At 41.0% G+C, this 144,179-nt stretch overlaps 4 protein-coding genes and 2 long non-coding RNA genes across 15 annotated transcripts; 1 reads left to right on the top strand and 5 right to left on the bottom strand.

Annotated features, from left to right (window-relative positions):
• Positions 1-1,203: 1,203 nt before the first annotated feature.
• LOC108709233 lies at positions 1,204-6,973 on the bottom strand. Its single transcript, XR_001934596.2, has 3 exons — positions 6,634-6,973; positions 3,882-3,959; positions 1,204-2,277 (listed from the first exon to the last, which is right to left on the bottom strand). It is a non-coding gene; the product is annotated as an uncharacterized LOC108709233 (long non-coding RNA).
• A 3,511-nt stretch (positions 6,974-10,484) lies between these two features.
• itsn1.S (intersectin 1 S homeolog) lies at positions 10,485-100,841 on the top strand. Of its 8 annotated transcripts, none has more exons than XM_041583418.1 (39): positions 10,485-10,752; positions 32,369-32,428; positions 34,899-34,991; positions 37,461-37,524; positions 40,674-40,837; positions 42,396-42,569; positions 44,296-44,389; positions 45,970-46,070; positions 46,450-46,513; positions 47,913-48,050; positions 49,720-49,832; positions 50,449-50,729; positions 51,064-51,213; positions 52,033-52,173; positions 52,699-52,786; positions 60,518-60,657; positions 62,200-62,327; positions 62,579-62,796; positions 64,868-64,986; positions 65,495-65,724; positions 65,913-66,072; positions 66,637-66,842; positions 67,783-67,865; positions 71,234-71,400; positions 72,226-72,271; positions 72,464-72,585; positions 75,014-75,131; positions 76,157-76,348; positions 85,501-85,622; positions 86,971-87,077; positions 88,333-88,516; positions 89,580-89,678; positions 90,462-90,629; positions 91,664-91,876; positions 94,401-94,522; positions 94,600-94,682; positions 95,974-96,057; positions 96,429-96,602; positions 100,443-100,841. In XM_041583418.1, the coding sequence occupies exons 2-39, from the start codon at positions 32,401-32,403 to the stop codon at positions 100,589-100,591; spliced, it is 5,127 nt and encodes a 1,708-aa protein (XP_041439352.1). In that variant the 5' UTR covers positions 10,485-10,752; positions 32,369-32,400; the 3' UTR covers positions 100,592-100,841. The 8 variants fall into 8 exon arrangements, with proteins under 8 accessions (XP_041439352.1, XP_041439356.1, XP_041439353.1 ...); XM_041583422.1 differs by having other exon boundaries at positions 50,479-50,729; XM_041583419.1 differs by having other exon boundaries at positions 49,723-49,832.
• An 8,081-nt stretch (positions 100,842-108,922) lies between these two features.
• On the bottom strand, positions 108,923-116,353 carry atp5po.S (ATP synthase peripheral stalk subunit OSCP S homeolog). The gene is made up of 7 exons (XM_018248893.2): positions 116,203-116,353; positions 113,803-113,853; positions 111,078-111,188; positions 110,581-110,710; positions 109,797-109,909; positions 109,205-109,291; positions 108,923-109,118 (listed from the first exon to the last, which is right to left on the bottom strand). The coding sequence occupies exons 1-7, from the start codon at positions 116,230-116,232 to the stop codon at positions 109,005-109,007; spliced, it is 636 nt and encodes a 211-aa protein (XP_018104382.1). The 5' UTR covers positions 116,233-116,353; the 3' UTR covers positions 108,923-109,004.
• A 4,181-nt stretch (positions 116,354-120,534) lies between these two features.
• On the bottom strand, positions 120,535-125,622 carry LOC121400410. Its single transcript, XR_005965725.1, has 2 exons — positions 124,440-125,622; positions 120,535-122,444 (listed from the first exon to the last, which is right to left on the bottom strand). It is a non-coding gene; the product is annotated as an uncharacterized LOC121400410 (long non-coding RNA).
• LOC121400409 (posterior protein-like) lies at positions 122,178-124,271 on the bottom strand. The gene has a single exon (XM_041583426.1). It carries the CDS (start codon positions 124,229-124,231, stop codon positions 122,561-122,563), a length of 1,671 nt encoding a protein of 556 aa, XP_041439360.1. The 5' UTR covers positions 124,232-124,271; the 3' UTR covers positions 122,178-122,560.
• Positions 125,623-126,982: 1,360 nt separating the features above from the next.
• smim11a.S (small integral membrane protein 11A S homeolog) lies at positions 126,983-132,190 on the bottom strand. 3 transcript variants are annotated; one of them, XR_001934597.2, is made up of 4 exons: positions 132,035-132,190; positions 128,536-128,719; positions 127,686-127,883; positions 126,983-127,127 (listed from the first exon to the last, which is right to left on the bottom strand). XR_001934597.2 is itself a non-coding variant. In XM_018248894.2 (3 exons), the coding sequence occupies exons 1-2, from the start codon at positions 132,173-132,175 to the stop codon at positions 128,537-128,539; spliced, it is 324 nt and encodes a 107-aa protein (XP_018104383.1). In that variant the 5' UTR covers positions 132,176-132,190; the 3' UTR covers positions 126,983-127,127; position 128,536. The 3 variants fall into 3 exon arrangements, 1 of the variants encoding a protein (XP_018104383.1); XR_005965726.1 differs by having other exon boundaries at positions 127,686-127,976; XM_018248894.2 differs by lacking the exon at positions 127,686-127,883.
• Between the last annotated feature and the right edge of the window lie 11,989 nt (positions 132,191-144,179).

Genomic DNA, 144,179 nt, shown 5'->3' on the forward strand with positions numbered 1-144,179 from the left:
TTTCTTCATGTTTTGATTTGAAATAGAATGTGCAGAGTTCCCAGTGCATTTGTGTGTATGGAAATAAAATCTATTATATGGATTTTGAGCTTTATTCACTTTTTTAAACACACTGCTATTATTCTAAACACAACTGTAAGTTAGCTTTTTCCTGGGTAGAGTATCTTTAACCAGCTTTACAGGGCCGGATTTATATAGCGGGCGCCCCTAGGCCCACTGCCATTCGTTGCCCTGTCCCCTCCCCTTTATTCATGCAAAGTGTCATGGAGATTGTATCTCCTGCACATCCCCAGTGTTTTTGCTCCAATGTGGGTGTGGTTGGGCAGCATGCCGCCCCCCTAAAATCCTGCCGCCCTAGGCCCAGGCATAGATGGCCTTTCCACAAATCCGGGCCTGCAGCTTTATCGAAAACTTGATTGAGGTGATCATAGTTAATTTCCAATCTAAGAGTATTGCATTGTAAGAGTAGTATAAGAATTGCAAATAATAAAGGTCAGTGTGTGGGGTGAGTGCGAGATCTGTTACCACACCAAGGTGGTATGGGAGTATTCAGTACTTTTTTTTTTATTAAAGGAGTTTAACATTTTCTCTTTTGCAATAAACCAAAAGGCAACAATTGTGCATTGTTTTGTTCCAATTTACATGCATTTTACATCATCATAGCAGTTATAAATGTGCTCAACTATTCATTGGCTCAAATACTTTATTGTGGGGAGTCAGGGAGAGACACTTCTGGTTTAGCCTCTAACCAGGGTGATCACTTGGGGGTGCCTAACTTTTGCCCCCCCCCCCAAGTTAGAAGGCCTTTCCTTCTCATTTAAAAGTGCAGAATGGAAAGTGAAATTAATTGCCTGCCCCACCTCTATGCCTAAAGCATAGAGGAGGGGCAGACAATATGTGTTTGACAGCTGAGACTTTTAAAGGAGTTTATAAAAGGTATGGCTGTTTTAATAAAAAAGAGAATGCAGGTTTCATGTTTAATTTGAAAATAACTTTTATTATACAGCTTTTTTATGTATAGGTGACAAGTCCCATTTAAGGGTAAGGCCACACAAGGAGATTCAGGGAGATTTTGTCGCCTGGCGACTAATCGCCTCGTCTTTTGAACGACTATCTCCCCGAGCTGCCTCACTGTTTTCCCCATAGGCTACAATGAAAAGTCGCCTGCGCTAATGCACATGCGGCGATGCGTTTTCTATAGTCGCCCGAAGTTGCCTCGAGGCAGTTCAGGGAGATAGTCGCTCAAAAGACAAGGCGATTAGTCGCCAGGCGACAAAATCTCCCTGAATCTCCTCGTGTGGACTAGTCCTAAGAGTTGAATGTATATTTGCTTACCATTTGATTTTTCTCTAGTTTCTATGAAGCTGTCACTGACTCATATTTCAGTCTTTCTATCTGACTAAAACATTCCATTATCAACTCTCACAGCTTCCTATTGCACTATAATCCTCTGACAATAAATCAGTAGGGGGCATTGTTTAGCAATCCAAGAGGCATGGTACAATGTAATTGGAGGTGTGACAATCTCAAAATGAAACTCTCCATAGAAGGGACACCACTGTAGATTTTCTTACATCCTGTACAGGAAGATGACCTTAAACTAAGCAAGCACAGATATTGCCCTATATTAAGCATAGTATAGGCATATCCAACCCATAAAGCGTAAGTAAGATATTATTTTAGCCATACATGTAGATAGCTTTCAGCAGTGTTCTGATGAGTGCTGGGCCCAAAGTTAAAGGTGCCCAAAACACATCACCTCCACCCCCCACATTGGTCAGCAACAGGCACGATAAAAATGGCTGTGCCCAGTGCCAACCTACACAACATTTCTACCTACTCCTAGTTTTGGCCCTGGTTCTAGTTAAACATCTTGCTGGCTGATTAGAGGGCACACAATTTGGGTCACTGGACAATTCAGTTCTTCTTTTTGGCTGATCAACTTGGAACTTTGTTCCAAGTTGCTTGCTAATGACCCTACCTTGAAATTATCTAAAAAAAATGTTCTAAATGTGGGTGGCTGCAAACAGGAGTAACTACCCAGGGCACTAAAATGTTCAAAATAAGGTAGAGCAACAACAGTAGAGCAAGAAGTCAAGATTAATACTTGACATCAGCGTAGCCCACCCTGCAGTTGTGGTCTAGAATGCCCCACAAATTCTGGCAAGCTCAAAACACTGTTTATTTACCTGAAGGTAACTTACTTTCCAGTATCACTTCTGCCACTTCTCTTCCCACTGGTACAATTTCTTTGCCAACATTTAGTTCAGACATGAGCTGAAACCACACATAGGAAATAAAGAAAGAAAATCAATATAAAAGATTGTTCAATAATAACGGTAGACATATTGGCTTTGTTTTTTTCCTCCATTGGGAGTTATTTTTTCCTCTATTTGGATTCTCCTGAGGCTTAGGGTATCCATGTACATTCTATATTCTAGGACAGGGGAATGAACCACATTCAATTGTAAAAAGAGCTGGGGAGCAACACAATCATGATAAAAGGTCCATGGGGTGCCAAATAAGGGCTGTGATTGGCTAATTAGGTAGCCCCTATGTGCACTGGCAGTCTAACGGAGGCAGTAATTCTGGTCTTATGCAACCAAACCTTGCTTCCAAGCCAAGAATGTAAAAATAAGCATTTGCTTTGAGGCCACTGGGAGCAACAGCCATGGGGTTGGTGAGCAACAGTTGCTTGTGAGCCACTGGTTAGAGATCACTGTTCCGGGATTACTGTTAGAGCATATTATCTGACTGCATGCAAATAAAATCTGATGTGAGGGCCCTCAGGAATACTCATACACCTAATCCACCGATATGAATTCAGAATGCCAATGAAAATGTTTCACCATTGCCCAATTGTTCAGTTCAAATGCATGGTTCAATATATAGTAAAATCTTTGTTTTTACTAGCAACACATGGTGTGGCTTGACAAGGTTTACAAACAAAGAGTAAAATTTGTTCTGTCTCACTAGGACTATTATTTATATAGTTACAACATGGTGTACATCACTTCATTAATCCATCATTCTCATCACTTCCTCCCCCAGTGCATTTTGAAATGTAAGGTCCCTATCATATTCACACATACTAGGGTCGGTTCCATTAGGAGTCAATGAATCTGCCTGTATATATTTAGAATGTGAGCGGAAACTTAAAGGGATTCTGTCATGATTTTTATGATGTATTTTTTATTTCTAAATTACACTGTTTACACTGCAAATAATGTACTCTACAATATAAATTTTCATTCCTGAACCAGCAAGTGTATTTCTTTTAGTAATATTGGTGTGTAGGTGCCATCTCATGTAATTTTGCCTGGTCATGTGCTTTCAGAAAGAGCCAGCAGTTTAGGATGGAACTGCTTTCCGGCAGGCTATTGTTTCATGTACTCAATGTAACTGAATGTGACACAATGGGACCTGGATTTTACTATTAAGTGCTGTTCTTGGACCTACCAGGCAGCTGTTATCTTGTGTTAGGGAGCTGTTATCTGGTTAGCTTCCCATTATTCTGTTGTTAGGCTGCTGGGGGGAAAGGGAGGGGTGTGATATCACTCTAACTTGCAGTACAGCAGTAAAGAGTGACTGAAGTTTGTCAGAGCACAAGTCACATGACTTGGGGCAGCTGGGAAACTGACAATATGTCTAGCCCCATGTCAGATTTCAAAATTAAATATAAAGAAATCTGTTTGCTCTTTTGAGAAATGGATTTCAGTGCAGAATTCTGCTGGAGCAGCACTATTAACTGAAGCATTTTTAAAAAAATATTTTTTCCATGACAGTATCCCTTTAAGCATTGTGAAACAAATTTGTGGCAGGTAATTTCCATGTCACAATTAGAAGTAGATTCTAGAGATCCCCATTGGTGGGTTAGGTACCTTTGTGTTAATGCAGCTCAGTGAACATGCTTTTACTTGGATTTTCACATGATGGTCACTTGGAGGTTGAATGAGTTCCTGGTGAGAGGAAAAATACAGAATCAATTAACAGTGAAATGTTAAGCAAAGGGTGCAAAATGTATTCCAGGTTTAGTAACAAACAGCAAAGAATGAGACATTTTTATGAACAACAGATGAGTAAATGCTGCCTAGTGACTGGTTGCTATTAGCTACTACTGCTGGAGCATACGTGGGTGCCTATAACTATATCATTTCACAAGTTCTTTGGAAAAAACATCAAAGTGGATACTTACAGAATCAAACCTGAAAGAGACACTATGATGCACATTTGCAGGAAAAAACTGATTATTTGCATTTTTCACTTATCTTGGTTGCGTCGGCGCCACAGGAAACATACACAGAAGCATTACAGGCCAGTGGATGAGCAAGAGCAGAAGAGTATGCAAAGGCACAAGGGTTCATGCAGTATTATTAAAAATATATTATAAATCAAATAAATAGCACTGATTTGTTGATCACTTACTCAAATCTGATACGGCGTCTGGTAAGTAATAAAAATGACTTCCTCTGTTAAACAGGTACCCTGTATGAAATGTTCTACTTCTTGTAAATGCAAATGATGTGTCTCCTTCTCACTAAGTAAGTGCGTAAAAGGGTAGTTTACATTTAAATTAAAGGGGTGCTTCATCTTTCAATGAACTTTATGATGCAGAAATTGATGATCTGAGACAAAATGCAATAGAATTTTTGTGTGTTTTTTTTATTTATCTATTTGTTTAGCAGCTCTCCAATCAAAAAGCTCTTTGGAAATTGTCACCATGGGGCTGCAGAGGTTACAAACAGCCACGTGATATACTGTAAATCCATGAGATTTAGGGTAGGACTACACAGACGTTTTCGGAGCAATCCGACAAAACACCGGCGTCAAATCGCATGCAACGGAAATAAGGTAAGTGATAGAAATGTTGGATGAAGTCCCATCGTTGATCCGACACGACACAACTGTCGGATGCAGACAATGCATCCGACATTGCATTCACTTACCTTATTTCCGTCGCATGCGATTTGACGCCGACGTTTTGTCGAAGCGCGTCGGATTACGCCGAAAATGTCTGTGTAGTCCTACCCTTAAACAAACAACTTTATATAAAACCACAACAGCACTGTATTGATTAGCACACTGTTAGGGTTATGTAATAATAGGCACTAAGTTTGCCAGGGCAGTAACCCATAGCAACCAATCAGCAGGTAGATTTTACTGGTCACCTGTTTAATTGCAAGCATCTTATTGGTTGCAAAGGTTACCGCTCCTTGGTAAACCTAGTGCCTTATATTACATATGGGGGTGGGAGTCTAGTCCCACTAGGGGGATTACGCAGAATGACTATTGGCTCTAGCAGGCACTCCTGGAACCCAGCCTGTTTTCATATATCAGGATTGATAGGCTGTGCAAAATAAAACATATTTTAATACAGTTTTTAATGTATAAAGGCTGGAGTAAGTGGATGTCTAACAGAACAGAACAGAACTTCCTACTTTTCAGCTCTCTAACTCTGAGTTAGTCAGCGACTTTAAGGGGGCCCACATGGGACATAACTGTTCAGTGAGTTTGCAATTGATCCTCAGCATTCAGCTCAGATTCAAAAGCAACAGTTATGACCCATGTGACCCCTCCCTCAAGTCTCTGCCTGGTAACCAATCAGTGGAAACCAAAAGAGCTGAAAAGTAATAGTCTGGCTATTATGTTAGACATACAGTCATCCATTCACTCCAGCCATTATACATTTTTGGCTAACTAACTATATTAGAAACATTTTTTATTTTGCACAGCCTATCCATTTAACCAGTTTTTAATTTTACACTGAACAATTCCTTTAATTTGTCCAGAACTTTAAAGTTATCTAATTTTAAGGGTTTGAATTTTTTTTTTTTTACATAAAAAACAGGGCAATAAAATACAGATTCCAGAAATGTACCCTAAAGGACCAGCAACACAAATATAAAAAGGCACTGCATATATAAATAAGCTTCTGTGTAACCATGGGGGCAGCCATTCACATTGAAATAGGGCTACAGGGCATACGTTTTAAATAACTACAGACTGAAAACCCCTCTCAAATGTAATTGGACATTTGTTGATAACAAATAGTTGAGCTAGAAGGCTGATATACAAACATAGGTGCTAACTTGCACAAGTGCATTTGCCAATAGCAGTCATGTCTGTGGATTTACTTTTAACTAGGGAAGCACCGAATCCAGGATTCAGCCTTTTTCAGCATGATTTAGCCCTTTTCAGCCGGATTCGAATTTGTTTGAATTCTTGTGCCTGGCTGAAAACCACGTGACTTTTCGGCACAAAATAAGTAACAGTTTTTTCTACTTTTTCCTTTCCCGTCCCTAATTTGCATACGCAAATTAGGATTTGGTTTGGTATGCGGCCGAATCTTTCACAAAGGATTCTGGGATTGGGCCGTGATCAGTGTCGGTCGAAAGCTGCTTTTATTTTGTTTTATTATGTCAAAAACTGGGTGAAAATGCCTTTTAAAGCATTACTGATAAGCCCTGGAGTGTAGTTATGCCCTAGTCCCCAGCTGTTAAAGAAACGTGAGGTCATGTTTCAGTTGATCCTTATCGTTTGGAGTTTGCACAACAGGAAGAGTCTAAGCAGAACAGACAAATATGGAATTGCTGTTTCAGCATAAAGAAGAATGCAGATTGCTTAGGTCCTTACCTCACCGATCCTGCCCTCTCTCTCGCCCAGAGTTTCCTAGCAGAATGAATGAGAGACACTTCCTTGTTCTGATGCCTGACAGTGAATGGGAAACCTAGAGAAGGAAAAGGAGGTGGAGCAACAGAGGCGGGGTGTGATTATTAACTATTTGCTGCCTGAGAAATCTGTAATGCACACAGCATTTGTCCCTTTCAGTACTACAACTCCCAACATCCCTATTAAGCAATGATGGGGTATTGTAGTTTTGCAGCACTTGGGAGAACCAGTCATTGAATCATGAAACTCAAGTTCACAATTAGGGGCACAATTAGGGGCACATTTACCTAGGGTCGAATATCGAGGGTTAATTAACCCTCGATATTCGACCGTCAAAGTAAAATCCCTCCATTTCTAATATCGAAGTCGAAGGATTTACCGCTATTCCTACGATCGAAGGAATAATCGTTCGATCGAACGATTAAATCCTTTGAAACAAACGTTTCGAAGGATTTTAATCCATCGATCGAAGGATATTCCTTCGATCAGAAAATTGTTAGGAAGCCTATGGGGACCTTCCCCATAGGCTAACATTGGCCTCGGTAGGTTTTAGGTGGCGAACTAGGGGGTCGAAGAATTTTTTAAAGAGACAGTACTATCGAATGGTTGAATAGTCAAACGATTTTTAGTTCGAATCATTCGTTTCGAAGTCGAAGGTCGTAGTCTAAGTAGCCCATTCGATGGTCGAAGTAGAAATATTCGACCATTTGAAATTCGAAATATTTTTCCTCTATTCCTTCACTCGAGCTAAGTAAATGGGCCCCTTAGTGTAAAAATTTTTAATTTTTCATTGCATTACGTAACAGGTTAAGACTGAAAAGCCGGCCACATACAAATTAGATCTGCTTGTCTAATAATGTCGCCAAACAAGTGGATCTTTAGCCACCCATGTGCAGACCTGTATGGAGAGAACCACATAATGCACCAACACGGTCCTTATTTGACATGGTTTATAAACTTACAGTTATCTGTCAGGCAGGCCCCCTACACAGGCCAATAACTGATGACTCTGGATGGGCTGAGTTGCAGCTTTTATCAGTCCGTGTATGGCCACAACACGTTCTCAGAGTAATGGATAGTTTTGTTGTGCAGGGGATGGGAACACACAGGAACCAAAAGACAAAATTGCCTAGAATGCTAAAACCTGAAAGGAACCTCTACAAAAGTTAAAGTGCCGGTGTTTAGGTTACTTGAGGTTAGGTTCTGGCATGCGTATGACCTACGGCAGTTAAGTGGTTAAAAGGGTTGTTCACCTGCCAACACTTTTTTCAATTCTGTTGATTTCAGATTGTCCACCAACAATAAATACTTTTCTATTTGCAACCGTTTTTCTAATAATGAATCTAAAAGGTTAATTTTTCACCTTCTAAATCAGCTCTGTGAGGCGTGGTCGCTGACCCTGTAAACTGTTCTAAACTGATTAAATTGATAAATTTCTTATGTTTGTCCCTGCTGAGCAGAATGCTTGAGTTTCATTAAATGTTCTGTGTGTAGATGAACCGCACCTCTCACCCTTTCCACGATGCTTCCTGCCCTGGTGGTGCAGATCTCTCTAGACAGTCGGCAACAACATTGAGTTTCATTAAAGGCAGCTGTTAGAATTGATACAATAGTTGTTAGACAGATACTGCTGAGAAATGTATCAATTAAATGTAACAGCACAGAATCTGCACCTGGATCACTGAGCTGTCAGACTGAAACACTAGACACCAACATTTTCACTTCAATTTTGGAAAAACGATAAATAAAAGCTGGAAAGCAATTGAAAAAAGTCTTGATTTCTTGTGAATAAATTGAAAACAACTCAACTGAAAACGTGTTTGGAAGGAGAACAACCCCTTTAAAGAGAATAAAGACCCAAATATTGGAATTCTGATCAACTTTCCAATATATATTTAAACTTTTCAATTATGAAAGTGTTTGTAAATGCATTTGCTATTGAAAAGTGCTCTGTCTGTCCCTTGCTATTCCTTTCACTGTTCATTCTAACTTAAATCTGCCCATACTTTACTAATGCGAGGTCTACTTTTAGTGATGTTGTCCCATTATGATCTACATTCATAATATGACTGTTAGCATTCTGTTCCATGGAAAATGTTACTTAACTTTTATATTGATTTATGAGAGAATTTATATTGTTTAACAAACAACTATTTCTTATGTAACTTAAATGTAATAAATCTCTGAATGAAAAGCATGAAACAGGAGGGTGATTTAGACAAGCCTTTTGTTGACAGTATCCTGAGATCTACTGATCCCCAGCTAACGGTCTACTGGTAGATCCTGATCTACATTTTGGGCACCCCTGGTTTAATTTATATAACGTCATGCTATCATGCTTCTGTGATTTCCCTACTTAGCAGACCTGTTACTTACAGAACAAAAACACCATCCCCAAAATTTGCCCCTACAGGCAACCTCGTTCTGCAGACCCCAAATTTTTCCTTACAGCCAACCTCCTTTCTCAGAGCCTTCATTCCATGTGCCTAGCCCTTAGGCCTGTACTGATATTTAAAATAAGCCCTGACATTTCAAGTACACAGAAATTCATAAGGCCAACCACAGGCCCAGAATACACAGCTAGACAGTCTAGGCCGGCTAGCTCTTCATTTCTAAGAAGAACTAAGAAAATGAGCTGCACAGGGATTGCTAAATTCAAATTGCTGTTGAAAACTCTCTTATGTCCCAGTTTGCTGGATTGCAAACAATTTGCTTTTTCCTTGCTTTGCACTAATGTAACTAGGGCTGCCACCTGGCCGGCAAAAACGATGGTTGGTCCCAATGTTATTAATAGGGAAAAAAGGATTTTTTTCCAGAAAAGCTGTAACCCTATGATTTCTCTTTATAGTGATGCCGCCATTAACAATGATGATTGATGCCAATGTTGATTATTGGCAAAAAACAAAGATATAGGAAAGCTTTCATGTTTTTACCAGTAAAAGTGGCAGTACTTCATCTATTTCTATTAACATCGGTCAAGCTGATAAGATTCCCCCAAATCTGCCAGCGGCCGGTATCTACGGAATAAACAGATCAGAGAAGATGCAGTTCCATCCGTGTGGTTGGAAGAAAAAAAACTATATGTCATAAGCCTCCCTGACCCTTCTCAGCAGTGTCCCCTTCTGCAGAGCCCACCCATCACCAGTCATGTGACACATATGTATGGCAGCCATTTTAGAGCCTGGCAAGTTGCTGGAATCCATTGGCAAGCATATCAAATAATGCCTTTCTGCCTTCTAAATGAATTGGGAACCTCACGCAGTCTTTCTGCAAGACATACGGCTGAGCTTTGACTTTATATAAATATAAATAAATAAATATTTAAAGTGGCAAGTGAGCCTGGTTGTGGCAGTGGCTGGCAGGGATGCTGGGACCCTTCAGCTGTGTTTAAGTGGGGAATTTTCCATAAACAAGGCAGGTTTTCTCTGTATAACCTAAAGTCATTGAGGTCATAGGCTTAACTAGCAGCAAATACTGTAAAACATTATAATAATTGTGTCACGCTGTTTACGAGGCTAGAGGGGCGTCTTTGCAGCCCACCGTTAACACTGGTCCGGTATTATTGTTCCTAATTTGCCTTTGCCACATCCAATGCTTTTTTTTAATCTACTTTTCTTCTCACATGAAGGTTCGAAAGCCAGCGCCCACAAGGCTGATGGCCGCCGCAGACACCAGCGCTTTGGATCACGTGAAGAACTGGTTGCGTGATGACGACACCACACCTATTGAATGGTAGGGAGAAAAAGAACGCGGCATCCTGTTGGTTGATGCTACGGCAAGGGCGTGTCTTTCCCGGTTTTTAATTGGACTGTCGATGCGTGACGTCACTAAGCGGGTTGGTGGTGTGGGTGCGTAGTATTGGTGGAAGGGTACGGCGGTGCGGGGTGAGGGGATCCGCACTGTGCTACAGGCACAGGAGGAGAGTCATACGGACACGATCTCAGGGAGAGTAGCAAGGGGAGGAGGGGCGCTGAAGCAGAGGGCATGTTGCCTTATAGCCCAGTTGTCTGAGTGGGGAGTCATATTGGAGTTTAACCGGTGCTAATCCCTGTGCTAAAGGAGAGGGTGGAGGACCGCTATGAGGTGAGGCACATTATTAACACCATTAAATCTGATTAATGCTCTGCCTGGATTATGTGGGGGTGGGACAGCTGCAGCCACCAATGGCTTGGCGAATGGCTCAGGGAGATGGATTGGGGCGGACAACATGGGATTTGCCAGTTCAGTTTGTTCTATGTGGTAAATGGGAATGTTCTTAAAACTGTCAACTAGTCATTGATTTCCATATGCCAATAGCACAGGCTGCACTGCCCACGGTGACTAATATATATTGACTAATAGATAGTGACCAATGACCAATATACAGTGACTGACCAATATACATATATATACACACATATATATATATATATAATGACTAATATATAGTGACTACTATGCAGCGACCAATATGCAGTGACAGACATGGGGAGCACTCTTACTACATACAGCAAATTGACTCCCCCCCCCACACACACACACCGATTTAGCACATTGAAAATAAATCCACACCATTTTGTGTCTTTACGTGGTCTCCACCCAAATGAAAATATCATTCCAAGCAAAAGACATTCATTGAAAAATGTAACATTCCCTGTAAATGCAACCTCTTATCCACATGCGTCAAACTCAAGGCCCGCGGGCCAGGACCGGCCCATGAAGGGATTATTTTTGGCCCGCATGATAATTTCTAATTACTATTAGATCTGGCCCGCCGATATAATGCCTCCACACTATAAGAACCGCAAGTCCCACAATGCACTGCTAGTGTGACACAACGTCAATCAAAGGTGCGCGAGTCCCTGTCCCCCCTTTGTGTATCAGCAGCTTACCTGTGGAGCTAGCGTTACCCCTCTCCCTGAAAAATGGCAACTAAATGGAAGGTGGACTCAGCTCAGAGCCTGACCCCAGACATAGATCAACTTGTATCCAAGATGAGACACCAAGGGGGTTATTTACTCCGAATACAAAAATCACGAAAAATTTGTGATTTTTTTTTTTTTTTTTTTTTATAAAATCAGACTTTTAAAAAAAATCAAGAATTTTTCGGAATTTATTAAACCCAGAGGATGAAAAAGTCCGAATCTGAAAATCTGGCATCTCAGACCTGTGGAGGTTGCATTTAAGTCAATGGGAAAAGTCCCAATGAGTTTTTGATGTGCGCTGGGTTTCGTGCAATACCCCAAAGTTTTCAGGCGAAAATGTAAAAAAAAACAAAAATGTGAAAATCGGTTGGAAAAACCCGAAAAAAATCCTGAAAATCAAATTTTTTTCCCTGCGAAGCAAAATATTAACATATATTGCGAACTTGAGCTGAATTACGTATTCCTCATTCAATTAAAATGTGTGTGTATATATATATATATATTGCATTTAATAACAACAAAATAATTTTACTATGCTTCTATAGGCGACTGAAACATTGACTTGTATTAATAAAACATATCTTAGAATTTTTAATTTCCATTTTCTTTATTAGGTTATGTATTTGGAATTTAGCTGCATTTTAGCTGTAATTCAGTTAAACTGTAATTAAGAAGCAGTGCGATATTTACCACTCATCTATCATCCGTAGAACCCTGATTTTATCTCTCCCAGGGGGAAGCACAAAACTGGCACAAACTCAGGGAAACTGTAAACCATGGAGAAATGGTGCTCTGTTTGCCTGTATGGGGCTGTGGAAAAACAAACTGCATAAATTCTGTGAAAATGTAAAATGTTGGTTCTAATGTATTAATATCTATCCTTGTGATAAAAGATGCCAAAGTTAAAGGGGTTGTTCACTTTTAAATGAACTAAGTATGATGTAGAGAGTGATATTCTGAGACAAGGCAACCAATATCGTTGAAAAAGCTTTGGATATCGTTTGATCGGACAGAACAGAAAATTGTGATTTGGCGTGTTGGAATGTTACATCGTAAAGTTAATGCTGAATCGTCAGATAGAACTAGGGATGCACCAAATCCAGGATTCGGTTCGGGATTCAGCCTTTTTCAGCAGGATTCGGCCGAATCCTTCTGCCCGGCCGAACCATATGCAAATTAGGGTTGGGGAGGGAAATCACGTGACTTTTTGTCACAAAACAAGGAAGTAAAAAAGGATTTCCTTTTCCAACCCCCTGCATATGAAAATTAGGATTCGGTTCTTTATTCGGCCATATCCAAAATTGTGGATTCGGTGATACAACTAAAGAATTCTTTTTATTTTTACCTGCACATCTGACAATTCAGCTCTTAACGTTAGTAGAGCGGACGAAAGATGTTTCGTGAGAACAGTGGTCATAATTGTAACATGTATGGCCACCATATGCTCCGGGGTAGAAGACTGATAATGGTTATATGTATGATGCATTTTGTTAAGGAGTGTGTTGCTTCCTGGGTGTTGCTGAATCCCACCAATTTTAAAGACTTTTAGCCAATGAAGGATACTGGTCAATGCAGCTAGAAGGCTAGAGTGTGGGAACTCTGGAGTGTAAGCTCTTGTAATTCCTTTCCACTAGTGTTTTCCCCACTGGTGTACAAGTTCTGCTTTAGATGTCTGATGGTTGCGAATTCTTTATACAATATATAGTAGAATTGCCATTTTACATTTTTTCTGGGGATCAGGAAAAAATTATGGAAAATGTAAAATCAGGGAAATTTTTTCTTCAAGTACTGAAAGGATATAAGCAAATATAAGAGTCTGTTTTACTTTAAGATACAATATTTAATGTGTTAATAGCAAGAGTTAAGCATTGCACTATGGGGGGCATATGCAAGTCTCTCTGTTATCAACTTTTTTTTATAATCGGGAGTCCAAATCCTAAGGCAAAGCCAAAGGGACATACCCCGGTTCCAAAGGCAATCAACCCACAGAAATTTATATAAAAAATATCTTCAATAAAAATCAATCATTTAGTATTCAAATTTAAATGCTGACCCCACATACTGTCCCCACAAGTCTCTCTGTCAGTCACATACACAATCTAAAACAATAAGTGATTGGTGCAGGACTGTATATAGGGCAGATTAATTGGAATTGACCATTTACAGGCAGAACCCTGGCAAAATATACATCTGGTGCCTATTTTAAACCTCTATATTTCACACATAACATTCATAGAGGAAATTAAAAAAGCAGTTTTTGGGTACATTTTGATGTAAAATCCAGGGAAACATTACTTAAAATCAGGGAAATACACCTATTGAAATGTATTATTGTTGCAACCACAAAAAAAAAATGTAAAATGCGGGAAAATTTAAAATCAAGGTTTCACTGTGTGTATATAATGTGGGTCACCGCTCCCATCGTAGCTTTGGCATGTTATTCTATTGCCTGCATATTCATTGGTATGCAATCAGACTTTCCTAACGATCATGTGCAACATTGGATAAGGAGACATGATGCAAGAGTGTAATGTTTCAGAGCATTCATGGTATCTGTGCTCCGTACACTTATTCTCCCTATGAAGGGATCCTCTGTGAGGAACGACCCACCCTATTCTGGCTTGTACTCCTATTCATTCATCACTTGTCCTTTCATTGCTGTTGGCTGTGCTGAGTAATTTGGTTTACTACCAACATTACAGATCATTGCATGGTCGTGTTTCGAAATAGTCCCGCTACTAACCATTCACGTTCCAACCTTTTGGCAATCAGCAGGGACAGATGAAGCACAAAAAAACGAAAAAAACCCCAAAAAAACGTGTGGGTTGCTGCATCCTGTTATTAGAATGTGATGGGTTTTTCCTTTCAGTGAGTTATCACTTTAATGAATTAAGCCAGTTAAACTTTGTATTGTTCCTTATCTATAGACAAGCTACCATTAAACCATCCTTATATATGTGGATACAGTGCCCCTCTGAACTAATATTGTACTAGCGATCAAAATTCTAAATTAAGCGTATTCTGCTCACCCCTGTTACACGACAACCCGGGTGGAAAAAACCCCGTGTCCCACTCTTCTTGGTTTGCAGATGCTTTAAAAGTGAAGGGGAAAGGCACTCACTGGATGAAGCAAGTGGCTCAAGTGCGTCGCACGAACCCATAGCTGTCAATGATACGTAGTCATTGGCATCCTTTGGCTATCGACCCAGTTAAAACACAGTGGTTCCTCGGTTGGCGATAAAATTATTTTTCTTCTTTCATTTCTTTAAAAGCAGTCCTCAATGACAGCTATCCCACTGCCAGCTCTTTATTTGGCTAGTAGGTAAGGGGGAGCAGGGTTGGTTTTTGAGTTACATTGGTGTGGTTGGGGATTGGGCTATGCTGTGGCACTACTGGGTAAAAGATGATAGATTTTGTTTCCCTTTGTCATTTACACTTTAGGGCCCAACCTTGCACCAGGCTACTGTTAGTCACTATGCCAGGTGTGACTAACTGGATGATCCCAATGTTATTAATAGGGAAAAATGATAAATATATAGGAAGGCCGGTATTTTTTTCCAGAAAAGGTTGCAGTCCTACCAACAATAGACACTGCTTTGGGCAACCATGACCCTTTGTGCTGTCCACTGGCAGGGCTGTCAACCCCCCCCCCCCTATTTTTTGAAATAAAAAAATAACAAAAGTGGCATAAAGATGACACCTTTATTGGCTAACTAATATAATCATAGCAAGCTTTCAGAACATGTAGTTCCTTTTTTCAAGCTGATAAAGTTTAGTTTTTATTTTTTGGAACATACTGACATTTATTTTGTCCCCTTGAACAGGTTGGTTTCCCAAACATTAATTTTGTCCGTTTCCAAGCCTAGTGCAACCAGTGCACAAAAAGCAGTGTGTCTAAACAGAAAAGAATGTTCTTTATTTAACAGATTTATGTGGTTTCTGAACAGCTGTGAGGTTTTCAGGTCTAATGACCCACAGTGATAGCTGCAAATACTGTTGTGATTATTTAGCTGTGGAATTGCAAGAAAAAGGGCAATGAGAACAACAATGAACTCTTACATAGAGATGTGCCCCTTGGATTGTCAATCCTAGTGTGCAGGGACCTTATTATGTTATGTGCAGAGCTGCAGAATATGTTGCTCCTCTATAAATGATTGTAGTAATAATAATAATAATCATAATGCCATTGTTTTTGGAAGAAGATAAGCAGTGGGCTTAATGCTCCATGCACCACCTGGCAACTGTCATACTAATAATTCCCTGCACCTTCCCCCTGCAGTTATTGCCATTTTTGTTGGAGAGGCAAACACAAAAATGTTCAATTTCCTATTCAACTTCTGAAATACTTTGAATTTCTTGAATGTTTTCATCACTGACCATGATATTCTCAGAAACTCTAATATAGTTCATATTAACAAGCTGCTGTGTAGCAATGGTGGAAATTGGAAAAAGACTATATGGCATAGGTTAAATAGTGGATAACAGATAACACCATTATGTTCTACAGAGCTTATCTGCTATCTGTTGTGCAACCTGAGCCTTTTCTCCTTTGAATAGCTGCCACCATTGCTACACAGCAGCTTGTTTATATAAACTATAGTAGTGTTTCTGAAGCAAACACATCAGTTTTAGGGCAGAGACACAAGCACATATTCGGGGAGATTGTCGTCCGGCGATAAATCGCCTCTTCTTTGGGGCAACTAAATCTCCCTGAACTGCCTCCCGCCGAATAGAATCAAAATAGATGGCTGGATGGCACTTAAAGCGATTCGTTTTCCGAAGTCGCCCAAACTTTTCTCGTGAGGCAACTTCGTAAAACAAAGAGCTCCAATTGCCATTCTGCCGGCAATTACATTCTAGCCGGACAGAGGCAGTTTGGGGGGATTAGTCTCCCCGAAGAAGAGGAGATTTGTCACTAGTTGACTAATTTCCCTGAATCTGCAGGTGTCTCTGCCCTTACCAGTGCAGGGCAACACTGCATTATATTTTTATTACTTTAAAACTCTTATTTTTTGATGTTACTTACCGGTACCTTTAAATCGCTAGTTGTTTATGCATTATGGACACTTGTTAGCAGTTTCTGTGCCAGTCTGTTCTTAACATGGACCGAGGCTTAAATTTTTCATGGATGGATTGAATTTGAGACATTGATTTGGGATGCACACTGGAACAATTTGGTCATACTTGTGGTGGCCACTTGCTTGAACCTTTCCATGCAGTGAGTGACACACCAGATTTATCATACAGATTGCATGTTAGGTTGGCTGAGATAATCCTACAATCTGCCTGGAACCTCTGTGTGTAGTCAGCTTTATTTGATTATTATCCAGACTACTGTTCTTTCTCTTGATAGGAGTCATATATAGTGTAAAACCAAGCTGTAAATGGATCAGCCTTGAAAATGATTGATATGGATAAAGCAGAGGCAACCAACTGCCAACCAAGGTCACACTCTGCTATCCTCTGGCACCAAGGTTTCTATAGCCTTCTAAGAGTATTATATTCTCTGACGAATAACATTAAAATGATGCTGTGTTTAATGTCTGTATTGAGCAATAATTTTAATCAACTCTTCCACCTCATATAACCCGTTACTTGAATGCCATTGCATTTTCAGCTGACATTTGGGCCATGGTTGTGTCAGTTGGGGTTAGTTCCATGTATTTTGTTCAATATTAAATGTGGCTTATATTACATTAATCCTGGGTTATATTACATTAATCTTCAATTTTGGGCTAGGAATAGATTAGGTAATGACTGGGTTTGGAATAGATTAGGTAAGGACTGGTAGCAACCAAAACACTGGTATCAAAGTTGTGCTTAAATATGATGCTTTGTTGAAATAATGTACCAATGAACTTTTGTGCATGCAACTGATGTTTTTCCCCTGAGGAACCCTGCCTAAATCCAGGGTTGCGCCTCTTTTTAATTAACATTTCCTGTTGTATTAAGTAATGTTGCTGATTATTGATACTTTCCCTGACTAGTTTTTGGGTTCCAACCTAGGTTTCAAAATCTTGCCAGACCACATTAGGGTGTTTATGTGGAAATCTCCTAATGGGTGTCTGTTAGGGTTGCCACCTTTTTTACAAAATTTTCACCGGCCAGTGGTGGGGGAGGGAACAAAAGGGGCGGGCTGTGACGTTAAAGGGCTGGACTGTGACCGCAAAGGGGGTGGAGCACACAATGGGCAGAAGGCAGAGAAAAAGATAAGTTTTGATCGGATTGGGGCCTTTTGTTAGGGGTATTACAAATTTACCCGCAGCTACATTGCCAGTAAATTTGTAATACCGGCCCCAGCCCTCGCAGGTGTTTTACTGGCTAGGCCGGTAAAAAACAGATTGGGTGGCAACCCTAGTGTCTGTAGACCCCAATTATGATCTGATCATTTGTCTGGGTGCCAATTGATCGTATCATTCTGATTTGGTCCACTGTGTTGATTAGTGATGTGCTGGTTGACCTGAAACCCTTGGTTGACCGCAAGTTGACAGTTGAGCGGTTGGGTTGAATTTTGGCCATCCATTGCGGTTCAGTGTTGTGTGTGTGGGTCAAACTGGGGAAGTACACTCTTCCTCTGCTCTTAAAGATTCCATGTCCTGAAACCAGAGATTTTAAAGGGCACCTGTTGGGTAAAAATGTTATTCCCAACCAAAGGAGCAGGCTAATAGAGCCCGCATTCCAGTTAGGAATAACAGTAGTGCGGGTAGTGTATCGCTGGCGGCGGGCATTTTTTTTTTTTAAACAAAACTACTGTTATCCCCAACCGGAATGCCGGCTCTATTAGCCTGCACCTTTGGTTGGGGATAACCTTTTTACCCAACAGGTGCCCTTTAAGTGGGTACGGTTTGGGTGCAGGTCCTACAGTGGCAACATTTTGCGGGTTAGACTTAGGTGCAGGTTGAATTTTTCCTGACCAGTGCATCACTAGTGTTGATGGCTAAACTGTTTCAAGATCCTCATGTCTGCTGATATATTACCATTTATGGTTATTGCTGCAGTGAATATCGAACCATGTGAATGTTTGTAATAAGTAAAGCTAATGGGTTTATCTGGCCATTGTGTGTGCATATAGCATAGTGAACCAGTGGGAAGATGTAGTGGAAGAGAATCCGTAACTAACATTGGTGTAACAAGAGTGCGCTTGGCTCCTATGCAAAAAAATCTTCAGAGGGGCCCAGTGCACTCCGATTCTCATCCTTCTGCTCGGAACCACCCATTCCCCTGCACAGACTCTGCCTATTCGCCCATCCTTACTGTGACCACTCCCACCCAAACTCCAACTGCTCGTGCCGACTCGCTCTGCTTTCCCATCGCATGTAAGAGAGCGGCTAAAGAAGGGAGGGTTTTCTTGTTGGCTATAGAGGAAACTTCCCTTAAAGGAGAAGGAAAGGCTAAAATTAAGTAAGCTTTACCACATTTCTTTCCTTCTATTGTGTACACATGGGCTTCTGTATCAGACTTCCTGTTTTCAGCTTAAACCTCCAGGGCTAGGGCTTGAGCATGCTCAGTTTGCTTCTCCCTCCTCCCCTCCCTGCTGTGATCTGAGCCCAGAGCTATGAGCGAGCAGGGAGAGTCTCGGGCAGGAAGTGATGTCACAACAAGCGAATATGGCCGCTTGCTATAATAAACAAACAGAGAGCTTCTAGAGCTGTTTACCCGGTTATGGTAAAGCTTTCTGCAGAAAATAATATGGTGTTCTAGCTTACACTATTCTATCTAATGTATTGGCAATAAACTGCTTCGGTAACTTTCCTTCTCCTTTAATAGTTACTCCACTGGTAACAAATATATTTAAGCAGCTCCGTATCATTCTAAATTGCTTTAGCTGTACAGACCCGCTGTATCCTCCAGTGTGAACTTCTGCCCTGCATTGCTGGCACGGTTAATTGTGCGATGGAGGGATTAGCAACGTTTGAAATGTAACTGCAAAGACAAAAACATTGTTAATGCTGTAGTCATTACTTAATTCTGCCAGGAATAGATGCATTTTCTATTGATGTCTCACTAAAGTGTAGAGAGTTAGCTTGGCAAGTACTGAATGAATGGAAGGCCACATCACAGGCACCGGGGGATTCTCAGGGAAATTGGAGGTTAATGAGGCAGAAAGACTGTCCCGAAGAAAAGGAAAGTGTGGGTGACGCTTAAGAGAGTGTAAGTGATTTGCAGATTTCTGCCATTGTCTCACTTATTCCCTGCTTTGATACCTGCTCCATAAACTGAAAACCAACTGTTTTCTAAATAAAATGAATATAGTAACTGGCCGTAATTATCAAGATAGACAAAGTTATGAGTTGTATAGGCTACAGGCATATGCTGTATAATTCCTTGATACCCCCCAGAGTTTTGCTTATTCAGATGCATTTGCTAAATAATTCCGTCACACTATACCAGGCGCTTTGGCACATGCACTGGAACTTTAACACGTCTTAAAGTAACAGGAGGGTCTCGGGAAGGGGTGGATAAGTGGAACAAGACAAATGAAAATGTCTCTCAAGGCACAATCTGCAGGCAACACCCCTGCAAGATATGAATATGAGGTTGGTCTGTAATATAAACTGATGCTACAGGGCTGATTATTAAATTCTGATGCTAATTGCACTGATTTCTGTGATGCTATGTAGTAATTATCTGTATTATTAATTACTTATCCTGATATTGTGACATTTCTATTCTATGTTCACTGTATATTGTGAGTGGGTCCCTAAGCTCAGTAAGTGACCGCAGCACAGAGCTTGTGCATTGAATCAGCAGAAAAGAAGATGGGGAGCTACTGGGGCATCTTTGGAGACACAGATCTTTACTGCTAAAGGGCTGTGGTTGCCTTGGGCTGGTACAGAAGCACAAAACATAATGTACAACATTTCTAGCTACTTTTAACTTTAACAAACCTTCAAGTAATTGTGTAGGTATAATATGTCTATATGAATTAGGGGACATTGAACTACAAAAAGGTACATTTCTATATGTCCTTGACGTATTGGTATATATTCGTATCCAGTACCTGTGAAAAGTCTCATAGTTGGCAGTTGGACATTTTCCCCACCATATAATTTATTACCTCTGCTTGCTCTCCTCTTCAGAAACGGGGACAATGCAACGATCCATCGTGCGGCGCACAATTTCTCCTCCCTGGTTATCTCCTATAGAAGACAGGGAGGAGAAATTGAGCGCCGCATGATGGATCGTCGCCCTGTAGTCGTTTCTGAAGAGGAGCGCAAGCTGAAATTCGGTAAGTAATTTCTCAATAAAGACACTGCGAATTGAAAGTTAAAACTGCCTTGGTGTTTTTTTTCGTTAAGTAGAAATACATTTTTTTTAAAAAAATGATGTTACTGGTCTTTTAAGCGTCAGTGCTGGTGCTGGAAGCAACTATTTTAAATGTATAGGTCCCACACAGATATATGTGTACAAACATCTGCATGAACTGCTACAGTACAAAGGGCGTCCTGAACAAATCGCTCAATTATTGTGATATCCAAACCCTCAGGGAAGCACAATGCAGAACACTGGCTGAAATATTAGAAGCTATATATAGATCTGCTGAAACTACTTATCCGGCAATAATGAGAGAACATTTATAACTATTTCATTTACAGTTAAAAGAAGGAAAAGCCCAAGGTAATTGTATCATTGACAAAGAAGCAGAGCAAGTGAAACCTTAGATAAAAGTCATTGTTAAGCATTCACCTGCACTTGACGCCTATGATGTAGGGCAACTAAGGACTAAGCAGGGAGTCGTTCCAAGAGTAGCTGCCATTTTGTAAAAGTACATTGTCACACATGTTGTTTCCTTTAGGGCAGTACTTCTTAAACTTTGGGGCTAATTCCCCAGGGAGAGAGTGTCAGTTCAAGCTTTTCTTGAAGGTATAAGAAAACATTGGTTTTACACTATAAGATCCGCTCGAACGGATCTTAACCCGATATGCCCACTAACGGCTGAGCGTTATCGGATGAATCCGTATGTTTGGCCCTGGGGCCAAACGATCGGATTACAATACTAAGAATGGGCTCAGACAGGTCGTAGGTTCGCATCAACTAGCCGATGCGGTCCTGGATCGTACAAAAAGTCAAACTTGACCGATCGATATCTGGATGATTTTTGGCCTGATATCGATCGTCCGAAGCCCCCACACATGGGCAGATAAACTTTCTAAAGTCGAAAGGACCGATATCGGCAGCTTTAATCTCCCCGTGTATGGCCACCTTTAGTCATTCATCCATCTTTCCAAGAATATTTAGCACCCCCAATATCGTCCTAAATGACCTTCAGGCTAAAGGTGGGTGTACATTATAAGAGCTGCTTGTTTGGCAAGGTCACCATATAGGGTGAACTGGAATAGGGGCTGTCCAGCGTCAGACTGGGGGACCCGAGGCCCACCCCAGGCGCAAAGCACCCTCTGGCCCACCTCCCTGAACCGCACCCATGCACCCACCTTCCTTTTTAGTTCAGCTGCGCAGGGACCAGGGAGATAAGTTGGAAGCCGCTTCCGACGAAAGGTCTGGGCCGGTGGGTCCCACCAGTTTTTGTTCCGGTGTCCTGCTGGTCCAGTCAGACACTGGGGCTGTCTGGGCGAGGACCCCATCAATGAGTCGATGCAGTCTTCAATCTGACGTGAAAATCAAACCTGCACTATCGGCGTCTAGATGATTTTTGCCCGTATATTGTTTGGGTAGTCCCATTGGAGGGCCCATACCCGGCACTTTACCTGCCAACTCCAATCAACATCTTAAATCGACCCGTCTATGGCAACCTTAAAGCCGTTGGCATAGAATTCCTGTTTGCTCTCCACGTACCTCAGAAAGAAATAATGTAAATTTCAGGTGGGAAAAAATTTGCGTTGCTTAAACTTTCCGAAGAGCTTTTTAGGCTACTTGTAAAACCAAAGTGACACCTTTCCCCCAAAGATTTACATTATTGCTGGTGGAAAAGCATTTTCAGAATTGTCAGACGTGGAGATTAGTTGCCTGTATTGCCAGTGACTAATCTTCACATCTACCATAGTTCTTAAAGCAGAACATTAAATTTCTTATCAACCTTGTAAAGTTGCAATATTTGCTTTAACTTTTCCCGACTGTTCATTATACAGCCCCTTTATATCTTGTCCAGTTTGTGTAGCCTGTGTCCCTTAGCAAAGTCTTTTTTTTTTAAATGGGATGTTTACCTTTAAATTAACTTTTAGTATGATGTAGAGAGGGATATTCTGAGACAATTTGCAATTGGTTTTCATTTTTTATTATTTGGGTTTTTGCGTTTATTTAGCTTTTTATTCAGCAGCTCTTCAGTTTGCATCTTAACCAATCTGGTAACTATGGTCCAAATTACCCTAGCAACCATGCATTGATTTGAATAAGTGACTATTTGTGATTGTTTTTCTAATATTGAAGTTTAAAGCTTCATTTTTTCTCCTTCTAAAGCAGCTCTGGGAGGTGGAGGGTCGCTGACCTTGTAACTGAATTGATACATTTAGTCGATACATTTCTTATCTTTGTCCCTGCTGAGCAGAATCCCTGAGTCTCATTAAAGGCAGCTGTTAGATTTGATACAATAGTTGCTAATACTCCAGAGATGCTGCCGAGAAATGTATCAACTAAATGTAGCAAATTGTAACAGTTCAGATGCTTCTGGATCACTGCTAGGCTGAAACCCCAGAGACACTTAGGGCAAGGCCAGACGTGGTGTTTCTACGTGCATTTTTAAATAAAAGCTCAGTCGGGCGTAAATACACCACTGAAACCACACGCGAGCGTCAACATGCGTTTTTCAGCAGGTAGGTTTCTTTTCCCAACATGCACTTCTCATTGTTCTCGTTCCACATAATTCTGCTGGCTGGAAATTGGAAATAGAAAAGCGATTTAGAGATAGAAAAACTATTTACATGCAAAATGGAGCAGGAATCAATACACAACGTAATTACATCACCGGCTGTAAAAACATATATGCGTCATTTATCTCGCAAGAATTTGGACGCTGCATATTGAGCTAAAGTGTGGTTTCAAACTTGCGTATCCCATATAGTCTATTGATTTGGTCTTTTATTGACGTATTGGTGTTTCTGCTAAAAAACGCCAATACTGGCCTCCCGTGCACTGGTAGTGCAGTTTATGCGTATTTACGCCCGACTGAGCTTTTTTAAAAACGCAACGTAAAAACGCCACGTCTGACCTTGCCCTAACATAAAACTTCAAACTACAATTTTGGGAAAACGATAAAAAAATAAAAGATGGAAAGCAATTGAAAAAAGTCTTTATTTGTGGTGAATAATCACAAAACAACTCAACTGAAAACAGTGTTTTTAAGGTGAACAATCTCTTTAAAGCCATTTCTACCGAAAAGCTTTGTAGGTAGCGAATGTCAAAATAAGATAGCTTATAGTTCTAATTCACAGGACTCCTTGAGGTTAGGATTAAAGAGAAAGTAATCTGGAAAACTAATGAAATATAAAAGAGATTTGCTTTTGTCCCAAGTTATAGCAGCTGTAGCTCAGTGCTTGCAGCAATTATTTGGCTGTGGGCTTCATACAATTAAGCGAGATCAAAAAACACATTTTGTAAAGAGAAATGCAATTCTCTGATTAAGCAAAATCCATATTTTTAGCTGAGACCAAATGTTCTACCCTGTAAGGCAGTGGGAATTTTGCTGAATGTGCTTGTCTTTATTTGTCCTTCCCTTTCCTGTTGGTGAACTCGTGACACCCTTCTGGTGAATGACTTTTGCCACAGAAAACACTAATAAAAAAGCTGCTGCTTTATGCCCAGCACAGATATTGATGGAATGCATTTACGTTGAGTGTTACTGACATTTATGGCTGTGAGAATTCAGAAACACAGGCACTTTATACAGGAGTCTCTCTCTGCTTGAGTGAGACTATGATATATAATAATATTGTAATAAAGCCATATCACTTGGGCAGAAATCTAGTACATTAGCACAAGGCTGCTCTTAAAGGGATACTGTCATGGGAAAAATTTTTTTTCAAAATGAATCAGTTAATAGTGCTACTCCAGCAGAATTCTGCATTGAAATCCATTTCTCAAAAGAGCAAACAGATTTTTTAATATTCAATTTTGAAATCTGACATGGGGCTAGACATATTGTCAGTTTCCCAGCTGCCCACAGTCATGTGACTTGTGCTCTGATAAACTTCAATCACTCTTTACTGCTGTACTGCAAGTTAGAGTGATATCACCCCCTCCCTTTTTCCCCCAAGCAGCCAAACAAAAGAACAATGGGAAGGTAACCAGATAGCAGCTCCCTAACACAAGATAACAGCTGCCTGGTAGATCTAAGAACAACACTCAATAGTAAAAACCTATGTCCCACTGAGACCCATTCAGTTACATTGAGAAGGAAAAACAGCAGCCTGCCAGAAAGCATTTCTCTCCTAAAGTACAGGCACAAGTCACATGACTGGGGGCAGCAGGGAAATTGACAACATGTCCAGCCCCATGTCAGATTTCAAAATTGAATATAAAAAAAATGTTTGCTCTTTTGAGAAATGGATTTCAGTGGAGAATTCTGCTGGAGTAGCACTATTAACTGATGCGTTTTGAAAGAAACATGTTTTCCGATGACAGGATCCCTTTAAAGGAACAGTAGCATCAAAAAATTTAATTGTTTTAAAGTAATAAAAATATAATGCAGTGTTGCCCTGCACTGGTAAAACTGCTGTGTTTGCTTCAGAAACACTACTATAGTTTATATAAATAAGTTGCTGTGTAACAATGGGGGCAGCCATTCAAAGGAGAAAAGGCTCAAGTTACACAGCAGATAAGCTCTGTAGAACATAATGTTATCTGTTATCTATTATTTATCCTGTGCCATATAGCTGTTTTTCAATTTCTGCCATTGCTACTACGGAGCTTGTTTATATGAACAATAGTAGTGTTTCTGAAGCAAACAGATCAGTTTTACCATTGCAGGGCAATACTACATGATATTTTCATTACTTTAAAACACTTTCAGTTTTTGGTGTTACTGTTCCTTTAAATTTAAGCTAAAATAAGAGTGTTTGCACACAATTGAGCTTCCTAGTACAGGTATGTACTGTTATCCAGAATGCTCAGGGCCTGGGGTTTTCTGGATAAGGAGTCTTTCCGTAACTTTGTACTCCATACTTTGGCTACTAAAAAATAAATTTAAGCATTAAATACAGTTAATAGGATTGATTGCCTCCAATGAGGGTGAATTATATCTTAGGATCCAGTACAACCTACTGTTTTACTATTATAGGGGCAAAGGAATCAATTTTTAAAATTTTGAATTATTTGTTTAAAATGGAGTCTGTGGGAGATTGCCTTCCTGTAATTTGGAGCCTTCTGGATAACAGGTTTACGGTAACTGACACCATACCTGTACTGGTCAACAATAATTCGTAATTCGCCTTGAAATTGGCTGTTAGAATTATTATTATCATCATTATTATTCCTTTATATAACAGCCAGCCTAAGGGGGTTGGAAATTGCTCCCTGTGAGTCGGTCATAGACTATCATGGTCTCTTCTCAATCTGAGGAATCTGCTTTTCAATATCCAGTATACACCACTGGCATAACTTTGTTACTACTATATTCTTATTACCAGCAAGCCTCTGTCAGTGAACTGCACATATTAAAGGGGAACTATTGGGAAAATTAAAATTTAATATAAGCTTCCTCATACTAAAGTAAAAAACTTTCTAAGCACAATCAAATATTCTGCGTTGTTTCTGAAATAATCAAGTTTATATTCACTATCCCTCTCTCAGCATCTGTGTCTCTTCATTCCATCTTCATGCAGCAGTTGGGTGTCAGAATAATGATCCAATATATCGTATAGGGGGGCTCCTTTCTTATCAGCTCACTCAAATAACTGATTCCAGTACAAACAAAATCTGAGAAAATAACTATTTTGCACAAGTTCTGCATGTAGAGAGACAGGATTTGTGGTGATTTTAATAGAGTGAGCTCTAAAACATCTTCTAGGCAAAAGGAGCCCCCCTATAAGATATATTGGATCATTCATCTGACACCCAACTCATGAATGAAGACAGAACGAGGAGAAACAGATTCTGAGAGAGGAATAGTGAAAATAAACTTAATTATTATAATTAAACTTAATTGTTTCATAAATGGTACAGAATTTTGAATTGATTGTATGTAGAAAGTTTCTTATTTCAGTTTGCTGAAGCTTCATTTTTGCCATAGTTCCCCTTTATGATCAGGTTTCAGATAATAAAAAAGAAATTCCGATTGTTATAGAAATATTCAGTGAGCGCTTCATATGACAGAGGTAAAAATGAACAAGCTGTCAGTGCCGACTTTAGAGAAAGTGATGTATCATTTAATAAGTCTCCGAGGATTTGCAGCCTCTTATTGGCAACCCCCTCGGGACCCATACTGACACCCACATGCAAAATGTTTGCAAACTGAAGCAGGAACCGAGCAGCACCAGCTGTGTTTATTCAGACTGTCCTTTCTTTTCCTCCTGGAAACAGCGTGGACAGACAATGTGGAATCCTTGCAGGCGCGCAAGTGGATTAAACATTAATGTTAAAGAACGAGTGTCTGAGTTCTGCGCGAGTGATGACACTCTACAGAAGCACCCTATTAGTGCTATACGATCATTCAGCCTCTCAATTTGGCTAAATTCCTTCAGCCCTTCAGTCTCAACAGTGACTTTGGGAACTTCATAAACCCTACGTTAGAATTTATATGGGCAGCCAAATATATACACTTAGCCAAAGCTTTTATAATTAGCTAGTATTTGCTCATTTAAGGTGTTCATTACAGTATAATCCTTTGTAAAACAGTAACTATTCTCACAATTTCTACTCTGCATAACCAAAAGTGATTGAATAAATGTCACATGAGTGGGTAGCGAAATACAGGTATGGAACCTGTTATCCAGAATGCTTTGGATCTGGGGTGTTCCGGATAACAGATCTTTCCATAATTTGGATCTTCATACCTTAAAGGAGTTGTTCATCTTTATGATAACTTTTAGTATGTTATAGAATGGCCAATCCTAAGAAACGTTTTAATTGGCCTTCAGTTTTTTTTTTCTATATGCCTTTTTTCTGACTCTTTCCAGCTTTTCAATGTGGGTCACTGACCCCATCTAAAAGCAAATGCTCTGTAAGGCTGCAATTGTATTGTTATTGCTACTTTTTATTACGGTACTCCTCTTTCTATTTAGGCCTCTCCTATTCATATTCCAGTCTCAATCTCAAATCAGTGCATGGTTGCTAGGGTAATTTGGACACTAGCAACCAGATTACTGAAATTGCAAATTGGAGAGCTGCCGAATAAAAAGCTAGATAACTAAAAAAACACAAATAATAAAGAATGAAAAACAATTTCAAATTGTCTCAGAGTATCACTCTCTATTGCATACTAAGTTACTTTAAAGGTGAACAACCTCTTCGAGTCTACTAGAAAAGCATGTAAGTATTAAATAAACCAGTTTGGTTTTGCTTCCAGTAAGGATTAATTATAGTTTAGTTTGGATCAAGAATATGAGTGCTAGAACAATCCCCCTTTTTTTTGTAATTTTTCTTTTCTTACCCAGATAGCTTGTTGGTTATCTGCTGTCCAAATTAGGCCCTTATGAATTGCAGCCCCATGGCTACATTGTAGTTAGAAGATATAATATAATATAGTTTATAAACTATATCAGCGCTGCTGAAGGAAATGCACCATTATTGCTAGTGTAGCATTATATTTTTAAGTGAATGCTAAAACCTGTCTGTTTTCATGTTATTGGCCCTTTAATAAGTTTAAGTCTAGCTAGTTGTCTAATCAGTATGGGTTATGGTGGCCATACACGGGCAGATAAAGCTGCCGATATCGGTCTTTTGGACCGATTTGACAGCTTATCTGCCCGTGTATGGGGGCTTCCGACGGGTCTTCCCGATCGATATTTGGCCACGATATCGATCGGGAAGGTTGGATTTTTACCCGACTGACCCGTCGGAGCCGCTTGGCGCATCGTAATTCGATCGTTCGGCCATACGGCTGAACGTTCGAATTACCCCCGATATAGCCATGCAGTTTAGTGGCATATCGGGGAAAGATCCGCTCGTTTGTCGCCAAACAAGCGGATCTTTGAGTCTATGGCCACCTTAAGATCACACTGGGAGATTCAGGGAGATTTAGTCACAATTTAGCGAGATTTAGTCGGGCGATAATATCTCCCGATTTAGTCGGGCGATTAAATCTCCCGATTTAGCCGGGCGACTTAATCTCCCCAAATCTCCCAGTGTGACCTTACCCTAAAATTCCCTCAGAGAGATGGCAGTTTTAATGAGCCTGCAAGGATATTTGTAGTCAGACAGGTGGCTATACATGGGCTGATAAAAGATGCAGACAAAGTGGGCATCTTATTAACCCATGCATGGGGCCCTCCTGGCTGATCATTTCTCTGCCCAACATGTGGGTGAAAATTAGACTGTTGTCTGTCAAGCAGGTTTGAAAATCCCGTTGGGCAAGGATAAATTGATGTGGTCCTCTCCTGATGGGTCTACCTATGATCAGGTCATTGGCTTGTCTTCCAAATGCTTTGATCATCCAGATTTTGCCCATGGTGTCAGTGTCCTAATCCATTAAAGGGGAACTATGAAAATTTAATATAACGCTTCATCATACTGAAATAAGAAACTTTCTTTTTCTTTTTTAACGTACAATCAATTAAATATTCTGCTTCATTTCTGAATTAATCAAGTTTATCTTCACTATTCCTCTCTCAGCATCTGTTTCTCTTCATTCTGTCTTCATGCAGCAGTTGGGTGTCAGATAATCATCGACCGTTAGATCCAATAGATCTTATAAAGAGGGCTCCCTTTCCTAGCAGATGAATTAGAGCTCACTCAAATAACTGATTCCAGTGCAAACAAAATCTAACAAAATAACTGCCTTTTGCACATATCCTGCATGTAGAGAGACATGAAGTTTGGTAATTTTAATAGAGTGAGCTCTAATACATCTTCTAGGCAAAAGGAAGCCCCCTATAAGATATATTGATCTGTCAATGACACCCAACTGCTGCGTGAAGACATAATGAAGAGAAACAGATGCTGAGAGAAATAGTGAAGATGAACTTTATTCAGAAACGGTACAATATTTTTAATTGTTTAGAAATTTAGAAAGTTTCTTATTTCAGTATGTTGATGCTTATATTAAATTTTAATTTTTTGTGATAGTTCCCCTTTAAAGATCCAGTCTAGACCAGATTATCAGCTCGAATGAAACTGAATAAGGAGATCCTAACCATTGCTATAAGGGCAAAATAAAGGCACAATTAAAAAAAAAAAAAATTGTCTCAGTATCTGTTTACTTCTAAGGGGTTTTCTTAGACAAACTTGTCTTTTAATCCTTCTATATTTTATAATATTCTTTCATAAAGAACTTTTGCCATCAAAAGCTGACCCCATTGCAGCAATTGCTCAATCCACGTTTGTCCCAGTAGCTATGGAAATGGTATTTGCTTCCATAGAACAGGAGTCTTTCCAACTGGGTTTCGCTTCATAGGTTTTCTGCTTTCTGTGAGTCCCATTGACATTATTTCAAAAGAAACCAGCCCGTGGCCCTTTTATATCCAGACCAGCTATAGGGAAACATTGGGACACCTTGTTTCTAAAAAAGCTAGAAATGGAACAATTTGCCAGTGAATAAATAAAGGCCTGTTTAATTCCACACTTTAGTGACAAACATAATGCATTTGGGGCTTTTCCTGCCCTTCACATCTCCACCATTTTTAAGAATAATAAAAGATGCTGAATAGATGCTTTTCAGAAGAGTATCGTTCTTGTCTCATTGCTGCTTTTATGCTTCACAAGACCATCCGAGAAGACATGGAACTGCTATTTTCATGGAAAAAAAAGTGGCCTTTTAATTAAGTTATTTATAAAGAGCCAACTTGTTTCTGTGCAGATTGCAATTACATTACGCTAAATTCCCTTCCCTCTCCAAAGTCACTGCTCGCTTCTCTTTCCTGACTCTGCATACTTGATATAAATGCTTCATAGTGATTCACTGGGGAGCTGGTTCCAAAGTTTATAATGAATAGTGTATTACAACAGATTTCTTTCATCCACAACTCCCACTGGTCCCTAGCAATCAATAACATTTTGAGGAATAGCATGAAGGACAGGTTGTACTTTGAAAAATTATTGACTATCAAAGCATATATATTGATTATTATGTATTGATTTGCATGTATGAATACTAGGGGGTAGATTTATGAAAGAGTGAAGTTCCGCTACTAGAGTGAAATTCTGCAGCCCTCAATTCATTTCTATGGGATTTTGAAAGGCGTATTTATCAATGGGTGAAAGTGAAAGTTCACCCTTTGTATGCTGCAGACTTTGTTCCCTCCAGAGTGAGTTGGCAGCTTTGTCCTTTTTATGGTACCCACCAATGGTCTGCCAAAAAGATCTACTTGTATCTGGGCAACAATTCTGTTGAAGGAGTGTATTGGTGTTGATGCGTCCACGTTCCACAAGTCTTTGTAGGCCATACTGTATCTGGCCAGCAATTGGATCAGCCCATAGTGGTCAAGCACACAGCTCACCCAATCAAGGCTAGATCTGCCTGTTTGGAACCCTTGAGAAAAAGTGCATGACCTGTTTACATAAAGCCATGGAAACACAGCTGTATTTTGGGTCCATGCTGCCCCAAGCAGCCAGCCAATCGCTGATCACCACATCAATGGTCCCACACGTCACCGGCCCACCCCCCCACATCACCGACAACCTTACCCCCAACCCTCCTACAGTCAATGAACCCCAACGTTACCCCTCCACTTCCGTCCTCTGGTAATGTGTCCAATGATTAGTCTGCTTGGCACAGGTCTGGTTACAGAACTATCAACGGCCTGATTTGGTTACAAATTAATATAAAGTATATAATATATATATATATGTGTGTATATATATGTGTATATGTATATATATGTGTGTGTGTATAAATATATATGTGTTTATATATATATATACAGACAAATACAAGAGTCCTCTGCACTCAACCCATTATCAATATATTTAAGACAGAGACATTTTGTGCATACTGCTACTGAAAAATGCCTTACCCTTTAAACAAAACAGGGATTGTTTGTCCATATATTGCAATATATTTAAGCTGGCCAACTACGTCAAAGTCATCCCATATCTGGCCAGTCCTATGCTCAATTTTCATCTGATTCATTAAGAATTCTATGGTTTAATTATACATTTTATAAAAGGGACGAATACGTTTTACCTGTAACTTACTAGCTGCTTTCAAAGTAAAACTCCCAAACTTGGCTGCCCTTTTATTAGACACCAGTGGGATCACCTGACTATAGCTGGAGGGGGTGGGAGCTACAACATAGAGCTGGTCACTGCTCTTGTAGAACTATAACAAACAAGGGAAAGTTGTGCTCACCACTAGTTTTTAAAATCATTAGGCGGGGGTGCAATGAGGGTGTGACCACAAAATATTTAATGTATAATTAAACCATAGAATTCTTAATGAATCAGATGAAAATTATATATATATATATATATATATATATATATATATATATATATATATATATATATATATATATATATATATATATATATATATATATATATATATATATATATAATTATGCTTTGGCTCAGCACGTGAGTGGCCAATTCTCAAAAGATCTACTTGTACGGTGACATTTATCGAATGAGTTGATCTTCTGTAATGTGGCCATCTCTGTAGTCTTTCTACACAACTGTAAAAAGTCTTACTGCCTAATAAATACTTGTCCATCAACCATTTTGCAATCTATACCTCTTTCTAATCCTAGGCACCTACTAGCAAGCTAATAGTGATACAACCATGGCTCAGTTTGGAACTCCTTTTGGGGGTAAGTATTTCCATCCTCAGGCTAACTAAAATCCGTAAATTGTCTTTAAGGATGTGTTAGCTATTTGTTGGGGGAGCTGCATTAATTCCTGTATTTGCTATCTGTGAATGATAGAAATCAGTGATTGCACTACTGGGGATCACTGAATAGGCAACTGTTATGGTAGTATGTATAGTTCATTCATGATAAAAAAATATATATTTAAAAAAAAAAAAAAAATAAATAAATATATATATATATATATATATATATATATATATATATATATATATATATATATATACTTACTGTATAACAAGTCCCTGTTGCATTATGGGTGAATTCTGGAGTTTCCTTTATCAACGTTCTGAGTGGAGAGGTTTTAGAAACAAAACAAATTTTCTCTAAAAGCACGAGTGCCAGTTATTTTCATTTGGATACAAACAGCCCAGAAAGTTGGAACTCAGAACTAGGCATGGGCGAATCTTTTCACCTTGTTTCGCCGCGAAAATGACGCCTATAGACTTGCATGGCATCACACGTCAAAAAAAAAAAAAAAAAAAGACGCGCGTCAAAAAAGTGAATGAAAATAACTGGCATTCGTGCTTTTTAGACTGACATTTGTGCTTTTTAGACATTAATGGGCGTCCGCGATATTTCGCTGGTGGCAAATTTTTGGCAAAGCGAAACGAGTCAAATTCGCCCAAGCCTACTCAGAACCTCTAAATCCAAATGTAGCAACATCTTCATCTTACCCACTCCTCTTTGATCTATTATAAGTCATTGTATACCTTGTATCCTAAAATAATCTAAATTTCCTGAGACACAGAAATGTTTAGTCTAATTCTCATGCCTCTCCCTGACACACACACATACGCTCCAAAGGAAAGGCCTCACCTTGTGATACCAGCAGGTGCTCCCAGACCTTATTCACTCTGACCAGGCAGGCTTCACCTACACACACACTCACGGCAGGTTATTTCATCACTTAACTTGTTTACAACAAACCTTGAACTGTGATGACAAAAAGAAATGACATGCATCTGTGCCGTTGGGAGAAATGCTACTCATTCAGCAACTTCAAATGCCAATAACAAAGCAGGTTCTGGAAGTCTCAGCACAACATAGCCCTGCAGAATGAATGTTTTATTTTTGTCCTGGGGTTGTTTCCCCCCATACAGAGTCTGTGGAACTGGATTTTTTTCCCTTGTCATATTAAATATTTTCCAGTAATATTTTATCAAACCCCTGTGTAGCCTAAACACAGAAAGGATTTAGCAAATAAGTTGGAAAGTGTTACTGTGTATAGCGTGTCTATAATGCTTTGTGAACAGGTGCATTCATTTGTCTCATCTGTGGGAGAGCGCTGCATGCCAGTGTGTGCTCCTTTGGCTGAATCTTCTCCCACAGACTTTGCAGTGTGCAAACAAATCATAGGTTTAAAGGAGAACTAAAGCCTGTTTGCACTTGGGGGTGCCAAATGTTAGGCACCCCCAAGTGATTGTATTGACTTACCTGAAACCCCGGGCCGGTGCTCCTATCGGCAGAAAACTGCACCATCCCGGGGTTAACCCTATTGTACTCTGTAATCCTTGTTTGTTATCCACCATTTATTCCCTGTTTGCTGTAACCGCAGTAAAGCACTGCGTATCTTGACAGCGCTATATAAATAAATGATGATGATGATGATACAAGTGAGCACCACAGAGAGATCGTCTTCCTGCTACCTCTTTCTTTGCGCAGTTGCGCATGCGAAGTAGAACGAAAAGCCGAACTTTAAATAAAAAGTCGGCTATTTCGTTCTACTGCGAATGCGTTTGCCCAGGGAAATTTGAAGGAAGAAGATCTTTCCGTGGTGCTCGCTAGAAAAACCCCGGGCCTATAGGTTTCAAGTAAGTCAATACAATCACTTGGGGTGCCTAACATTTGGCACCCCAAGTTCAAACAGACTTTCCTTCTCCTTTAAAGCTATGTCTTGAAAGGGGGTTTAGAATGAACAATAAAGGTGGGCATGCACCGGTTAGCAACCAAGCAGATCTCTTCCCAACTTGGCCACCAACACACTGGGCAATATTGTAATTAGGGATGCACCGAATCCAGTATTTTGGATTCGGCCGAATCCTTCGCAGAAGATTCGGCCGAGAACCGAATCCTAATTTGGATATGCAAATTAGGGGTTGGAAGGGGAAAGCATTTTCGACTTCCTTGTTTTGTGACAAAAAGTCACGCGATTTCCCTCCCCGCCCTTAATTTGCATATGCAAATTGGGATTCGGATTCAGTTCGGCCGGGCAGAAGGATTCCTTCCAAACTGAATCCTTGGGCCAACTGGCGGATCTTTATGGAACTGCATCAGCATGCAGAGGCTTTCCAGTCCTGAGGCAATACTGATTCTGGTATGGCCAGCTTAATTTCAGAAGTATTATGGATGTGGGTGTTTTTATGGTGATATACTTGAATACACTTGTCTATCGCCCCCCTCCTTCCCACAGGTAATTTGGACATCTGGGCCATAACGGTGGAGGAGCGGAGTAAACATGACCAGCAGTTCCATGGGCTCATGCCAACAGCTGGATATATCACTGGTAAGCAACCCAAATGGTGTATTCTAGTCACATACAGCAACTAGACAACATGTGGCATTTACGGTTACCTGTCTGTAAGCAAACCTCTGCTTCTAGTGGGTTAGTAGACCTGTTGCTAATGTCCCCCCCTCTTATAAAATAACTAAGATCTGTGTTCACAGTCTAATTAACTATGTTAACTAAGTGCAGTCAAATGCTGTGCTTTAGAATCTCCAAGAACTGAAATAAATTTGTTAGGGGCTGATTTTGCTGGTGGTGCCCAATTTATTTCAGGCTTTTAAAGGGATACTGTCATGGGCAACCGTTTTTTCAAAATACACCAGTTAATTAGTGCTGCTCTGGCAGACTTCTGCACTGAAATCAGTTTTTCAAAAGAGCAAACAGATATTTTTCTATGTCATTTTGAAATCTGACATGGGGACATGTCAGTTTCCCAAGTGCCCCCAGTTATGTGACTTGTGCTCTGATAAACTTTAGTCACTCTTTTTTAGTGTGGTGCATGTCTGAGTGAGAACACCCCCTTCCCCCCCCCCCCCAGCAGCCCATCAGCAGAACAATGGGAAGGTAACCAGATAGCAACTACCTAAAGCTGGCCATAGATGTTGAGATTTTTAAAAGATCAGATCCTGATCGTGAGACCACGATCTTCTCTGAATGATCGTACGATCATACGAATTTACCATCAACTAAAAAGACCAATTTGCCGGGAAAACAAAGGGGAGCTGCCTGCTTGGCCCTGCAAACAAAGATAGATTGCACTGGGACCGACAAATATTTTCAGACCTGGCCGATCAATTTCCTGACAATGTCGGCCGAAAGATCGTAAGATGTACGATCGTTCGAATCCCACTAACCACACGATAATTTCTAAGGATTGGTTGGACTTAAAATCAGTCGTTCAGCAAGAAGAATCGTCGCGTCTATGGGGAGCTTAACACAAGATAACTGCTTCCTGGTAGTAAAATCCAGTGCGACTCCAGTTACATTGAGTAGGAGAAACAATAGCGTGTCAGAAAGCAGTTCCATAGTACACGACCAGACAAAATGACCTGAGATGTCGTCTACACACCAATATTACTACTAAAAAAAATTTGTGCGGTTAGGAATGAAATTTTACATAGTAGAATGATGGAGGATTTCTTAGGAGCTACTGACAGTGGACAGGCAGTATTGCTAGTTTTTCTTCCAGCTGAAGGGCCATAGACTGTACTGCCCAACATTTTTTAAATAACGGGGTCCTGGATTTATCTACTAAAACATGTTTAATTGATATTGCTTTCCTTTTTCTTTAACAGCCATTGTTTCTCTTCAGGCCACTTCCTCGAAATGTATTCTAATCCAATTTTGTCCACTGTGTAAGGGCAGAGACACATGGTCAGATTCGGGGAGATTAGTCACCCGACTACAAATCTCTTCTTTGGGGCAACTAATCTCCCCACACTGCCTTCCCTGCGGCTAGAATGTAATTCACCGGCCGGATGGCACTCTGATCACTTTGTTTTCCGAAATTGGCCGAAGCTTCGGGTGACTTTGGAAAACGAAGCGCTCCAAGTGCCATCCTGCCGGTAATTTACATTCTAGCCGGCGGGAAGGCAGTGCAGGGAGATTAGTCGCCCCAAAGAAGAGGATATTTGTCGCCGGGTGACTAATCTCCCCGAATCGGACTGTCTGTCTCTGCCCTAAAACTGTACAGAGGCAGTATGGAGTCATGAAATCATGGAGGTCATGTTCACCCGTAAATGGTGCTCTGCACAGCAGGAGCAACTCTTGGTTTTCGTCCCCCTTATTACCTCTACAAAGGTATCCTAAATCGTTGCCAGCATATGCATTCATTTGTATTGAGCACAATTCTTCAGGAGAATTCTAGGGTGCAGTGTCCACTGAAATAATAGGATTGGAAATCGTTTCAGAACTGAAGTCCTGGCATTAACAAAGTCAGGACTGATGTCATCCTTCTTTTTATTGCAAAGTGGTTTATTTTTTTCTTAATACCTCTTAACTGTCAGCATGAGGTAGGCAGCTTATAAATTGCGTCCATACAAATGAGTGCTTAAGCCAAGTAACAGCCAAGAATTGTGACCCGTCTGCCCCCCCCCCAATCCATCCTTTGGTTAATGGGATTTGCTTCTGCTAATTATACTCAGGACGAGATTAATAAAGGAAATGGAATCATGGCTTCCGATTGATGCTTGCGCCACATACCTCCTTTAATTCATTTTGGCAAATTTATGATGATGATAACGACTGAAATTCCATTCTACAGTGTGTTTTGTAGAGTCCAGGCTTCTGTTTGTTTACATCTGTGATAGTTGCATGTATGATTTTACCTCTCTGTACAGCAAAATATCTACTGGAAATTAGGTTTTCATGTAATTTAATTTGTGCATATGTTACGAGTAAAGGAATATTTGTTCACATTATATCACTGTCTATATTTTATTTGTTTTTTTTCTCTAATTATATTTGCAGGTGACCAAGCTAGGAATTTTTTCCTACAGTCTGGCCTCCCCCAGCCTGTGCTGGCACAGATATGGTAAGTCTGAGAAAGCAGATACAGCCACCGGGCATAATCCCTGACGGTATATTTTAGGCTTCATTTCCCCCTTTCATTTACGGGAAGTGCACGGCCATTCTGGTACTAGCAGTTTCAACTTTAGACTAAAAAGCTGCAGTACCAGAGTGTGTTTCCTATTTAAGTGAATGGGGTAGAGTCAGTAGTAGTCTTAGTCTCTTCTTTGCCAGTTCCCATTAACGTCAATGAAAACTGCTTGGCACAGGTAGTATAATGGTTCTCGGCTTAAAAACATGCATTAAAGTGTTTTTCAGCTGATAACCATCTTTGATAGTAATGTCAGACAGTTTCAGTTAATATTCAGCGATAATAAAGTTAATAACTAGATGGAATATATGTGTGATTATGAGATAGAAAGATTTCTCTTATGTGCTTATCTGCCATTGGAACCCGCGGTAGTATAATTATGCAGAATCTGCCAACCCTGACAATTCTGATTTTATTATAATAGGTTGTAGCAAGAATGTCAATATAGTATAACCACCTGTAACCTTAAACAGAATTGTTGCTGTTTTATTTTATTTTATTTCATCAATCACTTGAATGTGAAAGCAATGTCTGTAACAACAGTAATATGCTGTCAGGTGCTAAGGTCTGGTCAATTAAAGGGGCATTTCACCATAAAATCAAGGTTTAGACTACGATATTCAGGGACAATTTACAGTTAGTGTTTTTTTGCCAAAAAGATATATATTTTTTTCAGTTTTGGTTCTTCCTAACTGCTTTCAAGAAGACTGAATATTTACAATACTATCTTATGATCAGTATTTTATTGTCTTGGGCTAGGGCACGATGGAGCCAAAATCAGCCTGCTGAAATCCTCAGGCCAGTTTCAGCCCCTGGCCTCTTTTCTGTTTTCGTCCAGAAACCTTGTGTGGGCTCTGGCGTGAACACACTTGGCAGATTTTGGGGGAAGAAAGTGAGACTTTGCTTTCAAGCCGAAATCCGCAGTGTGTTTGCTCCAGAGCCCACACAAGGTTTCGAGAACAGAGAAGAGGATTCTGCTAGTGGTCAGCTTGCTGATTTTGACCCCATCAGCTAAAGTTGTAGACCTGGCCCCTCCATACAGAGTCAGCAGCTGATTGGCTTGTGTATGGGTCCTCCCAGTAGCCTGCAGAAATTATATATGGGTGAAAATCCATCCTCTATCTATAAGACAGGACTAGATTGGCATATTGGTGCAGTCTTATCTGGCCGGTCTCTTTCGGCGCGCAGTATGATTTGATTTTTGACCCCAGAACCAAGTGATCAAATTGTCTCAATTTAGTCCAGACATGGTGACCAATCTGGGCAAAGATTTGCCAAATGAGTGGATTATTACAACATTTGGACAAGCCAATGAAATTCTGGGAGAATATGGTCTGGTCAGAGACCAAAATTTAACTCTTTTGGATGTCATTGCACACAACATGCTTGGAGGAGAGATAGTACTGCACATCACCCCAAAAACACCAAACCAACAGTGAAGTTTGGTGGTGGAAACATCATGGTGTGGGGCTGCATATGGTACTGGCAGACTTCATACAATTGAAGGAATGATGAATGGAGAAATGTATTGGGACATTCTTAAATAAGAAGAATCTGCTGCCATCTACCAAGATGAAACAAGGGTGGACCTTTCAACAAGACAATGATCCCAGACACACAACCAAGGAAACTCTCAATTGGTTTCAGAGAAAATAAAGCTGCCAGAATGGCCCAGTCAATCACCCAACTTGACTCCAATTGAAAATCTATGGAAAGAACTGAAGATTAGCGTTATATAGAAGAGGCCCCCGGAACCTTCAAGATGTGAAGACAGTTTGTGTGGAAGAATGGGCCAAAATCAAACCTGAGCAATGCATGCGGTCTCTATACAGCTTGAAGGTGTCATTACCAATAAAGGCTAAATTTCATCGTGTGTTCAGTACTTATCATTCCACTTTACTACACATAATTTAATATATGGATTATTTTTGAGTTCTTTGTATGTGTGTATAACTTGGGTTGTTACAGACATCTGGTGTGAATTTCATGTCAATAGCCCCATTAGAAACATATTTACTGAGAAAACCGTTGACATATTCAATACTTATTTTCCCTGCTGTATGTTTGTTGAGCTGTGACAACCCTAATGATCACAAATGCAAGGAGTAGAGGAGATGCAGATCCTCTCTTAATTCCTCATCTGCATTCATCAACATGACACATTAGCTGAGCTGTCATACATGCCCAGGCGCTCAGGCAACATGATTGAAATCAGCCAAACTGTCGGAAACAAATCTATGTATGATCAGATTTAGTGGAACCCTGGCAACCAATGGAATACCCAAATGACTTGAAAGAAATAATTAGCACATTTTATTAGGACACCAATGTCTCCTTTGTAGTAAAAGGTAAAATCATGTTCTTCCTGATGCTCTACAGAATGTGCTTTCTTTGTTTTACTCTTAAATAATAATAACACTATTAAAGGAAAACTAAACCCCCCCCCCCAAACAATGTGGATATTGCATAAAACAGTTCATGTGTAAAACTCTGCTTCATGTAAATAAACCATTTTCATAATAATAAACTTTTCTAGTAGTATGTGCCATTGGGTAATCATAAATAGAAATAGTAAAAAATAAGGGCCGACCCCTGGGATCGTAGGATTCACGGTGCACACAAACAAACCAGACATGTTAGGTCACATGAGCCAATTAAAAGACAGAGTTGTGTCTTTTGCTTCCACCATTCTTCCTGTTACAGTTAGAGCTGCAGTATTTCTGGTCAGGTGATCTCTGCAGAACACAGACCATCATGAAATGGTGGTTCAAGGGAAGTAAATGGCCAATATTTACTTAAATATATAGACCAGTTTGGTAAGATTCTTTAATATATCACTTAATCTGATATAAACTATATGTTGAATACATTTTTTATCTCTTAAATATTCATTTTTAGGGGTAAAAGTTTCTTTTAAGACCACTTTTTATCAAGTGTAAGACGTCCTTGTTTTCTGTCTTACTGCGTGTTTTGCTAATCTCAAAGTCTTTTTCTGTCAGAGCCAAGCAAAGTCCTGCATTGTTGACCCTTTTGAAGTGAAAGCCCCCTGATGGCTCTATTTATTGTGCTAAATCTCCTTTCAGGGCCCTGGCTGACATGAACAATGATGGGAGGATGGACCAACTGGAGTTCTCCATAGCTATGAAATTAATCAAGCTAAAACTACAAGGTTACCCGTTGCCCTCTGCTCTCCCTTCCAATATGCTGAAACAACCAGTTGCCATGCCTGCTGCTGCTGCAGGGTTCGGTTAGTATGCATTCATGTGTGTCTGTTTGTCTGGGGAGTGCTTGAACTGTGTTTAGTATTATGGAAAATGGTGCGTGAAATTGTAGTTATTCCACATTTTTTTTGTTAGCGGCTAAGCTTTTAATCCTAGGCATTGTGATTGATTTGAGAATCCTTTCTATGTTACTAGCTCTTACCATATAGAACAGACAGTAGGGCATAGGAAAAGTTTTATTTATAGCAGAGAAACAGCACTATAACCTTAAAGTAGCTTGTTTCATTGTGGTTTATGTTATAGTTTTTCTTAAAGGAATTGTTCAGTATAAAAATAAAAACTGGCTAAATAGATAGGTTGTGCAAAATAAAATATGTTTTCAATATAGTTAGCCAAAAATTTAATCTATAAAGGCAGCTGTTTCTGGATGTCTCATATAATAGCCAGAACACTACTTCCTGCTTTTCAGGTCTCTTGGTTTCCGCTGATTGGTTACCAGACAGTGACCAATCAGTGACTTGGGGGGGGTACGTCGCTCATAACTGTTGCTTTTGAATCTGAGCTGAATGCTGAGGATCAATTGCAAACTCACTGAACAGTTATGTCCCAAGTGGCTGACTAACTCAGAGTTAGAGAGCTGAAAAGCAGGAAGTAGTGTTCTGTTTGGTTACGGATCTTTCCGTAATTTGATCTTTATACCTTAAGTCAGTGATCCCCATCCAGTAGCTCGTGGGCAACATGTTGCTCTCCCACCCCTTGGATGTTGCTCTCAGTGACCTCAAAGCAGGTGCTTATTTTTGAATTCCAGGCTTGGAAGCAAGTTTTAATTGCATAAAAACTAAGTATACTGCCAAGTAGTGTCTCTTGTAGGCTGCGAGTCCACATAGGGGCTACCAAATGGCCAATCACAGCACTTATTTGGCACCGCAAGGGACTTATTCATGCTTGTGTTGCTCCCCAACTCCTTTTACATTTGAATGTGGCTCACAGGTAAAAAAAGGTTGGGGACCTCTGCCTTAAGTCATGTAACATTAAATAAACCCAATAGGTTGGTGTTGCTTCAAATAAAGATTAATTATATCTTAGTTGGGATCAAGTACAAGCTACTGGTTTATTACAGAGAAAAAGGAAATCATTTTTAAAGATTTGGATTATTTGATTATAATACACAAAGCTATGAATATCTTGTAAATGATATCCTTCTAAACGGTGAGTTCTGATGTCATTTCTGTCACATGACTCACTGAAATTTGTGTATTATAATAAATAAAGTACCCCTAGAAGTTACCTCGGAGTTCCATGACCTGTACAAAAACACGAGGCCGAAGGCCTCGTGTTTTTATATGATCATGAAACTCCTCGGTAACTTATAATATCCTTATATTTTACAAGAGGGGGGTACTTTATTCCCTATATAATGGAGACAGCCTTTCCGTAAATTCGGAACTAATGGGTTTCCGGATAACTAATCCCATACCTGTACAAACAATATCCCAATGGCAATCTCTGGGTAGCTGATTAGCTGATCTGTATTTCTTTTCTTATGCCTGTACTTGTTGGGGTTTTCTCTTTTTGTATTTTCAGGGATGAGTGGAATCACTGGCATTCCTCCCCTAGCAGCAGTAGTCCCTGTGCCAATGCCATCCATCCCAGTAGTTGGAATGTCTCCTCCTCTTGTGTCCTCTGTCCCTGCACTGCCACCATTGGCTAACGGAGCTCCTGTTGTAATACAGCCTCTTTCTGCTTTCGCTCACTCTGGTACGCTGCTTAGCAATTAATCTGACTTAGCTCCCCAAAAAGCTCTTATATTTTTCAATTGGCATGAGAAGGTCTGAGAACTTTGGATGGCAATTAAAGGAAAATTAAAGCTTCTGTACCAGCCCAAGGCAACCACAGCCCTTTAGCAGTAAAGATCTGTGTCTCCGAAGATGCCCCAGTAGCTCCCCATCTCCTTTTCTGCTGATTCACTGTGCATGCTCTGTGCTGCTGTCACTTACTGAGCTTAAAGGGGAAGGAAACCTAGTCGGCGCAAACCCCCCCCCCCTCCCGTTTGTTGCCCCAGTAGGCTGATTTTGCTTCCAATAAGGATCAATTATATCTTAGTTGGGATCAAGTACAAGCTACTGTTTTATTATTACACAGAAAAAGAAAATAATTTTTAAAATTTTGGACTATTTGGATGAAATGGAGTCTATGTGAGACAGCCATTCCATGATTTGGATCTTTCCGGATAAAGGGTTTCTGGGTAATGGATCCCATAGCTGTATGGTAAAAGCAGAAATGTTACTATATTGTACATGAGATCGACCCTGGACTACATGAATGAGTAAGGAGCAAAACCTGAGATTCATCTGAGCTCTTGGATTAGCATTGCTCCTAGAGGAATGTTTTGACTGGAGGTTTTATTGACATGGTAGTTTTCCTAACCCCAGGATCACCGGTCGTGGGAAAGCTGAACAGAGACCTGAGTACTTTGTGAAGGCTGTGTGTAAGCACAGAACAAATACTCTGCTATGTTTAAGAACTTTTTAACATTTACCTTGACATATTCTGTGTTATGATACAAGCTGGTTAAGCACTTTCACAACATTTTTTAATTTACTGTGGACTCTCAATTATTTTTCTTTTCGTTCTACCTCTTTCTAAAGAACAGCTTCCGGGGGTTGCCAGGTTGTTCGGGTCAGTGACAGCAGAAACCAAAAAGCAGATTGGTTCCGAGGCTGCATTGTTGTTATTAATATGCAGTTTTATTATTCCTTGTCTCTGTTCAGGCTCTCACCTAGTAAGATTTCATTCTGGCACTTGGACAAATGCCTGGTTGCTAGGGGAAGTCGGCGATTGAAAGTGAAAATTGGAGATTATGCTAGAATGTCCGTTTTTACTTTAGTGCTTTCATGTCTGCAAGACTTTGGGGTTCATTGTTTGTGTCTCTGCTTGGAGGGCACTGTCTCCTTCGTTCATACATGATATTTTATACCTATTTGTCAGAGAATTGAGTATATTGAGCACAACCATGGAGATCCGGCTCCATTTACAAAATAAACGTCATTTGTGCTAGAGTCCTGTGCAGGTCCATTTTTTGGAACCCATACCCAACCAGTACCTGCAATCAGCAACCCGCATTTTACACGCTTGGACCCGCTAAAGATCAAGAATCAGGAAGTGCTGTCATTGTAAACCAGAAGTGACATCATCGGAAGTGGGCGTGATCAGAAAAAAGGGAGTAAAACAGGAAGTGCTGTCATTGTAAACCGGAAGGGATATTTTCAGAAGTAGGCGTGATCAGAAAAGAGGAGTAAAAATCACTATTGAGAAGACCCGCGGCCCGACCCGCAACCTGCAAAACCATTGACCCGTGTCTATACCCGGTTCTCTTGTATAGGAATAATGAATGCCATAGCAAGTTCTTTTATTATGCAGAATGTAATGCGAACAAACAATAATATTTCTAAACTTTTTGTATAAACAATGTTTGTCCTTGCAGCCACATTGCCAAAGAGTTCTTCATTTGGCCGCTCAGGTGCTGGGTCCCTGATAAACACTAAACTTCAGAAAGCTCAGTCCTTCGATGTTCCAGCGTAAGTGCCATATTGATACATATTTAAACTGTATCGGCCATTGCAATTTTAAATTAAGCTATCTGTTCCCTTGTTACTTTTACAATGTTCAAGTCTTTCAATAAGTTAATAAGATAAGAAAAAAGGTTGTAAATGCCATATCAAATTTGACTGTGTGTTCCATATTTATAAAATCCCGTATTTATCTCTTTTTAAAGAAATCTTTTACTTTAATTTGGGAGCCGACCTGAAAAGTGACAGTCCTGCAGAAGCAAAAGACTCCTGCTGTGCCATAGCCATTAAAGGATCAGTAACACCAAAAAATTAAAGTGGTTTAAAGGAATGACAATATTATGTACTGTTGCCCTGCACTGGTGAAACTGGTGTGTTTAAAACTCTACTATAGTTTATATAAACAAGATGCTGCGTAGCCATGGGGGCAGCCATTCAAGCACAGGATACACAGTAGATAACAGATAAGTACTACTATAATCTATATAAACAAGCTGCTGTGTAGCAATGGGGCAGCCATTCAAGCCCAGGATACACAGTAGATAACAGATAAGTACTACTATATTCTATATAAACAAGCTGCTGTGTAGCCATGGGGGCAGCCATTCAAGCACAGGATACACAGTAGATAACAGATAAGTACTACTATAGTTTATATAAACAAGCTGCTGTATAGCCATGGGGGCAGCCATTCAAGCACAGGATACACAGTAGATAACAGATAAGTACTACTATAGTTTATATAAACAAGCTGCTGTGTAGCCATGGGGCAGCCATTCAAGCACAGGATGCACAGTAGATAGCAGATCAGTACTGAGTAATCCCATTATATACAACAGAGTTTACCCGTTAACTGCTGTGTATCCTGTGCCTTTTCTCCTTTTTCAGGTTTGAATGGCTGCCCCCATGGCTACACAGCAGCTTGTTTATATAAACTATAGTAGTACTTATCTGTTATCTACTGTGTATCCTGTGCTTAAATGCAGCAGCTTGTTTATATAAACTGTTGTTGTATTTCTATAACAAACACACCAGTTTACCAGTGGATGGCAACAGATCATTATATTGTCATTTCTTTAAAACATTTACTTTTTTTTTTCTTGGTGTTACTGTTCCATTAGGGTGGCCATACATGATAAGATCCACTCGTTTTTTGATATGCCCACCCACGGCAGGGTGATATCAAGTTAATCTGAATGTTCGGCCCTAGGGCCGAGTGATCAGATTACAACTAAGAGAATGGGCACTGATGGATCATAGGACTGCATCATCTAGCCAATACGGTCCTCAAAGAATCTTACCTGCCTGATCGATATCAGGTCAAAAATCACCCTGATATCGATCAGGCAGGTTTGATTTCGGGGGTCTAAAAGACCGACATCTGCATCTTTAATCTGCCTGTGTATGGTCACCTTTAGAATGATTGCAAGTCAGACACAATAAATCACGGCCTACTAGCATATGCAATGCTGACTGCTGCACAATAACCTGTCCAAAGTAAAAAAGAAATAATACTTTTCAAATGTGATTTAAAGAGAGTGATTTAGAGATAGTTTTGGATATGACCGTTTTTAATTTTCATCCTGCAGCCCCCCACCTGTGGTAGATTGGGCTGTGCCACCGTCTTCAAGATTGAAGTACAGACAGTTGTTCAACAGCCATGACAAAACTATGAGTGGGCATTTAACAGGTAAGTGTTTGTCTATGATGCACAGCCAAGGTAATTTCCACGGTTCATTTTTCAAAGTAGTTGGAGTCTAATACACAAAGTAACATTCAGAAAAAGACTCCTTTATAGCCTATGGGCAGCAGTGAGGCTCATTACAGATCTGTTGAGTACTGGGGACATTCTGTATAATTCTTATTTTCCTTCAGCCTTACTCTCCAGTCTGTGACATTCATTTTTTTTCTCCCTGTGTTTTTGTGCTTGGTATTTTTGCATCAGTATTCTATAAATCTGTGTTCCAGAATGCAGCTAACTCTACACATTGTTGTAAATCAGTTTCTTCCTTTTCTATTTAGGTATAATTTAGTGGTCTTATTCTGCTGAAACCAAATCTTTATTTCAGGTCCTCAAGCAAGAACTATTCTTATGCAGTCAAGCTTACCGCAAAGCCAGCTAGCTACGATATGGTAAGTAGAGGGGCAACAACTGTGGGCTTTCCCCTCTTTAAACAACACTCCCTGGTGTAATATATTGTAAAACCCATTTTCCACCGTTTTCCCTACACATTTTATGGAAGACACAAGCTTACGTTTGCCACGTATGGGTTGAGTTCTGATTATCCTGTAGGACAAATGGCCATATATTCGCTCATTCTAAACACATATCTGAACAGACAAATTGTTGTGACCCATAGATCAGCCCAGTCTATAAAAGTGTGGGCTTGTACAGTTTGACTGATCACCCCAAATCATGAGCTGTATTAGATAACCCAACAGAGGGGCAGATTTACTAAAAAGTAAAGTGGCTGTCGCTAGTGACAATTTGCCAGAAACCTCATCTGCAGCGGCAACGCCAATTTACTAACAGGGGTAGATGACAATCCCCTAGCGAAAGAGACTGTCGCTAGCGCAGTTTCACACCCTGTCTCCCCAGTCTCATTTTCTCTCGGTTGTTACTCCACAAATTCAGTGCGAATTTTACAGAACGTTACCTCTTTTGCCAGAGTTTCCTTTACCACCTCAGACCTGGCGAACTGATAAAATGAAGCTACATCCTCCTCAATCTAATGTCCGTGACATCATATCCTGTTTGCTGAAAAGTCATTAAAGTTCTTAAAAATGGTGGCGTCTTTTCATTTTTTAAAGTGGGATTGCCTTCAAAAGTCCTAACTATTAAAGAATTTTTTTTAACCATTTGAGGGGCATGCCACATTTGTTTTAAGGTGAACTCATGTCTAGGACAATAGAGGATTTCTTTTGTCTTTATTTTGCTTCCTTGGACATGTGTAATAATAAGAAGCCACTTCAAGCATTTGCACCAACAGCTCTAATAAATAGATATATATATATATGTACCCGCACTATTCAAACTGGCCTAAGCGTAAGAGTACTAACAAAGTTTAGCTGGGCAGAATGGAACGCTAGTGAAGGATCGCTAAGAAATGCTCACACTGACAAATTAGCGCTAGTGAAACTTGGCCAGCGTTCGGCTGCTGAGATGCAACTTTTCATTTAAGTGAATTAGCGTAGTGGTAACGAATTTACGCCTGGCGAAATGTGGCAGAGGATTCGCTGATGAAAATTCACCATTTAGTGAATATGCCCCAGTGGTTTTGTTTTGAACGGTCAGAGGTCTGTTGGTTAGATTGGTTGTTTTGGGGACCATTCACAGGTAATCTTACTGTGTGGGAAATTACCAAATTATTTGAGAAACTCCTGTCGCCTGTGTGAGAATTCTTTGACAATAGAGATTTCAATGTTCATCCCAGATCCCCTCTTCCTGTTTCTTTCTGCTGGCCCATTAAGAACACATAAGCTTCCTAGTCCTCATGAAGTGTGAGACTCACTCGTGTAACTATTATTTCAGGAATCTTTCAGATATTGACCAAGATGGAAAACTAACAGCTGAAGAATTTATATTAGCTATGCACTTAATAGATGTGGCCATGTCTGGCCAGCCACTTCCTCCAGTTCTGCCTCCTGATTATATTCCCCCAACTTTTAGGTAAGAAACATATATGTGAGTTTTCAACATGATTTTATAGAAGCTTCTGACTGAAATTGGAAACTTTCCAAATATTTAATAAATTAAATATTCTGTACAGTTTCTGAAATTACCAAGTTGCTCTTCACTATTCATACTCTTGGTATCTGGGTCTCTACATTCTGTCTTCATGCAGGAGTCGGGGTCAGATTTTAATTGGAAGATCCAATATATCTTATAGGGGGCTTCCAGTCCTAGCAGATATGTTAGAGCTCACTCAAATAACTGATTCCAGCACAAACAAAAGTAACAAATAAGTGACTTTGGCACAAATATTCCTTTTAGAATAGTGGAGTGGCTAGACACTTTACTAGAAGTTGCCCTTACCACCTACGCCCTGTTTAAATAGTTTAGCCCTTAACTAAATCTCAGTAAAAATGATTGCTGTCTTGCATGGAGAATTGTGGTGATAAACTTCACCTAGCCTGCAGGCATGCATGTCCCATAAATTTGACAGACATGAGCACGTTGAAGTGAGCTTTCCTTAGTAAAACCCACCAGGCAGAATTTTATTAGGATTTTTTATTATTGGTAAAGGCCTCCTTACCTTTGACGAATAGACGGCTCATTTGCACTGTAAGGGCAGAGACACATGTAGAGATTCGGGGAGATTTAGTCGCCCGGCGGCAAATCGCCTCATCTTGGGGCAACTAATCTCCCCGAACTGCCTAAATCGCTGGCGGGATGGCACTCGGAGCAATTTGTTTTCCTCGTGAGGCAACTTCGGGCGACTTTGGAAAATGAAGCAATCAGAGTGCCTTCTATCCGGTGGGAAGGCAGTTCGGGGAGATTAGTCGACTGAAGAAGAGGCGATTTGTGGCGCCACGTGTGTTTCTGCCCTAAGGGTGAAAAGACACAGATCTACTAGTAGCAGCTACCTGTCACAGCTACAAAATAGACAATAGTGATAATTAGCTTTGCTAAGACACTACTTTGTCATTTTGTAGCAACAACAAGTAGTTGCTCAGTGTGTCTTCACCCTAAACGTTGAGGGGGGACCCAATGTTGTGTCACACTGATACTGTCATCGAGCATAGAAGCCAATGAGGCAGAAAGAAAGCATTTCTTTGGGGAAGTAATACATATTTTTGATCATTAAGGGGTATATTTATTAAGGTTCGAATTGTAAATTCAAATTCGAATTTTCGAGTTGGATTATTTTTTTGTCAAAACTCACAAATTCGAATTGGGAATAATTCAAACTCAAATTCGAATTTTCGATTTATCGTACCTTGACCCTGGGAACAACTCTAATCCGACCATTCCCCACCTAAAACCTGCCGTGTTCACATAGAAGTCCATGCAGAGGTCCATTGACCCGTTTTCCTGCCATTCAAGTGTTTGCGTAGAAAAAAAAAAGTCAAACTCGATTAGCGTTTTCGGGTTGATAATATTTGGTTTGAGTTTTTTTCTTAAATAACCTCCCATTTGAATTGTCCTTATATTCGAATTTATTAGAGTAAAAAAATTATAATTGGTTTCCTTTAGTAACTTAAAGAAGCAATTTGTTAAATATTCTCTAATCCATACTGACCACTGGTGGGTCATATATGGAATATATCTACTCTTAATTGCAAATGATTCATTGTTTAAATCTGAATATTATGGCAACATTTTCCCTTTATTTCAGAAGAGTTCGGTCAGGGAGTGGCTTATCCGTTATTAGCGCAGTGTCTGTTGATCAGCGATTACCAGAGGAACCGGCGGAAGAGGAGCCACAAAATGCAGATAGAAAGCTCCCAGGTAGTTCTTACCTCTTCTTATTTGCTTCTAGGCTTGTTTTTTGCTGCAGTTTATCTTTAAAGTCTGATTAGTGGCTAATAATTATTTGTCCAGTTCATCAGATCTGGCAACCCAGTTGGTAGTAAAAACTGGGCTAATTTGATCACTGAGACTTTTAACTGCAGTTCCAAGTGCCTATTAAAGGGGTGTTCACCTTGAAGTTAACTTTTAGTATGTTATAGAATGGACTATTCTTAGCAACCTTTTAGTTGGTCTTCATTATTTTTAATTAATTACCTTCTTCTGACTCTTTCCAGCATTCAAATTTTTAGACCCCATCTAAAAACAAATGCTCTGCATGGGTACAAATATATAGTTATTGATCTTCTTTCTATTCAGGTCCTCTCCTATTCATATTCCAGTCTCTTATTCAAATCAGTGCATGGTTGCTAGGGTTCCTAGCAACCAGATTGCTGAAATTGCAAACTGGATGGCTGTTGAAGAAAAAGCTAAATAACTCAAAAACCACAAATAATAAGAAATGAAAACCCAGTAGCAAATTGTCTATGAATATCACTCTCTGCCCCATACTAAAAGTTAACTCAAAGGTGAACAACCCTTTTAAAATGTATAAAAGAAAATCTCTGCCTAACAGTGACATTTGAAGACAAGAAAAGGGAGAACTTTGAGCGAGGAAACCTAGAATTAGAAAAGAGGAGACAGGCACTTTTAGAGCAGCAGCGCAAAGAGCAGGAGAGGTTGGCTCAGCTGGAAAGGGCAGAGCAGGAGAGAAAAGAACGAGAGAGACAAGATCAAGAGCGGAAGCGGCAGCAAGAACTGGAAAAACAGCTGGAGAAACAGAGAGAGCTGGAGCGGCAACGGGAAGACGAGCGCAGAAAGGAAATTGAAAGGAGAGAGGTAAGAGTTGCGTTTTTTTCCTATTGACTTGAATGAATTACCCAAAGTCTGAAGTGGTGTAAAATAACTGCGTCAAATCGAGCATTTGGGCAGCGTAAAATAATACACACACCTTGATAAGTTTGCTATTAATTTTAACCAGATTTTACACAGTTTGTTTGACATTGATTGTTTTACACAATATGATATATAGCCCCCTCTTTGTTTTTGTTCAACTTTCGGTTGGGACCAACTGATAAAATTATTTTTTTTATTAAATATAGTCTCTAAAGAGCCACCTTGTAGCTCAGGGATGCACACAATACATTTGACTTCATATCCTGATAATTAACAGGCAGCAAAAAGAGAACTTGAAAGGCAGAGGCAGTTGGAGTGGGAACGAAACAGGAGGCAAGAACTCTTTAATCAAAGGAACAGAGAGCAGGAAGACATTGTTGTCTTAAAAGCAAAGAAGAAGACTCTGGAGTTTGAGCTGGAAGCTCTAGTAAGTAGATCTCTTGCTAGGAAAGGTGGCTTCTAGCTGTCTTTCCTAATACCTGCTGAAGAGGCATAACATGTTGCTTTTTAAAGCTGTGAGTTTGTATTCTCATATTGCCTGATTTCCTCAATTATGTATGGCTTATTGTTTTACAGTGCATTTAATAGTACAGATATGGAACCCATTATCCAGAAAGCTACAAATTACGCAATGACCTATAGACTCCATTATAATGAAATAATCAAACTTTTAAAAAGGATTTTCTGTAATAAAAAAAAAAAAAACCGTAGCTTGTACTTGATCCAAACTAAGATATAATTAATCCTTATTGGAAGCAAAACCAGCTTTTTGGGTTTATTTAATGTTTACATGATTTTCTAGTAGACTTAAGATATGAAGATTGAAATTACAGAAAGATCCATTATCCGGAAAACCCCAGGTCCCGAGCATTCTAGATAACAGGTCCCTTCCCCTGTATGCAGCAAAACCTTAACAGTTTTTCTTGCTGCCTATTTCTCCTCTGTTTATAGACCTGCAAATATGCAGGAAGGGAATGATTTATGCCTGGAATAAACTCCTGCTCCTTTGCTGTCTTTTTTAGGAGATGTATTGCCGTTATTAAAAAAAAAAAAAAATATTGCAGATATAATTTACTGAACTATGATACTAGTAATGTAAATACTTCTGGATAAGCTGTATTTTCATTTTCATCCTTGAGTATGAATTACCTTCTTGAATCATGTATGAAATAAATTTGTTTTTTTCTTAGTTCTCTTATTAATAGACAAGGACTTTGTAAATCACATTTTTATTTGTCTTTTAAAGAATGATAAAAAGCACCAGTTGGAAGGAAAACTCCAGGATATCCGCTGTCGTCTCACTACTCAACGACACGAAATAGAAAGCACTAACAAATCCAGGGAACTGAGGATCGCAGAGATCACACACTTGCAGCAGCAGCTTCAGGTAAGCATCTCCTATTCTAACCTCACAGGGGTGCAGAATTTTATTTGGTGAAGGATAGGAAATCCTTACTTGTAATCGGCTGAGTATGAAGTACTTCACAAAAAGTTTGGGTGAATATTAAACTGCATTTGAACCCTACTTTGCCATTTAGGGTGGTAAGTATCTGAACAAAAAACTGTTGCATTGAGTAGAGGGTTTGTATTCTGTTAGACTGGACAAATCCTAATCCTTCAAAAAGTGCTGTGATTTAGCTGAATCCCAAACCCTGGTCTGGATTTGACACATATGTTATCTAAGACAGGGCTAACACTTAAATATTTATTTGTGCTGCTATATATTCTCCCTGGTGATACCTGTAGGCGTATAATACTCCTGGTTGAGATATCAACATGTAGGCCATGAGGTTAAGTCACTTACAGAAAAGCAACCTGCTGAATGAACCATTGTTATATAATTGTTGATGTATTTCTGGTGTCAGCAAGTTCTCTGCACCTCAGATATAATAGCTGTATTTCTGTCCTTTAGGAATCTCAGCAGCTGCTTGGAAAACTGATTCCTGAGAAACAGTCCCTTAACGATCAATTAAAGCAAGTTCAACAAAACAGTTTGCACAGTAAGTAAATCCATATGTGCTGGGCTTTTCAATGTAATGGAAGATGCTTTTGCTTACAGTGCAGCAACAGACATCAATGTCTTTGTCTCAACCCATTGTTTTATATCTGTCGTGCCTCTAGGCCTCAAACTTGTGTCGAATCTGCATTTAAAAGCATACAACCCCTTAACTATGAAGATTTTCATTCATCCAGGTCATGGTATATCTAGTATAGGTCAATCTAAAAACAACTGGACTTGCTGAGTAATCAATGAAGACGTTTCACTACTCATCCGAGCAGCTTCTTCAGTTCAACTGACGGGTGTGGGAAGTTTTCGGCATATAAACTATATAAACATATAAGCGAAGGCCCCCGCCTCTGTTCAGAGATGGTCTCTCCACCTTGACATGAATCACCTCTTTCACACCTCGTTCAAACCAGCGGTCTTCTTTATCCAAGAATCGATTCATGTCAAAGTGGAGAGACCATCTCTGAACAGAGGCGGGGGCCTTCAACACCATCTGTCTGCTACATACAATGCTGTTTTAACATCTGTACCCCGGCGGATTCAGAACACTTCACACATCCATTCATGCAACTCTCACAAGTAACACCTGTATCTAGGAGTTGCATGACACATTGGATAATCCTATCACAACTACACAGAATCAACACCTCTGTGAATTTCTTCAGATGTCACCTCTTTGAAGAGTTAAAATGTGCCATTGTGATTGGATTAGTGGAAGAGTTTATATGCCGAAAACTTCCCACACCAGTCAGGTGAACTGAAAAAGCTGCTCGGATGAGTAGTGAAATGTCTTCATTGATTACTGAGCAAGTCCAGTGGTTTTTAGATTGACCTATACTAGACATACAACCCCTTCTAAAGGATACTGTCTTGATATTGAATGACATGGCAGCTGACTGCATCAGAAATGAATAATCAGCCCTGTAACCACAGTTAAGACCATTTTGGAATTTTGGACTAACACAAAGCCACCTTCAAAACAACTATGGGAACACAAATTACTGTACACGATGCAACTCCATGGGTCTTGGCATTGCACAACAAGGAATTCAAAGGCTCACTTTTCTTTGATATTTGGAGCAAATACCTAGACACATTGGAAGGTCAGAAACAACAAAAATTACTAGCCCCCTAGATATATTAGATATACTAATTGGTGGCAGAAGCCTCTTTCAGAGGAAAACTTACCTAGCAACTCAAGAACACTAAAAAGAGATTTGCCTCCTCCTCTCTCCCCATCGTCTATAACTAAATCAATGGAAGATACCGCCTAACTGTCACAAATGACATGAGAAAGAAGCTCCCCCCCCTTCCAACTTCCCCTCTCAAATTCTTCCTTATTCTCTCGCCCCCCCTTTCTCCAACTGTTCTGTCTCCTGCTCCTATCTGTTTATTTTCAAGTAATATTGTGCAGTATTGACTTATAATGAAACCATGTTAAAAATCAATGATGTAGATTAACAAACTCAAGAAACAATGGTATCTGTATACCCATTATGTCACAAACACACAATGTACGGTTTTAACACTTTCATTTATTTTATTTACTTTTGGAAATGCAATAAAAAGGTTTGTAAAAAAAAAAAAAAAAAAAAACCTCATTATCTGCACAATTAACAGGCCAGAGCACAATGAGCATGTGCAGTGCCACTGATACACAAAATATGGCTTAACTGCAAGAAGAATTTTTCTCTTGCAGATATCTGTGGGACACAGGGACCATGGGGTTTAGCTTCTACCTTCAGGAGGCAGGACACTAGAACAAAAACTTACTCCGCCCCCTTCAGCTATACCCCCTACTCACCGCAGGGGAGCTCAGTTTTTCTAGTGTCCTCAAGGAGTCAGGATGTTGATCCAGTCAGGATTATTCTGCGGCCAGACCTTGTGTTTGGCACCAGGGGTTGTCCTGGAGTTCTCTGCTTAAGGGAATCTCCTTTTAAGGCTTCCCCCTTCGTGGGATATCTGCACTGGGGCGAATAAGTCTCTTATGGAGCGAGCCACACAGCATTTAATGGTGTCATGTAACATGAGCCGTAGCTGTCCAGAGCAGAAGGCTGAATGCGGGCATCCTGTGATATGATGGATGTCCAGGGTCTGTGAGTATTGGCGTTTTTACGCTGGAGCATTTATTTGGCGAGTAATGGTGTTTTTTCGCCCCCTCAACCTCTCCCCTGGTCCTATTGTGTCTTCCGACTTCGGCCCCAGTGTGTTCTGTTAGGCGCGTGGGGAAGGGCGCACCTGGAGATTAATTCTGTGAGACTGCGTTCCACTGCGGAACGCATAGACGTAGCTCGGGTCGGCGATGACTCATCACTTCCGTCAGCGCCATTTTAAGTGCGCAAGGGATTCGAGCAGCGTGTGGGTGTTTGCGGCCAGCCGACAGTCAGCACCTCAGGGAGAAAAGGTCGTCGGCGGTTAGGAACGGAGGTGTCAACACTCCTAGCGTGCGTGTGCAGGACCCGTCTCGGTGTTACTAGTCGGTGCTTCGCTGACTCAGCAGTTGTTCTTCACGGTCAGACACAGGGGCCAGGGGCGGGGAGAAAGTGCCGAGGGGGGCAGGCACAAGGGTAAAAGCTTCCTCAGAGCTACCTCAGAGTGTGTTGGTTTTAAAAAATACATAAAAAAAAAAAAAAAAAGTTTTTCCATCATGGCGGATAAAAAGTCTGAAGGACCGTTTGCTAGGACCAGTCATGCTGCTTCTAAAGTTAAATATTTAGCATGCTCCAAGTGCCGCAAACGCCTACCAGCTGGTCATAAAGAGACCTTATGCAGTAACTGCGTTCCGCCTTCTTCGGCTGAGGGGTCACTGAGGGCTCAGGAACTGCAGGAAACTGCTGTGACAGACAATAGGGAGGATAATTCTCCTCCGCATGTACCGACCGCCACTGCTCAAACTCACATAGTCGCTGAAGTAGCCCCGCCTGCATGGGCAACCCAGTTATCTTCCGGCATTCTTAAATTGGCGGCATGCTTAGATAAACTTCTAGACAGACTAGATCAGGGTACAGTGGAACCTAAGACCCGTGGCCACAAACGTGCAGTTCCTTCAACATCTCTGGAACTCAGTGAGGAAGAATCTATAGCCAATTCTCCTACAGAGGATGATTTTTCACAAAGTGAAGGTGAAATATCAGATGGCCAAGAGGATAATGAGGAGCCGACTAGATCCTCAGAATCTATAGACAAGTTAATTTTGTCGGTAATCAAGTGCTTGGATCTCAAGGAATCTGAGCTTTCATCAGATTCTTCTCAGTTAATGTTTAAACGTCAGAAAAAATCAGTACCAATATTTCCTTCTCACCCTCAACTAAACAACATTGTTCAGTCCGAGTGGGAACAACCGGAGAAGAGATTTCAGGCTAATCGTCGTTTTCAAAGACTTTATCCGTTTCCAAAAGAAAATATTGACAAATGGGGTTCTCCTCCATCTATAGATGCTCCGGTTTCTCGACTGTCTAAGAATACAGCTCTGCCGGTTCCAGACGCATCGTCCTTCAAGGACTCTATGGACAAAAAGTTGGAAGGACTTTTGCGTGCCATTTTTTCCTCATCGGGAGAATCCTTAAGGCCCATTTTTGCAACGGCATGGGTAAGCCGAGCTCTTCAGACTTGGATTTCATCCTTGATGGATGATATTGCTTCAGGAAGACCTAGACAAGAACTTCTGGACATCACTTCACAAATTAAGGATGCGTCCGATTATATTTGTGAGGCATCTCTTGATGCAGCCCAAGTAGTAGCGCGTACTTCAGCATTATCGGTGGCGGCACGCAGATCCTTATGGTTGAAACTCTGGTCAGCAGATCTATCATCAAAGAAATCTCTTACCACTCTACCATTTAAAGGAAAACTTCTGTTTGGGTCTGATTTGGATAAAATTATTAGTCAAGCCACAGGGGGCAAGAGCACGCTCCTTCCACAAAATAAACCTCGGTCTACTTTTCGGAAAGGACGATTTTTTCGTTCCCCACGCTACACCAAGACTTCAACTTCCAGGGACTTCCAGCCTCAGTCTTCAGGAAACAAAAGTAGATTCCAGAATAAGTTCAAGAGCAACTGGCAGAACAGACGAAACCAGGCAAAGCCGTCAGACAAGTCATCTTCAGCATGACTATCAAATCGATCTCAGTCTGCAACCTACAGTCGGGGCCAGGTTGCTTCACTTTCAAGAGGTTTGGCGAAGAACCACTCAGGATTCTTGGGTACAAAAAATTGTATCCCGAGGGTATCAGCTGGAGTTTTCTTCCATCCCTCCATCTCGATTTTTCATGTCAAGAGTGCCAACAGAACCACAAAAAAGACAAGCCTTTTTCGCAGTAGTACTCAATCTAGTACAACAAAAAGTCATTGTACCTGTTCCCCCAAAGGAAAAATTTCGAGGGTTCTACTCAAACCTCTTCATTGTGCCAAAAAAGGATGGCTCCTTCAGACCAGTATTAGACCTAAAAAAGCTCAATACATTCATTCGACCAGCTCATTTCAAGATGGAATCCCTACGCTCAGTTATTGCCAGTATGAGACCGAACGAGTTCATGGCCGCTCTAGATATCCGGGACGCGTATCTTCATATCCCGATTTTCCAAGTCCATCAGAAATACTTGAGGTTTGCTTACCTAGGACTACATTTTCAATTCGTAGCACTACCATTCGGCCTAACCTCGGCTCCACGGATCTTTACCAAGGTGATGGCAGCAGCGGCGGCATCTCTCAGAGTACAAGGGATATCCATTACGCCCTATCTGGACGACATTCTTCTGAAGGCGCCATCTCACCAAGAAGCACAGAACAATCTGGCCCAAGTGATACAATCACTGACAAGCTTGGGTTGGATAATCAATACCACAAAGTCAAAATTAGTTCCCAGCCAAAAACTAAAGTTTTTAGGTATGATTTTCGACACAAAGAAACAGAAAGTTTATCTGCCGCAGGACAAGATAGAGAATATTTTAGCGTTGGTACGACGTCTCACCAAGACTCCGAACACTACTGCTCGGTTTGCCATGAGAGTACTGGGATCCATGGTGGCCACAATAGAAGCGGTTCCCTTTGCGCAGTACCATCTCAGGGAATTACAATGGAACATTCTAACACAGTGGAACCGAACAAATCTGTCTCAGAGAATTGTTCTACTTCCCAAGACCAAGGTGTCATTGACATGGTGGCTGAACTGCAACAACCTGTCCAAAGGGAGAAACCTTGCAGATCCCCAATGGCGGATCCTCACTACGGATGCCAGTCTAAAGGGCTGGGGGGCAGTGTTCGGCACACTCACAGCTCAGGGGATTTGGTCATCAGCAGAAACTCAACTGCCAATAAACATTCTAGAACTAAGAGCGGTGAGGAGGGCTCTCAGTTATTTGCAACAGATAATGAAGGGAATAGCCATCCGAGTTCAATCGGACAACGCGACATTGGTGGCTTACTTGAATCACCAAGGAGGTACTCGCAGTCGACAAGCACTCCAGGAAGTAAGCCAAATTCTGTCGTGGGCGGAAAAACACAATGCAACTCTATCCGCAATATACATTCCGGGCCTCGAAAATTGGGAAGCCGATTATCTGAGTCGACAGACATTGGATCCAGGAGAGTGGTCTCTAAAGCAAGAAGTGTTCACCTTGATCACAGAAAGATGGGGAATTCCAGACATAGATCTTATGGCGTCAAGAGCAAACAGGAAGGTACAACAATTCATGTCTCGTTGCCGGGATCCTCTAGCACTCGCAGTGGATACCATGACGGCTCCATGGGAGTTCCAACTAGGCTACGCATTTCCCCCTCTGCCTCTGCTACCCAGGTTAATTCGAAGAATTCAAAGAGAAAATCACACAGTGATTCTAATAGCACCACACTGGCCTCGAAGAGCATGGTTTTCCGATCTGATAAATTTGTCCAGAGAGGAGCCATGGCCACTACCGAATCTACCAGATCTACTATCTCAAGGCCCCATAGTACATCCCAACTCGAAGATGCTCAATTTGACGGCATGGCTATTGAGACCCTAGTGCTGAAACAAAAGGGGTTTTCTTCAGAGGTAATAAAGACCATGATAGCAGCAAGGAAACCAGTCTCGTCGAAGACTTATTACAGAGTGTGGCGTTGTTTCAAAGATTGGTGTGTTCAGAAAGGAATACCTTTTGAGGACTGTTCAATTCCTGGCATTTTAGAATTACTTCAAGTTGGTTTGAATAAGGGACTGTCTCCGGCATCATTAAGATCCCAAGTATCAGCACTTTCGGTTCTGTTTCAAAGGAAGCTGGCAATTAATGCGGATATTCGAACATTTTTACAAGGAGCAACTCATATAGTTCCTCCATATAGAGATCCTCTTCCTCCGTGGGACCTGAATTTGGTGCTGTCGGCATTGCAGGGTCCTCCGTTTGAACCCTTGGCTTCCATTCCTATGGCGTGGCTTTCCTGGAAAGTGGCTTTTTTATTAGCTATTTCGTCAGCGCGCAGAGTATCCGAACTGAGTGCTCTATCATGTCAACCACCCTTCTTGACATTTCATCAGGATCGAGCAGTTCTACGCACCATTCCTTCATTTGTACCCAAGGTCATATCGGATTTTCATATCAACCAAGACATCACAGTACCATCGTTCTGTCCTCATCCTAAATCAGCTAAGGAGATTGCCTTGCATGCCTTAGATCCTGTAAGAGCCATCAAGTTTTATTTAGACAGAACCAAAGAATTTCGAAAATCATCTTCGTTGTTCATCATTCATTCAGGAATACGCAAAGGTTTTCCGGCATCTAAAACGTCCATATCCCGATGGATAAGAGAAACTATTAGACGCGCCTACGTGGCCAGAGGAAAAACTCCTCCAATACTCATCAGAGCCCATTCAACGAGAGGTGTCAGCACTTCATGGGCCTTCAGGAATCACGCCTCAGCCGAACAAGTTTGCAGAGCCGCAACATGGTCCTCTATCCATTCATTTACAAAATTCTATAAATTTGAGGTCTTTGCGGCATCGGATGCACGCTTCGGGAGGAAGGTATTACAGGCCGCGGTAGTTTAAAGACTTCGGCCTCGCTTCCTCCCTCCCTATTAGTTGGGACAGCTTTGGTTTGTCCCCATGGTCCCTGTGTCCCACAGATATCTTCAAGAGAAAAGGGGATGTTACTCACCGTTAAATCCTTTTCTCTTCAGCAGTCTGTGGGACACAGGGCATCCCGCCCAGGAAGCGTTTCCTCAGACTGTTATTCGCCATCAAGTGGTTGTTTGTATATAGTTATGGAGTTCTATTTCTTCTTGGTTAATTCAAAACTGAGCTCCCCTGCGGTGAGTAGGGGGTATAGCTGAAGGGGGCGGAGTCAGTTTTTGTTCTAGTGTCCTGCCTCCTGAAGGTAGAAGCTAAACCCCATGGTCCCTGTGTCCCACAGACTGCTGAAGAGAAAAGGATTTAACGGTGAGTAACACAAAATCCCCTTTTGTGGAAGACTTTGTAGGCCCAGATCATTGCTAGTATAGGGCTGCCGAACATGTGGACAGTAAGTTCAGTATATAAAATACCACATTTGTAGCCAGATTCATTTGTAGGCCTACATTAAAGGTGACTTTAGCACATGTCATCCAATTAACTAAAGTTAAAGCTCTAAAGTTATTAAAACAAACCACCTCTAATGGCTTCACTGTGCACATATTAACCTCTTGTAGTAGCTGTCATCACTCCATGTTGTTCTTTTAATTTCTTAGCCATCCTATCCATTTTCCATAACAGGAGATTCCTTGATTACACTAAAAAGGGCATTGGAAACAAAGGAATTTGGCCGCCAGCAGCTCCGAGATCAGTTAGATGAAGTAGAAAATGAAACACGAGCTAAGCTTCAGGAAATCGACGTGTTTAATAACCAATTGAAGGTATTTACATCATCCATCATGTCCAAAAAAAAGCAGCAATTCTCTCATGTTCTTGTTATGTCTCCTCTTTACATGTGCAGTGTTTAAGGGCAGGAAAGAACTGCAATACACTCATATACACAATATATATATATTTATATAATTTGTTTTTTTAGATAACTTATAATGTCCTTTGTCTCTGTTAGTAACATTGCCTTTCTTTTATTTCATGTATGGTGGCATATGTTGATTTGCCTTCTTGGTAATAAAAATCAGTTTAATGTCTCAGTTTAGCATCTGTATTTATTTGTTTTATGCATAACATGTTGTTTCCTCAATGACAGGTAATTTACAATATGAGCAGGCTTCTTGCACAGGGATACACAACTTTTTGGGGGTTATTTATCAAAATCCGAAATTATCTGAAAACTTCTCCTACCAAATCCGCACAGGTTTTTTCCCCTTTATTTATTAATAATTTGTTTCCAAAAATTTAGTGTGGGGAATTTTTTTAAAAAACAGTAATAATTTTTTGGCTTTTCCACCTGAAAACGGATTTAATTTTTTTTCGGATTTTTGCCTGAAACCATGAAATCTTTGGATTATTGCATGAAACCCAGCGCGGATCAGGATATCTTCGGGGACTTCTTCCATTGATTTATAGACAACCTCGGCAGGTCTGATGGCGGATTTTCGGATTCAGACTTTTCCCATCCTCGGGGGATATAATAAGTCCTGAAAAATTTGTTTTTTTCCCCACTAAAAATTCATATTTTATTTTTTCAGTTTTTGGCATTCGGACTTTAATAAATAACCCCCTTTGCGTCCCCAGTGCCTGCTACAGAAAACTATTAGACTGACGTGAGTAAACCTCAACTCAGACTAAATTTATATCTGATCAAGTTCTAGACCTCAGACGCTATTTATAATTGATCTGATGTTTAAATAAATATAATGATTTTACCTATGGTCTAGAGATGAGCGATTTGTGAAAAAAGGCCCAGGAGTGCGCTGCTCTCAACGCTAGATTGGTCTGGCTCTGAGCCTTAATTGGCAACTTGTTATTGTCTGATTCACCCAGACTTTCCCCAAATGAAGGGCCTGTTTAGTAACAAAGCTCTCTGTGTTCTGTTGGTTCGCTCACAGTATTGTTGTGCTGACATGATGCATTAAATATTACAAGACTGATAGGAAAACTTGGCTTAACATGAAAATGAAAAGAACATTCTTTATAACCCACATCAAACAATAAAAATTCAGTGTTTGGTGACTGCGAACAGCAGGCTCAGTTCTGCCCCCTACATTTATTGTCAATGAAGCACAATATTGTATGTTTTCTTTTAAACTGCCGTAGAACCTACAGTCTATGGCACCAGTTCTCTGGGCAATAATTATCAGCGCCGGAGCCCTGGTGCAGGTAGAGTATCATTGAAGCTGCTATTGCTTTTGCTTTTTCAGTTAATTTTGGCCCAAATGAGTCTGATAGGACTAGTTAAATATGTAGTGGGTCTTGTGATATAAATTATTTGGCTGTCTTTATAATGCTTGATGTTCTCTTTCTAGGAACTGAGAGAATTGTATAATAAACAGCAGCTCCAGAAACAGAAGGACTTTGAAGCCGAGAAGATCAAGCAGATAGAGCTGGAAAGGAAAACCAGCGAGCTGGATAAGCTGAAGGAGGAGGAAAAAAGGTGCTTCCCATCGACCGCTTTTCCATAGCAGCTTATGAAAATGTCACCTAAAGTAGGGGGTGAATTTACTCGGTGTTCAGATTATCAATTTCCCCGTGATCTATGTAATTTCTGTTATTTTAATTAAGACAAAATGTATAGCATTACATTTATAGCAGAGACTGAAGAGCACCAGTAGTGATCATAATCGCATAAGCAAACGTTTCTTTGCACGTCTAATACAAGTTAAAAAAAATATTACCTGTTTGTAGGCGGATGCTAGAGCAGGACAAGCTTTGGCAGGATCGTGTGAAGCAGGAAGAGCAACGTTACAAATTTCAAGATGAGGAGAAACAGAAAAGGGAAGAAGAATCTGTTCAGAAGTGCGAGGAGGAAAAGAAACCAGAGATCCAGGAGAAACCCAACAAACTGTTCCATCAACTCCCAGAGCCGGGAAAACTAGGAGGGCCGGTTCCCTGGATGAATACAGGTGGGTTGATGCAGGGTGTGGTGAAAATGATTATTCTTTATGGCAGTGTTTGTTTTTCCCCCCTTTTCTTTATGTACTCCATAATAAGGTTACATAAAAAATACTGCTGTTTCAGTCACTTAACCATGGTTAAAACAATACCTAGGGCAGCCAGTTCAATCCCAATCTGAATTTATGATAAAGGGGTTGTTCGCCTTCAAAAAAAAAATTTTCAGGTCAGTTGGTTTCAGATTGTTTGCCAGAAATAAAGACTTTTTTTTCTTATTGCTTTTAATTTTCTATTTGTGACCGTTTTTCCAGAATTGCAGTTTTAAAGTTTTTAATGTTTCTGTCTCTGGTGTTTGAATCTGGCTCAGCAATCCAGATACAGATTCTGAATTGTTACAATTTGCTTCATTAGTTGATACATGTCTCAGCAGCATCTGTAGTATATCAGCAACTATTGTATCAATTATAACAGCTACCTTTAACGAGGCTCATGGATTCTGCTCAGCAGGGACAAAGATAAGAAATGTATCAATTTAGAACAGTTTACAGAGCTGACATCTCCTTCCTCAGCTGCTTTGAAGACGTAACCTTTTTTACCCGTGAGCCACATTCAAATGTAAAAAGAGTTGGGGAGCAACACAAGCATTAAAAAAGTCCCTTGGGGTGCCAAATAAGTGATGTTATTCGCTATTTGGTAGCCCCTATGTGGACTGGCAGCCTACAGGAGGCTCTACTTTGCACTATACTTGGTTTTTATGCAACTAAAACTTGCTTCCAAGCCTTGAATTCAAAAATAAGCACCTGCTTTGAGGACACTGAGAGCAACATACAAGGGGGTTGGAGAGCAACATGTTACTCACGAACGACTGGTTGGGGATCACTGCAGTAGACAATACAGAGAATTGCTTCTGCTAAAACACACGTAGTGTATCTGCTGCTAGTAGCTCTGTGTGTCTTCACCCTTAGAAAGACATGAGGATGAAGACATACAGAGCTATTAGTAACAGCTACTTGTCCCAGCTACAAAAATTGACAATTTACTCATAAATGTCTGTGTATGTTTATCAGAGGCAATTCTCCGTATAGTCTGTGGCAAGATATGAAACGTAACCCTTTAATATTAGAAAAACAGCCAAAAATAGGTAATAGAAAAAAAGTCTTTATTTAATTGAAAAGAAGTCTTTATTTCTGGTGACTTTTGGAAACTACTGAGCTGAAAATAGTGTTGGAAATCAACAGCCTCTTTTAAGCTGGGTTTTCAGACGTATCTGTGAGACTAATAGGTGTTCACCCTGACCCTGATCAGGCTGCCCACCTCTGCCTCTGCTGTAGGTCCACAGTTGGAAACCACTGCCTAATGGGTATAGGATGAACACTGTAACATTTTAAAATTCAAACTGTCCCAGTTATGGCTTTATTCTATTTTCATCTGTGTCTTTTTTTTTTTTCTTCATTTTTTAATGGAATCTAGAAAATGTGCTAATTTACTTGGAAACATTTCATCTGAGCTCACCCTCATACCTAGCAAATATGCAGCCCATACTTACCAGCCAACTTTTTATATGGTGTGGGAATGCCCCCGCATACAAATGTTTTGGGGAAAAGTCATACATATGATCCAAATTAAAACGGATATTCCCTTACCAAGGGACCCCAAACCCCTACTGCTCAATCAGTTGGAGGAATTGGTCCCCATACAAATTGGAATTGAAAAAAAAAACGTTACAGTTGTATAAATTATTTATATGAGAAGGGGATACCTGGAGAAATTTAATAAAAAATAGGACCTGTGGGTAGAACTAGAGCCAGACGTAGGCTCACCCTGAGGTAGTCCCACCCACCCATACCTTAAAGAAGAATGAAGAAAGCCCCTAGAGATGTCAAATAAGTGCTATGATTGGCTATTTAGTAGTCCCTATGTGGACTGGCAGCCTACTGTTTGGAAGTGCACCTGGTTTTTATGCAACCAAAACTTGCCTCCAAGCCAAGAATTGTTTTATATATATATATATATATATATATATATATATATATATATATATGAGATAATATGAGAAAGCTGCTCTTGTGATTATTTTTTCAGAGAAAGCGCCACTAACGATCAACCAGGGCACCGTGAAGGTTGTGTATTACCGAGGACTCTACCCTTTTGATGCTCGAAGTCTTGATGAAGTCACTATTCAGCCTGGCGATATTATCATGGCAAGTCATAGTGAATCTTTTCTCTAAAAGCAATAAAAAACACTTGATTATGTAAATGAGAGCAGTATAAAGACAAAAGTTCAGGTTCCTTCCAGCTGAACTACATGTCTGCATCAGGGTTTATGAAATGCAATGTGATTAAAAGATTATAGTATAGGGAGCACCTACACTGTTTTCACTAGTAACGGTGCATTAAAAAGTTAATTCATTAAGGAGCTATTCTGTAAGGTTCAATTAACAGTTTAAGGTATTGATGGCAAAAGGAACAGCTGGGCTGTGTGTGTGTTTATGTGCCCTAAAAGTCATTAGCAGCTTCATTTTATTTGCTGTTGCTAGAGAGGAATAAAAGAGGAAGGTTAGAAACACTTTGCTCTGCTGATTATGAGAAAGCACACACAGTCTTGTATGTCATACTGTTACCTTTTTCTTTGTTTGCTGCCACTATTAAGAGCCGTTTGTATATTCTGAGTGTTTTGTGCTTCACTTGCTTTTCAATGGATATTTTCAGGTGGATGAAAGCCAAACCGGAGAGCCTGGGTGGCTGGGAGGTGAACTGAAGGGAAAAACTGGCTGGTTTCCTGCCAACTATGCAGAGCGAATGCCTGAGAGTGAATTTCCAGACACAACTAAACAAACAGCAGACACTACAGCCAAACCCACTGTCCATTTGGCACCTTCCACTGCAGCTTCTACAGATACATCTGCAAATTCCAACAACTGGGCAGACTTCAGCTCAACGTGAGTATTTGTATTCTGTCTCCTTAAGGGGGGTTTCTTTATCAGACGTTGGAGAATGGGAGTATATGTGTATGTAACTAGAGGTGAGCGTTTTACGTAGTATCCTAGCCTTTATAGGGCAGCAGAATTGATTTACTTTAAGGGATTGATAATATTCCAAAGTTATAATTTTTCCTTCCGGTTTTTAGGTGGCCAACCAATAACACGGATAAAGTAGAGAGTGATAACTGGGACACGTGGGCAGCTCAACCATCGCTCACTGTTCCTAGTGCTGGTCAGCACAGGCAGCGCTCTGCTTTTACCCCAGCAACTGTTACTGGATCATCGCCATCTCCTGTACTTGGTCAGGTATGAGATTGAGCAATTATCTTTCATTTCCCACCCAAAATTTAGAAAATGCAGCTTTGGCCCTTCTAAGTCCCAAGTATTTGTCCATCCAAGTATTTTCCCCTTTTGATAAACTGACCAGGAAAGTCAAAATCATCATAAGATCCCTCAGTGACTGCAGCATCTCTTTCATTTCATATTTCCCTATTTTGTTACCTAATCATAACTTTCATTGCTGTAAACTTTATCTCCCAATCTACATCATTCTATGGCATCAATGTTTGAAGGCTTTATGGGTGTATGCCATTTGAATTTGCTGCAATACCAGTTGGGATCCATTATCCGGAAACCCATTATCCAGAAAGCTACGAATTACGGAAAGGCCCTCTCCCATAGACTCCATTTTATTCATATAATCAAAATTTCTAAAAATGTTTTCCTTTTCTGTAATAAAACAGTACTTTGTTGTTTTGTTTTTTTAACTATTGGAGAAAAGTCCCATGTGCCTTCAGCTTTAAACAGAACAATCAGAAGTATTTGCTGATGTCTTTGCTTTCCTCTTTCCTTGTGTATATTTTTTTAAAGGGTGAAAAAGTAGAAGGTCTTCAGGCACAAGCCTTGTATCCGTGGAGAGCAAAGAAGGACAACCATCTCAATTTTAACAAAAATGATATTATCACGGTTCTTGAACAGCAGGATATGTGGTGGTTTGGGGAAGTTCAAGGTCAAAAGGGCTGGTTTCCCAAATCCTATGTAAAGCTTATAGCCGGTCCACTAAGGAAATCTACAAGGTAAGCTTACCCTATGTAAAACTATGGGCAGAGGGTTTTTTTTTTTTTAAAACCACTTAATGGTCTACTGCAGGGCTGTCTCACTGGAGGCCCATGGCCAGACTCTGTCTCCCAAGTTGCTCAACTGACTTCTTTGGGTGATATCCAACTTTTTTTAAAAAAAATCTTTGTTTGTGAACATGAAGTTTAATAAATAAACTGTTTAGTAATCTGTGGCAAACTCTTTCACCTTTTGATAGGTCTGGAAGGGCTTATTCAGCAGCAAATATTGACCTATGGTCAGGAGTCATTCATTGCACAGCGGCTTTATTATATTTGTGAAGATTCTCATTCATTTAGGTCATGGTATATCTGCAGAAATAAGTCAAATCAACTGGACTTTGTGTTTTTTTCTTTTTTCCTGAAGACGTTTCACCAGTCAGCCAGTTGGCTCTCTCAAATCAGAATTGAGAAAGCCAGTTGGATGACTGGTGAAAAGTCTTCAAGAAAAAAACACAGTCCAGTTGATTTGACTTATTTCTACAGATACTGGTTTATTATTGGTTTTGATCATTGGTGTTTACATACAAATTGATACTAATATGGCCCTCAAGAAAGAAACTTGATTTTAGTCTACTTTGCTGATTCCATAGAACCATTGCTCAATTAATTAAGAAAGAGCCCCACTAAGTGTATAATTTTGGCAATAGTAGAAATTAGACTGTGACCTCATACAAACTATAAGAATGTAATGCATAATGCAGTCCCTACCGAACCACAGCCTATTATGCAACTGAAGTTACTAGCTTGTGACTTTATAGTAAATAGTGGTTTCCATAAGGCTAGTTAAAACTGAAGGTTAATGCTTTACATACACTCCTGTAAGTCTCCTCATTGTGCATTACAAGTCTTTGTTACTTTACTGTACTTGTTTGTGATCCTGGTTTTCCTGTCGCTGCAGCATTGATTCCACATCTTCAGAAAGTCCGGCGAGTTTAAAGAGAGTCTCCTCACCAGCATTTAAACCTGCAACCCAAGGAGAAGGTAAGAACATGCCTTATGTGGGGTCAGACGTGTATCCTAGAGATTAAACCGTTTTCCTTGAATTCCATATGACATTTGTATGTATGTTGAAGAGCCGAAATGTTGAAAAAACATATTTTGCACAAGCCCTGTGAGTGCGGTTTGGTTTTGTAGCAAATAATATGGCATAATATAACCAGCACCCAGGCAGTATTACTAAGTATTATCTGTGTGCACCAAACAGGACTGCATATGTATATAAAAACAATATATATATATATATATCAGCATGGTTGGACATATGTTGCACCCTTTGAAGTGGACAAAACTTGAACCAACCTGTGATCACTTCGAGTATTGGGATGCTCTCAAATTTTCTGGCAGGCTTTGTAGAAGTTAACACACAAAAGTAATAATATGTTATGCTTAAAGTTCTAGTATACCCTCAGGTTTTTTAGCTGAATTCTTCATACAGGGGGGGTACTTATGCTGGTACAGGTATAGGATCTCTTATCCAGAAACCCGATATCCAGAAAGCTCCGAATTACGGAATGGCTGTCTCCCATAGACTCCGTTTTATCCAAATGATTCAAATTTTTAAAAATGATTTCCTTTTTTCTCTGTAATAATAAAACAGTAGCTTGTACTTGATCCCAACTAAGATATAATTAATCCTTATTGGAAGCAAAACCAGCCTATTGGGTTTATTTAATGTTTAAATGAATTTCTAGTAGACTTAAGGCATGAAGACCCAAATTACAGAAGTTCCGTTATCCGGAAAACCCCAGGTCCCAGGCATTCTGGATAACAGGTGTCATACCTGTATAGACTTATGGTATGTCTCGATGCAGGCTGTAAGCAAACTTGGTGAGTTTTCACTGCTATAGGGTGCTGTTAGTGGTGTGCAGGTCAAGAATTCCTAACCCACTCCCCTCCCAACCCACATCACCCCAGCCTGCTGTTCTCCCTCTATGTATAGACCTGTCCCGCAGTGACACCACAAAAGGGGCGGGCGCGAATCTATAAATGTAGGCGCCGGAAGCCCGGTAGTGCTTGGACCGGAAGATTTTGTGCAGGACCTGGGCCAACCCGCGGGTGCTGTGCATGTCCCAATGGCTTCATAGTACACCCTTGCAAGGTTATAAAAAATTACATTTAGGGGCCTCATCACTGCTTAAATCATTATAATTTTGTCCCTTATACTTCTCTAGTGCCAGTCCATATGGAATTTTTGTACCGGAATGACACAAAGAACCCATTAATTTTTTTTTATATACTTTTATTCATTTTTTAAAATTTCATAGTCAACCATAATGTTCGAATACTACTGTGTACTACCTCCCAGTAGCAGCATAGGCAAGGTTTAGTTCAGCAACTTCACAGTGGCTTGTGGAAATAAAAAGCAAATGGAAAATATACAAGCCATAAAGGGGCAGTACATCCGATTGTTAAACACGTGTGCAGTGAATAGGACTTGTGCCGAATTACTTTTATCATGAAAATGTTTATAATGTAATAATCTATTTAAGCTAAAATATGTTAATGTAAAATTGATCAGGGGGCTATTCTAAGCACTTTTGTAATTTACATTCATTATTTATTTTGTTTTTATTTCAAGATATTAAGGGATACATGTACTGTTAATATGAATGAATTTTGTTACAACATCGCCACCTGCTGGTCATTTTCACAAAAATCTCCATCCGCATACAGTATCTGCAAAAACCTCTTGATCACCTTAACTATGCTTTATTATTGTCTGTTATATCTTGTAATAAAAGATATTGTTGATGGTTTTTGTTTTTTGTTAAAAATATCTTTTATTACAAGATATAGCAGACAATACAAAAGCATAGTTAAGGTGATAAAGAGGTGTTTGCCGATTCTGTATGCGGATGGAGATTTTTGTGATGCACTGGCCCCGGGGGTGAGCCATGAGGCGAGACGGGCACATACTTTGGGTGACCTCTTGTCTCCAAGCCTATACTGAGAAAAACAACACAAAAAACAAGGTGAATTTTTAAAATGTATAGGTTGCTTTAAGTGTGGACATAGCTGTTGTGTTACTTGCAATTACTTAAAGATCTCACAGGAATTCTGTTCGACAGTGACTAATAGCACATATAGGATCAAGCAATACATTAATTGCTGTAGTAAAGTAAATTAAGCTGGCCATAGACGCAAAGATCCGATCGTACAAATCGAGGATTCGTATGATTTTCGGACCGTGTGTGGAGAGTCCTGACATTTTTCGTCCGGCAGAGATCGGTCGTTTGGTCGATCGGACAGGTTAGAAAATTTCTGATATTGTACGATTGCTGTCAGGGGCAGAACATTGGCTGATCTGTTCTTTAACTACTTTATTTGATCTGAATGGTTCATACGATTGGATCTTTGCATCTGTGGCCATCTTTAGAGAACACATTAATCAGATAAAAAATATTAAGCTGAGTAACATAACCAATGTCACTAGACACTTCGCAGAGTGCAACGAGAGTAACTTGAAATATTTCTCCATACAAGGGATAGAACAGATTAGAATAGGTACTAGAGGAGGAGACTTTTTGACAAAATTCCGTAAAAGGGAAGTATACTGGATATTCCATTTAGAAACCAGGCTGCCACTTGGATTGAATTACTTGCTATATATAATTATATTTATGACTTTGTATATTGTATATTTATTTATAATACCCTGTAATATGGATTGTGTAATATACAGATCACATGATGTTAACCAACTGACAAACTGAGCCAATAGCCCGGGTTCTAATGGATGTTATATGCAACATGTGTGCTAGACTGTGATTGGTTTTATTGTGGGGAGCAGTGGCATAACTACCAGGGGAGCAGGGGGTGCAATTGGGCCAGGGCCCGCCCCCCGGCAGTCACGCGCGCCGCTGCAGCGGCGCACGGAAGAGGGCGGGGCCCGGCCTCACGGCCCGCACCAGGGCCTGCCCCCACCTAGTTCCGTCTCTGGTGGGGAGGGCCTATGAGAGCCAGTACTTAAGGATCAGAAGTAACTGACTTGCTAGAGATTGCCTATGACTAAGTGCTAGGTAAGCATGAAACGCGTTAGGCGCTATAGGGGGAATGTTTGATTTTTTATAATATAGAATAAACTTGTACGTGCATGCTTTGGGAATATTTTTTAAGAGACAAGGAGTAGCTTCAGTTTTGTTATACTGCTCCCTCTTTGTTTTGATGATGGTACTTTGGTGGGGTTATTTATTTAAAATTATTGTGAAATAATATGTACTTGTAAGCATCATGATCAATATACATTCATTACACCTTGGCAGTGGTTTTATGGAATGTCTAAAAGTTAATTGCTTGTTTATCCCTTTCTCTACATCGAAAGCCCTAAAATTAACATTTGATCATTACAGAATTCATAGCCATGTACACATACGAGAGCAACGAGCAGGGAGACTTGACGTTTCAGCAAGGAGATCTGATTGTGGTGATTAAAAAAGATGGCGACTGGTGGACTGGCACTGTGGGAGATAAGACGGGAGTTTTTCCTTCCAACTATGTGAGGCCCAAAGACTCAGAGGTAAAGGAACCAATAAACGATAACTGGTTACTGTAAGTGAGTGTTTACTAGCTAGGTTTTTGTACCCACTATTAATATTTTTGTAACAATTGTCCTGTTTTTTAAATCTCAGGGAGCATGCTCTTTCGGGGGCGAGTGCTGCTGCTACGGAGCAATATGTAAAAAATTTTAACAGTTAGGGCTGGGACACACTGGGCGATTTGGGGAGATTTAGTCGCCTGGCGACTAATCGCCGCGACTTTTCTCCCCGAATGCCTCCCCTCGCTCTGCGCCTGGCTAAAATGAAAAATCGCCTGCGCTAATCACACGCGCCGATTCGTTTTCCGAAGTCGCCCGAAGTTGCCTCACGAGGAAACTTCGGGCGACTTCGGAAAACGAATCGCCGCGTGTGATTAGCGCAGGCGATTTTTCATTTTAGCCAGGCGCAGAGCGAGGGGAGGCATTCGGGGAAGATTGGTCGTGGAAAGTCGCAGCGATTAGTCGCCAGGCGACTAAATCTCCCCAAATCGCCCAGTGTGTCCCTACCCTAAAAGTTAGTGGGTTAATGAGCTAGTGGGAAACCAAACCAATTAAATTTTTCAAATTAAATTGTTGAAAAATTCACATTAATTGGGATCAGTTTGCAGGGAATTGATACATATCTGCTAGAACACCATTGCTCTAAGGCTCCACAGAACTAAATGGTCTGGTTGAATTAACAGCAGAGCTGATAGCATACACACCAATGTAATTTAGCCTGTATAGTTCCCATAACATACTTTTTTGTGTTTGTTGCCATTTTGATCCTTTTTAAGCTTGATTAAAATGTAACTTATTTTTCTCAAGGCTGCTGGAAGCGCAGGAAAGACAGGAAGTCTTGGAAAGAAACCAGGTGTGTTACATAGTTTTACTTTCAAAAACTAAATGTAAATGTTCCTACTGATGCGATTGTTTGTGGCAGTTACCCATAATAATGTCGTTGCAAATTTTTTTTAAAATTTTGTAATGAAATGTATAAATATATTAAACCATATAAAAATCAACCAGTTCTTTATAATTGTTACTTATATGTCCCTTTTCCAAGAAATCGCCCAGGTTATTGCATCTTATACAGCAACTGGTCCTGAGCAGCTAACACTGGCTCCTGGCCAACTTATCCTCATCCGGAAAAAGAATGCAGGAGGATGGTGGGAAGGAGAGTTGCAGGTTAGTATAATAAAGCCTCAATGTCAGCTTGTACATTACATTTCTCCTTGGATCATTCACTCTTCGGCACACACGCACACACACACACACACACACGCTGATGCAAAGGAAGGTTGTACATCACAGTAAATAAGTTTAATCTGCTTTAATTAAAGGGAAAGAAAAGTTAAATTTGCTAGAGGTTTGTAATATTTAAGGCAACCTCTAGTGAATATAATCTCTAACCAGGAACTTCGGTTTTCTGATAAACCCCACACTACCATCTTTAAGGATTTCCCAGGGAACCCTGTCGCTCATGGGGCAGATGGAATTTCTCTTATTGTCTACACACAAGAGGCAGCGCTGGTGCTTTTCTGCCAGATGAGGAAAAACTCCAATGAGCCTTAGAATCTCCAAATGGATATGTACCAAAAAGGACATCCATAAACTGAGAAATAATGGCACAGTGATAAGTGCAACCATCAGAAATGCCAGGGAGCGGGTGGGCCTGGGAAGCTCCTGTTGCCTTACCACAACATACAGAGGGATGGAGAGAGAGAGTTTATTATTTGACTACTTATAAAGAAAGATACAAACAGAAGATTATTGATGGGAATGGGATGAAATGGATGAGAAATGGAAGGGTGGAAAGTGTGCAAGACAACTAGATAAAAGTTGAAATGTATATGAAGAAAAACATTGAAACTTGGTGAATAAAAATGAAGTTGATAGGTTATGTCCAAAGGAAGTGTGAATTTACACGAGTGCAGAGAAGGATGACTGGGGAAAAACAAAGAGAAGATATTACAAAGACATAGGGAGGCAAAGTGACAGCCCCATGCAGCAGCAGTGCCAGCCTGATAGGTTTGTGGCTCTAGAGGTGGTCCAGCAAGATTATATCTGATTCCACAGGATGGGAATCTGTCTGTTAGAAAAAAACTAGGGATGCACCGAATCCATGATTCGGTTCAGGATTCGGCCTTTTTCAGCAGGATTCGGACAAATCCTTCTGCCGAACGGAATCTGAATCATAATTTGCATATGCAAATTAGGGACGGGAGCGAGATCACGTGACTTTGTCACAAAACAAGGAAGTAAAATATTTTTTCCCACCCCTAATTTGCATATGCAAAGGATTTGCTTCGGGGTTCAGCCGAATCTTTCGCGAAGGATTCAGGGGTTCGGCCGAATCCAAAATAGTGGAAAAAACATCCCCCATAGATACAAACACTCACTAAAAACACTCACTAGTAAAACTGTTAATTGTCTTTCTCTGTTGGATTTGTAAGGTAGCAGGCTGGGGTATAAGGCAGGAGTAGACGTCAGGCTTGGACTAAGAAGAAGACGTGACAAATAGGCCTCTACTCCTCCATATTTCCACTGAATGTTGGAACATTGTTGCTGGGATTTGCTTCCATTCATCCACAAGATCATATACAGTATAAAAAAAAAGAGATTTAGGCAGCTCCAAACTCACCCCCCTAGCTCCATTTTAGTATTCCGGGTGCTCTGCCATTAGTGTTCCCACTGAAAAAAAATATTTGCTCGAAGGATAGAATGGCGGCTCTCTGGTTAAATGAGAAAGTTTATTCCAACAGGTCACTGACCAACATCACCTGACGCGTTTCGGGAATAACTCCCTTAATCATAGGCTGAGAAAAGTGGTTTATGATTAAGGGAGTTATTCCTGAAACGCGTCTGGTGATGTTGGTCAGTGACCTGTTGGAATAAACCACCTTTCTCATTTAACCGGAGAGCCGCTTTTCTATCCTTCGAGCACTTATACAGTATATATTACAATTCAGTTGCCCTGTAGAGGTCAGGGCTGTGTGCAGGCCAGTCCGGTTCCTCCAATTGCATTTTATCAAACTCTTATTCTATATATAATTTACGTTGTATAAGTGGACATTATTGTGCTGTAACAAGAAAGGCCCCTTTCCATTTTCCCTTGAGCAAAGGCCCATAGCCGAAACCATGAAAAACAGCCCTTTATTATTATTCCTTTTCCACCAAACTTTACAGGCAGCATCCTCCTGGCATCTATCAAACCAGACTTGCTAGTCAGAATGTAATGTGTGTTTTATCCCATAGACTGCATTGTCTGCTCATCAGTATACAACTCCAACCGACAGTTGACATGGAGATGTTAGGTTTGCATTTAATTGCTCACTAGTTAAAATCCCTTACTCCTGACTAATTGTTTTTGTGCTCGTATTGCCACATAATGTATATCCTGAGACAAACCTTTTACTACATTGTACAATTTACCCTTTGTAGAAAAAGAATATATTAAATTGGCAGATATGAATAATGATATTTAGTTGAGGTCAAACATTTCACTAGAGTGATGACATCTCCTTCAGCTTTTCAGATTAAAGGGAGCTCTTGTTTTATGGCATTACTTTTGATGTATTGTTCATGAGTCTGACCAATACCGTTGTCTGTGCAGGCCCGCGGGAAGAAACGGCAGATTGGATGGTTTCCAGCAAATTATGTTAAGCTTTTGAGCCCTGGTACAAATAAAAGCACACCAACAGAACCACCAAAATCAACATCTTTGCCTCCCAGTAAGTTGAGCAGTTAGTTGCATGATTGCATATGATTTTGTGTCACTGTATCAGTGACTTGAGGGGGGAGGCACATGGGTCATATCTGTTGCTTTTGAATCTGAGCTTAATTCTGAGGATCAATTGCAAACTCACTGAACAATTATGTCCCATGTGGACCCCCTTCAAGTCACTGACTAACTCAGAGTTAGAGAGCGGAAAAGCAGGAAGTAGTGTTCTGGCTATTATGTTACACATCCAGTCACTCCAGCCTTTATACATTACATTTGGCTAACTAATTAAATTAGAAACCTTTTTTTTATTTGCACAGACTATCTATTTATCCCATTTTTATTTTTACATGGAACTGGTCTTTTAAAGGGGAACTCTCACAAAATTGAAAATATAATATAAGCTTCATCATACTGAAATAAGAAGTTTTCTAAATACAATCAATTAAAAAAATTCTGTACTATTTCTGAAATAAACACGTTTATCTTCACTATTCCTCTCTCAGCATCTGATTCTCTTCATTCTCTCTTTATTCAGGAGTTGGGTGTCAGATATTCATGGATCTTTATATCTTATAGGGGGGCTCCTTTGGCCTAGAAGATGTAAAATCTCCAGACATCATGTCTCTCTACATGCAGAATTTGTGCAAAAGGCAGTTATTTTTTTGTTTGTACTGGAATCAGTTATTTGAGTGAGCTCTAATTCATCTGCTAGGAAAGGAAGCCCCCCTATAAGATATATTGGATCTAACCGTCGATGATTAACGACATCCAACTGCTGCATGAAGACAGAATGAAGAGAAACAGATGCAGAGAGAGGAATAATAAAGATAAACTTGATTAATTCAGAAATGATGCAGAATATTTAATTGGTTGTATTTAGAAAGTTTCTTATTTCAGTATGATGAAGCCTATATTAAATTTTCATGTTTGCGATAGTTCCCCTTTAAGGATAAAGATGCAAAAAATTGTCAACAGCCGACAGGTTGAGTGAGTTAAAGGTATTCTGACTGTACAATTTCTCTTACGTTTCAGCATGCCAAGTTATCGGGATGTACGATTATATCGCTCAGAATGACGACGAGTTGGCCTTCAGTAAAGGTCAGGTCATAAATGTGCTGAACAAAGAGGACCCTGACTGGTGGAAAGGAGAACTGAATGGCCATGTTGGTCTGTTTCCCTCCAACTACGTGAAACTAACGACAGACATGGATCCTAGTCAGCAATGTAAGTAACACAACGGCGTATTTCATTAACAAGAGCTTTCCTGACTTGTTAATAACGACATGCAGCATTGCTGTGATTCTGCGGCTCTTTGCAGAGTTCAAAGCTTTGACCGCTGCTACTTTTTACATATGTCTCTTTGAAGACCTTCTTCTACATGTCCCTTAGTGTGACTGTCCTTGGGAAAAAAAAGGCTCAGAATGAATCCTGCAAAACCCAGCTGAGTTTGAGCAGAGCTGTAGGTGCCATACCAGCAGCCTATTTTAATGATACGACTGTAGGGAAAGATGTGAATGTATTCGAGTGTTTACTGTGCTCTCACCTGTAGGATCAGACTTGCTTCCCGGTAACCCAGCTTTAAAGGAGAACTAAAGCCTAACTAAAGAAGTAGTTAGAAATGTTGTTTTGGGCTTCTGTACCAGCCCAAGGCAACCACAGCCCTTTAGCAATAAAGATCTGTGTCTCCAAAGATGCCCCAGTAGCTCCCCATCTGCTTTTCTGCTGATTCACTGCACATGCTCTGTGCTGCTGTCACTTACTGAGCTTAGGGACCCACTCACAATATACAGTACACATAGAATAGAAATGTCACAATATAAGGCTGATTAGTAATTAATACAGATAATTACTACATGGCAGCACAGAAACCAGTGCAATTAGCATCAGAATTTAATAATCAGCCCTGTAGCATCAGCTTATATTACAGACCGACTTCATTTTCTGCTGGATAATTAGTGACGAGCCCTAAGCTTAGCTTCTCAACAGCTGCTCAGAGCCCACTGAGCATGTGAGTGTCACAGACACTTTCCAAGATGGTGACCCCCTGTGACAAGTTTGAAGTCCTGGATCATTGCTGCTATTGACAAGCTGAAACTTTAGGCTGGTGCAAGTTCAGTATATAAAATATGGCGTTTTTAGCCATATTAATTTTTAGGGTTTAGTTCTCCTTTAACAAATTCAGTTGAAAGCATTTATAATCTGACAGAGGAGGTAGAAGTACTGTGAGAGGTGCACTGTTTATAGGGGTAGGTAAACATGGGCATAAACGTAAGTCTGGGCTGATACAATCTACAGCCACCCCAATAAATGATCCAGTTGCACAGGGGCCCATGCAAACCCAACGGGGAGCACTGCAATTAAAAACACAATGTGGCCATCTCCTGCTGGTGGGATTTTCTAATGTTTCCAATAGATAGGCAGCTGTCTCATTTGAGGCATTTGTTCTTTTTTTAAATATCAGAGGCAGATGTGACATCTATTTTTTCCCCCGCACAGTCCTATCAGTCGTTGTAGTGCAGCATGTTGCTCCCTCAAGAATCTCCCATAGAAGTAATCTGATTTCCTATATAAAGGGGTCGTGATGGCTGTGTGTGTGTGCATTATAGATAGGGATGCACCGAATTCACTATTTGGGATTCAGGCGAATGCCCGAATCCTTGGATGAAAGATTCGGCTGAATACCGAACCGAATCCTAATTTGCATATGCAAATTAAGGGCAGGAAAGAAAAAGTGGAAAAAAATCTTCTATTGTGATGAAAAGTCACGTGATTTCCTTACCCGTCCCTAATTTACATATGAAAATTAGGATTAGGTTCGGCCAGGCACAAGGATTCGGCCGAATCCGAATTCTGCTGAAATCCTGAACCGAATCCTGGATTGAGTGCATCCCTAATTATAGAGACATTGCAGTGTTTCCTGATCCTACAAGGCATTGTATATAAAGTCGAATAGAAATACACGGTGCCGCTAGATCCCAGGAAACCTTGTTTCATTCTCATACAAGTCCACATAGGGTGTCGCTATTTCCTCTTCCTTTAATAGACCAAGTCATGCTGGTTAGTTATAGACAAGAAGTGGATAATTATGAAATGTAATTTCTCTTTATTTACCCTGTTCCCCAAATACCACCTGAACGTGCCCCATTAAACAGGTATCTTTGCGGCTGTGCTTAGGGTTGCTGAATATTTGGCAGCCATGATTATTATGCGTCCAATGTGCATTCTCTTTTAACTAGGGGAAGATATGATAAACACAGTGTGCAGGGCTGATCCCACCATGTGTAGGAATGTACCTACACGGATCAGTGACTAAGCCCTCCTAACTAATTGTGTAAATATAAAGCAAGCGGCTCGGCATTATAAATAGGGATGCACCGAATCCACTATTACTAATACTTCGCGAAATGGCGCATACCGAACCCAATCCGAATCCTAATTTGCATATGGGAAGGGGAAAGCATTTTTTACTTACTTGTTTCGTGACAAACAGTTACACGATTTCCCTCCCTGCCCCTAATTTGCATATGCAAATTACGATTCAGTTTGGCCGGGCAGAAGGATTCAGCCGAATCCGAATCCTGCTGAAAAGGCTGAATCCCGAACCGAATCCTGGATTCAGTGCTTCCCGAATAATAAATGTCTGTACATTTATACACATAAACCTCAAATGCATGGGATCTAATTGACGGATCCTCAGCTCTGACTCAAAACCAGCAAGGTTCATTGTTTTTTTACTCTGTAGTCGGAACTCACTCCCAGCATTACTTCACTCCCTATGTGTTGCATGCAACATTTTTTCCCCTCTTTTCTTTTTCCATTTTATTTGCACCGTGCCCGAAACATTATTGTTAAAAGTTCCTAATTTTTTTTTATTTTTTTTTATCATTTTTGTTTTTCCCTTTTTTTGGTTTTGCTTATGTGTTGTTTTCCTCCTTTTTCAGGAATCATATGTTGTCCATCCCCCTACTCAGGCTTGAAAGTCCTCAAAGAGACCCACTATCCCCATTTCACTGCCCCGAGGGATGATGGGAGATGCAGCCTTGATCATGTGGCTTCCAGCATGATCACCTACTGCCTTGTGACTAGAAGAATGCTGCACAGCAGTTGTACCTCCTATTCAATGCATGGCACCACAATGTTGTATCTGCACACCCACAAGCAAAATTTCAGAGTTTAGCGGATAGTGGGTCCTTTTGTGGCTTTCTCCGTCCTAGAAACAAATGCAAATAGTATTTCTTTTAACTGGTGCTTTGCCATTGATTTTAGTATTTTTAGATGGTTTTTATCCCTGCAAACATTTTAAGTTCAAGTAAAAGGGGGGGGGGTACAACGCGATGAAAAGGTTTTATTGCAACCTGTTTTTATGCAAAAAGACCCACTATCAAGGAATGCTGCATGTGCTATTAATAATGTGTCCAAAATGTTTTTTTATTTCCATTATTAGTCTTCATGTGTTCAGTGTTAGTTCTCATTATAGCCAAAGTATGTTAACATACAGTACAGTGATAATAGGAATAGTCCATGTAGATTCAAGTGTGAAGTCATGGCTGGGTTACCTCCCTACCTGTATCAGTTGTGGAACTGCAACCCGTCTCCAGTCAAGCTGCTGAGGTTCACTTGGTTCTTAGGTAAACTGACTTTTTGTGGCTCTGTTAAACTGATCTAGAGCTGTCACTGTACAACGAAAGCACTACAGGACAATACTAATAAAGTGTTTTAGTTAAAGGAGAAGGAAAGTCCTGTTATACTTGGGGTTGCCAAAAGTTAGGCACCCCGAAAGTGATTGTATCTACTTACCTGAAACCCTGGGCCTGTGCTCCTATCAGAAGAAAACTGCACTCTTCCTGCGAACACCACAGAGCGATTGTCTTCCGGCTTCTTCTTTTTTCTCGCGGCTGCGCATGCTCGGTAGATCGAAAAGCCGACGAAAAAGTCAGCTATATCATTCTACTGCTCATGGGTCTGCCCCGGGATATTTGAAGAAAGAAGAAGCAGGAAGACAATCGCTCTGTGGTGCTCGCTGGAAGAATCCCGGCCCGGTGCAGTTTTATCCGGATAGGAGCACCGGCCCGGGGTTTCAGGTAAGCTCATGCGATCGCTTTGGGGTGCTTAACTTTTGACACTGCCTTTAAATCATTTATTTCAGCAGAAAATGGTACAAGCTTTCGGCGTCAACCCCTTCCTCTGGTGCAAAAAATGGACCTGAGGAAGGAGTTGACCCCGAAAGCTACTGCCATTTTCTGCTGAAATAAATGATTTAAATAAATGATTCAATGCACAATGTGAGTGGGTCCCTGAGCTCAGTAAGCAGGGGCGTAACTACAGAGGAAGCAGACCCTGCGGCTGCAGGGGGGCCCAGGAGGTATCGGGGCCCCATGATGCCCTAAATCATATACAATTTCAATAAATATTGGTAAAACCAGTCAACTTCTAGACATATTGGGGGCCTGAAAAATTATTTGCTGTGGGGCCCAGTAATATCTAGTTATGCCACTGTCAGTAAGTGACAGCAGCACAGAGCATGTGCAGTGAATCAGCAGAAAAAAAGATGGGGAGCTATTGGGGCATCTTTGGAGACACAGATCTTTACTGCTAAAGGGCTTTAAGCTAATACAGATGCCTAAAATAGACAACGTAACCTTTCTAGTCTCATTTTTTATGCTTTAATTCTTCTCTATGGCTGCCATACATTGGCTGATACTCGCTGGTATCCAACTGATTGAGGCTGAACCCACGCATGCCATACACGTAGTAGCCCTACGTTATTTGAGGAGTGGGTGCAATGAATTTTAAGTTCCACAAGTGCTACAGGTGCTGACGGTTGCCCTGTCTTGTCTTTGTAGCGGCGCTTTTCAAATGCAGAAGAGCCGGTTCCTTCGCGTGCAATGGACTAAGCTCCTTGACACGTTCAGTGCTTCAAGTATTTATGGCATAGAAGGAGTGTATAATACTGTTATAATTATACCGTTCTATTTTGCACATATAGTTGAATACATGCATCCCTGTTTTTTACTGTCATATAAATATATATATTATATATTATAATTTTTTACTCTTCTTGAGGATAGTTTCACCAGTGTTCATTTATACAGTCTCTCTGGGTCCCCCCCTCCCCATCCATTCTAAATAAGTATTTGCTCTTATGTCTGAGGGGTATGTTTCCCCCTCCGAGGGTCATTTCCTTGTTTGTTTTTGTAATGTAACTCATGACAAAGAATGTATACACTATTTTTAACCTGGAGGTAATTGCAATGTTTACATCTTTTTTGTTTTTTAATTATCTTATTAATTACTAGAACCGTGGAAGTTTTGTAAAATTTTCCCCATTCGCAGCTTACGGTGTTGTTTCATTCTCGTACCGTCCATTAACTGTTTCACCAGAATTTACCAATGAAACAAACAAACTTGTTTAGGAGTTAAAACAGCAGGTGGAATCAGGGTCAGACTGGGCTGGCGGGACACTGGGAAAAAACCTGGTGGGCCCTGCCGAGCCAAATCCACTCCCTGCTCTTTTTCCTGCAGCGACCTCCCTTCTTCGGACGGTTGCGGCAAAAACACATGCGCAAACGCGGGGCAGCAGTGGGGTGGGGGGTCCCTGAGAAAACTGCCCTGGTGGGCCCCGGGTCCCCCAGTCCGACGCTGGTTGGAATACAGCCAAAAACACTTGCATTATTTCCGTTCTATGACGGCCCCTCCACGTTGCTGCTAGTGCTGAAAGCCTTCCAGGCGCTCCCCCACCCTTGTTTTTTTCAGTTGTGCAAGATGATTAAAGTACATTATTCCACCGCACCTCAATTTGTCCTGATATGAATGTAAAATATATAAATATATAAACCCTACAGCTTTAACAACTGTAAAACAAGCCTTTACAAACCGTTACATGTATAGATAATTAAACTCTTCTTATAAAACTGAGATCTGAATGTCTGTGTTTCTGATTGTCAGCCTTCTGGTTATAGATATTAATAGATGTATAGATATTTATATATATATATATATATATATATATATATATATATATGTATATATATATATATATATATATATGTATAGATATTTTTATATATATATATATATATATATATATATATATGTATAGATATTTATATATATATATATATATGTATAGATATTTATATATATATATATATATATGTATAGATATATATATATATATATATATATATATATATGTATAGATATTTATATATATATATATATATATATATATGTATAGATATTTATATATATATATATATATATATATATATGTATAGATATTTATAGATATATATATATGTATAGATATTTATAGATATATATATATATATATATATGCACATCAAAGGCTCGCACTCACAGGACTTATTGATGGAAAAAAGGGTATTTATTAGGCAAAAACAAATAATGTTTTGGCTAATACACTAGCCTTTATCACTTTGATAATTAATCCTGTGAGTGTGAGCCTTTGATGTGCTTACATACAATTGCTTGAGCTTTTTGCACCCTAGCAGTGTACACCTATATACGTGTTGTGCATTCACATTTGCATTTTGGTCCTTGTCGCAATCGGTAGAAAGTTTTCTTTTGAGTGCTTTTGTACAGATCGTGGTAACTTCAACTTCAAGGTAACGTGTAGTGTCACCATATTTTACAAAAGGGAACGTTATTTATTAAGATACAAAAGTGTCAGTCATATGCCAGAAATGACATCACTGAGTAGCAATTAGTACTGATGACATCACTAAGGATATCATTTACAGAGAATATTTGAGGCTTGTTCCAAATAATAACAGTGTGGAGTTCAATTAGTGAGGTCATTCATTCTGTGAAAAAAACAGCAGTCAACTCTGGCCCTTATTTAAAGGGATACTGTCTTGGGGAAAAAACATTTTTCAAAATGAATCAGTTAATAGTGCTGCTCCAGCAGAATTCTGCACTGAAATACATTAATTAAAAGAGCAAACTTTTTTTTTTTTTATATTCAATTTTGAAATCTGACATTGGGCTAGACATATTGTCAATTTTCCAGCTGCCCCAAGTCATGTGACTTGTGCTTTGATAAACTTTAATCACTCTTTACTGCTGTACTGCAAGTTAGAGTGATATCACCCCCTCCCTTTTCCCCCCAGCAGCCAAACAAAAGAATAATGGGAAGGTAAACAGATAGCAGCTCCCTAACACAAGATAACAGCTGCCTGGTAGATCTAAGAACAACACTCAATAGTAAAAACCCATGTCTCACTGAGACACATTCAGTTACATTGAGAAGGAGAAACAGCAGCCTGCCAGAAAGCATTTCTCTCCTAAAGTGCAGGCACAAGTCACATGACCAGGGGCAGCTGGGAAAGTGACAAAATGTCTAGCCCCATGTCAGATTTCAAAATTGAATATAAAAAAACAGTTTGCTCTTTTGAGAAATGGATTTCAGTGCAGAATTCTGCTGGAGCAGCACGATTAACTGATGCGTTTTGAAAAAAACATGTTTTCCCATGACCGTATCCCTTTAAGGAAGGAAGGAGCAAATGTTGTGTTGGTTATAGTTCATTTCTCTCTGAACATCTCAGTCAAATGGCTTGTTCCAGACATTGTTCAGAAGAACAGAGAACTTTGATTAAACAGTTGATGAGAGAGGGGAAAACATATAAAGAAGTGCAAAAAATTACAGGCTGCTCATCTCAAATGATTGAATGAATGAAAAAGAAAAAGGAAAACCGCCATTCGAATGGAGAGAAGAAGAGCCAAAATGGCAAAGACTCAGCCAATGATCAACTCCAGGAAGATCAAAGAAGGTCTAAAGTTACCTGTGATACTGTTACAATTAGAAGATGTGAAGCCAAGCTATTGGCCAGAGTCCCCCGCAAAGTCCCATTGTTGAAAAAAAGAGTGTGCTGAAGAGCTTACAATTTGCCTAAGAACAAAATGACTGGCCTAAAGAGAAATGGCGCAACATTTTGTGGCTGATGAAGGCAACATTGAACCACTGCCCGGCATTCTTATCACCCCCTTCTAAGGACTGACTTTTTAAGGTTCTTATTAATCATGCCCAAAGTATTCTATGAAACAATTTAACAGAGACCTTATAATAGAAATATAGTGTGTTTTAGACATATGAGAGACTATTCGTTCTGCACTTTGTATTAGTTCTGTAATTCTCAGAGTCTCATGCTGGTGGTTGGAAAAGGGTTAAAGGAGAACCAAACCCTTTTTATTAAAATCCCCTACCCTACATAGATTCCCCTCCCCCTCCCGCCCAGCCTGGGTGTTACCCTGGGTAAATGCCCCTAATTTATGACTAATCCCTCATTGCAGATACAGGGCATTGGAGTTCACGGGTGCCATCTAATTCTCTTCGGTAAACGTTCGTGGCTTTCGGAGCATGCACAGTTGTACGGGTCCCGAAGATTGTGCCAACTGTGCATACGCGGATACGCCGCTCTCTTCCCGAAGATAGGGACAGGGGGGTAATGACTTCCACTCAATGGGGAGGAACAGCTACTCTGTGCAGATTTGGAATTGTTGGCCGCGTGAAGTGGAATGACCGTAAATATCAACTATATCTTCCTGTATTGTATTCCAGTAGGATCCTTCTAGCCTCAAACAGCTGCAATGAGCATTAAAAATGAAGCAAGAAGGTCTAATGAGCCTTATACTGTATTTCAGTTATTTGGATGTTATTCAATGCTGATTGGCTATAGGTGTTTTTTGGACTTGAAGAAATAATCTTAAACTCTGCAACTGGTAAACTGGTATAGAGGCTTGTATTAATGGAAAGACATGATATAAGACATGATGTACTGAAGAGAAAAGCTGGGCCTATGTGTAAAGATCTGCTCTTTATGTCAAGGTGGAGAAGTGTAGCAAATCTTTGCCTGACTTGGATATGAGTTCGGGTTGCCACCTTTCCTGAAAAAAAAAAGTACCAGCCTTCCTATATTTTTATGTTTTTTTCCCTATAAATAATATTGGCATCAAGCAACATTTTTACTAACCAGGCCGGTAAAATACCAGCCAGGTGGCAACCCTAATCCGAGTGCTTGGGCAGATTAGACTGATCTAATCATTTGACTCCACTCTGAATTTTCTAACTTGCCCTGTAAATGTCTGACCATTTTTGGCCAGATATTGGTCCAGCAGGCTGTCCGGAAGGTCCCACACGCGGGCAAATAATACATTTCAGATTAGGACTCAAGGGGCTGAGTTTGCATCTTATACTGATATATTTATGTCCGAATTTACCCTGCTTTACTGCTTCATCTCCAAAATTCATTGAGGCTCTCTCTAGTGTTGTAATCCAGCCATGGGCAACCATGTTTGACCTCACTGCCTGCACTTTTGTCTCGGTCTTCTGCAATGCTCTGTCTTTACATTTGCAGGGTGTGCAGATCTTCACCTTCTGGACATGCTGAGTCCCACCGAGAGGAAGAGACAAGGGTACATTCACGAACTCATAGTTACAGAGGAGAACTATGTCAATGACTTACAATTAGTCACAGAGGTAATTCTACTAGTAGTGTAAGGCTCACACCTGAGCAATTTGAAGACCATTATCCATCTTGCAAGTGGCCTGTTTCAAGATACTGTATGCCTGGTGGTAATGACCCATCCCAGACACCTGTGGAGCCATTGTCTGTTGATGTAGAGGCAAAGATACGGCATTCATAAAAGGTGTTCTGATAATATTTTCTAACTGAGCAGCTGACTCTATTGTTTAGTATGGGTTTATTTCTAGCTCAAGTCATTGATGTTGTTAAAAGGTGCTTGAAAGTGCAAGTACAGGTATAGGAGCTGTTATCCAGAAAGCTCTGAATTACAGAAAGGCCTTCTCCCATAGACTTCATTTTATCCAAATCAAATTTTTAAAAATGATTTCCTTTTTCTCTGTAATAATAAAAAAGTAGCTTGTACTTGATCCCAACTAAGATATAATTAATCCTTATTTGGAAGCAGAACCAGCCTATTGGGTTTATTTAATGTTTACATGATTTTACAGTAGACTTAAAGGGATATTGTCATGGCAAAACATGTTTTTTTTGCTTTTGTTTTTTTAATGCATCAGTTAATAGAGCTACTCCAACAGACTTCTGCACTGAAATCCATTTTTCAAAAAGAATTTTTATATTTAATTTTGAAATCTGACATGGGGCTATACATATTGTCTGCTTCTCAGGAGCCCCCAGTCATGTGACTTATGCTCTGATAAACTTCATATACTTGAAAAAGCACTACTGTACTGCAAATTTGAGTTATATTAACCCCCCGAGCATCTTAACAACAGAACAATGGGAATGTAACAATATTGCGGCTCCCTAACACGGGATAACAGCTGCCTGGTAGATATAAGAACAGCAATAGTAAAATCTAGGTCCCACTGTGACTCCTTCATTTACATTGAGTAGGAGAAACAATAACCTGCCTGAAAGCAGTTCCATCCTGAAGCGCTGGCTCTTTCTGAAAGCACATGACCAGGCATAATGACCTGAGATGCACCTACACCAATATTACAACTAAAAAATACACTTATTGGTTCAGGAAGGACATTAGAGTGAAGTAATTATTTGTATTGTAGAAATAAAAACCACACCATAAAAATCCCAAAAGAATCACTTTAAAGTAGCCAAATTATGGAAAGATCCATTATCTGAAAATCCCCCAGCATTCTAGATAACAGGACCATACCTGTACTAAGTTAATGATACACAGTTCTTATGGGCAGCTGTTTATTTCTTGCCAGGCAGGATGGTGTCACTTCAGCTTGGATTGTGCTATCAGTAGTGCTAGTACCCATTACTGCTATTTATGTCCGGCAATTAACAGTGCACCCTGTTTCCTCCTGTACATCACAGACATTCCAAAAGCCCCTGCTGGAATCGGACTTACTGACCGAGAAAGAAGTCGCCATGATTTTTGTCAATTGGAAGGAGCTGATCATGTGCAATATCAAACTCCTCAAGTAAGATTCTCTGTGCACTTTACACAGAATATTCTTTTGGTCTTCTCAAGAGTTGTACCGATGCTTTTCCTCGGCTTTAAAAAGAAATGTAAACCCTCAGGATAATATAAAATTGATCAGAGCGCTCTTCTTAGCACATTTGCCATTTACATTCATTATGTTGTTTTCTGGCTTTCAAGATATTAGCAGTTTTCAGATGAATTTGAAACAACGGTGCCACCTGCTGGTAATTTTGTCCGACTGGCTACATTTGGCTTAAAATTAATTTCCTGAGAAAGGAAAGGTCCTGTGATGTTGCTATGCCTAGAACTGACCAGAGAAACATCAGATGACTCTTAGAAACTTTAAAGGAGAACTAAAGCCTAACCAAAGAAGTAGCTAGAAATGTTGTACATTATGTTTTGTGCTTCTTTACCAGCCTAAGGCAACCACAGCCCTTTAGCAGTAAAGATCTGTGTCTCCAAAAATGCCCCAGTAGCTCCCCATCTTCTTTTCTGCTGATTCACTGCACATGCTCTGTGCTGCTGTCACTTACTGAGCTTAGGGACCCACTCACAATATACAGTACACATAGAATAGAAATGTCACAATATAAGGCTGATTAGTAATTAATACAGATAATTACTACATGGCAGCACAGAAACCAGTGCAATTAGCATCAGAATTTAATAATCAGTCCTGTAGCATCAGCTTATATTACAGACCAACCTCATTTTCTGTTTGATAATTAGTGACGAGCCCTAAGTTTAGCTCCTCAACAGCTGCTCAGAGCCCACTGAGCATGTGAGTGTCACAGACACTTTCCAAGATGGTGACCCCCTGTGACAAGTTTGAAGTCCTGGATCATTGCTGCTATTGACAAGCTGAAACTTTAGCCTCGTGCAATAAGTTCAGTATGTAAAATATGCCATTTTTAGCCACATTCATTTTTAATGTTTAGTTCTCCTTTAATAGCTAATGTGAATGGGAGCTTCCATGATACCTGGAGGCACCTGTACAGAAAGTTAGGCAGCCTGTATGAGTCAGCCCAGTCAGTCAGTATGAGTATACCCCTAGCAGAGTCACTGTAATAGTGCGTCCATGTGCAGGTTGTACACCAATATGGTACATATTATATAAGTATTGTGAATCATGAGATGCATTGATCTGGCTGATGCCCCGACTGGTGTGAAATTGAAACAATGTAGAACAATTAGAATTTGTAAAGTTTGACATTTATGTTCTGAATTCTGAATTTGCTGTCTGTTACTCCCAGGGCTTTGCGAGTTCGGAAGAAAATGTCTGGGGAAAAGATGCCGGTGAAGATGATCGGGGACATCCTGACGGCCCAGTTGCCACACATGCAGCCGTACATCCGATTCTGCAGCTGTCAGCTCAATGGGGCCGCTCTCATTCAACAGAAAACAGACGAGGTGCCCGAGTTCAAGGAGTTTTTGAAAGTAAGTCGTTCAAATGCCCCCCCTCAAATAAATGCACAAAGCAGGGACAGACAAAGGGTATTATTTCAGCTCTGTCAAGACCTGGCCTTTAAAATGCTTCACTAAAATCCAGAAAGCCATCATTCATTACCAAACTTCTCTTAATGTGCATTGCTGCTCCCCATGTGGAGCCTGGAATAGTCTGCTGTACCTTCTGCAAGTTAAATGGTTCTCTCCTGGGAAAGCAAATATCAATATCCTCAATTACATCAATAGTTGTATGCAATCTTTGGCTCTCCAGACTTTTTAGAACCTTTAAGGTGACCATAGACGCACAGATATTATCTTATGGATCTTCATTCCGTACGATATTCAGTGTGTGTGGTGGAAGACGAGCCAACCAATATTGACGAAAGACTTGGATAACAGTTGGCTCGTTGATTGGCCAAATCTGAAAATTTTGATTGGGTGCCTTTAAAGGTGCCAACATCTGGTGTAAATGGAAGCAGCCATTTGAAAATGCTATAGGATGAGATTTGATATGGTGAGATTTGAACACTTGTTTGCTGTCTTAGACATTCTTGGAGCTATGTCTAAATGACTGAGATGTTTTCTTATCTGAAACCTTGTTATGACATAAGGAAGCCTCAGACCAAATGCCGGACCTCAAAACAGGACTTTAAACAAAAACCTCAAAAAACCAAGGATCTACTGGGGCTTTCCAACCTTTTTAAATCTTGAGCAACATTCAGATGTCAAAACAGTTGGGGAGCAACTCCCTGGGTGGTTCAAAATAAGTGATGTGATTGACTATTTGGTAGCCCTTATATGGACTGGTAGCCTACAGGAGGTTTGTTTGGCAGTACAACTGTTTTTTATGGCTCCAAAACTTGCCTCCAAGCCTGGAATTGAAAAATAATCACCTGCTTTGAGGCCACTGGGAGCAACATCCAAGGGGTTGGTGAGCAGCATGTTTCTCATGAGCCACTGGTTGGGGATCACTGATTTAGACTCTAGAGGTTGTTGCAGGGACATTGGCATTTTATACAAATTATTTCTTACTATTTTAAACGTGTCTTTTCAGAGGCTCGCAATGGATCCCCGGTGTAAAGGAATGCCTCTGTCCAGCTTTCTTCTTAAACCTATGCAACGAGTTACCAGATACCCGCTCATCATAAAAAATGTAGGTTTTAGTTCTAATAACAGCTTAGGTGTATTCTCCATCATCAAATTCTTCTAGGACACCTAACTCTCTAAGCTGTATAAGTTTGTGTTATAGTCCTTCAATGGACAAATGTTATATCTTGCTTGTTTTTGTAAAACCCAATAAAACTTTAATAAAAAAAAAAAAAAAAATGTAGGTTAACTTTCTTTTTTTCTAAAATGGCCATAACTCCGCTTCTGTCTTTAATTGAAAGCATCAAATGGCTATTGCCCTCTGCCGCTCCAGCCCCTCCCACTAAGAATTTGTATTATGGCTGCCCAAGCACCGAGTGCAAGTTATTACTGATAAGTGGAGGTGGAGTGGACTCTTCCAAATTCATCCATGAACATTTTTTTTTTACCATCATATAGTGCTGACAAATGAGAATAAATCAACTGAGGCAAGAAAGTTGCACATAATATGCAGTGTTATCACTCTGTTTCCAGGTAATTAGGGAAATCTAGAAAATAAGCGTGTATCATACGAGCTGCTAGGGAAAAGATTTCTGTTTCTAACTGGAACTCAGCATGGTATAAAACACATCACCTGTTACACTTCTAAGATAAAGAACTAGACTTTGCCCCAGTGCAAATGTAATGTCACTGCATCAGAAAACATCAACCTCTCCAATCCTTGAGCCTGGTGGGCCTCTTGCTGAGCTGAGTGAGAAGTATGGCTCTTATACACAACATTTCAGAAATACACAGAGAAAAACACTTATATGTTATCAGTCCTTATCATTTTTTTTGCTCTGACATACAGATTATTGAAAATACCCCTGAAAATCACCCTGACCACAGCCATCTGAAACAAGCCCTAGAAAAAGCAGAAGAATTATGTTCTCAAGTGAATGAAGGGGTTCGCGAGAAGGAGAACTCTGACCGGCTGGAGTGGATTCAGGCGCACGTTCAGTGTGAGGGTTTATCTGAGGTACGTCCAGTAGTGCACAAGGGCTTGAAGGCAGCACTTTATACAATAGTATACTCTGCTAAAGGGCATTACGTTAGTGTAGGGAGGCAATGCTTTATACAATATTTAGCTAAAGGGCCATGTAGCAGTATTTTTTATTTAGCAGCATTTTGTCCACTATTCAGCTAAAGGGCTCCAAATAGGGGTAGGAATGGAAGCCATGAAAGGGATATCTTTTCTGTAACAAGAGGTGTTAAACTGGTGGCCCTTCAGCTGACACTAGAACTTCGATTTGTCTATGAACGTTTTTATTTATCAAGGTCATGGTATATCTAGTAGTAAATCTATAGCAACTGGACTTGATGAGTAATCATTAAAGACGTTTCACTATTCTTCTGAGCAGTTTCTTCAGTACTAGTTAGCTGAACTGAAGAAGCTGCTCAGATGAGTATCAATGATTACTCAACAAGTCAGTTGCTCTAGCCACCGTTTTCTTACCCCGGGAATGAGTAGTTAAAGGAGAATTCAACCCTAAAGTTAAAAAAAAAACCCCTATCCTACATAGACCCCCCAACCTAAGTGTTACCCCGGGCAAATGCCCCTAACGTTTTACTTACCCCCTGGTGCAGATTCAGGCATCGGAGTTCACAGGCGCCATCTTCTTCTCTACGGAAATCTTCAGATTGAGACTGGAGTGGCGGCACATGCGCATTTGGAGCAATTTTCTGTTTCATAACAACTGCGCATGCGGCGAAACTCACTAAAATTGCCAAAGTACCGGTCTCATTCCGAAGATTACCAGAGTGGCAGAAGATGGCGCCCGTGAACTCCGATGCCTGAATCTGCACCGAGGGGTAAGAAAAACATTAATGGCATTTGCCCAGGGTAACACTTAGACTGGGGGAGGAGGGAGGGGGGTAGGTGTTTCTTAACTTTAGGGTTGAATTCTCCTTTAAGAGCAGTTTCAAACTGCCAATGAGTCCATCAGATTACACACTCTAAAACCAAAGATTTAGCGTTTAACCATATAACTGTTTTCCCCACTTTTTCTGCAGCAATTAGTATTTAACTCTGTTACCAACTGCCTGGGCCCACGCAAGTTCCTACACAGCGGCAAACTGTACAAAGCCAAGAGCAACAAGGAATTATTCGGCTTCCTGTTCAACGACTTCTTGCTCCTCACTCAGATCATTAAGCCCCTGGGCTACTCTGGCAACGATAAGGTGTTCAGCCCCAAGTCCAATCTCCAGTACAAGATGTACAAGACTGTGAGTAGCCTTGTGTCTGACCCTGTGCTCATGCTTCTATGGCGTCTGGCAATTAATATTTCTATACAAGAGCTGCCTGATGCATCATGTTTGGGTCTCTGTGTACCTGAAATGCCAGGGCTTATTTTGATTCTCAGTCCAGACCTGCCCAGTATCATTTTCTATTCGCCATATGGATGAGGAAAGATGAATCTGCAGAGGCAAGAAATATGGCAGCTTCCACTTATGTATTAGTACAAAGGTGCAGGGAAACAAGTCTCTGTGAATGTAGTAAGCTCCACCAAAGGGAAACTGACTTTGAATTAACTGTTAATGTGATTTTTAAAGACAATATTCAAATGGTCTGTTTGATGTATTTTTATATTTTAACTACATGTAACATAAACCTGCATCATCATGTGCCAAAAATTGGGTCAGATACCTATTGGCTGAGGACTGCATGGGGCCATGGGTCTGCAATCACATTAAACCACCGAAAAAAGGGGGCACAGGACACAGAATGTGTTGGTCACTCACCACGTAGAACAGGTGGTCCAGGTGCACCAGCCCCAGACCCTCAGCTTAGGGAGCGGATAAACCAGCAACAAAAAAGAGGGGTGTCGGAGACTCCACAATGGCCACCAAAACTAAAGTTAAAAATATAATATTTATTGTTTAATTGATTAATTAAAAAAAGGAACAGAATCTCCATTGGCCCAACGCATTTCATGCCCCCCATGGCACTTAATCATGGGCTATCTTTACCTCCCAGGAAGTAGGTCTCTAGGAGACATGACCAATAGGAAACAAGATACAAAACATGTTTAAATTCAAAGCAAAAATGGGTAATGTCTCTTAAAGAGACTCTTAAAGAGCTTGTTCAGTTCAGTTGGTTTCAGCTAGGGTTGCCACCTGGCCGGTATTTTACCGGCCTAGCCGGTAAAATACCTGCCGGGACCGGTATTACAAATTTACCGGCAATGAAGCTGCCGGTAAATTTGTAATACGATCAAAAGGAGCCCTCGGCCTGCCCCCAATCCCCTGCAACTTACCTTTTCTTTTGCCTCTTCTAGCGTCCACAGGTGTCCGTTGTGTGGCTCCGCCCCTTTTGACGTCACGTCCCACCCATTTGAAGCCCCGCCCCCAGCAGCCAGTAAAAAAAAATTTTAAAAGGTGGCAACCCTAGTTTCAGCAGAAATAAAGTTCACCAGAAATAAAGACTTTTTCCAATTCCTTTCTATTTTCTATGTGTTGCCGTTCTTCTAATATTAAAGTGTCATTTTGCACATTCTAAAGCAGCTCTGGGAGGGGGGGGGTCGCCGACTCTTTAACTGTTCTAAATTAATACATTTAGTTAATATATTTGTTATCTTTGTCCCTGCTGAGCAGAATCTCTGAGTTTCATTACAGGCAGTTGTTAGAATTGATACAATAGTTGCTAATACTCCAGAGATGCTGTTGAGAAATGTATCAACTAAATGTTACAAAATTGTAACAGTTTCTGCACCTGAATTACGGACCTGCCAGACTGAAACACCAGAGACAGGGACTTTAAAGGCATCCATTCATCGGAAAACATGTTTTTTTCAAAACGCATCAGTTAATAGTACTACTCCAGCAGAATTCTGCACTGAAATCCATTTCTCAAAAGAGCAAACAGATTTTTTTATATTCAATTTTGAAATCTGACATGGGGCTAGACATTTTGTCAATTTCCCTGATGCCCCAAGTCATGTGACTTGTGCCTGCACTTTAGGAGAGAAATGTTTTCTGGCAGGCTGCTGTTTTTCCTTCTCAATGTAACTGAATGTGTCTCAGTGAGACATGGGTTTTTACTATTGAGTGTTGTTCTTAGATCTACCAGGCAGCTGTTATCTTGTGTTAGGGAGCTGCTATCTGGTTACCTTCCCATTGTTCTTTTGTTTGGCTGCTGGGGGGGAAAAGGGAGGGGGGGCGATATCACTCCAACTTGCAGTACAGCAGTAAAGAGTGATTGAAGTTTATCAGAGCACAAGTCACATGACTTGGGGCAGCTGGGAAATTGACAATATGTCTAGCCCCATGTCAGATTTCAAAATTGAATATAAAAAAATCTGTTTGCTCTTTTGAGAAATGGATTTCAGTGCAGAATTCTGCTGGAGCAGCACTATTACCTTTAAATTGTAAGATTTTGGAAAAATGGTAAAAAATAAAAGATGGAAAGTAATTGAAAAATGTCTTTATTTCTGGTGAACGACCCCTTTATTTTGAATTGAAATATGTTTTGTATCTTGTTTCCTATTGGTCATGTCTCCTGTAAATACCTGCTTCCTGGGAGGTAAAGATAGCCCATGATTAAGTGCCCGGGGGGCATGAAACGCGTAGGGCTACCTGAAGAGCTAACATTACCCCTTTCTGTACAAGTATACACAGCAACAGTACAGTTGCCATATGTCTATATTATTAGCCTTGTTAGTGTAATCAGAAGATAAATGTATGGGGGAGAAACTGGGGCTGTGCCCTTGTATTTCAAGTTGATGTTTATGCAGTAAACTCTTTATTTCAGCCCATATTCCTCAACGAAGTGCTGGTGAAACTGCCCACCGACCCATCCGGGGACGAGCCGATCTTTCATATTTCTCACATTGACCGGGTGTACACGTTGCGCGCAGAGAGCATTAACGAGAGGTGATAGACTCACTAGACTTGTCGTTGATGGAAGATAGTGATATAAATGCAGGATAATTGAACGTTGTATCCTATAGGACTGCCTGGGTGCAGAAAATCAAAGCTGCGTCGGAGCTGTACATAGAGACGGAGAAGAAGAAGAGAGAGAAGGCCTACCTGGGTAAGGATCGTAGAGGAGATTCCTTGGAAAGGAAATATTGAAATACCGTAGATGTATTATCCATGGCTTGGCACTTAAAACAATTCCATCACTTTTCTAATAAAAGCAGAAGTCTTGTGCTGAGGATTTGCCATCCTTTGGAATGCACGACAACAACAACTCTTTATGAAGTTGCAGCTCATTATTTCCTATAGGTGCACCCCCCTCCAACTTCTAGTATATAATAATTCTAAGATTCTTTCCAGAGAATCTCTTAAAGGAGAATTCAACTCGTGACATAAAAAAACCCTACCCTACGTAGACCTCCCTCCTCCCCCCCCTGCCTACCTGGTACCCAGGACAAATGCCCCTAACTTTTTACTTACCCCTCGGTGCAGAATCTGTCCTCGGAAGTTCACGGCCGCCATCTTATTTTCTTCGGAAGCAGACCGCCGTTTTCAGCGCATGCGCAGTTGGAGTAATATTCCGGTCCCGAACAACTGCGCATGCTCTGAAAGTCATGAAAATTTCTGAAAGTCACTAAAAATGTCGCGATAATTTCCAAAAATCGGCTGAATCTCTGCCGAATCCCTGAATCCTTCGTGAAAGATTCGGCCGAATCCCTGAATCCTTCATGAAAGATTCGGCTGAATACTGCCTGCTTTTCTTTTCTTTGTTTTTTTGTTATTTGTGCCCCTGAGGAAGACCAATATGGTCGAAACACGTTGGGCTCACTTTTTATTTTTGTAATTTTTGTATATTTTTCGTTTCTTCTTTTTTCTTATGTAATAAATATATGATTGAATTTTTCTAAATTGAGTGTGCAATCCTTTTCAGCTTTTCTATATGTGAGATTTGGAGACCCACATGGGGAGTTTCCCTTTGGATTAGCACCTCGCATTATATACTTTTAAGAGTGTGCACCCTCTTTTCTAATTTTTAGAGAATACTGAATTGAAGCTGAACCCTAATTTGCATATGCAAATTAGGGGCAGGAAAAGAAAAAGGGAGGATTTTAACTTCCTTGCTTTGTGACAAAAAGTCACTTGAGGTCTCTTCCCACCCCTAATTTGCGTATGCAAATTAGGATTCGAGTCGGTCAGGCACAAAGATTTTGCTGGATCCTGCTGAGTCCTCTTAACCAGCCTCTTTGGAAGATAAAGGGACCTCATAATTTGTGCATGGTATTTAGGCACTTTATGCACCTTTTCTACATAAGCACAGCTAAATGAGATCATGTGGGAAAAAAGGAGGTTAGGGGATGTATTCTCCACTTAAGGCTTATCTTGTTGTCTTTTCTTTTCCATGACAGTCCGCTCTCAACGAGCAACGGGCATCGGAAGGCTGATGGTAAATATCGTGGAGGGCATTGAGCTGAAGCCCTGCAGAACTCATGGTGAGTGACTCAGTGATGTATTCTTGCTGCTGTTAGTTGTACTTGTATATCGAGTGGGCCTGGAAAAAAGGTTCATTCACCAGTCCCTTTATAATGAATATTTTAGTATTTATATAACATAATAAGGCTATAGGTTTGCCGAGTTGAGTGACATGTAGTAGCCAATCAGATGCTTGCTTTTATTCTCACAACTGCAGGAAGTGCTTTGGTACATTCATTAAATTAAACTGTTAGCAGCACATCACGCTCCGGGGGTCATGCAGCAAACATTAGCCTGTTTTGGTTAGAGAGACCTGGTGGCAGGGAGGGAACCTTCCAGTTTCTGTTCCTTGGTTCCACTTTATGTAACTTGGATTTGTTCTCACCTGCAGGGAAGAGTAATCCATACTGTGAGATCACCATGGGCTCTCAGTGCCACATTACCAAGACCATACAGGATACCCTGAACCCCAAGTGGAACTCCAACTGCCAATTCTTTATCAAGGACCTGGAGCAGGATGTTCTGTGCATCACCGTGTTTGAGAGGGACCAGTTTTCCCCTGACGGTAAGTAATGGAGCAGGGAGGGCTACTTCATCAAATCTTCTGGTCTCTTCCCTGCTGGTTGTGACTATTTCACCAGTAATACAGAGTATACCTAGTCAGCCTCCCCCCTCCAGACAGGAATCCAGTTCCCACAATGCCTTGCATGTTCTGTGCAATTACTCTAACACAAGTGCAAAAGGGATAAACCCAAGTTTAATGGTGTGAAGCCAATATTGACACCATTAAACATGGGTTTAACCCCTTTGCATTGCACGTGTGCTAGAGTAATTGTTTTGGATACATGTTAGAGGTGTCGCCTCCTGTACCCTAAGCATCGTGGTTTGAGGCCAGGTGTTTGTGTTCCAATTTTTGCTCACTTCATGTTCTGTGATTAACACACATGTAAAGGAGAATTACAAAACATTTTGGGAACTGGAGGTAGAGTCCTGCGCGGAACCAATTTCTAAGACCTGAACCGGCAGCCCGCGACCCGCATCACAACCCACATATTTATCCGCTAACCGACCCGGACCCTCAACTGCCTTATCCCCAACCCGGCCCGCATCCTGCCGACCCCCGTCAAACTGTGATGGTGCTGCAAACTGGAAGTGACGTCATCAAAAGTGGGTGGGGCCAAGTGTATTGGGGTCAGAAACCCATGTCTCAATAAAGGCATTTTAAACAAAGTAATCTATGGCTGGTGCTGTCGACATCCGTAAATTGTGGGTGGGGACAGAAACAAGTTATATAAATATTTAAAATGAGTAATATATAGACAATATTACATAAGATAAGAAATTTAGATGAGACCCGCGACCCGCAGTCCGGAAAATCCTCCCCTCATTCCGCAGGGTGCCCTCTTTTTTTGCTGGTAACCCGCGGGTACCCGACCCGCTGCAGGACTCTAACTGGAGGAGAGCTGATTACTGCTACATTGTTTCAGTGGGATAAATAAGCAGGACCAGTAGTGAAGAAAATAACATACCCCCTAGCTTTCGCATAGTCTGTACACAGGGCTGTAGTTAGATCCGATGACACCTAGGCAACGCACCTAAACACGCCCCCCTACGCAGTGCGTTTGACGTCAGCACGCACTCAAGTTGCGGAAGTGATGTAACACGATGTGTGTGCATGATGTCACTTCCGCCAACCAGCCCAGCCCCTTACCCCTCCAGCTCCTTCACTGAATTTCATATAGAAATAAATTTATAGGCACCCGAGGGCCGCCCCCCAAAACCTTCTGCCTTAGGCACAGGTCCTCGGGTGCCTTAATATAAACACGCCCCTGTCTGTACATAGATATAAAGGCAAATGTGAGGCTTTAGGGGCCTTTAGCTGCTCATACCCACTCATTTGTCCAGATAACCAACGTGATGGGCCATATCAGGCTCATCTCTCTGTATATGACCAATAAAGGAATGCAGAGCGTCCACTACCCAATATGGCCCTTGGTCAAGAGGCATTCTAACCTGTAGTGGTGCAGCCTATCAGTATTATTATTATTAACATGTATTTATAGAGCACATACATATAACACAGAGCTGAGCCTATAAGATGGAGCCTTCCTGGAGCTCAGAAGGATTTCTTGTTTGGTCTGGTCCTCCCTGCAGCCCCTAGTCTGCTAACTGTTATATCACATAGGGACCTTGAGTAAACCTAATATATAATATCCACATTCCAATTCTGCCTGTTTAATGAGCAGGGAGGGGCATCACTGGGGCCGACCCAGTTGATCTCATTGTAACCTTTAAATGAATGTTCTTACGCTCTGCCTGTGATTTCCAGTGTAAAGTGAATAAATCCTCATTCAGGGCACCGCTTCCCCTTAGGCAAATCTTTAAACAGTTGGTTCAAGGAGAGCACTTCAAAGCAAGATGCTGTGAAAAAAAAAGTATTTATTCGCTGACTACCATACAAGACATGTTTAGGGCCATTCGTGCTCAACATGTGCAAACCTTATAAACACACCCATCCCTTCCCCCCTCTCAGTTCCAATGGTGATTAACCATTTCAGGTGTCTGTTGTTTTCTGTGTCCAAAGGTGGACTCCTGTTAGAGAAGGGAGGTTGCTGTATATAAAGTCCATAGGTACCAGAGTCCAGATAGTGACTATAGAATTCAAATGAATGTGGGAAAATTCAGCCTATGAGTAAGTGCCCCAATAGGCACGAAACGCGTTAGGTCTTCATGTCCTAATAAATTTTCTAATTTTTTAAATAATCGCTTCTTCATTATTGGAGGTCCTCACATCTTTTTTGATATAGTGTTTTGGAATTCATTTACCCCTAGCTGTGAATTATCGCCAGTCCTTTAACAATCGTTGTAAAGAAACAATCATTATAAAGAAGCGATTTGTTACCATTGCCCATTAAAAACATCTTATCTCTTAACAGTTACAAACTTATAACATCATTTGATAACACAAAAAGTGTTGCCATAAATCAGTACAATCGAAAAAATCCTCTATATCAATCAATACTCGATAAAAACACAATTGCTCCTAACATTTTTTAAGTGAATGAGCAATTTGTTACTCGAGTAAGAGTACAGGTGGCCATACAGGATTCGTACGATTTTCGGATCGTGTGTGGCGTGTGCCGACATCTTTCGTCCGGTGGAGATCGGTCGTTTGGTTGATTTTGACCCGACCGATCCCGCCGGAGCCCATGGCACATCGTAATCGGATTGTTCAGCCATACGGCCGAACAATCAGATTACCCCCGATATAGCCATGCTCGTTAATGGCATATCGGGGAAAGATCTGCTCGTTTGGCGATGTTACCAAACGAGCGGATATTTGCGTCTATGGCCACCTTAAAGGACAAGGAAAGTCTAAAATAGAATAAGGCTAGAAATGCTGTATTTTGTATACTAAATATAAACATGAACTTACTGCACCACAAGCCTAATCAAACACATGATTTATGCTTTCAAAGTTGGCCACAGGGGGCTGTCATCTTGTAACTTTTGTTAAATATCTTTGCCTGACCCTGACCCTGCACATGCTCAGTGTGGTCTGGGCTGCTTAGGGATCGTCATAAACAAAGCTGCTTGAGTTCTGCATGGCTGGGAAGTAAGGCGGGGGCTCCCCCTGCTGTTCATAAGTATGATTGTTTCCCTGCTCAGCAGTTAGGGACCGTCTGACAATTCCTATCCACAGCAGTAAGTGAAGGGAGAATTTCACTGCATACAGTCAGGTTTCTTATAAAAACGGTACACATTTTTTAATTAAAGTATATTAGAGATAGGTTTCTTTTTCATTAAAGAAAGTAAAAATGGGATTTTATTTTTTTTGCCTTTCCTTGTCCTTTAAATAAAAAGGGCACGTACTGCACTATTATAAGTGCCTACTACGGGCCGCTAATTATATTATTTGTATCACCAGCATAATAACAGTAATGTTACCTGTAACCATCTACGTTGCTGACGTGCTCTATATTCAATATTCAATACCTGCAAGGTATAGGAAAAATATATTAGTAGAAGAAATTCATAAGAAAGGTTTGAGACTCCAAGAGTCATTCAACCCATTAGGTACCATAGTATTAAGTCTCTTTATCCATTTACCTTCAGCCTGCAGTAGTCTATTGTGCCTGTCACCAGCTCTTTTTTTCTACAGCTATTTGCACCCTAGACAGGGGTATGTACCCAATTTAGCTTTACCTTTAAATTTTTTAGTTTTTGGTCTTGTATCTGAGGGACAGAGTAGATCTTTTAGCATGCGCCCACGTTTATAGCAGAATTAAACAATTTACCAAATTGCTGATCAGATTGTACCAAATGCCAGTATTTCTTCACCATTTTTCCTACGTTGTTGCTAGGCTGGTTAAACGTAGTAACAAACGTTATTCTTTCTTTTCAGATTTTCTGGGCCGGACAGAAATCCGAGTTGCTGACATAAAGAAAGACCAAGGTTCTAAGGGACCGGTAACGAAGTGTCTACTTCTGCACGAAGTTCCTACCGGAGAGATAGTTGTCCGATTGGATCTGCAGTTGTTTGATGAGTCATAGGAGGTTTTTGCACAGTAAATCCCCATCATCCCCTTATGCCGTTGCAGTCTGCAGCAGCCCCGGAGCCCTTTCCTTTTATGAAGAGGGCGACCCGCAATCCAACCTCTCTGTCTCTCTGTTTCACCATCATCAATTTTTAATTCAAATTGCCATTTTCTAAGAAAATGTACGTATGTGTTTTATATGTGGGACTTCATTTTAGATTTTAGGGTGTTGTGTATTTTTCTGAATACAAATAACTGTGGCCACTGCTGCGATGTCGACATTTAGAGACTAATCTGCAGATCACTGCGACGCTAGTGTAGTTCTACTGGGAAATATTATGGGTTCCTGTTCATTGTTTAGTATTCGTTGTCTGCCTGCTCTTTGGCCGGGCAAGGCTATCCCACCTGCAGCCATCTAGCTGGGAGTTGTAGTTCAACCAGCTGCAGCTCAGTGTATTTGGGTTCATTTATATGGGGATATTTGATCAAACAGCTGTAGCTTATCCACTTGCATAATTGATCATTTTTAGCAATAACAAAGCCTCTGTTACGCCGGCTTTTAAAGCAAATCTCCCGGTTTTTCCAGTGGGATATTGGAGAACAGGGGATAAACTGAAGGTACGACTATTAGTGAATGAATTTGCTTGTTGGAAGTGTTTCTCTTTCATGAAAAACTCTTGGGTACTTACTTAGGTACTGCAGTACTGATAGGCTATTTTGGTACTACATAGTGTTCCACACTTCAGTCACTAGGTGGTGCTGTTCCTTTAGAGAAGTACTCGTACAATGCACTTTATTAGCAAGTTTATATGTGAGTTTCAGGAGCCACAGGATTATGCCATACACAGGCCCTTCAATTGGACAGTGCCACCTAGTGACAGAACCATGGAATAACCACATTCAGCTCTGCTATCAAACACATATATTGGTTTACAGAGCAAATTCTGATTTGGAATCAAATCGAAATGGAAGTTTGATATTTACCCTCTTGCCTTCATTGAGGGCCAGTGAACGAGATGAGTTTGGAGGTTTAATGGGTCCTGTTATTAACACATTCTGAAGCTCTGGGGAACGGTGACCCATTGGTCCTTATACCACTAGTTCAGTGTCACAGACAAACACTGCAGTGAGATTGTCACTATGAATTGGTTGAGTAGACATAATAATTCAGTGGGTCCAAAGCAGTGGGGCAGGCCCCCCATAGGCAGGCTTAAAGGAACAGTAACAACAAAAATTTTGTGTCCGGAAGTAATTAAAATATAATGTACTGTTGTGCTGCAATAGTAAAATTGGTAAAATGAGTGTTGGATTCAGAAACACTACTATAGTAAGCTGCTGTGTAGCCATGGGGGCAGCCATTCAAGAACAGGATACACAGTAGATAACAGATAAGTACTACTATAGTTTATATAAACAAGCTGCTGTGTAGCCATGGGGGCAGCCATTCAAGCACAGGATACACAGTAGATAACAGATAAGCTCTGAAGAATCCCATTGTATACTACAGAGCTTATCTGTTATCTGCTGTGTATCCTGTGCTTGAATGGCTGCCCCCATGGCTACACAGCAGCTTGTTTATATAAACTATAGTAGTACTTATCTGTTATCTACTGTGTATCCTGTGCTTGAATGGCTGCCCCCATGGCTACACAGCAGCTTGTTTATATAAACTATAGTAGTACTTATCTGTTATCTACTGTGTATCCTGTGCTTGAATGGCTGCCCCCATGGCTACACAGCAACTTGTTTATATAAACTATAGTAGTACTTATCTGTTATCTACTGTGTATCCTGTGCTTGAATGGCTGCCTCCATAGCTACACAGCAGCTTGTTTATAAAAACTATAGTAGTGTTTCTGAAGCAAACACATCAGTTGTACCAGTGCAGGGCAACACTACATTAGATTGGCCTCCCTTTAATACACTTTAATTTTTTGGTGTTACTTAACCTAGCAGGACAAGGGGCTCTGTTAAGGCAGATGCATATTTACTGTCCTGGATACTCATTAAAGGAAATGTAAATCCTCAAAACATGATATAATAATAATTAATTAATAATATAAAGCTGCACAAAGCGCTCCTCTGAGCACTTTCGCAATTTACATTATATTTTGTGTTCAAGATGTTGGTTTTCTTCTAATATACAGAAACCGAGTCAATAGCGCCATCTGCTGGTCTGGTCCAACAATTGACCTGACAGTCAGGAGAAAATTAGTCTGCAGGAGAAAGGCTTGTGATGTTGCTCTGAAAATTCAGTTAACTCTTCCTTTTAACTTCTGGATATTGTATTTTAATAGCTGCCCCTTTAAATGAGTGGCATTGGTTTTCTGTGGCCAAATGTTTAGTGTGATAATTCCAGTGCAGGACAGCCAAATATTTTCCCTGGTCTGGTCGCTGTGTAAGGGGGGCACAGTCGCAATCCGAGCCGCTGTTTCTCTGGACAACCATAGAATACGGACAGTCACAACTAACTGTTCCGCTCTGCATGGCGGAAGGACACGCCCATATGGAGCAGTTGCAGGAAGGGGAGGTTCCACTACAACAGACCACTGGAATGGAAGCACAATTTGAAACATTTCTTAGCTTTTAGATACTACAACGTTTACATTTCATACTGAAGGTGTTTGTGTTTATTTATTAAGAGCAGAAATAATCATTAGGGGGAGGGATCTTTTTGCCCTGTGTCTGATTGGCTCATGGGAATTGTTTCCAGTATAAAGCATGTGTTTTGTTGCCACTTGAAGGCCTAAATCCTTGAAAGTATTTCTGTTACTCGTATGTATGTGTTCATGGTTGTGCTACTATTGTTTTCCCAGGGGTTTAAAGTGATAGTGGTATTTCTAAACAATGGCAGCATTGGATCCTTAAAGGGATCCTGTCATCAGAAAACATGTTTTTTTCAAAACGCATCAGTTAATAGTGCTACTCCAGCAGAATTCTGCTCTGAAATCCATTTCTCAAAAGAGCAAACAGATTTTTTTTATATGCAATTTTGAAATCTGACATGGGGCTAGACATATTGTCAGTTTCCCAGCTACCCCCAGTCATGTGACTTGTGCCTGCACTTTAGGAGAGAAATGCTTTCTGGCAGGCTGCTGTTTCTCCTTCTCAATGTAACTGAATATGTCTCAGTGGGACATGGATTTTAATATTGAGTGTTGTTCTTAGATCTACCAGGCAGCTGTTAACTTGTGTTAGGGAGCTGCTATCTGGTTACCTTCCCATTGTTCTTTTCTTTGGCTGCTGGGGGGGGGGGGGGAAGGGGGGGTGATATCACTCTAACTTGCAGTACAGCAGTAAAGAGTGATTAAAGTTTATCAGAGCACAAGTCACATGACCATGGGCAGCTGGGAAATTGACAATATGTCTAGCCCCATGTCAGATTTAGAAATTGAATATAAAAAAATCTGTTTGCTCTTTTGAGAAATGGATTTCAGTGCAGAATTCTGCTGGAGCAGCACTATTAAATGATTCATTTTGAAAAAAATGTTTTTCCCCATGACAGGATTCCTTTAACGTACATAATAACTCCCCAGGGTGCCATTTTATTGGTGTGCTTATTGTGTCTGGCCTTTGGCTGATAGGAGGAGGCGCCTGCCAGTCAGAAGGCAGCACCTCCAGTGGAAGAAGTCCCACCTCCTGTTACACTACAGAGCAGAAAGCTGACCCTGCATGGAGAAGCGCCTCTGGCTACATACCAATAAACTGCACAACCCAGGGGTATTTCTTTTCAGGCCTGGGTTTGTTGAGAGGCCACCAAGGCCCGGGCCTAGAGCAGTAGGATTTTAGGGGTCGGCATGCTGCCCAACCACACAGGGTTGGACTGGGGGGCCTACTACTGTCCAGGGCCCTCTCCGACCCCCTGCCCGACTACTATGACGCGCCGAGCGCGCTTGTGCAAATGGAGCTGCGCCTAAAAAAACATTTTTTTTTGTTTTTTTGGAATCCGATCGGGAGAGGGGACAGGCCCTGTGGGGCCCATTAAGGGTCGGGAAACCGGGTTTTTTCCCGGTGTCCCGCCGGGCCAGTCCGACACTGCAACCACACCCACATTGGTTCAGAAACACTGGGGATGCGCAGGAGATACAATCGTTTTTTAAAAAATCCTGTTTGCCAATCCCCATCACTCCGGTCCCAATGACAAAAATTTGCCCGAATAAAGGGGGCGATGAACAGCAGTGGGCCTAAGGGTGCCCGCTATGTAAATCCAGACCTGGGTATTTTTATACCCAGCTGCCCTTAGTGCAGACATGTCAGCAACACTTTAATCAGCTCGTTTCCCTTCACTAAAATGCTGTCTGTCTGAAATGTTGGGGTGGTCTCATTCTGCTAACAGGAGACAACCAATAAATGTGCCCCTTCTCCTCACCGAACTACTGACCACACCTACTAGTAACAATCACGTTGCCGTAGGACGGAATCTTTGCACTTTGGAGCATTTTTATGATTGTTTTCTGTTACGAGAGACAACGAAGGTCAATAGATGTAAAGGGGTTGTTCACCTTTGAGTAAACTTTTAGTATGATGAAGAGAATGATATTCTGAGATAATTTGCAATTGGTTTTCATTTTTTATTATTTAAAGTTTTTTTGAGTTATTTATCTTTTTATTCAGCGGCTCTCCAGGTTGCAGTTTCAGCAATCTGGCTGCTAGGGTCCAAATTACCCTAGCAACCATGCCCTGATTTTAATAAAAGATTGGAATATGAATATAAGAGGCCTTAAGGTGATTAATAAAAAGTAGCAATAACAATAAATTTGTAGCTTTACGGAGCATTTGCTTTTTAGATGGGGTCAGCGACTCCCACTTGAAAGCTGGAAAGAGTCAGAAGAAAAAGGCAAATAATTATTAAACTATAAAAAATAAATATTGGAAACCCCAATGGAAAAGTTGCTTAGAACTGGCCATTCTATAACATACTAAAAGTTTACTTAAAGGTAAACCACCCCTTTTATTTTCTTTATTTTAATGGCCTCACTTTGGGGCAAAGCTGGCGGCATGTGAGGTGCCAACGACTCTACAGATATGGCAAGAGAGGGGGCACAGACGATCTTCTGCACTCCAGGAGCTACAGAACTACCACGGGGATTTTAAAAGACGTAGTTCTGTAACAACTGGAGAGCAGCCAATCGCTGGCGCCTCTGTGCTTTCCGTAATGCGGTACTGGGGCTCTAACGCCCAACATATCAAGGTTATTTCCTCCCCAGTGATGTACGAGGTTCATGTTGTGCTGGGGATGAGGGAGATACGCGTGTATCCGCTCACTGTTAATTATTACACTTGTTGGTTTTTATCCTTTCCTGTATATTTAAGAAGAATTGTATTTTATTACTACACTGAGACGTAACTAGCCGTGTGTATAATGATATGGCAGGTAGATTGTTTCTTGTCCTCCCTCATGTTGCCATGTTTTATATCGCTAATCCTCACACCCTCGGAATTTATTCCCATGTCTTAAATAAAAGCTGAGTGTTGGGACATTCCCACAGTCTCCTCTGTCTCTTATTTTCTAGACTACTGGCCCCAACCCAAAGCTCCGGAGCAACAAGTTACTCACCAACCCCTTGGATGTTGCTCCCAAGACTCAAAGCAGGAGCTTATTTTTAATTCCAGGCTTGGAGGCAAGTTTTGGTTGTATAAAAACCAGATGTACTGCCAAACAGAGTCTCCTGTAGGCTATCAGTCCACATAGGGGCTACCAAATAGCCAATCACAGCCCTTATTTGACACCCAGAAACTTTTTGATGCTTGTGTTGCTCCCCAACTCTTTTTACATTTCAATGTGGCTCATGGGTAAGGTTCTAGACTGTACCATCTCTGGGTGTGGGGACCTCTCAGGTTCTCTGTTGGCTCACTCCTGTTCATTTAACTTAAAATGCAAATATCACTGAATGCCCCTCAAAGGGTTTTGAGAACCTTTAAATCCTGGATCACTATTAAGCCAATCTTGGCATATCGTGCTTGGGTATAGCAATGTTGACCTGCTCCCAACCATACTAAACCCTCTGCCAACTCAACCCTCCATACTGTCATCATTTATATTAGGGATGCACCGAATCCAGGATTCTGTTCGGGATTCTGCCTTTTTCAGCAGGATTTGGATTCGGCCGAATCCGCGTATGCAAATTAGAGACAGGGAGGGAAATTGACTTTTTGTAAAAAAAAGTAAAAAATGTTTTCCCCTTCCCAACCCTAATTTGCATATGGTTTTCGGCCGAATCTTTTGCAAAAGGTTCGGCCGAATCCTAAATAGTGGATTCGGTGCATGCCTAATTTATATACCCATGTCCGATCCCTAACTGACAGTCACTGACATAACCAGCAGAGACAGGCATTCGGAGGGGACAAGCCAGAGGACTGGGGTGCACTGATGTCATGAGTGGGCCAAGCCCATGACCCACTAGTGAAGTCACTTGCAGTCAGAACTCTTTAGCCATATCCTCAGAATGATTGAGACAGCAGAGCATACCAAGTCTACCCTCCCGGACATAGGAAATCTGTGCTTGGGAAGCAGAGAAATTCTAAATGGTGCATAGAATTAATGTGAAGCTTATGTACATGTATATAATGTGTTCATAGATGTGCTCTAGTCAGTTGGCTACAATAGGGAAAAAGACCCTCATGCACCCCCTCAACTGAAGGTTTTTTCTTTTTTTTACCAGTGCAACCCAACTACATATGCTTTCACTAAATAATAGCTGGTGTAGGAATTGTTAGCGTGTGCATATGCCCACATGCCTCTAATAGTCTGTTGGCACTGGAGACAAATGTATGTAGAGCAGGTAGTACAGTCTTGCCTACTGGATAAATAGGCTGTGCAAAATAAAAAAAATTCTAATATAGGCAAAAGTGTAATGTATAAAGGCTGAAGTGACTGGATGTGTAACATAATAGCCAGAACACTACTTCCTGCTTTTCAGCTCTCTAACTCGGAGTTAGTCAGTGACTTGAAAGGGGGGGGGGAGACACATGGGACATAACTTATTATATTAAACATTATTTATTTAGCACAGCCTATTTACCCAGTTTTTATTTTATACTAAAAAGTTTCTTTAAAATTAAATTTAAAGGGGAACTATCACCAAAATGAGAATTTAAAGGAGACATTTTGTTTAAAAAATAAGAATGTACCAGTGCATTATACTCATTTAGATATAGAAGAATTGTGCTGATTTATTGAATATTTCTGCGAAAACCCTAATAATCCCTCCCTTCTCTTCCATTTCCTGCCCCTGAATTCCCAGGCTGTGCAGGGGGGCCGGCGGCTCTCAGCTCACTGCACTGTAGGACAGGAACCAATCAGCAGCTAGCAAGACCTGATAGGAAACTGAAGCCTGTATTTGCTTGTGTAGTCACAGCCAGGGCTGTGATTGGCTGTCCCCCTTCTACCGAGCTTCTGGCAGGGACCATTAGGACACGCCCACCCCTCATTTGAAACAGACAGGGACCAGAGAACATCTATAGGGAGCTCCAATAAAGGAGATATTTCTTAAGATAATATTAATGTTTAGCAACATGTAAAAGAAACACCATATATTACTTATAATTGCCTACAAAATTAGGGTTTTCATTTACCCTATATATCTCCTTTAATATAAGCTTCATCATACTAAAGACACTTTCTAAATACAATCAATTCAACATTCTGCATTGTTTCTGAAATAATCAAGTTTATATTCAATATCCCTCTCTCAGCATCTGTTTCTCTTCATTCTGTCCTCATGCAGCAGTTGGGTGTCAGATAATCATTGACATTTAGATCCAATATTTCTTACAGGGGGGCTTCTTTTGCCTAGAAGATGTATTAAAATCACCAGACATGTCTCTCTACATGCAGGATTTGTGCAAAAGGCAGTTATTTTGTTTGTACTGGAATCAGTTATTTGAGTGAGCTAACAAAATAACCGCCTTTTGCACAAATTCTGCATGTAGAGAGACAAACAGTACAGAATATTTAACTGATTGTGTTTAAAAAGTGTCTTATTTCAGTATGATGAAGCTTATATTAAATTTATTTTCACAATAGTTCCCCTTTAATCAAATCACCTGAGGCCCCAAGAACATGGTTCAACCTACGACCCCTTGTCACGAGATGCTGAAATTGCAAAGCATTGAATGGTACAGTAATTGATTTGGATATTAATGTTTCCGCATCATGAGACATAGGGATGAAACGGAGCAGCAGGTCACTAATTTGCAGCATATCTTGTAGCTGCATTATCTGCACAATATATTGTATATATAAAGTCTAGAGTGGCCCAACACTGCCTTGAAAGCTCAGTTGTAAAGAAGAATTTCGGACATATTAGAACAGAACTATTGGACAAGTAAAATAACGAGACAGAAATACACTCGGAATTGATTTATTATAGTGATTTGGTGCTGCCGGAAATACAGCGGGTAGAACAGAGCAGTCTGGGATTAATCAGTTACACCGTCTCTTTCATAATCTTGGTCAGTTTCTGGATCTTGGCTTTTGTGGACATGTCAATGTATTTGTCTCCCACGCTGACAATCATTCCTCCGAGGATAGTTGCATCAGTCTTCAAATGGAAAGAAAATACATTAAGAACTTATAAAAAGGGGGGAAAAAAATCAATAAACACAACATAATTAAAACCTTTCCTACCTTTGTCTCCAACTTTAATGTTTCCCCCTTAGCCAGGAAGCCATTGAGAGCAGATTTCAGTTCCGTCAGATTCGCTGCATCCAGGGGCTGGAAAAGAAAACAAGAAATGTAAATACGTCACCAGATTAGATCTGAACAGGGAGGAAGTCCAGAGCATTAATTATTGTTAATTATCTCCCCACCAGCCCAGACTGGCAAACTGTGGATTCTGGCAAGTGCAAGAGGGGCTGCTAAAAGATCTTGTAGACAGTGCTGTTTGGGCCTCTTTGTACTTGAAATGCTGGGCCTCTATTATGCCCCGGCCCTCTATTATGCCCCGGCCCTCTATTATGCCCCGGCCCTGGTCCTCTATTATGCCCCTGCCCTCTATTATGCCCCGGCCCTCTATTATGCCCCGGCCCTCTATTATGCCCTCGCCCTCTATTATGCCCTGGCCCTCTATTATGCCCCGGCCCTCTATTATGCCCCGGCCCTCTATTATGCCCCGGCCCTCTATTATGCCCCGGCCCCGGTCCTCTATTATGCCCCGGCCCAGGCCTATTTTATGCCCTGGCCTATTTTATACCCCAGGCCAGGCCTGATCCCCACTTACTGAAGCAGTAGTGACAGAGCACAGAACTTCCCCCCGGTGTGCGCTCATGATCTTCACGAATGAAGAGATCACATCAGACGTCTGATTCAGGCGACCATTCTCAGCAAGCAAATCTGTTGGGAAAAATAAAGGTCTGATACTGTCTCTGAGACCCAGAGAGATCTTCACACTGTATAATTAGCAGTACAGGTATGGGATCCGTTATCCGGAAACCCATTATCCACAAAGCTCCAAATAACGCAGTCCCATAGACTCCATTATAGTCAAATAATCCAAATTTTTAGAAATGATTTCCTTTTTCTCTGTAATAATAAAACAGTACCTTGTACCTGATCCCAACTAAGATATAAATAATCCTTATTGGAAGCAAAACCAGCCTATTGGGTTTATTTACATGATTTTCTAGTAGACTTAAGTTATGATGATCCAAATTACGGAAAAATCCCAGGTCCGGATAGCAGGTCCCATACCTGTACAATGGATTGGAGGTAAATAAGGCATGGACATTGCTGAAACTGTAGCACAGTCACAGAGGACTATGAATATCTATAATGGTGCCATTGAAAGGTTGAGCCACAAAAAGAGGAGCCTGAAACCTAAAAGTCTGCCTCTAAAGGTGGCCATACTCACACTATACTGTACTAGTTGTGATTTTATTTCCTTACATTTATTTATGCAAATATCATGCTGCTGATATTAGAGGAGCAAACATTCCCCATTCTACAGAAGCTGATGGAACGTGGCACAGTGCAGCCAAACTTGCTGTGAGCGCACCCATACTCACTGACAAAGTTGAGAGTCAGAGGGGAAAACTTCTCCTTTGCCAAGATATCACCGACAGTCTTTTGTTTGAGAGTGCGTTTAATGTGTGGGTTTGTGACCACGAAAGACAACTTGGGATCCTTTAAAAGTGTCTGAAACATATGTAAAAAAATAAATAAATAAAATAAGGTACTGAAAAATCACAATAATTATGCTTTTAACATTCCTGTTTACAAACTGTGCTACGGCACGGCTGAATACTGTACTGATTGCTAATTTGCATATGCAAATTAGGAGTGGGAAGGGGAAACATTTTTTTACTTCTTTCTTTTGTGGCAAAAAGTCTTGCAAACGGTTTCCCTCCCCGTCCCTAATTTGCATATGCAAATTAAGATTCGGATTTGGTTCGGCCGAATCCTGCTTGAAAAGCCTGAATCCTGGCCGAATCCCAGATTTGGTGCATCTCTAGGTAAAACTGAACCCCCTTTGTAAGGTGTGGTACATTAGCACAAGACTCACCGATACTCTAGTCAGATCCTTCTCCACCTGCTCCAGCTTCTTCTCCTTTGTAGCAGCGGAATACAGTGCAGTGGCATAGCGACCCCCCAGCCCATACACCTGAATAGGAGGCTGAAGAGAGAGAGAGATTATCTGTCTGAACTGCTCCAGCGCTTATGCGAAAAAAAACAAAACCCACCCATAATAAACAGAATATTGCCCAGGCACAAACCCCACACTGTATATTTGTGAAGATTCTCATTCATCCAGGTCATGGTATATCTGTAGAAATAAGTCAAATCAACTGGACTTGCGGTGTTTTTTCCTTGAAGACGTTTCACCAGTCATCCAACTGGCTTTCTTAATTCAGAATAACTTGTAAATAGGATCTTTCTTCTGCAATATATCCTCTTGGGACTGTTTGGTAAGAGACAGAGTGGAAAGCTGGAAATAGAGTCTACAGGAAACCTTCCCACACAGACCAGTACCTGCTGTTTGACTCCCACCATCCACTAGATCACAAACTGGGGGTCAGCAAAACGCTACATCACAGAGATCCCCACCAGCACAGAAAGAGAGGGAACATCTCAGAGGAGCCCTGAAGACATGTGGGTATCCAGATTGGGCCTTTGTGAAAACCGGTAGAAAGAGAAGTAATAACACCAAGACTATTGGTGAAGGTGGAAAACAGGACAGGAGAAAGAACTTAGTCCTCCCATATGTAGCTGGGGTGTTTTTAATAAACACCACATCCCTATCTGCTTTAAAGGATAAGTAAACCTTTAAATAAGTGAATGTAAAATTGACGAGGGGGCTATTCTAAGCACTTTTGTAATTTACATTCATTATTTATTTTGTTTGCAGTCCAAGATATTAAAGGATACATGTACTGTTAATATAAATGAATTTTGTTACAACAGCGCCACCTGCTGGTTATTTTCTCACCAGTCTGACCACCAAGTAGTCAAGGAAGTTGTCAGGAGAAAGAAAGAGGCTGCTCTGATGTTCTTCTGCTTAGGAAAAAAATACAAACCTTCCTCAAAGCTTACCTGATTTTAAAGGTTTACTTATCCTGTAAACCCAGCAACACACTGAGGCAGCAAATGGTTCACCCAAAAGACCCAACCCCAAAGCACAAGAAGAGCAACATTGTGTATGCAGTGCAGTGAGGAATGCTCGGATTTATATGTAGGGGAAACCAAACAACCAGCGTATGGCGCATCACAGAAGAGTCAGCTCCTCTGGTCAGAACTCAGCCGTGTCCCTACATCTAAAAGAAAAAGGACACACGTTTGAAGACTGCCAAATCCAGATTCTAGACCGGGAGAGCGATTGGTTCAAAAGAGGTTTTAAAGAAGCCATATGTGTAAAAACTGAAAAACCAAGTTTGAATAGAGGCGACATCTATTGTCTGTCACATACAATGCTGTTTTGGCACCTTTCCCTGAAAGGTTTAATAACACATCAAAGCTCCAATCTTGCGATTACAATCAACACCTAATTTAATGACATCATTGTGGATTATGATAAAGAGATTATGCTGATTGGAGCAACGTTCCAGAGGATATATATTCCCGAAAAAAAGTTCTTTATGTACAAGTTATTCTGAACTGAGAAAGCCAGTTGGACGACTGGTGAAACGTCTTCAAGGAAAAACACGGCAAGTCCAGCTGATTTGACTTATTTCTACATATTTGCAGACTGTACAGGACTATGTATGGATCGCTGTTGATATCACTATTAACAAGTGGATAAGGCTAAATGTTTACCAACCCACACACTGCCCAACTTCTAATTAGGGATGCGCTGAATCCCAGATTTGGTTGGGAATCTGGATAAATTCATGCTATTTTTCACAAGATCCTAAAATTGACCGAATCCAAGAGCCTGGCCGTACTGAATCCGAACCCCTTCTTATTGAACAAAAAAAAAATTAATGTACATATTGGATTTTTCAGCTGGTGTCTCTGCATTTTCCAGCACTGCGGAAGGGTTCGGTATTATGATAATTCTGTAACCCTGGATTCAGGAATATGGCCAAACTCGAAAACACAGGGTTCAGTTTATCTTTACTTCTAAGGTGCATTAATGGGAACCTTGCCAACATTTGGGAATACAGAGGGGAACTAGCACCAGGCAAGGCAGATTATAGGAATTATATCTAGTATAGGTAAATCTAAATTGGAATTATGTTACATAGAGGTGTATATATCCCCTTTAATAACTGGGAATTACCGGTAGTTGTCTTTATATTAAAAGAGATGTGTGTATACGATCTATACTCTCCCATGTTAATCATGCTGAATATGTGCTTGTTCTCTTCTTGTCTGCACCCTGAGATAATAGCAATACGGTTAATTTATAGGACCAGATGCCATACAGCATACCAAGAATACCAGGCATCAGAATCCCATGGAAGCTCATATAAACCACCAGGAGGATCTTGGGAACTGTAGTACAAGTTGATCCAGGGACTGGTCTGATTGAGTCAGGAAGGAATTATTCCCCCTCTGAGGTTAATTGGAGAGGCTTCAGATGTTATATTTTGCCTTCCTCTGGATCAACTGGCAGTTAGGCAGGTTATATATAGACTTAAAAGTTTGAATATGATGGACAAGTGTTTTTTCAACCTAACTTGCTATGTTACCGCGTTACTGTGATACCGCGTTACTGTGATACCGCGTTACTGTGTAGTCCAGCAGCTAGACAGACAAAAGGTATAGATAATAATACACATTAGACTAACCTTGACCAGTTTGGAAATTGGCCGGACTGCACTGGTGCTGAAGGAACGAACCTAAAACCCAGGAAGAAATTGGAATCATTAATAAGAGACATAATAAATACCTGATCATTGTAAGCGCCATTATTACCAGTAGTCAGACACTGCCCAATCACTAATATGGGTCACATAAGTTTTATCCACAACGTACTTGCTGCTTTCAAGGTTAAAACTCCAAAACTTGGTTGCCCTTTTATTGGCCACCAGTGGGATCAACTGACTTTAGCTGGAAAGGGGGAGAGCTACAACATGGAGCTGGTCACTGCTCCTGTGTAAAATGTATAATGAAGCAATAGAATTCTTAATGAAAGTGAGGACCAGTGGCCTCCTGTCTACTGAACAGAGCAGCCAGTGGAAAGTCATTAAAGGAAGAGTAACGTCAAAAACTAAAAGTGCTTTAAAGTAATGAAAATATAATGCAGTGTTGCCCTGCACTGGTAAAACTGATGTGTTTGCTTCAGAAACACTACTATTGTTTATATAAATTAGTTGCTGTGTAGCAATGGGGGCAGCCATTCAAAGGAGAAAAGGCTCAGGTTACACAGCAGATAGCAAATAAGCTCTGTCTGCCTAATGGGGTTATCTGTTATCCATTAGTTATCCTGTGCCATATAGCCGTTTTTCAGTTTCCGCCATTGCTCCACAGCAGCTTGTTTATATGAACTATAGTAGTGTTTCTGAAGCAAACAGATCAGTTTTACCAGTGCAGGGCAACACTACATGATATTTTCATTACTTTAAAACACTTACATTTTTTGGTGTTACTGTTCCTTTAAGTAACACTGTGGTCCCAATAGGTCAGTCAACCTGATCTGCACTTATAGAAACACCTCATTTCTCACTTGCTCCTATGCTATACTCAGTAAGGACCATAGCACATGCAGCCATTTTTGTTTAGTAGCCGGAAAAGGTGCGACCCACAGCAGCAAACTTAGTCCCTTTGTAAAATGTATAATGAAGCAATAGAATTCTTAATGAATCAGATACAAGTTGAGCGTAGGACTGGCCAGATATGGGATGATTTTGACGTAGTTGGCCAGCTTAAATATATTGTAATATATGGACAAACAATCCCTGTTTTGTTTAAAGGGTAAGGCATTTTTTAGTAGCTTAAGGCACAAAATGTCTCAATGTCCTTAAAGGGGAAGGAAACCTAGTTGGCGCAAAAACCCTCCCCCCCCTCTTCCCCCCTGGCCTACCCGTCCCACTGGGCAAATGCCCCTAACTTGTTACTTACCCTTCTGCGCAGGTCCAGTCCAGGGAGTTCACAGACGACATCTTCTTCCACATGATCTTCTTCCTGCCTTGACCGGCGTTTTGGCGCATGCGCAGTAGGAGCATTTCGCCGGTACGGATCTACTGCGCATGCGCCGGTCAAAGCAAGAAGAAGATCGCGTGGAAGAAGATGTCGTCTGTGAACTCCCTGGACTGGACCTGCGCAGAAGGGTAAGTAAAAAGTTAGGGGCATTTGCCCAGCGGGATGGGTAGGCCAGGGGGGAGGAGGGAGGGCGGGCAACACACGGGAGGGGGGAGGGTTTTTGCGCCAACTAGGTTTCCTTCCCCTTTAATATATTGATAATGTGTTGAGTGTCAACTGCAAGGTCAAACATTGGGCCAATAGTATGAAGTATATAAAGAGCAGTTGATCTAATGGCAGTGAGAAGCAATATGCCAATGACCGACCCCTTCTTATAACTGGTAGAAGTGTCCCATGGCAGGTTCATGGCCCTCTTTCAATAACACCGGCCCTGCTCCCAGCGATACACCAGAGACTTCTACACATCCCTGTCACTGTGCAGTTGCCCTTCATGAAACCAACAACACTGAACACTTATACTTACAGACACTTTATACACACACACCCCTCTGCCGACTCCACTGGGGCCACTCACCAACCACCTGCTCTTAAACTACAACTCCCAGCATTCCATGGGGTGTCTCATCAAACACAGCAGGACTTCCAATAAGGGAAAACAAAGGGACAGGTTAGTGGAATAGGCTGAGATCTCCAATATCCCGAGGCAGGTGCAGCAGATGACAGTCAGTGGGCTAAGTTTTGCCCCAGAGGCTCATGGGAAGGACAGATCTCAGTCAACCCCTAAGTGTCCCCATTTTCTATTTCACGGAGTAAATCCACAGCAGTGACCCATAGCAGCCGGGCTATAGGAATGTACCAGTGAGTGGCGAGGGGTGACAGGCGGATATACACCAGCAGCCCATGCTTCTGTCAGACTGCACCCGCCTGGCCCCTATAGGGAACATAAAGCTCAACACTCTCTGCCGCTCCCCCACTGTGCCGGATAGTCACAAACCCACACGCCAACTACATAGTAACAGACGTTTAATCAATCACATAGGTTTTACCTTCACTGAGAAGCTTCCTACCGCTGCCATATTCTCCTCCGGCCGCTGCACTAGGTCAAAGCAAGCGCCTCCCACTGTACAGGTCACGTCTTGCGTAAGCTACGCCTCGCGCTGTTGGAAATGACCCCACCAGAAGGCTTCAATGCGCAGGCGCCAATCGAGCACCGTGCGCGTTGACCTCTGGGTAAAATTAACAGCGCGCGCATGCGCATTTTCTGAAGTGAGCTGCTTTTGAGACGCTTTCTCAGACTGATGCTATGACTAAATATTTGCTCACTGATGCCAATTAGTTAGGGGCCGTACTTTAGTAAATCTAATCTCTAATATTGGACCCTGGGTTGGTGCCATAAAGTTTCCTCAAATGCCCAGTGATTTGTTTGCCCAAAATGTGCCCAAGTGTCAGTTTTCACTCAGTTTTTTGGGTTTCAATCTTTTTATTGATTTCAAACATAAACCAGCTGATTTCTTCCGGCAACTTAATTGCAGGTTACAAAGAGTTAAAACATTTAAACATTTCAGGTGATAATACAAAGTCTGCATTCGCGTGATGTTTCAAACATCAAATAAAACATTCAATAAAAGCAATACAATACATGTTTCTGCTCAAAACCTATACAAAGATTAAGGCACTATAAGAAATTACTAAACCAGGGGTCCCCAACCTTTTTTACTCGTAAGCCACATTTGAATGTAAAAAGAGTTGGAGAGCAACACAAGAGTGAAAAAGTACATGGGGATGTCAAATACTGGCTGTTATTGGCTGTTTATAACAATATAAGTAAATGGAGGGCACACCTAGTTCCAATAAACATAGGCAAATATTAAATATGAGGTGCACAACAAACCATGAGTCGCCCCTACCGAGCGACCAAATATAACAAGTACAGAAAATTGGGTCTGCACACTCAAAAGGAATTTTCGACTCAGGTGGTGAGATTTAAGAATCCCCTTGACAAAGGCTATTTTGCCGAAACGTTGGGGTCATTCTCATTTAGGCAGGTGTATCCGCTACTTGTATTCCCTTGTCTGCCTTTTCTGTACTTAAGGGTGGTATGTATATTATGACAATGTGAAATGTTTTTTGTTCGCTGTGATGATGATGTCATTGTCTGTTTTTATTAAGTAAAGCATATCTTAAATCTCACCACCTGAGTCGAAAATTCCTTTTGAGTGTGCAGACCCAATTTTCTGTACTTGTTATTGGCTGTTTGGTAGCCCCTATATGAACTGGTAGCCTACAGGAGGCTCGATTTGGCAGAACACCTGGTTTTTATACAACCAAAACTTGCCTCCAAGCCTGGAATTCAAAACTAAGCACCTACTTTGAGGCCACTGGGAGCAACATCCAAGGGGTTGGGGAGCAACATGTTGCTGGCGAGCTACTGGTTGGGGACCACTGTACTAAACGATCAATGTGAATGAGTCAACTATTGTGTTTGTAAATAGGAGGAGCTTCTGTCAAAATCCATACAGTTCTTAATGAATTCCCTTTTATTTTCCTCTGGAATGCTCAAATATCTAGACCATATACTTAAGAAACGAATTCGCATTTTTTGATTCAGTTTTTTTTTTTTTTTATACCAGCTACTGCATATTAAATCCATTTAATCATTTATCTAACTCAGGTAGGCACGCTACGATGCGCTGCATTTTCATCCAACAGTCGGAGTAATAGTAGTTCTTACATGCGATTCTCCTTCACTTCCTGTTTCTTCAAAACATCCGACACGACGCATGCGTTTCGTCGCATGGCGACGTGTCAGCAGCCGTCGTATCGTGGAGTTCATCCCTAAAGACTGAGCTAAATTATTTGCATACGTGCGGCTAATAATTGCTAATTAAATGTGCAGGATAGGGATTCTATATGTGGCTGCTGTTACATTGGTGAGGTACCACAGTAAATATACTATGTTAGTCTAATACGGCCCATGGCTGTTTGAAGAGCTGCGCCAGAGCAAGGCCTAGGGTTGCCATCTGTGTGGTTTTTCTAAGGGCCCTTACTCACGGGCTTTTGAAGCTGCGATCCTCTGCGTTCAGCTGCAAGAGTAGACACACTGAATTCTTTTCAATGTGGCTGTACTCACACAGATGCATGTAAGCGCTGAACACAGGTTGGAACGCAGCATGTTCCATTTTACCTGCGTTCAGCGCTTACATGCATCTGTGTGAGTACAGCCACATTGAAAAGAATTCAGTGCGTCTACTCCTGCACTCCCCTGCGGCTGAACAGATAAAACCGGAACGCAGGGGAGCGCAGCTTTAAACGCCCATGAGTAAGGGCCCTACGGCCTGTTTGGGTCTCAAGTTTCTGTTCAGTTTTGAGCCTTGTGAAAACCAAACACTAATCTGGCCAATAAATAATCAAGAGGGTCGGCGCGGGCCTTAAAATGGAAGCCGGAATTGGGAGCATGTTATGGTCGGATTTTAGCCAACCCACACATCACTACTAGGAAGTGCTGAATGGAAAGTGAAAGTAATTGTCTGCCCCACCTCTATGCCTAAGAGGAGGGGCAGACAATATTTGATTGACAGCTGAGATTTTTGAATGTGCTTACAACAGCTATGAATGTTTTAATAAAAAATAGAAATTGGATTTCATGTTTAATTTGCAAAGGACTTTTATTATACAGATTTTTGTGGCTGGGTGACAGGTCCACTTTAAGCAGAAACAGCTGGTGGGCTTGAGTAAGTGATGGATACCTAACGGAGTACAGGGCTGTAGAATAATGTGAAGTTGAAAATCATATTTGTTACTTTAATTGGGTACTGGGTTTATTTCAAAACTCTGTATTTATCCAGTATATGGAAGCTGAAATACAAAAATAACCAGGGAGTTTATTCCCAATAAAAGGGCTGCAGTGAGATTTTTAAAATCATTTTTGATTTTTCATAATTGATTTTTTCATAACCCATTTGTGAGCATTGTTAGATGTTCATACACCCTTTTGATACCAAAAAGTAAACTTTATTCTCTTTAGAATTTGTGCAGTTTCCCAATATGAAGGTGCTCTGGTCCAGTTAGGCCCTAATTAATAAACAATTTAAATATATCTTTGTAGAATTCAACTTTGCAATGTATTGTAAAGTTGAATTTGCTGTGGGGCCCAGTAACATCTAGCCACATTACTGCTGACACAAATAGTTGCCATGTGATATACATTGAAGGCTATGGGGTTGCTGCTGTGGGTCAAATACAAGAGATCCTCTGCACTCAACCCATTATCAAATATATTTAAGACATTGAGACATTTTGTGCATACAGCTACTAAAAAATGCCTTACACTTTAAACAAAACAGGGATTGTTTGTCCATATATTGCAATATATTTAAGCTGGCCACTTACGTCAAAGTCATCCCATATCTGGCCAGTCCTACGCTCAATTTTCATCTGATTCCTTAAGAATTCTATTTTTTCATTATACATTTTACAAAGGGACTAAGTTTGCTGCTGTGGGTCCCACCTTTTCCGGCAACTAAACAAAATTGGCTGCATGTGCTATGGTCCTATGAACAGCACTCAATAGTAAAAATCCAGGTCCCACTGCGACATATTCAGTTACATTGAGTAGGCGAGACAACAGCCTGCCAGAAAGCAGTTCCACCCTAAAGTGCTGACTCTTTCTGAAAGCACATGACCAGGAAAAATGACCTAAGATGGCGCCTACACACCAATATTACAACTAAATAAATACACTCTCTGGTTCAGGAATGAAATTTTATATGGTAGAATGAATTATTTACAGTGTAAACAGTGTCTTTTAGAAATAAAAACACCATAAAAATCATGACAGAATCCCATAAAGTATTTTTTATGTGCCAATGTTATTTTTTCCAATTCTTCAAGCACCTTGATTTTCCCATATCCTACAGCTTCTCAGTTGAATTGGGATCAGGGTTTTCAGTGGCATCGCTGCTCTTTCCTGTGCCCCCTCCATGTCACATTACTGAGACTCTCTCACGCACCCACAAGCGAATAGCATGGTTTCAGGCAGAAGGGAAGGGTGCTGGGGGTCCTTTCTGGGCCCAAAATGAGACAAGCGAGAGATACGAGATGCAAATATCCATTGGACATGGACTCTACATCTTTGGATTTATTGGTATCCTCATTTTGTTGAGACCATGATAAATTTGGTAGAAGATATGTGTTGGATCTGCTCTATTTTGAGGTGCCAGGCTAATGACTTGAGACAGACTGATCTTTAAATAAGTGGTATTTATTTACAAAGGAACTAAAAGGTATAACATAAAAAGGGAACTAACTAACATGGAGGGAGGTAGAAAGGGATAGGGAAGGATGCAATGTAAGGGAGTGGAAAGTGACTAACTAACAAGGGATTTACAATGCTCTTTATATACACATAAGGAAGACCATTCAAACAAGCATACTACACTTTTCCCAGGATAGCCACACCCAAAAGACAGTCCCAGCCAATCAAGTCGATGTCATATGATGAGCCATGGAAACCTCCAAGTCAGTAGTGTCCTGTAGATGGCAGTGTAGATCAACTAATGATGTTTAAGATGTCCTGTGGGTGGCAGTGTTGCACAGACAGTCACTTCCATATCTGACATTTGTTCCCAAGGTCTGAAACCTGTTCTGACACCTTGAGGGTGTAAACACATATCCTTTCATCCTTTGTTGTTGGGATCCTCCCATGCCATTCATTGACTTTGTTGTTTCCTCACCCGAGGCCGGGTCTATGGACTCCTCTCTTTGTCCATGATAGCTGTTCCACATTTATACAACAGTGTTAGGAGATAGATATGAAGGCAATCACCTTTTACGACAGGATAGTCTTTGTTCTGTCAGTCTTTGCGTCTGTGTTTATAGTGTACACTGCCCTGAGCCCAGAGTCACTGTTAATTCTTTACCTCACTTAGTTATGGGATATGAGATATGAGATATTACATTCCCCCATTTGTGTCTGAAGGACACACCATGAAAGCATTGGAAGAACCTCTTCGGACTTGTGGCTATATCGGTGTAACATCCTTGGGCAGGGAACAGACAACATTGCACCATTCACTCTCATTCACACATGATAAGATACAAGGCAATAACATAGGTTGTCAATACCACCAAACACTGCACCTTATATATACATGTACATTCCATGTAGCATAACACCAAATTAAACTCTGTATAATACAGACATTTGTTTGCTAGTCTGCATATTCTTAAATTAATGTTATTTTTATCTGCATAATGCCTTCTAACTTTATATGCAAATGCACTATGTATAACCAACGAAACACATCATTAACTAAAACATAAATAACATACTTATATTGCTATATATATATATATACACATAAACATACTTATTCTAAGAAGAAAGTTGTGCCCTATGTATTCCATTTAACCTGAACAATGTGTGAGTAATGCTGTTCTGAAACCTGTCTTAATAAAATTCAAAAGTTCTAAACACATTTGCCCTTCAAAACATAACCAAACTCAGTTGATCCAGGGCCCACATTTTGTTTTCTATGTAGTTTCATGGATCCTGGAAATAAAAGAGCAAGAGCAGGACCATATGCTTAGCATTATTATCTGTTCAGTACATTCTGTTAAAAAAAATAATATAAAATGATATAAAATGAAAGCTGCAAAAAAACAATAAAAAAAAATTGTAAAAACATTTTCATGTATCTACTGCATCTTTTGATGGGCTTTAGGAAAGAAAAACTATGATCACCCCCCATTTGGTACCGAAAAACGTAGGTACCATTATGCAAGTAGAGAGCAAAAAAAAAAATTGGAAAAAAAATAAATTCAAAATTACACGGTCTGCTATTTTTAGCAGTGTTTTGATAAAACAATGAAGATACTAATACTGTATACAAACTAACACAAAACACTAAACAGAGACAACATGTAAAACAAAGATAAACACATTTACATTTAACAACACAAATACATGAACAAAAACAAATACCTGTGGACAATAAAGTTAATAATATACCAAGGAAACCAGTATTGTGAAGAGATGTTATTGAGTTTAAATATTGTTTTTTAAATTGTTTGCAAACAATTATTTTACTATTGAGCTCATTGATTGTACCACGTGGTTTTAAAAACAGTTATCCAGTTAATCAGGGTTATTTAGTGTAAGACACAAAATCATCAGGTGCTGTGCTCCTTAAAACAAATCTACAACCTGTTGAAAAAAAAATCAATTTTAAAATCACAGTATCTTCTTCATTTTACAGGATAAATGGACAATCGTTCTTCCACTAGTACTCTGAAAAAGAAACATACATATAATTAATATACATAACATTACAAATAACATAGTACATATCCATTATACAGTGGTCATGGCCATATCTAGTTTTAATTCCATCACATTCCTTGTCATTAGAAAACAGGCAAATTTGTGTTTGGTACACCCTGGGCAAACTGTGCTAAATTGGCCATTAGCATTTGCATAGCAATGTGAGACCAACTGCTGTAAAGCCACAGTGGAATGTTCACCCAAGGCATAAAGGGTGGGGCAGTTGTCCCTTCTTTTCCTGTTTTACAGGGAGGTGTGTGAAATTCCCTTTTGGGCTCATTTTGGCTCTCTTTTTGATCTCCTGCACTACTGGAACCTGTGTCTATGTTATCAGAGGAGACAACAGTTTCAGGCTCTGAGGGAGGGCTATGGTCTAGGAGATAATCATTTAGATTTTCCTGTGCATCCCCCTCTTGTCTCTGTATTGAATGGATTGGGTAAGTATCATGCTGATTGGCAGAAGTTCTGCAAAATCGAGCAATATGACCATACTTACCACAACTGTAACATTTCCGTGGAAATCTCCTGCTTTGGTTGTTTTTAGAAGCAACAGAAATATGTCTCTGGAATTCAAAAGACTCCTGAGACCAATCCCTAAGTGTATTTATAAAATTGTTGTATGAGGTGGCGTACCTAAGGGCAGTTCTTGTGTTGTAATCAACATTACATTTATTTGCCATTGAGTAGAGGAAATTGGGCTCATCTGGCAACATATCAGGGCAGTTGAATACAACTTTATATAGGGAGAGATAATCAGTGCAAAATAACATTGGATCATCTCCTTTCCTATACCTTGCATTCTCCAATGCATTTGTACCTCTTATATCACGCCCACCCAAAATCCTTTGCAACTCTCTTAACCTTTCAGTGGTACCTCCCCAATTTTCATTGATATTGGACAATGTCCCAATGTGCTTACCAACCGGAGGCCTAAGTTCTGCAGCCAACTGATATGGGAGCCATGCTCTAAGCAAGGCACATGCATCTTTATTTCCAAGGTTATATTGTTTGACCACGGCTTCCAATTTATTGGAAAGGCTAATAGGGGATAAATTAGTGTCAAACGTTCCCAATATCTGGGTCAAACTTATAACCTCTTGTATTTTCAGTGCTGCTGAGTTTGAATGAATATTATTATCAGTTGACACATATGTATTATTGATCCGTTGTCTAGCACATTCTGATTGGGGGCTAAAGAGAGTTGGACTAGGTAATGTTTGTGGTCTTATACCTTGTTCTCCATCTTTTATCTCTTGCTCAGTAACAGGGCAGACACTTACTGGGACATTTAGTTCATATCCAGCCTTGCTTTCTAAAGATATCACCTCTTGTTCTCTGAGCCTGCACCTCTCCTCACAATCCTTCAACTTTTCTTCTAACAAATCATTCTGTTTAGCTAACAGTTCTACCTTCTCCCTCAGTTCTTCTAATTCTGAAATATTCTCTTCTGAAGTGCTAGCTGCTACAATAAGTGACTCACCAAACTTTTCCAAGTCTTCTCTAAACTGGACCTTCTCATTTCTCCACTGTTCTGCCTTATTCTCAGCAATAACTTTCATCTTTAATAATGCTAATATTTCATTGGCCATTTTAATTTTCTTTACCATTTTTGCAAGATGATTACATTTTACTTTATTGTTGTAACTTTGACACTGTGTCAGTAGACTTTTAAACTGATGTGTCAAAGACTCATCTGCACATGAATTGTAATCAGCTGAAGCATATTTGTTTACATATCTTTCAACAAATTCCATGTTTACAACAAACAATACACACTACAAACAATTACTTACACACTACAAAACACTAAACTTAACAACAAACTATACCTTAGTTTCTACACAATAACTGACCTTACTACCTTACTTAAAGTGTTCCTTAACTTCTTTCCACTAAAAAAAACAGAAACGTTTCTAATACAGTAACTTCAGTTAAAATTAGATAAAAGAAACATATACTTACCTGTGTTAGGCTCCAGGCTTTCTTTTCTGGTCAGACCTTTAACGCGTCAGTCTCAGGCTTCTCAAATCTTCTCAGCCAAGCAGATTCCTTTTCCTTACGATGATGGGTTTAGTTGAAATCGTCAAATCTGGGGTGCCAATATGTTGGATCTGCTCTATTTTGAGGTGCCAGGCTAATGACTTGAGACAGACTGATCTTTAAATAAGTGGTATTTATTTACAAAGGAACTAAAAGGTATAACATAAAAAGGGAACTAACTAACATGGAGGGAGGTAGAAAGGGATAGGGAAGGATGCAATGTAAGGGAGTGGAAAGTGACTAACTAACAAGGGATTTACAATGCTCTTTATATACACATAAGGAAGACCATTCAAACAAGCATACTACACTTTTCCCAGGATAGCCACACCCAAAAGACAGTCCCAGCCAATCAAGTCGATGTCATATGATGAGCCATGGAAACCTCCAAGTCAGTAGTGTCCTGTAGATGGCAGTGTAGATCAACTAATGATGTTTAAGATGTCCTGTGGGTGGCAGTGTTGCACAGACAGTCACTTCCATATCTGACATTTGTTCCCAAGGTCTGAAACCTGTTCTGACACCTTGAGGGTGTAAACACATATCCTTTCATCCTTTGTTGTTGGGATCCTCCCATGCCATTCATTGACTTTGTTGTTTCCTCACCCGAGGCCGGGTCTATGGACTCCTCTCTTTGTCCATGATAGCTGTTCCACATTTATACAACAGTGTTAGGAGATAGATATGAAGGCAATCACCTTTTACGACAGGATAGTCTTTGTTCTGTCAGTCTTTGCGTCTGTGTTTATAGTGTACACTGCCCTGAGCCCAGAGTCACTGTTAATTCTTTACCTCACTTAGTTATGGGATATGAGATATGAGATATTACAATATGCCTAATGATATTGATTACACCCTTCCCAAGCACAAGACATTCACAAGCACCAAGGTTCATTACCAGAGCAAGGATACAGGGTTAGATCAGGCGGCTAGTATACTGATGACACCCCCCAACTCACCTCACTTGTATCAAACACGGAACTCACATTAAGGGTAAGGACACACTGGACGATTTGTCGCCAACGTTTTAAAAAAGTAAATCGCGGCGACAAGACGATCGTCTTTTTTGAACAGACGATTCACAGCGACTATTGGCACAGAGCGACTTGTATCCCATTACTCTGTGCGGTACGTGCTCCACCCAAACCGGAAACGGTTTGTGCTTCCCGCTGTAACCTGGCGTCTTTACGTGCTTGCGTTCTTGCGTCATTGCGTTCTTGCGTTCGCATTGTAATTTGAATACAATTGCTGCTACTTATCTGTATGTGTGTGCGTGTCTAGGAGATTTCAGTGCTTTTCTAAGTACATGCTATTTCTGATAAATCGCTCGGAAAAGGGTCTCAGTGCGTTTTGGAGCTACAGGCGATTCACAAACACGCTGTGGGCACAGGAGCTGGCGTCTTTCATTTGGTTTTGTTCAGAGACAAAACGAGCGATATGTCGCCGCGATTTGCTTTTTAAAAACGTTGGCGACAAATAGTCCAGTGTGTCCTTACCCTAAGAGAGATTTGTTTGATAGATACTATGTAGAGTGACTCATAACAAATCAACTGCACAATTTCCTGAACGCTTTCAATTTACATTCGGACTATCATGAATTTAAAACAACGCCATCTACAGTTCAGTTTGGCCAATAGGTTAGTCTGGTTGGCATCTGGTTGTGTCAATATTGATGGAGTTTGATCAAACTGTCCCTCAGAAATGTTTACTTTATTGTGCCTAAGAGCAAGCCACAGAAATAGGTCAAAAGCATAAAGGGGTATCAGCTGTATCAGATCCCTAGTCCTAGTAATGGAAGCCCATTACGTGTGCATGTTGGTATGTATTTTCAGAGGGGCAAATTGTGGCATGTTTACCTATCCTAATAAATTAACTTGATGTAGAGACAACCATCAAGATTGCCCGATTGCAGACAGTTTGTGGGTAATAAAATACAAAAATAAAATGGATGAAATAAATCCCCCACCTCCCCAAGGATAATTCTGATGTTTTTCTACCTGACCTGGTTTATCCATCACCAGAGCAACGTCAACTGTCTGTGGTCCCCAGGTTGGAAGGTAAGTTAACCCACAGCAGTAGGTCTGGGTCACAAACAGGTCTGTCCAGCTGGTCCTGTTCAGGACTCTTAACTTGGACATGGACAGTTTTTCCTGAATCAACTATGTATGTCTTAGTTCCCTTGTAGAATTAGTAGCAATGAGCATGGGCTTTCAGTTTTAAGAGTCATAAATGTTGGCTACAGAATCTGTTAAATATATAATGCAAAATAAAGAATGATAGAGACCTTTAGTGACAAAAATAAGGTAATACATTACTCATATTTCTCTATATTCATGCTGTTTGAAAAAGGTATTATATCATATTAATTAGGGATGCACTGAATTCGGCCTTTACAGTCTGTCATTAAGGATTGAATTCGGCCAGGCAAGTGGGTTGGATACCTGAGTCAATCAAAATCCCAAGTGCACTTTTAAGCGGTCAAGTTTTATTATGTACAAAGCAAACTAAACATTAAAATGGTATAAATATATAATTTAAAAGTATCATATTTTTCCATCCATCACAGCACGCTTCCAGGAACTCGGCTCATCCTTGCATGTATAAGAAGACCTGGAAGAGAAGAGAGCACCGCATTTTATTGGCTGGCTCCTCTGTATGTAATAAAAACTTTGAAGTGGGTGGGACTAGAACTCACAAGTAGCCAATTAGAGCATTAGAATGATTAAAGTACTAGACATCTTGGTGCTGAATCTGAAAATAAGTCTGCAGTGCCAACCCCCTAGACCAGATTTCCTGAACTTTGTACTTTATCCAAAGAGATGAATTTCTGCTCCAAGAAAGCCGAACCACTGGAAGTCAGGTTGCTGCTTGCTATTCCCTAGAACTGCCTGAAGTGCTTTGTAGGTAGCAGAGAAGTAATGTTCTGGCTACTGTAGCATCCCCAACTATTGACAAAACCAAGATGTTGGAGTTATTGCATTAGTTACAAACCGCACCAGGGGGAATAGAAAAGGGGGCCAAACATGCAACCCAGTTACTGGAATGGGAGAGCAGGGCACTAAGCGCTGGCACACATTAAGGATACCCTTCTCTGGAAGTCTACAGGGGAAGGAACAGATTGCAGGTCAGGGATCCAAGAGACTTGGGGAAAGAAGTCGGCAGCCCCACCTCTCCGATCACTCCAGGGGATGCCCCTCTCCTGAAGTCCTCAGGGGGAAGAATTTGCTGTGGGAGCCAAGAGCAAAGTTCCAGGAGCCTTGGGGAGAGGCTATGGCATCTGGGTCTGTTTCCACCAAGTGATGCTCCTTTGGTAAGTCCCCAGGAGAAGTAAACGGCTGCCGGAACCCAGTGCAGGAATCCATGAGCCTAGGGGAGGGAAGTTGTCAGCCAGCCCCCTCTCTGGAATTCCCCAGGAGGAGATTTACCAGTGATTTTGCCACCATGTGATTTGCAGCTCACCTGACCAGGGGGAGCACAAGAAAGGGACAGACCATTACCATTAAAGTCAATGAAGGGCAATTCCTAGAGTTTTTTTGCCAACCAAATGTCTCCATGTGAGATTGCCCCAACAGCAAAAGCGCACAGGGTATATTTATGTGGCAATAACACTATACCCCGTGAACGGTCTCATCGTCCATTATGAGCTCTGTGGTTATGGCACAAGCAATTCATTATTCACTGAAACTGTATATGATACAATAATCACCAGCAGCATCCGCAACCAGTTTATTTTCTGCATTTAGGGGGAACCCATTTTAGTTGCACATCTGTAAACAGCATGCTGGTATAGGCAACCAGCTGAAGCGAGTTATGTGCCCACAGTCAGTCTGTTGCAGCACCCACACCTCCATAGCTAGGCTCAGTCGAATAAACACAACCCCTGTCCGTTTTATTTGATGTATTTTTACACAGTGACCTCTGCAGGGTATCTATGCAATGAAATTCTCATTCTAATATATAGCAGCCAATGGAGCCGCAGCACAATAATGGACAAACATGAAAGGGCCAGAGCCAATACCTCAGTCTTCTTTCTTGTCCATTTCCTCCTTCTCAGCTGCCATTTTCAGCTTTGCTTCCCGCTCCAGCTTTAACTGTGCTTCAATCTTCTTACTCTGGTAAATCTTAACCCCAGCAAACGCCAGGCATATCAGGATGGTTTTTGCTGCTAGAATGTATAGGAGCAGAGGAAAATTCTCCAACACCTGCAAGCAAAATGAAGATGGAATGGTTATTTCCTTACGTTCCAATCTTGGGGTTGTTACCGTAAGGGGCAGGACCTACACACTCGCCTCCATGGGGTTTGGGGTGAAAATGCCACATAAAAGGGAAACAATGAAGCTGGGAAAAAATGGTATGCATTGGGTTACTGGGCACGGCTTTCTCCATCTGAGCTGAGCTATTCTCCCCATGCAAAGTGGATTAGTGGGCAACGCTGTTGCCTTGTAGAACTGGGGTCAGGAACTAGAAGATCTACTATTATGTCCATAATTAACATTTTTCTCCTGTCACTATAGACCACTCTCTTTCCCGTAACCCCTTTCTCACCTCTTAAAGAACAAAGCCTGCCCACCCTTAAAGGAGAACTAAACCTTAAAACTGAATATGGCTAAAAATGGCATATTTTATTCACTGAACTTATTGCACTAGCCTAAAGTTTCAGCTTGTCAATAGCAGCAATGATCCAGGAATTAAAACTTGTCACAGGGGGTCACCATCTTGGAAAGTGTCTGTGACACTCACATGCTCAGTGGGCTCTGAGCAGCTGTTGAGAAGCTAAGCTTAGGGGCCGTCACTAATTATCCAGCAGAAAACGAGGTTGGCCTGTAATATAAGCTGATGCTACAGGGCTGATTATTAAATTCTGATGCTAATTGCACTGGTTTCTGTGCTGCCATGTTGTTATTATCTGTATTAATTACTAATCAGCCTTATATTGTGACATTTCTATTCTATGTGTACTGTATATTGTGAGTGGGTCCCTAAGCTCAGTAAGTGACAGCAGCACAGAGCATGTGCAGTGAATCAGCAGAAAAGAAGATGGGGAGCTACGGGGGCATCTTTGGAGACGCAGATCTTTACTGCTAAAAGGCTGTGGTTGCCTTGGGCTTGTACAGAAGCTCAAAACAGAACATTTCTAGCTACCTCTTTAGTTAAGCTTTAGTTCTCCTTTAAACCACATTGTTGCCTGCCCCTAAAAATTTCCCTGGCTAGAGTCCTGCACAGTTCCGGACAAACAGACCCATGCTCTACCCGCACCAGCTATGCACCTCCCAGACCTGCTATCCAATCTATGTGGATAACTTTTTTCCTTGACCAGGGAACCCTGCAGTGATGTCACTGTGAGCTAGAAGTGATGTCACTTTGAAGGTGAATCAACCTAGTCAAGGGTCCCTTTTTCTTCAGGAAGGTGTCTGTACTCTTATGGGGTACCTGTAGAGCACCTACACACATTTCTCTCTGAAACTCGACCACTTTGAGGATATTCTGTGGGAACCCAACCTGATTAAAGGCCGATCAGTAGCAGTTCCATTGTATTTATATATTTTTACTTAGCCTTGGAGTGCTCCCACAACCCCCCTTTTTTGCATTTCTCTCATTCAGGGTATAGGTTAGCGCTCATCCACTTCAGGCCCAAACAAACAGAACAATAGAAGGCAGCCAAGAACATGTATGGCCAGTGGAAGTTTGTTAAGCCCAGTTGGTCAGATGCCATAAAGGATTGGCTGCTGTATGGTCATGTTAATGGGATTGTTCATCTGTGAGTAATCATTTAGTATGATGTAAATGGGAGTCAGAAGGCAAATAATTATAAAAAAACTACAAAAAAAAAATAATGAAGACAAATTGAAAAGTTGCTTAGACTTGGCGATTCTATCACATACTAAAAGTTAACTGAAATGTGAGCCAGACCTTTAAGCGGCGGAAAGGCAAGCTTACCCAAGCAGGGTCCAGATGCTCACTTGGCCTCTCCTTACAGTCAGATGCACATGGGCCGGTATATGAGGCACAAACATTGGCCTCCTGATTGGACAGGGACTTGTGGCTCCAATATCAGCTGGAAGTCTCATTAAATCCCACCATGCCATGCGGCTCAGACAGGTCCGGACTGGGAATTAAAATAGGCCCTGGCATTTCAGGTACACAGAGGCCCAATCAGCCCAAAAGGAGGCCCAAACAGCCCCCATCAACCCACTAAATACTGACTTTCTATGGGACATTATAGCAGCCCCTCTGGCATTTGCCAGAACCCACAGATTACCAGTCCGGGCCTGGGCTCAGATCTAATGACCGACAAGGGTCTAAAGTTGGCCATACATGCACCGATGAGATTGTACAAAATGACATTTTCGTACAATAGTCGATGTGTTTGGCAGGAGATGAGACGACCGATATCGGCAAAAGACTTGGATATCTGTCGGCTTGTTGATCGGCCCAGGTGGAAAATTTTTGATCGGGCACCTTTGAAGCCACCAAACATCGGCCAATATAAGTGCTGAATCAGATACCGGTAGAATTCTATTGTTTCTATCTCTATATCGGACGATTCAGCTCTACACGTGTGTATTGAAACAAATTATCTTTCCAGGAAAGATTGTAATTGTTATGTCTATGGTCACCTCAAATAACTGGATTTGGCCAGACACTTGCTGAGCCATTATGTACTGAGCGCCAGAGGCTGCCCTTGATTAGTCCATATACAGCCCAGTCCTTTAGGGCAGGGTCAGAGAGGAGGGGCCCCTGTCTTAGGGTTGCCACGTCACTCCTTTAAAGGAGAAGGTAAGGCTAAAACTAAGTAAGCTTTATAAGAAAGGTCTATATAAATACACCAGTAAACCCTCAAAGTAATGCTGCTCTGAGTCCTCTGTTAAAAGAAACACCACATTTCTTTCCTGCTATTGTGTACTCATGGGCTTCTGTATCAGACTTCCTGTTTTCATCTTAAACCTCCTTGCCCCAGGCGTGAGCATGCTCAGTTTGCTCCTCCCCTCCCTGCTGTAATCTCAGCCAAGAGCTACAAGTGAGCAGGGAGAGACTCAGGCAGGAAGTGATGTCACACCAAGCTAATATGGCAGCTGCTATCCTAAACAAACAAGAGAGCTTCTAGAGCAGTTTACTCAGGTATGGTAAAGCATTCTGCATAATAAATATAACATTCTATCTTGCACTATTGCAGCTAATCTGTTGCCAATAAAATGCCTCCGTAGCTTTCCTTCTCCTTTAAAACAGATCACATATGGAATCCACAGTTTACATGGCTAATTAGAAATTAATTTAGAGGCATGCTGCAGACTGAACTGATTTACGTGCAGCCATACAACTTAATGAGTTGCTAAGTAGTCGCGCAGGCTGTGGATCCTATAGGTGAGTGAGGTGACAACCCTGCCCTGGCTATGTAAGCGATTGGGCCCTTGGGCGCGCTATTCACAGCTGAACGTGTTACACTGGGATTCCCTACATTAACCCTGCCTTTTCCCCAGCACCACGTGACCGGCCCACACTTCCCGTTTCTTACTCACATTCCAATTAATCTCCGGCATCTTCGTCACTTCACTACCCAGCAGCTCCCGGCACCGAGCTGTAAACTGGCGGGGCGGGACTTTCGCTACTAGGGTTTCTGGGACGAAACAGAATTCTACCAATGGCAAAGCTCTTGGCATGTTATCACCCAATCAGGCTTTCGGGGCGGTCCGTACAAAATGTCTTGAAGGTGCGACTTGATTCCAGAAGTGTTTGAGGGTTGGTGGGATTGACAGGAGCAGGTGATGTGGTCCCGGGCTCCATGTGCAACACTAGGGGGGCTAACTGGGGAGACATAGCGACGTTAAAGTTGCATTGCCATTGGGATCCATTCGTTTCCTACACTGCCTTACTCATAGGTTGCCCTTATTAAACGAAACATTTGATTGGTTGACATGGGAAGCTAGACCTGGAGCAACATTCTGTCTTTCCTATGAACCTCAGTGAGTCCCGGTCCTGCAGAGCTTGCGATCTAATAGTCCTATGCACTTATCTTGCAGTACATAGCAGCTAGTGATGTTCCAGTTGACCCAAAACCTGTGGTGACCTGATGGGCAGGTTCAGGTTGAAATTTATCCAGCCATTGTGAGTTAGGGTTGGGTGCAGCCAGGGTCAGACTGGTACTGCCCCAGGGTCCCTCTGGAATTTGTGTGCATGCGCGATGTGCCGAGTACACACAAATGGTTTTTGCCGAGACTGCCATGACAAAGGGAGATGGCGGCATTAAGAAGCGATCAGGGCCCACAAGAGCCGGGGGCCCACCGGGTTTTTTCCTGGTGTCCCGCCGGCCCAGTCCGACCCCTGGGTGCAACGCATTAATAGCAGCCCATGAGCCTCCTATGGCTTCCTCTCTTATCAAGGGTGGGTTAATGCACAGGCTTTAACCCAGTGTGATCAGGGGTGTAGATATCAGGGCTCATCTGGCTTTTTCAGTTATTATTTCTATTTTCTTTTACTATTTATTTTTATTTGCTCTGCTGGGTCTGCACATGCTGGGAGAAGAAGGCAGGCAAGGGCCATGTGTGAGTTGACTGAATACATGCAGATCCAGTGACAGCACTGGATCTGCTCAAGTGCCTGTATTTGCTTGCCCCTAGACCTACCAGTTGCCTAAAAGGAGGCCTGTGTGGATGTAGCCTATGGGGTACCACATCTCATTAATCTCCCACTGTCTCTTACATATAGATATCTGCCACAGATTTAGTTTTAGATCTGTTCCTTACAAACTGTTCTATTGGGTCCACCTGTCATCCTGTGTGTTTTACTCTATATATAGGGAGACCCTCATAGTGACAGCAGTTGGCATCAACACTCCTTGTAAGACATCTGAGATCACTTTTCATGGGACAGCTGTCTGACAAACAGAGAAGTTCAGGAATACCCCAAACAGGTGTTGCACCATAGTGTGCCAGCATCCAAGCCTGTAGGAGGTAACGTCAAACAATGTCTCTAACTTCAGCTTGCAGCATGATAAAGGCACACCCACTTACGTACACCCTTACAATTGTGCATTACCTCTGTGCTGCAGGGTGTCCCCCTCTATTTGGGGCAGTGAATCCCCCCCCATCTTGATTGCAGGGAGCCCCCCTATCTGGGCTTCAGCAAGCCCCCTCTCTGTGCTTTAGTGGGTCCTGCTGTCTGATCTGCAGTAAATACTGCTGTCTAGGCTGCAGGGAGTTCCACCTTTCTGTGCTGCAGTGGGTCCGCTGTCTGGGCTGCAGGGAGCCCCCATCTCTGTGGTTCAGGGAACCCCCCTATTTTTGCTGCAGTGAGTCCTGCTGTTTGGGCTGCAGTGAACCCCCATCTCTGTGGTGCAGTAAATCCCCCTGTCTGGGTTGCAAGGAGCTGTCCTGCATTTTTTGGAAGCCATACCCGCTACCTGCAATCCGCAACCCGCATCCTTACCCGCTTGGACGCGCTACCCGACCCGCAAGTACCTTATCCACAACCCGGACCCGCGACCTGCTGACCTTCAAGAATCACTAAGTGCTGTCATTGTAAACCGGAAATTACATCATGGGAAGTAGGCGTGATCAGAAAATAGGCGTAAAACCGAAAGTGCTGTCATTGTAAACCAGAAGTGACATCATCGGAAGTAGATGTGATCAGATCAGCGTCTATACCCGCACCCGGAACTTCTACCCGCAACCCGCAGGGTACCACAGGTTTTTGCGGGTACCCGACCCGCTGCAAGACTCCACAAGGAGCCACCTTTCTGTGCTGCAAGGCCTACCATAACACTCTTTAGAAATGATTATGTTACCAGCCTGTCCTGTAAAAACGGTGCTTGACGTTAATGTTATTCAAAGGAAAGATAAAATTATAGCAAGTGGGGATGCAAATAATTTGGTTTCGGATTCATCCTTTTTGAGCAGGATTCAGATTTGGCTGCGCTTAGTCTTCTTGACCACAATTTGCAGATGCAAATCAGGATTCGGCTGAATCTTTCATGAAGGATTGGGGATTCAGTCAATTCCAAAAAAAGTGGAATTTGTGCAACCCCCCAATAGGAAAACCAGTTGATCTTTTTACTTGATTTATAGCTGGTGAACTGTGCAAGACAACAAATGTGTAATAAAATGTAATTGTAATTTATTTTGCGAAGTGACTGGCATTTTACCAGGAGGGGGCACTGCATCATAAAAATACAAAGGATTTCAGGATAAGCAGCATTTTGATTTCTTTGTTAACGTGACTGTCCTTTTAGTCTGGCACAAGGAAAAATGTTGGAGATGGAGATTTCATAGTGTTTTCACATGATAAAAACACTATGATGATGATGATGTGTGAAATTTATTTTAGGAATCATTTGAAGGCTGTCATAGTGTCTGAATGAGCAGCACAGCTTTATAAGATAATTTTGTAAAATAAATATAAAATTAATAAAACATATTACAATCTCTTATGCATATATTCTTCTGTATATAGTAGGTGTGCAATAAGATTGGGTTATCTCTAAAATTAAAATATATTTGCCATATAGACACTAAGCCATTCTTTGCAAGATATATGACAGCGACACTGGACCATGTTCTGCTATGAGCCCAGCCGCATGCCCAGCTCCTTGGCAGCCCTGTCTATAATATGAGAGGCTGAATACTGTACATGAAGGTTTCAGCTGCCGAAATTCTTGGATAAGGACATTCTCATTCAGGAGGGCTAGGCTAGTCAGGAGGACACTTGAAGATACCTGTCAGTCAGCCATCAAATCTACCCTGTCAATTCACCTTAATAACCATCCAGCACCATTGATCTCCTGTCTTGAACCACCACAAGAGTATGAGACTTCTCCTTCTGTCCAACCACACTACACCGCTTAGCCTCCATGAAAAGTACTTTGACACTCTAGGGCAGTGATCCCCAACCAGTGGCTCAGGAGTAACTTGTTGCTAACTTGCTCATTAGATGTTGCTCCCAGTGGCCTCAAAGCAGGTGCTTAATTTTGAATTCCTGGCTTGGAGGCAAGTTTTGGTTGTATAAAAACATGTGTACTGCCACAGAGTCTCCTGTAGGCTGCTCATAAGGGCTACTACATAGCCAATCACAGCCCTTATTTGGCACTCCCTAAAGGAAGTGGTAAGAAGCATGTGTTACCCCTGAACTCCTCACTTGTGTCCTTCTAATACATTCTTTTCTCCAAAATGTTGACAAACACCGAGATGCACTCCTACCTTCCACCATGATTACGTGATTTGTCCTAGTTATTATAACATCCTGCAGGTGAGAACTGGCTTCTTCTCTGTAAACAAAACCTCCCAAGTTCTGCCGGAGAGTGGAAGAATTTTTAGTGCCTTCAACAAACTTTAAACATCAGGAACTCAGACACATCCATCATTTTGTTTAAAAAGTAATTGCACAATTAGATCCCTTTGAGTTATACATAGAAAAAGCTTCTGTGATGTTAGAGTCTCTTGTTTGTATAATAGTTACTCACCACATCAAGGAAGTGGCCTAGGTGCAATGCCCTGAGCCCTCAGCACAGGGGGGCGAACAAACCAACAAACCAATTTGGAGCATGCAATCAAAAAGGCAAAACTTCCACCAGGCAAATGTTCAAAAGTAAAAAGTTTATTTTGTCCAACAGCCTAACGCGTTTCGTGTTCCAAACACTTAATCATAGGCCTATTATTAAGTGTTTGGAACACGAAACGCGTTAGGCTGTTGGACACGATAAACTTTTGAACATTTGCCTGGTGGAAATTTTGCCTTTTTGAGTGCCTGAGCCATATCGGTTCGTCGGTTTGCGTTATACATAGTGGGATCTCTCAGTGCAGCACTTTTACAAAAGAAGACTGTAGGGAGAGGATGGGATGGTGCCTATAGTAACAGTGGGATAATAGTTTCCGGGAAGGGACTGTGGCTGTGGGATAGCAGGTATAGTAGGGAGAGATGGTGCCTATAGTAACAGTGGATAATAGTCTCTGGGAAGGGAATGTGACTGTGGGATAGCAGGTATAGTAGGGAGAGATGGTGCCTATAGTAACAGTGGATAATAGTCTCTGGGAAGGGAGTGTGACTGTGGGATAGCAGGTATATTAGGGAGAGATGGTGCCTATAGTAACAGTGGGATAATAGTCTCTGGGAAGGGAGTGTGACTGTGGGATATCAGGTATAGTAGGGAGAGATGGTGCCTATAGTAACAGTGGGATAATTGTCTCTGGGAAGGTAGTGTGACTGTGGGATAGCAGGTATAGTAGGGAGAGATGGTACCTATAGTAACAGTGGATAATAGTCTCTGGGAAGGGAGTGTGACTGTGGGATATCAGGTATAGTAGGGAGAGATGGTGCCTATAGTAACAGTGGGATAGTAGTCTCTGGGAAGGGAGTGTGACTGTGGGATAGCAGGTATAGTAGGGAGAGATGGTGCCTATAGTAACAGTGGATAATAGTATCTGGGAAGGGAGTGTGACTGTGGGATAGCAGGTATAGTAGGGAGAGATGGTGTCTATAGTAACAGTGGGATAATAGTCTCTGGGAAGGGAGTGTGACTGTGGGATAGCAGGTATAATAGGGAGAGATGGTGCCTATAGTAACAGTGGATAATAGTCTCTGGGAAGGGAGTGTGACTGTGGGATAGCAGGTATAGTAGTGAGAGATGGTGTCTATAGTAACAGTGGGATAATAGTCTCTGGGAAGGGAGTGTGACTGTGGGATAGCAGGTATAGTAGGGAGAGATGGTGTCTATAGTAACAGTGGGGATAATAGTCTCTGGGAAGGAAGTGGGATAGCAGGTATAGTAGGGAGAGAGGGTGCCTATAGTAACAGTGGGGATAATAGTCTCTGGGAAGGGAGTGTGACTGTGGGATAGCAGGTATAGTAGGGAGAGATGGTGTCTATAGTAACAGTGGGGATAATAGTCTCTGGGAAGGGAGTGGGATAGCAGGTATAGTAGGGAGAGAGGGTGCCTATAGTAACAGTGGGGATAATAGTCTCTGGGAAGGGAGTGTGACTGTGGGATAGCAGGTATAGTAGGGAGAGATGGTGTCTATAGTAAAAGTGGATAATAGTCTCTGGGAAGGGAGTGTGACTGTGGGATAGCAGGTATAGTAAGGAGAGATGGTGCCTATAGTAACAGTGGATAATAGTCTCTGGGAAGGGAGTGTGACTGTGGGATAGCAGGTATAGTAGGGAGAGATGGTGCCTATAGTAACAGTGGGATAATAGTCTCTGGGAAGGAACTGTGGCATTTACCAGAGCCATCAAAACTGAAACCATGAATCAGCAGTTCATCAGACAAGAATACATTGCTATTTAGTACTACAGTTCACCCAATAAATGCCTTGATGAATTTATGAATAATTTTTTAGGCACATTAATTCTTTATAATTCTTTTACCTATAATTTGGTGCCCGAGGCACAGGGAGCTTATGATTTTAGTTAAAAGAGACTAATGAGTTAAGCAATGAATCACTCCCCTCTGCCAAACACATAGAATACCTTTTTGTTTAGTCTCTTCTCCCTTGGGAGTTTTATAGTAGTGGAATTTTCCAGCTCTCTGTACAGACATTCAGCAGGGTGTGATTAAACATCATGAAAAAGGGACAAACAGAGATGAGTTCGAGTTCAGAAAAAAATAGTGCCGAGTTTGTGCCCAAATGGGAACTTGAGTTTGTAAATTAGATAAAATATTAAGAATATAAGCACCTAACTAGAGAGGATAGTCTGCCTTTTGCTCAAGAGTCATTGGGGAGCCTTGTCTTGGTGGGGGACAGGTTGGCTAAATCCTACTTCTCAACTTTTCCAAGTCAATGTAGTAGACTACAAGGGAGAGAGAAACAACCGGATGAAATTCAGGTTACGTTGAGCCAATTAACTCTATTTGCACCTATATATAACAATGTGGGATAATCACAGACATCTCCTTTTTCAAGAAAACACATAGAAACACTGAAATCAACTCATTAGATAACAAAGGAATTACTACTTATATGATCATAGCTGCCTTCTGTAGTGCTCTACCCCCACGCTATCTCTTTTCTTCCGGTAACATTAGGCTTAATATTTAACAAGTAATTGGCCTATTGAAATGCAGTCAGCCGTAATATTTACCAATGAATTGTACAGACTGTGGTTTGGGAGAAAGAAATGTAGATAAAAGATATTTTTATACATTTTAAACATTTTTATTAGCAAGAAATCTAGACAAGATGCACAATATTTATACCGTATGGCCAAACACTGATGGGGGGACAGAAAACATTCAGATGGTTATGGTTAAAAAATAAGATCCCCAAGTTTGTTTTTGTAGAACATTCCACAGACTGAAAGAATCAAATATGTAGATATACAGTACAAACATGAAGAAAATATATGGTATATGTGTATATGTGTTTTAAAATCCATTTGACTCTGTAAAATAAAGTTTTTAATTTAGAGAAGGGACATCAGTTTGGCAGCTCCCTAGCTGTTAGTAAAATGGGTCACTTACATTTTGGGTCCCTGGCTATTAGGAGGAGGGATCTGGAAGAGTCACCTGCACTGCAGTTGTGGAGAGGGACATAGAATTTGGTGCACCCTATCAATTATGAAAAATAATTAGGTCTTCTGACACCAATTGTGAGATGAGAGGTAGACCTTGTGGTTGCCCAGTTTTCTACAAGTTGTGTATAGGGACATAGATCTTGTGGCTCCCCAGGTACTTAGATAAGAGACATTAAACTTGTGCCGACCAAGTTGTTAATAAGTAGGGGTGTAAAACATGTGGACATGTGGAATGTGTGTTTTTCAGCTATTGTGAGACAGAATTTAGGACTTGTACTCCCCAGCAATTATGAGAAGAGAATCAAAAATTGTGGCACCCCCTCACCCCGTATGATTGGGAAGAGGCAACTGACAATATTTATAATATCCTTTTTAATAAGAGATAGGTTCATCCAATAAAAAACTCTCCATCGTCTGTACGTGGCACTTATGAAACTCCATCAGATGGTGCGAGTACCCACTGACTCCTACCTTAGATGTGGTACTGCCTCAGCCCACTTCTTTTACATGATTTGGGCCTGTCCCCAGTCCTACCGATTATCATCCAAAGTGATAGATTACCTGGAAAACAACTTGGCCTTTCCCAAAGTGGTCTCTCCAGTAACATGCCTCCTGGGCGTTTTGGATGGCAAAATCCAGCTGAAACACTTTGGACTACAATTTAGACTTCTGCATTTCTATGTCAAGAAAACTGTAGCCAGTGTCAGACTGGGACACCAGGGGCCCACCCAAAAACCTTTGACTAGGGGCTCACCAGTTAATCTTAGACCAAGGGCTCACTCTTAGTAGTATTATTATTCCTCTCCTCACTCAACCTCTATTCTCCTAGTCTCTTTTCTTTACACACTATAATACTATAATCTATTATTCAATCTTTTTAGACACTTTGTTCTCATAGAAATAGGGAATGGCCATTAAATAGACCACATGTCTAGCAGCATAAGGGCCCACTGACACCTTGGCCCACCGGGACTTTTCCAGGTATCCTGGTGGGCCAGTCCGACACTGACTGTAGCTATGCATTGGATGGACACCACACCTCCTACGCTGGATGGCTGGAAGCATCTAGTCAACAAAGTGATCCCACTGTAAAAACTAACATATGAAAATAGAGGATCTCACATCAAATTCAATAAGGTCTGGGGCCCCTGGTGTGACCTTGATGATCTAGCTAACTAGATAGAGCAACAACCTGGTTAGCAACTGCTTCATTGTCTTAATACAGGGCACTGATGCCATTAATATAAAGCACCCTACTATTGCAGTAAAGCTCTGTGTCTCCAAAGATGCCCCAGTAGCTCCCCGTCTTCTTTTCTGCTGATTCACTGCACATGCTCTGTGCTGCTGTCACTTACTGAGCTTAGGGACCGACTCACAATATACAGTACACATAGAATAGAAATGTCACAATATAAGCTGATTAGTAATTAATACAGATAATTACTACATGACAGCACAGAAACCAGTGCAATTAGCATCAGAATTTAAAGGGGAAGGAAACCTAGTCGGCGCAAAACCCCCACCCCCCCTCCCGTGTGTTGCCCACCCTCCCCCCTGGCCTACCCGCCCCACTGGGCAAATGCCCCTAACTTGTTACTTAGCCTTCTGCGCAGGTCCAGTCCAGGGAGTTCACAGACGACATCTTCTTCCACGCGACCTTCTTCCTGCTGTGAACGGCGTTTTGGCGCATGCGCAGTAGGATCATTTCGCTGGTACGGATCTACTGCGCATGCGCCAAAAGTCACGCGCATGCGCAGTAGATCGTACCGGCGAAATGATCCTACTGCGCATGCGCCGTTCAAAGCAGGGAGAAGATCGCGTGGAAGAAGATGTCGTCTGTGAACTCCCTGGACTGGACCTGCGCAGAAGGGTAAGTAACAAGTTAGGGGCATTTGCCCAGCGGGACGGGTAGGCCAGGGGGGAGAAGGGAGGGCGGGCAACAAACGGGAGGGGGGTGGGGGGTTTGCGCCGACTAGGTTTCCTTCCCCTTTAATAATCAGTCCTGCAGCATCAGCTTATATTACAGACCAACCTCATTTTCTGCTGGATAATTAGTGACGACCCCTAAGCTTAGCTTCTCAACAGCTGCTCAGAGCCCACTGAGCATGTGAGTGTCACAGACACTTTCCAAGATGGTGACCCCCTGTGACAAGTTTGAAGTCCTGGATCATTGCTGCTATTGACAAGCTTAAACTCTAGTCTTGTGCAATAAGTTCTGTATATAAAATTTGGCATTTTAAGCCATATATATATTTATGGGTTAGTTCTCCTTTAAGTAACATATTTACAGGTTACATATTGCTGTCCAGAGACAAGAGAAAGTCTATATTAATCATATTTCATTTATTAATATAAATCTACCATTTATTGTGGATATACAGCTGTCCTGTCCTCCCTCTGTCCCTGCCATTTGCTTTGAGGCATTGGAGAGGTTTATCACAGATCTTAGTAATGCAAGGTAATGCAACGCACCAGGTATCCAGAATGCATGGACAGTATTGCTTAGCAACAGGCAAATTCAGTACATTCCAATCATGTTCTGCGTGACTCACAATTTTCTGACAAAACTCTCCTCTTTCAAGGCGACGTGCCCATTTGTAGCCGGGTCCTTTTGCACAGAAGCAGGAAAATAAAGATAAATGGTTTTTAAACAATTTGCCCATTTTTGGATGCTGGCATTGAATAAAGAGACATCCGACTTGCTGGGCTGTAACTACCAATCTATTTTCTCACTGTATAACTAAACTTGATGTATGTTAATCACCCTCATTTCATTTTAGTGTGAGATTCCCTGTGCAATGGACAAACATTCAGCTTCACTTTAAGGGGCACATTTACTAAGGGTTGAATTTCGAAGTGCTGAAACTTCGAAATTCGACCATCAAATTAAGCTATTTTCGATTGAATTAAAATCGTTCCATCGATCGTAGAAATTGTTCGAATCGAACGATTTTCAAAAAAAAAAAACTTAGACTTCTAAAAACTTAGCCAAATGTTGGCAATAGGTTCTAGGAGGTCCCTATAGGCTAATATAGCAATTCGGCAGTTTTAAGGTGGTGAAGAGTCGAAGTCTACGTTTTTTAAAGAGACAGTACTTCAATTTTTGAATGGTCGAATATTCGAAGTATTTTCAATTCAAATCGAAGTCGAAGTTGAATTTGCCCATTCGATGGTCGAAGTACTCAAAAATTACTTTGAAATTCGAAGTTTTTAAATTCGAAAATTCACTTCGAATTCACTTCGACCCTTAGTAAATGTGCCCCTAAATCAAGATGAGACTAAGCTGTTCTGTGTACCCCTGTCCCTTTTTTGTTACAATGGTATCTCAGTAATGTCATTATACTTCAAGTATGAAGGCAAGGCCGTCCCAACATGGCTAAGGGCAGAGACACACATGGAGATTCATGGAGACTCCGAGTGCCATCTAGCTGGTGGGAAGGCAGTTCAAGAGATTCGTCACCTGAAGAAGAGGCAATTTGTCGCCGGGTGTCTAATCTCCCCGTATCTCCACGTGTTTCTCTGCCCTAAGGCTTCACTTTGACTTACAGGTTTCCAAAGATCCATCCCAATAAGACTATAACCCACACCAATGACACATGGGGGCATTTAAAGCTTTTGCTGGGCAAACATTGACAATTACCCCTTCAGTTGACTCAATTGCCCTGACCCAGCTATTGCATTCAGAGGCCATGGGTAAATTACCATGTTTTGCTGCCCAGCTACCTGGTACATTTGCTTTGTAAAGGGCACAAAAGTCTGTCCCAAGCAGGTGTCAAGTAACATAGTTGTTGGGCCACTTCCAAAATCTGTCAAATTATAAGTGACTGTTAACCCATAGGGGTTCATGGGCTGTAAGCAATGGAATGTTAAAGGGATACTGTCATGGAGAGACATGTCTTTTTTCAAATGCATTAGTTGCAGCTCCAGCAGACTTCTGCACTGAAATCTGTTTTGCAAAAAGAGCAAACATATTTTTTTAAATTTAATTTTGTTATCTGACATGGGCTAGATCCACAGTGCCCATACTTTACTAATATGCGGTCTACTTTTAGTGATGTTGTCCCATTATGATCTAACTCCATAATAGCATTGTTAGTATTCTGTTCCATGGAAAATATTAGTTAAATATTGATTTGTGAGAAAATGTATATTTTCTATATCTATATTTAAACATCTATTTCTTATACAATCTTAACTTAATAAATATCTGAATGAAAAGCATGAAACAGGAGGGTGATTTAGACAAGCTGTTTGCTGACAGTGTCTTGAGATCTACTGATCCCCAGCTAAAGGTCTACTGGTAGATCCCCATCTACCTTTTGGGGACCCCTGGGCTAGACATATTGTCAGTTTCCCAGGTGTCCCCAGTCATGTGACTTGTGCTCTGATAAACTTCAGTCACTCTTTACTGCTGCACTGCAAATTGGAGTGATTTCACTCCCCTACTCCCCCCTCCTGCAGTCCATTAGCAGAACAATGGGAAAGTAACCAGATAACAACTCTCTGGTAGATCTAAGAACAGCACTCAATAGTATAAATCCATGTCCCACTGTAACTCCTTCAGTTACATTGAGTAGGAGAAACAATAGCCTGCCTGAAAGTAGACCCATCCTGAAGTGCTGGCTCTTTTTGAAAGCACACAGCCAGGCAAAATGACCTGAGATGGCGCAAATAAATGTTGTTTTAGGAATTACATTTTAGATGGTGGAGTGAATTATTTGCAGTGTAAACAATGCAAACAATTTAGAAATAAAAACCAGACCCTAAAAATCATGACAGAATCCCTTTATGTATTTTCAAGAGCGTAAGATAATCATAAACCCTAGGTAGCAGGGTGGTACTTTTTTCCCCTATAGGGAAGTTTTCTAAAAGCATATTCAGGCAGATGACAGTTTTTAACTTGGCCACTGCAGTTGGCAGCTTATTGACTGTTGTATGGGATCTTCAAGAGGGCCTGCCCAACCAATATCTGGGTAAAAAAACAGCCAAATACCAATTGGACAGGTTTGAAAACACCATGGGGTATATTTATCAAAGATTGAAGTTAGAGATCGTCATAGTCCTCTAGGGTGAAATTCCGCCAGATACCAGTGTTACATGCTATGGAATGTGGCTTCAGCTGATGGCCAGGAAGTTAACTGCATTCTGGGCAAGTGACCAGCT

The sequence above is a fragment of the Xenopus laevis genome, chromosome 2S (assembly GCF_017654675.1).
Source record: "Xenopus laevis strain J_2021 chromosome 2S, Xenopus_laevis_v10.1, whole genome shotgun sequence".
NCBI lineage: Eukaryota > Metazoa > Chordata > Amphibia > Anura > Pipidae > Xenopus > Xenopus laevis.

What these genes read in the sequence shown, in the direction of transcription:
- smim11a.S (XM_018248894.2), bottom strand. Translation starts at nt 132,175, where the DNA reads ATGCCAAGAGCTTTGCCATTGGTAGAATTCTGTTTCGTCCCAGAAACC. An exon ending in TGCCGGAGATTAATTGGAAT is followed by an intron (nt 128,720 to 132,034) that starts GTGAGTAAGAAA and finishes TTTTGCTTGCAG; the next exon opens with GTGTTGGAGAATTTTCCTCT.
- itsn1.S (XM_041583418.1), top strand. Translation starts at nt 32,401, where the DNA reads ATGGCTCAGTTTGGAACTCCTTTTGGGG. An exon ending in GGTTCCCTGGATGAATACAG is followed by an intron (nt 62,797 to 64,867) that starts GTGGGTTGATGC and finishes TTATTTTTTCAG; the next exon opens with AGAAAGCGCCACTAACGATC. An exon ending in ACCTGCAACCCAAGGAGAAG is followed by an intron (nt 67,866 to 71,233) that starts GTAAGAACATGC and finishes TGATCATTACAG; the next exon opens with AATTCATAGCCATGTACACA.
- atp5po.S (XM_018248893.2), bottom strand. Translation starts at nt 116,232, where the DNA reads ATGGCAGCGGTAGGAAGCTTCTCAGTGAAG. An exon ending in TAGGAAGCTTCTCAGTGAAG is followed by an intron (nt 113,854 to 116,202) that starts GTAAAACCTATG and finishes CCTGGGTTTTAG; the next exon opens with GTTCGTTCCTTCAGCACCAG. An exon ending in TCTGACTCTCAACTTTGTCA is followed by an intron (nt 109,910 to 110,580) that starts GTGAGTATGGGT and finishes TTTTCCCAACAG; the next exon opens with ATTTGCTTGCTGAGAATGGT.
- LOC121400409 (XM_041583426.1), bottom strand. Translation starts at nt 124,231, where the DNA reads ATGGAATTTGTTGAAAGATATGTAAACAAATATGCTTCAGCTGATTAC.